This window comes from Saccopteryx bilineata, chromosome 6 (genome assembly GCF_036850765.1).
Source record: "Saccopteryx bilineata isolate mSacBil1 chromosome 6, mSacBil1_pri_phased_curated, whole genome shotgun sequence".
Taxonomy (NCBI): domain Eukaryota; kingdom Metazoa; phylum Chordata; class Mammalia; order Chiroptera; family Emballonuridae; genus Saccopteryx; species Saccopteryx bilineata.
In genome coordinates, this window is record NC_089495.1 from 88,087,960 (window position 1) to 88,232,138 (window position 144,179).

Below are 144,179 nucleotides of genomic sequence, written 5' to 3' on the forward strand. Positions count from 1 at the left end.
AAATACAAAAAAAAAAAAAAAGAAAGAGAAAAGTCCTCAGTTTTATGCCATTTAATATGGTATTAGCTGATGGTTTATTAAAAATGGTCTTTATTATGTTGCAATATTAACCTTCTATACCCATTTAACATCATATTAAAAGGCATAAAACTGAGGACTTTTCCCCTAAAATCAGGAATAAGACTACATAAAAAAACTATGAGAAAGAAAAAACTAATACAGCAAGGTCACAGGATACAAAATATAAAAAAGTCCATTGCCCTTCTATATGCCAACAATGAAACATCAGAAAACCAACTCAAAAAATAATCCCCTTCATGAAGTTCGAAACCCTGGGCTTGCCTGGTCAAGGCACATATGGGACTTGATGCTTCCTGCTCCTTCCCCCCCTTCTCTCTCTCCTCTCTCTCTCTCCACCCCCTTTCTAAAATAAATAAATTAATTAAAAAAAGTTGAAATAAACTTTCCTTTAAAAAAAATGGGAAGAGGACATGGACTGACACTTCTCCCACAAAGAAATACAAATGGCTAATAGATATATAAAAAGGTGCTCATCTTTATTAGCTATTAAAGAAATGCAAATCAAAACTACAATGAGATACCACCTCACATCTGTTAGAGTAGCTATTTCCAACAAGATAGATAATTATAAGTGTTGGAAAGGCTGTAGAGAAAAAGGAACCCTCATTCACTGTTGGTGGGAATGTAATGTAGTACAACCATATGGAAAAAAGTACGGTGTTTCCTCAAAAAATTAAAAATAGAACTACCATATGACCCAGCAATCCCTCTACTGGGTATATACCCCCAAAACTCAAAAACACTGTTATGTAAAGTCACATGCAGCTCATGTTTATTGCAGCATTGTTCACAGTGGCCATGACATGGAAACAATGAAAAAGCCCTTCAATAGATGACTGGATAAAGAAGATGTGATACATATATACTATGGAATACTACTCAGCCATAAGAAATGATGACATAGTATCATTTACAACAGTGGTCCCCAACCTTTTTTGGGCCATGGATCAGTTTAATGTCAGAAAATATTTTCATGGACTGGTCTTTAGTGTGGGACAGATAAATGCATCACTTGACCGAGACAAGCATCAAGAGTGAGTCTTAGACGGATGTAACAGAGGGAATCTGGTCATTTTTTAAAAATAAAACATCATTCAGACTTAAATATAAATAAAATGGAAATAATGTAAGTTATTTATTCTTTCTCTGTGGACTGGTACCAAATGGCCCACGGACCAGTACCAGTCCACAGCCCAGGGGTTGGGGACCACTGATTTACAACAATGTAGATGTACCTTGATAACATTATACTGAGTGAAATAAGTAAATCAGAGAAAACTAAGAACTATATGATTCCATACATAGGTGGGACATAAAAATGAGACTTAGGGACATGGACAAGAGTATGGTGGTTATGGGGGGCAAGGGGTGGGTTCAGGTGGGGGGTGGAGTGAGGCACAAGGAAAACCAGATAGAAGGTGACAGAAGACAATTTGACTTTGGGTGATGGGTATGCTACATAATCACATGTCAAAATAACCTGGAGATGTTATCTCTGAATCTATGTACCCTGACTGATCAATGTCACCCCATTAAAATTAATAATAATAATAATAATAATAATAATAATAAAGGGTATAGAAGAAAAACACCTCAACATAATAAAGACTATATATGACAAACCATCAACTAACATCATCCTAAATGATAAAAAAATGAAAACCTTTCTTCCAAAATTAGGAACAAGATGAGGCTTCCCACTATCTCTATTCCTATGCAACAGAGTGCTGGAAGTTCTGGCTTGAGCAATCAGACAAGAGAAAGAAATAAAAGGCATTCATATTGGGAAAGAAGAAGTAAAGGTTTTACTTCTTGCAGATGACATGATCTTGTAGATAGAAAACCCCAAAGACTCCACAGAAAGACTATTAGGAACAGTAAGCCAATATAGTAAGGTTGCAGAATACAAAATTAATATACACAAATCTATTGCTTTTAAATATGCCAACAATAAAACTTCAGAAAATGGACTAAAAAGTAATCCCTTCTACAATTGCAACAACAAAAATACCTAGGAATAAACATAACAAAGAATGTAAAGAATCTATAGACTGTAAACTACAAAGCATTATCAAAAGAAATTTAAAAAGTTACAATACAATAAAAAAATCTCATGTTCTTGGATAAGAAGAATAAATATAGTTAAAATGGCCATATAACCAAAACAATATACAAATTTATGCAATTCCCATCAAAACTCCAATGTCATTTTTTTTAAAAAATGGAGTAAAAATTCATCAGGTTTGTATGGAACCATAGAAAAAAAACAAAGTAATCCTGATTTTAAAAAAATCAAAGCTGGAGGCCTTACAATACCTGACTTCAAACTATACAACAGAACCATGATAATCAAAACAGCATGGTACTGGCAAAAAAATAGACACACTGACCAAGGAAACAGAACTGAGAGCTCAGAAATAAAACCACATCTTTGGTAAAGGAGCCAAAGACACACAACGCAGTAAAGAAATCCTCTTCAATAAATGGTGCTGGGAAAATTGGGAAGCCACATGCAAAACAATGAAACTTGACTATAGTTTGTCCCCTGGCAAAAAATTTAATTTAAAATGTATCAAAGAGATGACGTCAGAGTAATGGCGGGGTAGGAAGTGATACCAATAAATATCCCCCCAAACTCAACAAGATCATCAACCAGAAACAGAAAAACCTATCCTTGGAGCCTCCAGATGTTTCGCAATACACCCAAAGGTATGATCAAGCAAAAAATTGGCTAAATATATAACCAAACCCCGAAGGAAATAGGGAGTAAGAAATGCTCCTCCTTCCTCACTAACCTAAACAGGGCGGCTTTCACTGGAAACTGAGAATATAGAAACTAAGGCGGGCAAAGGGGGTGAATAGATCCAGGCTGCGGCACAAACAGCTGAACCAGGCTGTGGCACGGAGATCCAAGCCTAGGAAAAACTGTTCCTGTGACAACCCGGGCAATACAGCTAACACTCGCGCCAAACCGAGACAAAGAAAGACAAGCGGGGCAGCCATTTTACCCGATCTCCTGGTTGGCACACGCAGATAGTGGGCGAGAGATTCCTTCCAAATCCCCGGGAGTGTGCACCCGTGTTGTACCACAGAGGGGCAGAGTCAGGGGCCTTTGTGTGGGCCTAAAGCAGAATCTCAGGCCGCCCCAGCGCCTTGAAAAAGCCACACACGGGGACAGAGTGAGAGCCAATTCCAACGCTGGAACTTTTCAGTGAGGGCGGGGGGTTTCACTCAGAGGGCGAGACTTCCAGTCTGACATCCTGGTCTGCGCGCACAGATAGTGAGCGAGAGATTCCTCCGAGTGCCTCGGCAGTGCCTGCCGGTGTTATCCCACAGCGGGGCAGAGTCAGGGGCCTTTGTGTGGGCCTAAAGAGGAATCTCAGGCTGCCCCAGCACCTTGAAAAAGCCGCACACGGGGACGGAGCGAGAGCCAATTCCAACGTTGGAACTTTTCAGTGTGTTTGGGGGGTTTCACTCAGAGGGCGAGACTTCCGGTCTGACATCCTGGTCTGCGTGTGCAGATAGTGAATGAGAGTTTCCTCCAAGCGCCCCGGGAGTGGGTGCCTGCCCATGTTACCGGACAGAGTGGCAAAGCCAGAGGTCTTTGAGTGGGCGGAAGCCCGGCTGATTATGCTAGCAGCTCTGATTGACTGAGCCTTACCCAGAGCCCTGTGATGAGTGGAAATAGAGTGGGGAGTGGCCAGCTCTTTGAGCCTCTTACTATCCAGACAGAGGCAGCAGCAACCCCATAGCTGGATTATCAGGCTACTAATTGAGGAAGGAAAGACTAGGAGAGAGGGTCCAGGAACACAGACTCTCTCACTGTTAGAGCCTATAAATGCTAATGAGCCTCAACTGCCAACATGATTAAAGCACAATACATGACATCGCCATAGAGACTTATCAACTACAAACCTCTACCTGATCGTGCCAAAGGGGTAGAACCCGGGGTACAGAGTCACTGACCAGGAAGAGGGAGAGAAAAGAAAAAGCAAGAAGATAACCTCCCAAAATCAAGAATAATCCGCAGACTTTATAACCTATCCCATTTTATTATATTTGTTCGTTTGTTTCTCTTATCTTCATTCTTGATTTCTTTTTCTTCCCTCCTCCAATTTGGTCGTTTAACTCTCTACCGGTCTTACTCTCTCCTCTCCTTGAACTACACTACCCATAAGTGTTACATCTCCCATTATCTTTTCTTTCCTCTTCCTTTCTCTCTATGAGGGTAGCACTCCAAAACCCTTAACTCTCTCTCTCCTCTTTTTTCTTTTTTCTTCTTTTAGTGGTTCCCTCTTTTTTCTCTCTCTCTCTTTCTTTTCTCCCTCTATATTAGTTTCTTCCTTTCTCCTTTACGTCTCCTCTCATTCAAACCTCAATAACGAACAAATTATCTTATCTGGGACTCAAACTTATGTTTGTGGCATTTTGAAGGATTTTTACTTCACCTTTTTAACTCACTAGCAGTGCTCCCATTCCTGGCTCTCCGTTTTATCAAGCTCTTGCTCCACTAAATAAAATAGTAATTTTTTAATTTGTCCCCCCATTTATCTGTTTTCCTCTTATTCCTCTCATCATAACTCTTAGTCAAACAACACCTAAATGAAAATCATTTTATTCTTGATCCAAATTTTTTCATTATTTGCTTTTTGTGGGTCAATACCACCCCTCTTTTATTTTTATTTTATTTTATTATTTTTTTTGCCCCTTTATTACTTTTCTCCAATTCAGGCCCTCCATTACAGGCATTGTTTCTTCTATTAAATACAATATAATTCACAGTTTACCACAAGATTTTCTCAAAAAGAGGGGAGAGGAGAAGAAAAAAAAAGGGGGGGAATAATTTCCTTTTTTTAATTTTTTAAAAATATTTTATTATTTTATTTTTCTTTATTTCATTATTAATTTAAAAAAAACAACTTTCAATTTTTTATTTTTTTAACTTTTTATTCTTTATTAAATCTCATTAATACTATCAACAAAACCACCCTCAGATGCCATTAAGGAAGAGAAAATCGAACATCATGGATACAAAAGAAAGAGAGGTAACACAGATAGATGAGGAAAAATCTATGGAGAAAAAATTTAATATATTGGAAACCTTGGAGCTAAATGACAGAGAATTCAAGATAGAAATCCTAAAAATACTCAGAGATATACAAGAAAACACAGAAAGGCAATTTAGGGAGCTCAGAAAACAACTCAATGAACACAAAGAATATATGTCCAAGGAAATTGAAACTATAAAAACAAATCAAACAGAGATGAAAAACTCAATTCACGAGCTGAAAAATGAGGTAACAAGCTTAGCTAATAGAACAGGCCAGATAGAAGAGAGGATTAGTGAAATAGAAGACAAGCAACTTGAGGCACAACAGAGAGAGGAAGAAAGAGACTCAAAAATTAAAAAAAAATGAGATAGCCCTACAAGAATTATCTGACTCCATGAGAAAGAATAACATAAGAATAATAGGTACATCAGAGGGAGAAGAGAGAGAAAATGGAATGGAGAACATACTCAAACAAATAATAGATGAGAACTTCCCAAGCCTGTGGAAAGAACTAAAGCCTCAAATTCATTAAGTAAACAGAACTCCGAGTTTTCTTAACCACAACAAACCTACTCCAAGGCACATCATAATGAAATTGGCACAAACCAATGGCAAAGAAAAAACTCTCAAGGCAGCCAGGGAAAAGAAGAATACAACATATAAAGGAAGGCCCATTATATTATCGTCAGATTTCTCAGCAGAAACTCTACAAGCTAGAAGAGAGTGGACCCCAATATTCAAAGTCCTGAAAGAGAGGAACTTCAAGCGATGAATACTATGCCCATCAAAGCTATCCATCAAATATGAAGGAGAAATAATAACATTCACAGACACAGAAAAGATGAGGGAATTTATCATCAGAAAACCCCCACTCCAGGAATTACTAAAGGGGGTTCTCCAATCAGATACAAAGAACAAAAAAAAACAAAGCTACAAGTAAAAGCTCCAAGAAGAACACAATAAAACCAAATTTAAACTGTAACAACAACAAAAAGAAAGGGGGGAGAGGATGGAGATTAACAGTAGCAAAGTACGATGGAGTGCAGAAGTACTCACAAAATAGTGCGCTACAATGAACAGGGTAGGAACACTTTTCATTACTTAAAGGTAACCACCATTGAAAAAACCACCACAGAAGCACATGATTTAAAAAGATAGCAACAGAGGAAAGATGTATGGAATACAACCAAATAAAAACAAAAGATAGAGAAACGAAACAGAAGGATCAAACAAGACACAAAACTAACAGAAAGCAATCTATACAATGGCAATAGGGAACTCACAAGTGTCAATAATTACACGAAATGTAAACGGATTAAACTCACCAATAAAAAGATACAGAGTAGCAGAATGGATTAAAAAAGAAAATCCAACTGTATGCTGCCTACAGGAAACTCATCTAAGTAACAAGGATAAAAATAAATTCAAAATGAAAGGCTGGAAAACAATACTCCAAGCAAATGACATCGAAAAAAAAGCAGGCGTAGCAATACTCATATCTGATAATGCTGACTACAAGACAACAAAAGTACTCAGAGACAAAAATGGCCATTTCATAATGGCTAAGGGGACACTGAATCAAGAAGACATAACAATTCTTAATATATATGCACCAAAACAAGGAGCACCAAAATATATAAGACAGCTACTTATTGACCTTAAAACAAAAACTGACAAAAGTACAGTCATACTTGGAGACCTCAATACACCGCTGACGGCTCTAGATCGGTCATCCAAACAAAGAATCAACAAAGACATAGTGGCCTTATACAAAACACTAGAGCACCTGGATATAATAGACATCTACAGGACATTTCATCCCAAAGTGACTGAGTATACATTTTTCTCCAGTGTACATGGATCATCCACAAGAATTGACCATATGTTGGGCCACAAAAACAACATCAGCAAATTCAGAAAAATCGAAGTTGTACCAAGCATATTTTCTGATCATAAAGCCTAGAAACTAGAATTCAACTGCAAAAAAGAGGAAAAAAATCCCACAAAAATGTGGAAACTAAACAACATACTTTTAAAAATGAATGGGTCAAAGAAGAAATAAGTGCAGAGATCAAAAGATATATACAGACTAATGAAAATGACAATAACGACATATCAGAATCTATGGGATGCAGCAAAAGCAGTGATAAGAGGGAAGTTCATATCACTTCAGGCACATATGAATAAACAAGAGAGAGCCCAAATGAACCACTTAACTGCCCACCTTAAGGAACTAGAAAAAGAAGAACAAAGACAACCCAAAACCAGCCGAAGAAAGGATATAATAAAAATCAGAGCAGAAATAAATGAAATAGAGAACAGTAAAACTATAGAAAAAATTAATAGAACAAGGAGCTGGTTCTTTGAAAAGATCAACAAAATTGACAAACCCTTGGCAAGACTCACCAAGGAAAAAAGAGAAAGAACTCATATAAACAAAATCCAAAATGAAAGAGGAGAAATCACCACGGACACCGGAGATATACAAAGAATTATTGTAGAATACTATGAAAAACTATATGCTACTAAATTCAACAATCTAGAAGAAATGGATAAATTTCTAGAACAATACAACCTTCCTAGACTGAGTCAAGAAGAAGCAGAAAGCCTAAACAGACCTATTAGTAGAGAAGAAATAGAAAAAACCATTAAAAACCTCCCCAAAAATAAAAGTCCAGGCCCAGAAGGCTATACCAGCGAATTTTATCAAACATTCAAAGAAGACTTGGTTCCTATTCTACTCAAAGTCTTCCAAAAAATTGAAGAAGAAGAAGCAGTACTTCCAAACACATTTTATGAGGCCAACATAACCCTCATACCAAAACCAGGCAAGGATGGCACAAAAAAAGAAAACTACAGACCAATATCTCTAATGAATACAGATGCTAAAATACTAAACAAAATACTAGCAAATTGAATACAACAACATATTAAAAAAATAATACATCATGATCAAGTGGGATTCATCCCAGAATCTCAAGGTTGGTTCAACATACGTAAAACGGTTAACGTAATACACCATATCAACAAAACAAAAAACAAAAAGCACATGATTTTATCAATAGACGCAGAAAGGCTTTTGATAAAATACAACACAATTTTATGTTTAAGACTCTCAACAAAATGGGTATAGAAGAAAAATATCTCAACATGATAAAGGTCATATATGATAAACCATCAGCTAACATCATATTAAATGGCACTAAACTGAAGGCTTTCCCCCTTAAATCAGGAACAAGGCTGGGTTGTCCACTCTCTCCATTCTTATTTAATGTGGTACTAGAGGTTCTAGCCAGAGCAATCAGACAAGTCAAAGAAATAAAAAACATCCATATCGGAAAAGAAGAAGTAAAGGTAACACTTTTTGCAGATGATATGATCCTATACATCGAAAACCCCAAAGAATCCACAGAAAGACTACTAGAAACAATAAGCCAATACAATAAGGTTGCAGGATACAAAATTAACATACAGAAGTCAATAGCCTTTCTATATGCCAACAATGAAACAACTGAGAACAACTCAAAAGAATAATCCCCTTCATGATTGCAACAAAAAAAATAAAATACTTAGGAATAAACATAACAAAGAATGTAAAGGACTTATATAATGAAAACTATAAACCATTGTTAAGGGAAATCGAAAAAGATATAGTGAGATGGAAGAATATACCTTGTTCTTGGCTAGGAAGAATAAATATAATCAAGATGGCTATATTACCCAAAGCAATATACAAATTTAATGCAATTCCCATCAAACTTCCAATGTCATTTTTTAAAGAAATAGAGCAAAATATCGTTGATTTATATGGAACTATAAAAAACCCCGAATAGCCAAAGCAATCCTAAAGAAAAAAAATGAAGCTGGGGGCATTACAATACCTGACTTCAAACTCTATTATAGGGCCACGACAATCAAAACAGCATGGTATTGGCAGAAAAATTGACACTCAGACCAATGGAACAGAATAGAAAGTCCAGAAATAAAACCACATATATATAGTCAAATAATTTTTGATAAAGGGGCCAAGAACATACAATGGAGAAAAGAAAGCCTCTTCAACAAATGGTGTTGGGAAAACTGGAAAGCCACATGCAAAAGAATGAAACTGGACTACAGTTTGTCCCCCTGTACTAAAATTAACTCAAAATGGATCAAAGATCTAAACATAAGACTTGAAACAATAAAGTACATAGAAGAAGACATAGGTACTAAACTCATGGACCTTGGTTTTAAAGAGCATTTTATGAATTTGACTCCAATGGCAAGAGAAGTGAAGGCAAAAATTAATGAATGGGACTACATCAGACTAAGAAGTTTTTGCTCAGCAAGAGAAACTGATAACAAAATAAACAGAAAGCCAACTAAATGGGAAATTATATTTTCAAACGACAGCTCAGATAAGGGCCTAATATCTAAAATATACAAAGAACTCATAAAACTCAACAACAAACAAACAAACAATCCAATAAAAAAATGGGAAGAGAACATGAACAGACACTTCTCCCAGGAGGAAGTACAAATGACCAACAGTATATGAAAAGATGCTCATCTTCTTTAGTTATTAGAGAAATGCAAATCAAAACTGCAATGAGATACCACCTCACACCTGTTAGATTAGCTATTATTAACAAGACAGGTAATAGCAAATGTTGGAGAGGCTGTGGAGAAAAAGGAACCCTCATTCACTGTTGGTGGGACTGTAAAGTAGTACAACCATTATGGAGGAAAGTATGGTGGTTCCTCAAAAAACTGAAAATAGAACTACCTTATGACCCAGCAATCCCTCTACTGGGTATATACCCCAAAAACTCAGAAACATTGATACGTAAAGACACATGCAGCCCCATGGTCATTGCAGCATGGTTCACAGTGGCCAGGACATGGAAACAACCAAAAGTCCATCAATAGATGACTGGATAAAAAAGATGTGGCACATATACACTATGGAATACTACTCAGCCATAAGAAATGATGACATCGGATCATTTACAGCAAAATGGTGGGATCTTGATAACATTATATGAAGTGAAATAAGTAAATCAGAAAAAACCAGGAACTGCATTATTCCATACGTAGGTGGGACATAAAAGTGAAACTAAGAGACATTGATAAGAGTGTGGTGGTTACGGGGGGAGGGTGGAAAGGGAGAGGGAAAGGGGGAGGGGGAGGGGCACAAAGAAAACTAGATAGAAGGTGACAGAGGACAATCTGACTTTGGGTGATGGGTATGCAACAAATTGAAAGACAAGATAACCTGGACTTGTTATCTTTGAATATATGTATCCTGATTTACTGATGTCACCCCATTAAAAAAATAAAATTAAAAAAAATATATCAAAAACCTAAATATAAGACCTGAAGCAATAAATTACATAGACTAAAACATAAGTATTAAACTCATAGACCTTGGCCATAAGAACATTTTATGAATTTGACCCCAAAGAAAAGGGAAGTAAAGGCAAAGATAAATAAATAGGACTATATCAAACTAAGTAGCTTCTGCACATCAAAAAAACCCTGACAAAACAGACAGCCAACCAAATGGGATATGATATCTGCAAACAAGAGCTCAGATAAGATTTTATTATCCAAAATATATAAAGAATTCATAAAACTCAATAACAAACAAGCAAACAGTCCAATAAAAAATGGGAAAAAGACATGAACAGACATCTCTTCCAAAAAGAAATAAAAATGGCCAATAGATATATGAGAAGATACTCATCTTCAGTAGCTATTAGAGAAATGAAAATCAAAACTACAATGAGATAACACCTCATACCTGTTAGATTAACTATTATCAATAGGACAGGTAATAAGTGTTGAAGAGGCTGTGGAGAAATAGGAACCCTCATCCACTGTTGGTAGGAATGTAAAGTAGTATAATCACTATGGAAGAAAGTATGGTGTTTCCTCAAAAAATTAAGACATGTAAAGGACACTAATCTTTTATGGATTCTTGCTGTATTTGCCAAGAGTTTGCTTAAAGGCTTTTAATCACTGTAAAAAAAAAATAGACGACTGGATAAAGAAGATGGGGCATATAAACATCATGGTATACTATTCAGCTAGAAGAAATGATGACATCGGATCACTTACAGCAGAATGGTGAAATCTTGATGACATTATGCGGAATGAAATAAGTGAATCAGAAAAAAACAAGAACTGCAGGATTTCATACATTGGTGGGACATAAAAATGAGACTAAGTGACATGGACAGGCGTGGGGTGGTTATGGGGGGGGTGGGGGGAGGAGAGGAGCGAGAGGGGGAGGGGTACAAAGAAAACTGGATAGAGGGAGATGAGGACGATCTCTCTTTGGGTGATGGGTATGCAACAGAACTAAATGACAAGATAACCTGGAAATGTTTTCTTTGAATACATGTACCCTGATTTATTGATGTCACCCCATTAAAATAAAAATTTATTTATAAAAAAAAAGAGAAAAAAAATTAAGAATAGAAGTACCATATGACCCAGCAATTCCTCTACTGGGTATAAACCCCCAAAACTCAAAAAACATTGGTTTATAAAGATACATGGACCCCTATATTCACTGCAGCATTATTCACAGTAGCCAAGACATGGAAACAATCAAAGTGCCTTTCAATAGAAGATTGGATAAAGAAGATGTGGTACATATATACAATGGATTATACTTCAGCCATAAGAAATGATGACATAGTATCATTTATGACAACGTGGATGGACCTTGATACCATTATACTGAGTAAAATAGGTAAATCAGAAAAAGCTGAGAACTGCATGATTCCATACATAAGTGGGACACAAAATTGAGAGTCATGGACATAAACAGGAGCACAGTGGTTACCAGGTAGAGGGGAAAGGGATGAGGGGAAGGGGAAGGGACATAAAGAAGGATAAATATAAGGTGACAGAGGATGATATGACTTTGGGTGGTGGGTATACAACATAACTGACTGTACAAATGATGTGGAGATGTTTGCCCAAAATCTATGTACTTTAATTGACCAATGTCACCCTGTTAAATCTAATCATCTAAATAAAAATAAATTTTAAGTATGCAAATTTTATTTTGTGGTGCAAAACTAATGCTTTGACTGATCTACTAAAAATATTGATGAAGAGGCATTATTCTTACAACTAAATTTTCAATCACTAGATTAATTTTTTTATAATTTTATCTATGTGATCTTGGACAGTAATTTTATCTCTCTGAATCTAAAATCCTGTAAAACAGGATAAAATGGCTATGCTGTTTAATGTATAGGAACTTTATGAGAAGTAAATAGTAAAGTACTTCAAAAAATTTAAAAGCACAGCTATAAGGCATCAGCAATGATGTCACTCTACAAATGACCATAAGCAAGCCAACTTAAGAAAGCATTTTTATCTGCCATATTTTATGTCCACACAACTTTGAGCAAGGCAGGATGTTTTGTTGGTCAAATAAGTTTGTAAATATGATATATATGTTTGCTTGCTTGTGACTTATATTGGGTGTGGGGGACAGGCTACAAGCAGGCCAGGTCGTTGTAGCCTAAGGTTTGGTTTTAGGACTAAGCTTTTCCCCACACCCTCAACTGATTGCATGATCTGGGTGGTGCACTCTCATGAGGAATCCAATTATGCCTCAGAGAAGTGTCTTTGTATTAGAGACTTCCCTATTTTGTATATTGGATTAAAGGTTTGGAATGGACACTATAAAATGGGGGCAGAATGAGAGTTTGGTCTCTTGACTCCTTTGTTGGATGGACTTACAGATCACGGATTTTGGACAATGTGAAATACCCTGATAGGGATAGGGGTGGCTTTGCTGAAAGCACTCCCCTGCCCCGGGAAGCTTTTCCCATAGCTAGAAAGAAGGCCGGGGACATTTTGCGCTTTTGGCTAAGTGCTGAGAGACTGGTGAAATGTACCTTTGTAATTGTTGAAACTGTATGATTTGTGCAGTTGTAACTTGTGTAATGTGCTAATTTCCTTGCACAGGGATGCCGGTGATGTAAATTGTGGGTAGTAAAGTGAGCATAGGGGTGGATTGTTGGGCAGATAAAATGTATTATGCTCACTTTGTTAAAAATGGCGCTGCCCACGGGAGGCCGTTGCCCAGGTGATATTAATGTGTGTCTCTGTGGGCAGGTAGAATCCTTGTAGCCTGGTGCTTGGTTTTGGGATTAAGCTTTTCCCACCCGTTTTGATGTGGGGGGTACAGGCCAAAGTAGCCAATGGGCAGAATTAAGAGCTGTTTGGCTAGTTGCCCATAATGAACCTTCACCTCTGGTGATCTGTACTGACAGTTGGGCTGTCTATCGTGGACTGACCCTTTGGATTGCTACTTGGCACATTAACCAGTGGATGGTAATGCCCCATCCATTATGGGGTCAGGCCATGTGGCAGGACTTATGGGAAATAGGACACCAGAAGCAGGTGACAGTATATCATGTCACAGGGCATGCCCCTCTAGCCCATCCTGGGAATGATGAGGCAGATACGTTGGCAAGGGTGCGATGGTTGGAGACTGCACCTGCAGGTGATGTGGCACAGTGGCTCCACCGGTGCCTGCTCCATGCAGGACAGAAATCTATGTGGGCTACGGTTAAGGCTTGGAACTTGCCTGTGTCCTATGCAGAGATACTTGCAGCCTGTGAGCAATGTGCAGTATGTTCCAAGGACACCCTCGGAGACCACTGGTGTCACCTGGACAGATCCAGAGGGGTCATGTTCCACTGACACGATGGCAGATAGACATCATTGGACCCTTACCAAAGTCAGAAGGGTACCAGTATGCAGTCACTTGTGTAGATACTGCCACCGGGCTGCTTGCTGCTTACCCTGCTCATAACCCTGACCAGAGGGCAGTCATACAGGCTCTGGACAGCCTGAGTGCTGCATACGGGCGACCGCTGGTCCTTGAAAGTGACAAAGGTACCCACTTCACTGGTTCAATGGTGAGGCAATGGGCTCAAAAGCTGGGGGTGGACTGGAATGTTCCCTACCACCCCCAGGCTGCTGGTATCATTGAGCGTTATAATGGACTCTTAAAGCAGAGACTGTGACAGGAGGGGGGCACCAGCTCTCTTACTGGATGGACACACCGCTTATGGACAGTACTTTGGATTTTGAATGAGCGACCTCGACGGGGAAGCCCAGCTCCAGTAGAGGCCCTCCTGCATTGGACAGCTGCCCCTATTCAGTTGCAGATACGCACCAAGGACATTTTACTCAAGCCAGGTTTCGGACAGCAGGGCAATGTGCTCTTACCTGCTCCAACAGCCCTTCTTAAAGGACAACGGCTTCAATGGACTTGGCCCTGGACTGTACAGGCCCCCCATCTGAGATGGACCTCCAGTTAACTCCTTGGGCAACCAGCACCTGGCCACCTAAGGTAGAAGTGTATTATCCCTTGAGTGCTCAAGGGGACAGCATTTTGAAGGGTACCTTTGTAATTTCTTTATGGCCAATAATGAGTTCTCCTATTTTACTACACATAGAACCAGCAGATGCTGGTGTCTTGGCCAATAAGGTTTGGTATGCCCGCTCAGGGCGGCCTCTGGTGACAGCTACAGTGCTGTCTGCAGATAAAACTTTGGCCTGTATTCTGCCAGAGGGAAAAGATTTGCCTCTCTTGGTGCCACTGACAGCTCTCTCATTTTGCCCATAGTTTTTGATCTGTTAATCCTATTGCTGTAGTTGGTATTATTTCTGTTTATGCAATGTATCCTACTCCTTGCACAGTGACCATCATGGAAGATGCCTATGGTTTAGATTGTAAAGCGAGCAAAAGGGGTGGAATGTTGGTCAAATAAGTTTGTAAATATGATATATATGTTTGCTCGCTTGTGACTTATATTGGGTGTGGGGGACAGGCTATAAGCAGGCCAGGTCGTTGTAGCCTAAGGTTTGGTTTTAGGACTAAGCTTTTCCCCACACCCTCGACTGATTGTATGATCTGGGTGGTGCACTCTCATGAGGAATCCAATTATGCCTCAGAGAAGTGTCTTTGTATTAGAGACTTCCCTATTTTGTATATTGGATTAAAGGTTTGGAATCTACACTATAAAATGGGGGCAGAATGAGAGCTTGCTCTCTTGGTTCCTGGGATGATTAGCATGAGAGAGCAGAGGGAGCAGAGCAGAGAGAAGAAAGAGGCCAGGTGGCCAGGAGAAGCAGCCAAGATGGTGAAGTGCTGAGTGAGATGCCAGTTTGTACAGAGTTTGTATCTGGGATAAGGAAGGAGATGGGGAACTGAGGAGAATAAGGCTGGTGAGCTAGAAACCTTTGATTCTAGGACACTCGGATAAGTCAGTGGCTTTGTGAGCACTGAATGTGAGTGGGTTTTGGAGTCCAGTGTATGTTTTCACTTGCCCGCCAGGTACAAGCTAGGATTAAAGACTATGGCCCACCAGTTTGTGGCTCCGTTGTTTCTTTACTGACTGTCCGAATCCAATGCGAACCTGCATGGGCCAGAAGGCTGCTTTGATAGTGGCCGTGGCTTCTGGCTTTACATGTTTCTACTAACAACAATAAATTCTATCACATCTTTATCCCCAAATCTAGTTGCCTAATATATCATAGTATGAATGGCTATTATTACTTTATTTTATTTTTATATTTGTGTTAACAACAGTTGTTTCTCTAGTAAACAAAATTTAAATATAGTTTTTTTGGAGATTCTCAATATGGCAGCAGAGTAGGCGGACACACAGACACCTAGCTCTCACCACCAAACTGAAATACAAATCAATTTAGGAAATCAGCATGAAAAACAAACTCTGGACTACAAGAACAGCTCTCATAAACCAAGGAGCAAAGAAGAAGCCACAACAAACCTGGTCGGGAGCACTTGAATATTCCCTGCTTATAGGAACAGAGGGGGGGTGTGAGGCTGAGAGCCCAGAGGGGATCTCACTCCAGGGAAAAGAGCAGAAAATACTGCTCACAGCCACTTGCCTGGCGACCAGGGAGCTAGGTGTGTTGAAAAGACCAGCTTATCTCCCAAGTGGAAAGGAAAGAGAGGGACAAACTGTGAGGGGCTAAGGAATGCAGGAGACAACCTAAAAAAAGCTGACTCATTAGTGCTGGAGGCGGCCATAGCTGGGGGAGGGACTGATCCTTCCCCACAAAACAGTACTGAATTGCTTCAGGATCAGAGATCTCCAGACATCTCTCCAGCTCCAATCAGTACAAGAAGACACAGCTGAAAACAAGAAGTGGGGATGAGGGGCAGTAACTCAGGTCTCCATGGAGATCTGAGATACACCTCCTCCTACTGAAGCTGAGAAAATACCCTGCCCCCAGAGAGATTGGTTGGTGGAAGAGGCCTTCAGTCTCAGGTTACACCCATGGCATTCCTGGATACAGTTTCAAGGAAGCCCCTGCTGAGATCAGTAAACAAGACTATCACCTGTTAAGAAAATAAACAAATGAAGACTTCAAAGCGGCCCAAATCTGAAAGTGGATTACAAATAATAGCTGATACCAACCCAAGAAGACCTAGAAATAACACAACTGAAAACTGGAGGCAGACAACACCAAGCCTAGGCTCAACCAGCTCTATAAGTAAATATAGTTTTTTTCTCTATAAATAAGTTGTAAACAATTTCTAAATTGGAAAAAATAATGTAAAATAATGCTTTTATTTATTTAATGATGAATTACTCATTTATATATATTTAACACAAATTTGGTTGCCAAATATATATCACATTTCTGTGATTCAAGCTGAATTCAATTAAAGAAGAGACAGATATAACTGCAGTGAAATTTTAACCACACCAAGAGTTATAATCTATTTATCCTGTTAACTTTCTATTTCCCTTCAACCATATCATGTCCTTAGTTCTTTCTGTAAACAGAATAAATTCCTATTTCAGTAAAATACTTTCAACTATTCTGAACCTCTTCCATGTATTATATTTTCTAGGTCAAGTGTCAATACTGAATGTTTCAGGACCAATCTCAGCCCATGTCACTCTTAAAGTTTCACTATTAAACATAGCTGGAGAAAAACACATACAATTATGTTGACTGGTCTCATTTTAAACTCACACCCTCTAAAATTTAGGAGAACATCATGAACTTTATCTGCAGTTTTCAAGTTTTCAAACCTCCCTCCCATTCCCATTCTCAGGTAATAATTTTTTTTTTTTTATTGAGAAAATCAAAACACTCTGAGAACTTCCACATCTTTATCAAAACATCCCCTTCTCTGCCTGCTCTGTCACTGAGTCTTAACTTTCCAGGTATTAGCAAAAGACAACCTATTGTACACAAGAGAGGCCATCTGCTCTTGCTAATTGAAAGACATGGCTCAAGGAATTATTAGCAACTCCTATATCTTTCGTAATGTCATGAAAACTTTGTTATATATCTATTGTATTTTAAAGCTTCTTTTATCTTGTTTCTGTATTTAGCTTCTAAACTATTTCTTTTATTGTTACATAAAAACTTCTAGGAATTGCTTTACTTTGTAGACTCACTCTATTTAAATATTTTCCTTCATCCTCTTTCAAATCCAATCAAATCAAGCTCTCATCTTCATTACTTTGCCAAAAATATTCTTGTCAGGGTCTCTGATGTTCTTCATGTTACCAAATCCAGTAGTCGATTCTCTATCTTCATCTTATTGACTTCTCAGGAATATTTAATCAGTTCCTTTTGCTGCAATTATGCCTTTACCTGGCTTTGTAAACTAATGTTTTCTTTCTTTCCTAATGACCACTTAATCTTTGTAATTTTTGGATTTTTCTTATCTCTCAAATACTCCTTGCCTTAAAATTTTTCTTTGAAAATTTCTTCTATTTCCATGGTTTTAGATGATATTCATACATACATACATACATACACATATATACACATATGTTCTTTTAACAATTTGATATTACCAGCACTAAATTCTGCCTTGATTACACAGATCTTAAGTATAAATTGTTTATTTAATGTTCTTACTTGTTGCCTAATAGACACCTGAAATTTAATATATCTAGATTTCAGCTTCTATTCTCCCTGCCCTGTTAAAGCTGCTCTTGCTCCGATCTTCCCTGTTATTGGCTAGGATAGCCTTCCAGTTGCTTTAAATAAATACCTTACTGAATCCTGGATGTCAACATTTCTCTCACAGCTCACATTCATTCTGCCACCATGTCTTAAAGGCTGTATCTTTAATGCACATTCCCAGTCTGACCACTTTTTACTACCACCACGGCAATCTTTACTCTAGTCATTCTCATTTCTTACCTGAATAATCACAATAACCTCCTAATCTTGTCCAGCTTCTTCTTTTGCCTTTTGCACCTCTAGCTCCCTTAATCTAATAGCCAGAATGCCGCTGACATAAAACAAGTCAGAAAATGCCACTTCTGCATGTTGGTGTCCCTAATGCTTCTCGTATTACTAAAAGTAAAACTAAGACTCCCTTAGCACTTTGTTTTTAATTTTCTTTTCTTTTTTTTAAGATTTTATTTATTCATTATAGAGAGGGAAGAGAGAGAGAGAGAGAGAGAGAGAGAGAGAGAGAAGGGGGGAGGAGCAGGAAGCATCAAGTCCCATATGTGCCTTGACCAGGCAAGCCCAGGGTTTTGAACCGGCAACCTCAGCGTTTCCAGGTTAATGCTTTATCCACTGCGCCACCACAGGTCAGGCTGTTTTTAAGATCAAATTTATAATAAGATCAAATTTTATAATATTTTATCATCTTTAAAATTGGTGTCAATGATATACTTATTACCTAAGGAACTTGTAAAAATTAAATTACAATTTGTTGATTGTAAAGCACAAAATAAGAAATATGATAATATTCAATGATTAAACCATTATTATTATTTTATCTCATATTTTTGGTCTGACTCCCTATTTGGTCTGAGATATAATATATGTCTAAAGAATATTCCAACATTTCAATATGTTCCTTTTTCTTCTATTTTTTTCTGCTTCTCAAAATGTAAAGTTGTATGAATCCAGTTTTTTTTCTTTTTTTATTACATCAGGGCACAGAGCTAACAGCTTATTTTATTATTACATGCAGTTCAAAATATTAATATTTGTTAATGATATATTCTCCCAGCTAATTAATTTATATTTCATTAGTATATGCAATGCTTTAAATTTAAGAAGTACCTGTTTGTAATACATATTAAATAAATTTAAAAGACAAATATTGACAATATGTAGATCTGATGTACATTTTACAATGTACATAGGTTTCTATTTCACTTAGTGAATGTAAACTCAGTTGGAGATGGAATGTACTGGTACTTTTTTTTTTCCTGAATGTGTTAATAAAGCAAAATATGTTACCATTTCATTTGAAGGGTGTATTTCAGGAATGTTTTAAGAAGTTTATTTATGACCTGGCCAAGTAGCTCAGTTGGTTAGAGCATAGTCTAATATGCTAAGGTTGCTGATTTGATTCCAGTAAGGGCACATACAAAAATCAACCAATGGAAAATAAGTGGAACAACAAATCGATGTTTTTCTCTTTCTCTTTCCTGCTTCCTTTCTCTCTAAAATATCAATAAGTAAGATATTTTTTAAAAGTTTATTTATAACCACAGGCACATAATCATTTCTATTTTTCCCTTAAATCACTATCACTGCAGTCAAACACATACTTGAGTTTAAGATTTCAAGTCAGACCAACTTGTTGTGGTCAAGTTCTTACAGGACTCAAGCAATGATGACCATATTCATTACTACTTCTTATGTTTCAAACGGATCAGAATCATGCTTGACAAAGAAGAAGCAAGTTGTTTTACCGTTTTAGTCAATCATGCCATTACTTCATTTGTACATACTGGAATTAGTCAGACTGCAAAATGGAGTGAGGAAGTGAGACAAAAATAATTTGCTAGAGAAAGAAATCAATCTAGAAAAGTAACACATGCTTTATTGAAATGAGGGAGCAATGAACATAATGGAAATTTAAGATAAAAGACAAAAGGTTAAAAATGAAGTAAGATTAACAAAAATCAGGTTAAGGCACATCAGAAAATACAAAGTGCTTAAAAACAATATGAGCAATAATAATAAAAAGGACTGTGCAATGCATGAGAGACAAATATCAAGGTAGGGTCTTGTCCTATGAGAAAACAGTATTACTGATTTTTAATCTCTGTTTATAGAGTGTAAGTAAAAGACTAATGCATATGTGCCAGAGTCAGAATAACTATAAAGGCAAGGCCATCTTTGCAATATTGCTTCTTGGCATGTTAGTGGGCACCTGTTGTTTCCAACTCTAAGATCACGATTTAACTTAACAGATATTTTAATCAAGTCACCCTATGTCTTATTTGTCTCAACAAAATTTAAATGCTATTCATTATGGAGATGGATGTATTTGGTAGCTTTCATACTGTTTTAATACATCAGACTCATGTTGCCATTTCATTTTATCATGTGAGAGGAGATTATTGGTTAAATCATTGTTGTTTATTTATTAATAACTTTTTATTATAGTTATATTTAGCCACTGAATGCCCTGAATGGGTAACTCTGTGGGTTATAGTATTATACTGATACAGTAAGGTTGTGAGTTAGATCCCTGGTCAGGGCATATACAAGAATCACCCAATGAATGCATAAATAAGTAGAGCAAATCAATGTCTGCCTCTCTATCTTTCTCTCTCTCACCCCTCACTCTCCTTTACTTTCTCAAATCCATAAATGGAAGTTTAAAAAATTTTAGTCAGTGAACATATTTACAAAGAAAATTTTAATAGATTTATTTGATTTAGTATTTGAGAGATTTTTTTATTAAAAAGTAGGTAATAATAAGTCATTATAGTAACTTCTATTAACATAATTTAACAATTAAAGAATAAATTGTCAGTACTTTATATATATTTAAGATAATCATATCACAAAGCTAAATTTTCTTGACCTCATTAATTTTCTTTATGTATAGATAATATAATTTCTTGTATAAAATTCAATTTTAGAATTTCTCCAAACACACACACATATACATATAAAAATTGTGTTCATATTGTTATCTTTGATGAGAGTTTCCTCCCTGAGAAAGTTGAAGAAGAGAAAAAGGCTTAAATTTTGAATACAGAAACAGCAACAGAGAAAATTCACTTATCAAATACCCACTATATTATGGAGGGCATATTTCTTGTATATGTACCAGCTAATCAATCTAGCATGACATTTTTATTTATTAAAAGGATGAGTAAAATGAGATATAGGAGTTAGGAGATAGATATAAACTCACAATGACATTAGATTGGTATTTGAACTCAGACTATTATCACTCCCAAACCTGTGCAGTTAATATAAGTTATATGGCTTCTGGGTTACATTCTTGTACCTCTAAAATAGTTTGTATCAAATTATTATTTAATTATATATTCTTTCTGAAAATTGTGCAATCTGTGAAATGTAAGATATTTTACACTCTGAAAATCCACTTGGAAAAAATACATATGTAAAGACAAACATACTGCATTAATAAGTAAATGCTATAATGCTTATCATAGTTCAACAAAAGCATAAGAAGTTTTAGCTATGTAAGTAAGAACAACTTAAAAAGCAGAATATTAAACCAGAATTTAAGTGAACAAATAGCAAATATTTTATTGCATTATTCATAGGAATGAAACCTAAAGAATTTGGTTTTTGTCAATGGAGAGCTTCTGAAATAGAAGGGAGGAAGGAATCTAATATATAAATAAATCACCCTCCCCCCCAAAAAAAAAACTAAGCCAGCTTGCCCAATGTTCTTGATGGTTGGAAGGTAAATTGCGTGTATGTGTGTGTGTGTGTGTGTGTGTGAGAGAGAGAGAGAGAGATAGAGAGAGAGAGAGAGAGAGAGAATTAGTCAAAAGAAAGCCCTAGAATGGTTCATCAACTGGAGTCAACTTTCACTAGACACTGGGTACCATAAAGGAATCTCGATCTCATCTAAGTCCACAGAGCTGCTATCTCACATCTCTGTTAAGGGTACCAAATCGCATTTCCAGACAAGACTTCTCTTTTCTGCTCCAAGCTTCTATTTCCAAATCACTATTAGTGACCGTTATCCTTGTTGACATTTTATTGATATATGTGTTAGATTTGAACTAGAAATTGAAATAAAGCCATTGATTTACGTATTAAAATGACAATGGATTATTTTTCTTTTTCTTTTTTTTTTTAATTTTTTTTATTATTATTCATTTTTAGAGAGGAGAGGGAGAGACAGAGGGAGAGAGAGAGAGGAGAGAGAGAGAGAGAGAAAGGGGGAGGAGCTGGAAGCATCAACTCTCATATGTGCCTTGACCAGGCAAGCCCAGGGTTTCGAACCGGCGACCTCAGCATTTCCAGGTCGACGCTTTATCCACTGCGCCACCACAGGTCAAGGATTATTTTTCTAAGAAAAAAAAAGACACTTTCCCATATCTCTTACTTTAAGAAAATGATAAAAAAAACATATACATAAAATATAGGAAAAAATAATTATCAATCATTGTACTAATAGTTTAGAATATTTAAATTTTCATGTGTACTTAATCTCAGAAATATAATTTTAACTTAGCTTTATTAGGTTAAATAAAATGACCCTATATTCTTCATATTCAAAAGTTGCTATTTTATTCCCTTAAGAATAGAATAATAATTGAGGAAGAAAAAAAGTAATAAGCTAAATAATATCTATCTAGAAGTCACCTAAACATTAATAAATCACACCAGTTTGATAAAGAAAATCCCAGACACAGACATATTTTCCCATCTTCACTGAGTGGGAGCAAAAATAGGACAAGATAAGCCTAATCTCCAGAAACAGGTTTAAAAAGTCAATATTGCAGCTTGATAAATAACAGAATTTTGAAAGGTAATGGAATCTTCTTTTCTTGAGGTCATTAGAAATAAGATTCTCATTTTTGGGGAAGATTCAGTTGCATTTTACACTGAAGAGGAGAAACACTAAGTAAACTCAAGGTGACTTCCAGTTTTATTTGTGTATTCTGAGGAATAATGCATTTATTTTTGAAATAATATTTGGAATGAAAAATATAATGAAATTGGCCCTGGCCGGTTGGCTCAGTGGTAGAGCATCGGCCTGCCATGCAGAAGTCCCAGGTTCGATTCCCGGCCAGGGCACACAGGAGAAGCGCCCATCTGCTTCTCCACTCCTCCCCCTCTCCTTCCTCTCTGTCTCTCTCTTCCCCTACTGCAGCCGAGGCTCCACTGGAGCAAAGATGGCCTGGGTGCTGGGGATGGCTCCTGCCCTCTGCCCCAAGCGCTAGAGTGGCTCTGGTCACAACAGAGCAACGCCCCGGAGGGGCAGAGCATCGCCCCCTAGTGGGCAGAGCGTCGCCCCCTGGTGGGCGTGCCAGGTGGATCCCGGTCGGGCGCATGTGGGAGTCTGTCTGACTATCTCTCCCCAGAAGGCTTCAGAAAAATACAGGAAAAAAAAAAAATATATATATATACATATATATATATATATGGAAATTGCAGAAACTGACCTAGCTGGTAACAGGGAGAAATAGTTCAGTCCATCTTGTGAAGCAGCAGGGGAAAGCAGCTGTTGCTGTTGTATACGTGCATGAGCAAGGAAAATAGTGGCTGGGCCTGATTATCCCCAGCCCCAAATGGGCATGCCACTGCTATGGAGAAATTAGATCTAGTCTTTACATGGTGTGGGAACCAAAGTATTGTAAAGAGCAGCTAGCCAAGCACAGTGACTCAAACTCCATCAGCAAGCATTATACTAGGCATTGTGCTTGGTTTTGTATAGGATCCAGTTAAATGAAACTAGTACCTTACCCCCCAAGACCCCAGCTTCCTTTTAGAAGCACCTCTCACTGTTTTGGTACAACTGTACCTGCAATTTCTTATTCGGATAATCATGGTCAAGAAATAAGGGAAAGTATGGTGAAATAAATATACAGAATAATTCATATTCTTTGTCAGAAAGAAGAATACCTGTGTGGTGCCCTCCTGTGCATAAAGGAGAATAAATTGCTGAATGTTGGAATGCTGTTGAGATTTTAATGAGATTTTGTGTTTGTATGTCCTATATTACAGATGATGTAAAAATTCCTGAAGTAGAGGTAATGCTAACGAGTTTATCACAACACTGCACTATTGCTTTAAGTGTATCCAATACATACATCTTTCCATAATGACTCCTTCGCAATCTCACAAGGGAGAACAGGGTATCATTTGTGACAAACTTCCACTGACAGAACAAATTCTGATGTGAACTTTGCTAATGGGGTTTCATCTTATGATGGATATGAAAGGCGGGAGGTCAGCAACACCATCTTAGTTGAAGGAGAATGTAAGGACACGCTATTTATCCATGTTCAAAATTCATGAATAGAAGACTTTCTGTTTTGATCATGAAAAACTGTCAGCAGCAAATTCGCTGAGGATATTTTCCAGTTTGTTTTTCTCTTTTTCAGGATATTCATTAAACTGACACACACATCATTTTGGTTTGGACATTTGAAAAACATATAATGCCTTTATATCAGAGATTAATGAAGTTTAATTCACTATATTGCTGTTCCGGTGTGTTCAGCCTGAAATATATGCTTCTTTCTTTCCCAGTTTAGACCACAGTCTCACAAGCCAGCACACACTTCATGGCCCACTGTAAGCAGGGACAGAAACAGAGATTCACAGAATTTTAGTATTGTGGCACAGTCAGGACAAGCTGATTGAACTTTGTTTATCTTGGGATTATAGCATATTTGAGTATTACCAAATATTCTATTTGGGAAGGTCAAAAAACCTGAGTAAGAGGCTCTATAATAAGTCAATCTTTATCCTCTAAGAGAGAAACACACACCTTTCAAGAAAAGAAAGAATGGTTAACAAGTATTTAATAAAACATTGTACTTTACCTAGAATACTCTCTAACGCAGCTCCCAAGCACTTATATTTATATAAGGCAAGAACCCTGCAAGAAGAATTTTCAAGTGTACAATGAAACATTGAAAATCACAGATTCTTATTATTTAAGCCAACAATAAAACAGCACTGTAACCACATGGTTGTAACTTTACTGTAGGTCAACTTTACAAAGGCCATTCACAGGCACAAGGGTGTTAGCAGCATCATGAATTTTGGAGTGACCATTGCTGTTAAATTTGTCACTTTTAGTTTGGATTACAATACAAGACATCACTCTCATGAAATGGAGCTGGAAAAGAAGAGACTAGAGTATGCCAACTCATGAAATACCATTTAAATAATCAAAGAACAATTTGGCAGATGTTGAAAGGAGCTCAAGCTTTCACAATGCAGGCAACATCAGAGAAATCCTGTTTGTGTTTATTTATGAATATCTCTGTGGATAAAGATTAATAGTATCTGAGAAACACAGATTACATACAAATAAGGACATAAAAGCCCATATGGTCGTCAATGTAGAACCTGAATTTGGATTTCTTACTCCATTGATGGGAGGCAGAGACAGACTCTCATTTGTGCCCTGATTGGGATCCACCTGGCAAGCCCACTAGGAGGCAATGCTCTGCCTATCTGGGGCTGTTGCTCTGCTGCTCAGCAACCAAGTTTTTTTAGCACTTGAAGGGGAGGCCATGGAGCCATCCTCAGTGCCTGAGGCCAACTCACTTCAATCAAGCTAAAGCAAAGAGGGGAAGAGAGAGAAAGAAGCAAGAGGAGGAGAGGTGGAGAAGCAGATGGGCACTTCTCCTGTGTATCCTGACCAGGGATCAAACCTGGGACATCCACACTGGGCTGACATTCTGCCACTGAGCCAACTGGCCAGGGTCAAGGAGTGTTTTTAATATAAACACATAAGCCCTGGCCGGTTGGCTCAGCGGTAGAGCATCGGCCTAGCGTGCGGAGGACCCGGGTTCGATTCCCAGCCAGGGCACACAGGAGAAGCACCCATTTGCTTCTCCACTCCTCCGCCGCACTTTCCTCTCTGTCTCTCTCTTCCCCTCTCGCAGCCAAGGCTCCATTGGAGCAAAGATGGCCCGGGTGCTGGGGATGGCTCTGTGGCCTCTGCCTCAGGCGCTAGAGTGGCTCTGGTCGCAACATGGCGATGCCCAGGATGGGCAGAGCGTCGCCCCTGGTGGGCGTGCCGGGTGGATCCCGGTCGGGCGCATGCGGGAGTCTGTCTGACTGTCTCTCCCTGTTTCCAGCTTCAGAAAAATGAAAAAAAAATATATAAACACATATATTTAAAGATGCCAGTCAGCCTGTAGGAGACTATGTCAATGTCCTGCCCTTGGCCATTTATTCTACTTCAAGAAACCAGCTTTTGCAGCTATCTCCATATATTCTTTCTACAGTGATAGATGGCTGCTCTGCCACAGGGGCCAAAAGGTAAAATGTGCCTACTCTCCACCACTGTTCTAGCTCCTCCTTTTACTCTCCAATCTCTTTCCTCCTGGTTTACACAAGTGGCTTTAACCTAAATCCCTCAGACTCCTCATTCCTCAAATGTTTCACAATATTTCTCGGAATTGTTTTATGAGGTTAATAAAAAAATTTTTTTGGCTCTCTTCCCATACTAGTTCCAGTTTCTACCTTGTCACCTCCCAATTATGTTTTATGAAACTCCAAACTAAAATATGTGCACGTACATTTTTTGTGACTAACGCAATCAATTACTACTTTGTGATTATTTTCTTAAACTATATTTTCATGAACTAGAATGTAGTACAGGGCTAAAAATAATGCTTCTTGAAGACATAAATGAATTATAATTTAACATAAAATTTGGGGCCCATTTTCTCCAAGAGGACTTGCCAGAATTTTGTCTAAATAAATATCTAGTTGAAGGAAACGGAAGATAATGCAGAGGAAATTTTGGTTGTTTGGTGATGTTTTGTTTGCTCTGTCAGTAAATATGTTTGAAATAATTTTGAAATATTTTTATGTTAATTTTTTTCTATAATACTATGGGGTTGCAAATGTAAGAAGAATATATTGCACATGTTTAATATAAATAAACAGCTTTTATTGAAAGAGAAGATGCACTTCTCATAGTGGTTTCCATCTGTTTACACAGAGTGAGAGAAACAAGCACAGATAAAATGAAATGATGAAGGAGAATTGATGCATAGAATACATGATGATAGACAATTTAAGCTTTTCACATGGGTTCACTAAGCTGTTAACAAAGTAATAAGTAAAATGTCTTAGTTATTTACCAATAAAAAGGGAAACTAGTATAATGAATGACTATAAGTCAAATGATAAATTAAAATATAGATCTTTCATTTCCAAGAATAAGTACAGTATTACTTAAATATCAGCATAACCTAGATTTTTTTACCCTTTGCCTTTTTGAAAATATTTATATGTCTTGAACTACCACCTCAATATGTAATCAGAAATTCAGGTTATAATTTTGAAGTAGAATAAACTGTCCATTTCACAGTGTTCTAATGGTAATAGAGTAAATGTTTTACTTAGAAAATAAATTTAAGAAGTTTCAGATAATATACATCTCTACAAGTTTCAGTGGTCTTAAACATTGCACACATACCATTTGTTTGTTGTGTCTACATGAAATCTATACAATTATACCTCAGATATATTTGACTACCTTGAATCTTTACCCTACAATAGAAATCCAGACTGTCTCCATATAATGGCTATAGTCAGAACTAGTACAATAAAAACTTTGGAATAACTCAAGCAAGACAGACTTCAACTAAAAGTAGAGAGAAAGTGAGAGTATTACTGAAAAAAAGTATGCGTGTGTGTGCATTCTTATTCAAAGCAGCTGTAAATGCTCTCACTTTGCTTTAAACCTCTAAGGAAAATAATCATTTCCTTTTAATGAGTAAGTCAAAGTCAATATTTGCCTTTTTTTTTAACTAAAGTGAAATTATTTAGCATCCTTCCTATTGTTTTAAATCTGTTTTATAATTGCTTCATATTTTAATTAAAAAGGTGCTTGGAGACAAAGAAAGACAGAGAAAAAAGAAAAGCTATGACATGCATATGTGTTTCATTGTGGATATATGAAATAAATAGACTGTAGATAATACTTATGGAGCCTGTATAGCATATTTTGCTGTTAATATTTCTATGTAGGATTGATTATACCTAGAAATTACTCAACATATTTGAAGTTCGGAAAATGTTAAATGTCATTTTAGTAGTTTTTTTGTCTCAATTTTGATACTTAATTCATTATGCCAATTCTTCAGGAATTGAAAGAAACACTAGGATTACAGGTGAAAACAGAAATCAAACACATATTTTCAATATTTTAGTAAGTAATGAAAAAGCACTTCTAATAAGTGAGACCAAAACATCCTGAGAAAGAGGAAGCTTTCTATAGAGATTATAAAAAATATTAAGATTTTTTCAAATAAATCATTTAAATATAAAAATATTCTGTATGTGAAGTACATTTCATATTTATTTTCATATTTATGGTATTTTTATTATATAAAATATAATTGCTTCTCTAGGTAATATTTTAGTGTTTTGGGCAAGTATAATATGATGTTTTACAAACTATTTGTTATCCTATTTATTAAAAAAATATTTATTGATACACTACTATATGTTAGGTATGATGCTAAGCCCTGCATATGAAATAGCAATATTTTTCCAGCTTTATTTAGATATAATTGAGAAGTAGAAATTGTATATACATTAAGATGTACAATTTTATGATTGATAAATGTATATATTAAAATAATTACCACAATCTAGCTATTAGCCACATCCATTACCTCATAGAGTTACCTTTATTTTTTTTTTTAATAGTGACATTTTAAAACAGACAAAATTCTTGCTTTCCTGGAACTTACAGTTTGGATATGAGAATAAGTATTTTCCTAGTCTTTTCTTCTTTAATATTCAGTGACTATATTGAAACCTGTTTGTGTTTTTCCACCTATCTATGGTAATGTTTTACTCACATTTAACTGCTAAAGGAAATGCACATTCTCAGTATTGACACAGACAAGTTATCACTTTAATTAATAATAAGTTCTAAAAAAAGACAACTAGCTAGTCAAGGCAGTTTAAAACACTACTTTATATTAATTGATATGGTAATTAAAGGATAACTGAATTATCAGTTGAATTATTTTAATAAATAATCTTTTTTATTTTTAATTAGTATAAAAAGGTGTTAAACTGCCAGGATTAAATTCTAAGCAAAGATATCACAGATCTGTCTCCTTCATGCTTCTAGTTCATTTTAATTGCACCATTATCCAATTGGAAACATGATATAACTGCAGACCGTGGAAGCTTGGAATGAGATCAGTCCTCAGTAGAACACACATCAAGGCAGTACAGTGGACCTAGTAAGAAACAAGCTCACATAAGAAATTGAGGCCAGCCAGTCTACATACCTTCTAAACTAAAGCATGCAGCCTCTTTGAATTATTAGCAAAGTGGCATAAAATATCACCTAGATTCAAAACAGTGATTCGGAGCAAAACATTTAAACAGTTTTCCACTTTTCACATCTAATTAATTTAGTAAGTTACAGAGTAATTACAAATTTCAAATTTTTTCCTCTGGCTTTCATTGAGAAAAATAAAACAATAACTTTATTTATAAAATGATCTCTGTTAGGTTTCTTCAAAATTATGTTATACCGGAAAAAAAATTTTGACAAAAGAGAAATTGAATATTAACTCTGAATGCTAATTGATCTTCAGTAAATAACAACACCCCTAAAACTCACTATCCTCATCTATGATAATGAAAAAATACCTCATCTCCTTTTTTTTTTAAAGAATTAGAGTCAGGATTTGAAAACTATTATATACAATATGCCATACACAACTGTGGTCCTATAAGGAAACACATACACACAAAGTGAACCTGATAACAAATAAGAATGATAAAAACTTTATTTCTGATTTGTGTACCTATGTACAGCTTCTACTATTCTATCAATTCTATTATCCAGTTTTGGGACTTCAAAAGTAATTAAAATTTATTGTTCTATTCCGGAAATTGGTGTGCTTCTCTGAGAGTGATTATTCAGTTAAGATCTGAGAGCAGAGTGCCAAATAAAAGTGGGGAAATTTATATACTAGGCAGATGTTGAACAATGTTCTGTGGCAGAAAAGAATATGTCAGGGGTAACTAAGTGGGTCATTGTTGGAGCACAGAAACCTAGGGGATACTGGTGAATGATCAAGTGGCAGATGCAGGTAAGTGAGGAATATATCATGAGAGATACTCTAACCTAAGAATAGCAGGTCGTTTCTGAATTGTTTTACTGTAGTTAGAAAATGATCAAACTTGTCATTCAAAATGACTTCTCTGGCTGCAGTATTTTTAGAATGGCTTGAGTAACCTAATATTGATTGATAATGTGGAAAGTATTAGTGATGATATACTCTAGTGGTTGGAGAGACAAGAATCCAGATCGTGACCAAAATCCGAAGTCAAAATGTGCCTCTCAGAATCAGCTGGATTATGCCACAGGATCAAACAATGCCAGAATTTTTGTAGCTTATCACAACAGAGGCTAAATTTCCATTCATGTTACTTATCTATTGCAGGTCAGATGCAGCTGTCCCTTGTCATCTCAACTTTGGGTCCCAGCCTTTATCTGGAACTCTGCTGATAGTCTTGGCAGGTAAAAATTGGCAGAGGTTATGTTGGCTCTTAAAGCTTCTGTTTCAAAGTGACACATGCCATTTTCTCTCATATTTTATTGAGAAGGTCACAAAGTCAACTCTGACATAAACAGAATGGGAAAATATTATCAAGGAGTGGCAGTGCAGGAAAGTGAATTGAAATAGACTAATAGTGATACAGTCTACCACAGAGTAAGACACTTAGGCTTTATCATAGAGCCTATCGGGGGAGAGCAGTCTCAAACAAAAAGGCATTTCAAGTAGTGCATGCGTATAAAGGCATCAGATAATAAGGCATATAAAGAATTCAGTATCTATTACTCAGTAGACCAAAACATAAAGACATACACACACACACACACACACACACACACACATACACACAACTCACAAAAACTAGGGAATATTTCAAAATGAATATGAAGTGATAAAATAGCCCCTAATTTTTGTGAGCAGTGTATATAAATTTCAAGCTGAATCTTATTTATTTAAATAAACTAGTAATGCTGGTAGCTCTGTTTGCAGACTTGGTCTTGCTTGTTCCTACTTCACTGTTTACAGGCAAATTTAATTTAGAATATCCCTGTTTCCTTTCCACCCAACTTAGTGCAGAAGGCTGTTATCTCTTAGCCTGTCACCTTCAAACTCTAGGTGGGCAGTAGCTACTTCAGATTTTAAATGTCTCAGCCTTAAATTAAAAAAAATTTAACTGTATTTTCTTTTCTATTTAAAAATTATTTAATTTGCATATATTTATATCTATGTGAACATATACATTTTCTAGTAAAGAGTCCTTAAAGATAGAACATTTCAAAGGTGGGGGGAGCATTGTTCAAGGTCGTTAAGTACAGAGCTTCATAGTTTGTAAATATGTTTAGATTTTATCCATTATCTATTAATGATATAATCAGTATTCCCCAAATAAATTACCCCCATGACTCAGCAACTAAACAGTTTATCAAATTTTTATTTTAAACACAAGTAAGAAACCACCGTGAATATAATGACTGGGTCTAAAACTCCAGTGAGTAAAATGTATATACACAATGACAACAGTCATTAGCTATTAACTGCAAAGACCTCATAGTAACTATCTAGTCTGGTATAGACTCCAATTCTGTTTTGTCAGAGTTCATTTAATGAGCCATTTATTTTATTTTAAATTCTATTGTATTATTAATGTAAGCAATGAATAAGGTTACAATGAATGAATCCAGACATTATTCATAAGACTTTAAATATAAAAATAATAAGCACTCAAATTATTGAAAAAAGAAAAAAGAATGCATGATGTTCTGGTCATAACAAAAAAAGATGTACTGCGGACGAAAAGGAGGCCATATGTTGAGTCCGAAAAGCTCAGGGGAGGCCCGCATGGTGGCCTTGCAGACTCGGAGACCTAAAGTAACCAATAAGATGGTTCAATAGATGACTGGATAAAGAAGATGTGGCACATATACACTATGGAATACTACTCAGCCATAAGAAATGATGACATCGGAACATTTACAGCAAAATGGTGGGATCTTGATAACATGATACGAAGCGAAATAAGTAAATCAGAAAAAAACAGGAACTGTATTATTCCATACGTAGGTGGGACATAATAGTGAAACTAAGAGACATTGATAAGAGTGTGGTGGTTACGGGGGGGAGGGGGGAATGGGAGAGGGATAGGGGGTGGGAGGGGCACAAAGAAAACAAGATAGAAGGTGACAGAGGACAATCTGACTTTGGGTGGTGGGTATGCAACATAATTGAAAGACAAGATAACCTGGACTTGTTATCTTTGAATATATGTATCCTGATTTATTGATGTCACCCCATTAAAAAAATAAAATTATAAAATAAAAAAAAAATAAAAAAAAAAATAAAAAAAAAAAAAAAAAAGATGGTTCAAAATAAAAACTTTCTAATTAAAAACAGTTCATGGCAGGTAGTCACATCCTAAGGTGGTGGTTTTCCCTAACAAAGGTTAATGTTTACTTTAACTGATTCTCTCTGTTTTGTTTGTGTTTTCGTTGTTGTTTTTCTATCTACAACAACATGCCTAATAACAGACCTTTAAAATGTGAGAGTAACATGTCTTTATATCTTCCCCTTTGATTCTAATGCATAAAATAAGTCGTGAAACTGCCATTTTCTCAAAATTTGAGATTTTGTTTCTTGGCAATTGTCAGTTTGGCTCAAATAAACTCATTAAAATTCTTACAAACTTGAATGTTTCTTACACTGAAATTATCAACCAAGAGTACTGATTTAGTTTACCAAACTGTCAACATTCAATTACAAGCAAATTTTAAAATTCTAAGTTATTTATAGAGTATTCCAACTATGAGGTGATAACAAAGATGGAAGCTATAACACTTCAAATAATTTCAAAATATTTTTAAAATTACAAATTTAAATGTCATTTAGAGTAATTTTTGGCTTGTTTTTTTAATCTGATATAGAAGTGGTTATCAATCTATCATTTATGGAATCTATAATCCATTTAATATCTGTCTTTGTCATTTAAATTGTCAAAAGCAGAGATTAAAGTTTCATAGAGTGCTGAGTGCAAATAAAGCACACATAAAAAAGCTGGGCATGGTCAAGAGCTTGAGATTTGGGTAGACACAGTGACATGGGGCTTGAATTGTGGTTGACTAAAGCAGAGGATAGCAAGAGAAAAAAAAAAGGAAATCGTACTCTGATTTGGGTTCCTGGTGCATCATTATGCACTAAAGAATTTTACTTCTCAGAAAAGGTCTCTTTATTCCCACAGACCCTAAGATATAAAGCCTAACCCCTTTGAATTTCTGGAATGATGGGAATCATCTGTTATTCACAGTGGGCCCCTCTGACCACAGCTGATAGTTCATGCTAATAAAGTAACTCATCATGGCAATAGTTATACTAGTGAGATGACCCAGAATGGGGCTGGCCAAACCAGACACACCAATCTTGTGAGTTGAAAGTTGGTTCTTGAGACCTCTGGGAAGTAGAGGAAAACTAAAGATTGAGTTTAATGACATGGGCAAAGAATCAATCATACTTACTTTATTAAGCTTCAGTAAGAATTCTTGAGTTGAAGGTCCGCTGAGCTTCTTGCATTGACAATACTTCATACTGTAGTAAATTTTAATGGAGACACTTCAAAATGGAGTTGGAACTGCCATCCCAGAGGAACTTCCCTGTATATCTTACTCCTCAAACCTTTGAAATGTTAAAACTGGGTAAACTAACTTTTGGATAGGGCCCAAGGCAACATTTCGTTCCAAACAACTGTTTGCAAAGCTAATAGGAAAGCATACATTATAACTATGGCACTGAAAATAAAATCATTCCTTAGAATTGGCATCAATGTGCTAGTTTCACTGCGTTTATAGAAATTACTTCCTTGGTTTGTTAACATCCATAGGCATTTCTCCCTTCCATTTATATAAATATTCCCCATTCTTTTCTCATCAGTACCCCTTGTCTTCACCTTCTAATTGATCATTATTTGGCTTTCTGCTTGCAACAGTGCTTTCTGAATAGCTGCTCTCTTGAATCTCAAAAAAAAAACTTTTGTTACCTCTCACTTTGGCCTTTTATTTGTGGGTTAACAATACATATTCCCATACATTAGTGGTTGGAAGCATAAAGTATTTCTGAGGCCAAAGGAAGCTGCCAGACTTCACCTTATGGGTCTTTTCCTTTGGTTCTTTTTTTTCCCCCCTATAATAACTGTAATTATTTGGTATACATTGTAGTGTTATCCTGAATGCTGTCAGTCCTTCTAGTGAGTTATGGTACCTTAGAGTAGTCATGACAGACCAGAATTTGTAGCTAACTAGTCTATAATAACAGTAGTTCTAGAGACTTCTAAAATTGCCAGTGGTATCTGAAATCAGAACAGCTTTCAGGATTTTTTCTCTCAAACTACATTTTGGTTAAACCGCTTTGTAATTATCCTCAGTAATCCTGAACAATGGCATTGAAGGACTCAGGACTAAAGCTCAGAGAAATTAGATTCACCGTTACCAAAACTGGGTTTCAAGTAATAAAGATCCAAGGAAGCTTAATTTTCTTGAAACGTAGAAAGTCAGCTTAAAGAATGGTACTGAAAAGTGAGAAAACATGTTTTATCCCTATGCTGTTTTTTACCTAAGACAATGGTGGGAAATTACTATCACAAACAATTTATCAATACTAAATATAAACTAAGTTAGTAGGAATGATAACTAAATAAATGAAGTATATGCATATATTTAAATACATATATTTATATTAACAGTCTCCTATTAATGTATATGCATTTAAGTTTATGAGTATATTTAATTATTTGTATTTTAATACACATTTAAATAAATTAAAATATTAATTTTTATATAATTTAAAGTTAATATATATCTTTTCCAAGTTGGTAATTTATTAAAGAAAATAAAATATAATTATTCTATTTTTAAATATGCATTGTACACACACACACACACACACACACACACTGGTCCTGACTGGTGCTTCAGTGGATAGAGTATCAGCCCATGTATGGATGTTACAGGTTCAATTCCTGGTCAGGGCAAACAGGAGAAGCAACCATCTGCTTCTTTCGCCCTTCTTCTCCCCCTTCTTGCCTTCTTTTCCTCCCATAGCCAGTGGTTTGATTGGTTTGAGTATGGTCCCAGCTACTGAGGAATACCTCAGTTCCTTCAAGTGCATCAGCTTCAGCTGTTAAAAATAGCTTGGTACTTGAGTATTGGCCCCAGATGGAGCTGCCAGGTGGATCCTGGTCAGGTGCATGAGAAAATGTGCCTCACTATCACCCTCACCTAAAAAAAAAAAGAAAAAATACACACATATAGAGACACAGATGACCAATCTTATGCATATTTGTGTGTGTGTGTGTGTGTGTGTGTGGCAGAGACAGAGAGAGTCAGAGAGAGGGACAGACAGGAAGGGAGAGAAATGAGAAATACCAATTCTTTGTTGCGGTTCCTTAGTTGTCCATTGATTGATTTCTCGTATGTGCCTTGACCGGGGGCTACAGCAGACCAAGTGACCCCTTGCTTGAGCCAGCGGCCTTGGGCTTAAACTGGTGAGCCTTATTCAAACCCAATGAGCCCGTGCTCAAGCTGGTGACCTCGGGGTCTCGAACCTGGGTCCTCCACATCCCAGTCTGATGCTCTGTCCACTGAGCCACTGCCTGGTCAGGCCAATCTTATGTAATTTTTATAATATTATATTTTTCTATTTTTCTATGAACTTCTCAATGTAATAAGTGTTTTCTCTATGATCTCCTCAAACCTTCACAAAGGATCACTCCCATTGAGAACTATATATAAATATGAAAGGATAATTTAAAATGATACTTAATATCAAAATCAGGAACATCTAAATCACATTCACAAGAATTGTTCTTTAAATAGGAATATAAACACAAGCTGGCAAAATACAGTGTGTCTGTAAAGTCATGGTGCACTTTTGACCAGTCACAGGAAAGCAACAAAAGATAATAGAAATGTGAAATCTGCACCAAATAAAAGGAAAACTCTCCCAGTTTCATACCTATTCAGTGCAGTTCAATGTGGGCTCACGCACAGATTTTTTAGGGCTCCTTAGGTAGCTATCCCGTATAGCCTCTACAGACTCATCACTGACTGATGGCCTACCAATGAGGTTTCTCCACCAAACTGCCAGTTTCCTTCAACTGCTTATCCCACCGAGTAATGTTATTCCTATGTGGTGGCACTTCGTTATAAATGTGCCGAATGTTGCACTTTGGTCACAGATTCAAATTTAGCGAGCCACAGAACATACTGAACTTTCCTCTGTACCATCCACTTATCGACTGGCATGGCCGTGGGCTGCTCCGCTGTATACATGGTGTTACATCATCATGTGCACATGCACACATGCTGCCGCATCATCCTACAGAAACTGGGATGGTCTTCCTTTTATTTGGTGCAGATTTCACATTTCTATCGTCTTTTGTTGCTTTCCTGTGACTGGTCAAAAGTGCACCATTACTTTACGGACACACTGTACTTTCAAGGAAATTGAAGATCAGTTGGAGAACAAGGTGGTTTCTAAAGTATACTTGGAGCATATTTTCGCAAAGGCAAAATCAAAAGTAGCACTTTTATTAGTATTTCAAATGAAAAAACAATCAAAGTGTATCTTGAGGATGGTCAGAATTGAGCAGCTGACTGTCAAGATATGCTGATTTTACTGAAATCAAGACTTCGCAGTAAAATAACTGATGGCATAAATAAAGACAATAGATTTAACTGAAGGATGCCAACTGTGTGGCAGGTAATGCAGTGCAGGCATGAGTATGTGCAGCCTAATCAGAACAGGCAACTCAGTTCCTGAATGTGAAACAAAAATGGCTATGTTATGGATTCTTAACTCCTAATCTAGAATTCATGTATTCTAAATTTTTATTTGATCAAATGATTTTTAAATAGCTTGGGAATTGCTCAACATTCACATCTATATGAAAAATATGCTAAGTATATAATAAATAAAAATGCACTTGCTAAAAGTAGCGTCATCTGATACTGTTTACATAGTTTACAAAAGATGAGCTGTTTAAACTTTATTTGCATGAGTAATTTATATTCATCTGTTTCAGGTATTTAAACAGTAAAAGAACTAATGAAGCACTGGTGACTGAACACCTATTGCTATGTTCCTTATTATTTTTCTTCTTCAGCCATAATGAGCTGTAATTACAGTTGCTCCTATTCTGTCTAAAACATGCTTTATTATAACAAAGGATAGTGACAAGGAGCTGTATCTCACTTCATGAACACCAAACTTACACAGATATGTAAATGAGAAGCTACAAAGTTACAGAAGAGCCTGGAGATATTAACATCTGTGTGAATGAAGCAGCCATTTCACAATCCAGTGGACCTTAAACACAGCAGACATTGAAATCTGTTCAGTACATGGGGTGGGTTTTTAAATATGCTCAATTATTGCTTGTCTCCCCGCTGCTGCCTGAACATAGCTTCAGTAATATCAGGGAGTCTGCTTTAACATCACAGGCATAGAAAAATTATAGTTACTAACAGACTAAATGATCATTTAAAATCGTGAGTACAAATTTAAATTGCACCATGCTCAAAGCATCTCCTGGGGGTTAAGAGGTTGAAAAGAACTTGCTAAGAAGAAAAGAAATATATTAAAAACTTCTGTCAACTTTGGATCTTATTTGTGTGTGTGTCAGTTTGATAATGGATATTCTATAAATTCAACTTACACATGAATATATCTAAACATAAAATAAAAGCTAGGAAAATCAAGAACATTTCTGAGTGTAAACTATTTAATCACAAGTAGAAAATAAGCACTTTTAAAGATCATGTTTATTTCATTTCAATAGACAATTTAATTTATTTAAAATTTATATAAAATATTGCTTTAGTGTTTAAAAATAAAGAAAATCTTTAGAAAATTAATGCTTTTATATTTATTAACTGGGAAAAGTCACTATATTATAAATATATTGAGGAACCAGGTATATAAATGAGAAAGATCCTACACTTTATTTTCAATTATTAAAGTAATAAAATAAACTATATACACCAAATTACAAAAATTTTTCACATTATATCATGGATTCCAATCTACTATTGATTTGGAAGTAAGCAACTACTAGTTTTTCCAATAGAATTTACAGAATAATATTCTCTACTCTTAAGGTTTTTTTTTTTACCAAACTTGTTTTTGATGCTGAATAGTTGCAGAAATGCCACTGTGCCCATTTAAAATGCTAATTTCATGACTTTATAAATAGTAGTGAATTAGCATTGTTTTCTTTATGCTTATTGCCCTTGCAATTTTAATAGACTATTTTATCTATTAGTCCCATTTTAAAAATCTAGTTGACATATATTTCAAAGTTTATACAAATTATTATGAAAATATCTTATACATGAAGCCAGTGGTTCCCAAAGTTTTTGAAGTCGGGGCACATTTAAAATTCTACAAATAATGGTAGGGCACTATATACAAATTTCTGAGAAATATGTTATAATAATTAAGTCAAATATTAAACCAGAAAAATATAAAGTACAAGTATGCTTTTATGGTAATTAAACAAAATAAATACAACAAAATGAAATTTATTCTGACATTAAAAAACATTTTTATGTTATACTTTTTGAGTTATGCTTTTTAGAATTTGTAAAAAAAGGGGTTAAAAATTTTAAAAACGACAAAAAGTTATTTTTTATATATATATAGATATATTCTTAGTAAGATTTAGTAAATTCAGTGGGTCCCGGTGCATACATGTTAAGTTTTTTCATTCTTGTGTTTATGAGAAACATGAACCTGATGTGTCCTAGTGATTTCTTCAATGTTTGGGCATATATTTGAAAGGCAAACTCTCATTTCCTCGTCAATACACTGAAGAATCCTCTCTTTTTACTCTTAATTGTGTTGAGGGTAAAAAATCCTAATTCACATAAATAGGATGTTGACAATTGTAGTAAAATGGTCAAAGTTTTCTAGATAGTACCACATATTTTTTATAGAAAGCCAAAAGGCTTCAAGAGACAATTCCTTATGTTTAATCATCAGTCCAAAACCCACACCATACATATCATCTTAACTTTACACCAAACACAGGACAGAAGAAACTTGCCTCCAGTCTTTCTGGAGAACATAGGGGGTAGTGTAAACAATCCAGCAGCACAGTTTAACAGCGTTTTGCAACCTAATCAGGCAAGTAAGGTGTGTGTGTGGGGGGTTGGGCAGTCTGTCAGCTTACACCCAGTTTCTCACACCTCTGTCCCCCAAAAATCTAAACTCCAAAAACCCTGTTGGTTTTTTGGTCCCCAACAGGCACATATTTCTCTGGAATACCATACAGTGCACCTGGAAATCTAGGGTGCACCAGTGCATCCTGGCGCACACTTTGAGCACCACTGCATTAAGCTGTAAGAATCCAGGGTAAGTAACAAATAATTTAAGCAGTTACTCAACTACTTAAGCTCCACATTTCTCCAGTAATTGAGATACTCCTTACTACATAAGGGATGATATGTTGTGCATGATATTTTAACTTTTTAAGCTTATTAGAGCATGTGAATGAGTGAGGTTTGAGTGACACACTTTTAGAAGTTAAAACTACTTCAGGATTTTGTTGCTAATTACTTTTATTACTCCCAAAACATTTCTATAATGTTATTTCTTGTCTTTTAACAGATTCATATTTTTATTTCTTTCATATGAAAGCATGTAGATTAGTATGTAAAATAAATTAAGTTAATCAGTAGAGCCAAACTATGAAGAAGTCTGCATTAGTGATTTAGGATTTGAACGATATTATGTTAGTCATAATTTTTGGAGCTTAAACTTCTTTATTTTCCTTAAAATTTAGAAAATTTGTAGTGAAATAATATAACAGATTCTAAAACATATTAAGTCAAATGTAGTCATTTATTTGAACAGTATGGTTTGGTGTTTTTTTGTTGTTGTTGTTGTATTTTTCTGAAGCTGGAAATGGGGAGAGACAGACAGACTCCCGCATGCACCCGACCGGGATCCACCTGGCACGCCCACCAGGGGGCGGTGCTCTGTCCCTCCGGGGTGTCGCTCTGTTGCGACCAGAGCCACTCTAGCGCCTGGGGCAGAGGCCAAGGAGCCATCCCCAGTGCCGGGGCCATCTTTGCTCCAAATATCTTCACTGCAGGAGGGGAAGAGAGAGACAGAGAGGAAGGAGAGGGGGAGGGGTGGAGAAGCAGATGGGTGCTTCTCTTGTGTGCCCTGGCTGGGAATCGAACCTGGGACTTCTGCACGCCAGGTCGACGCTCTACCACTGAGCCAACCGGCCAGGGCCTGAACAGTACGGTTTTGATTGTCAAAGGTGAAGTCTATCAAATCTTTCTAGAAGATGATTTCTCACAAAGAAGATTCGCATTTCGTAGTCATTTTATCTGTTATTGATGCATTCCGTCAAAAGTGTTTGTAATATTAGATTTCTGTTGCAATATACTGTAAAATCTAAGACACTAAATACAGTATAATAAATGACCAAATTATTAGAATGGATTAAGTAAGCAAAAAATAAACTTTTATAACATATGCTTGTATTTCTAATCAAATATTTATTATCTCTTTTTTCTTCTTTATAATACAGCTTTAATCATTCATTCAGGAAAGTCTTTTTATGTATTTCATGTATATTAAATACACTTCTAAGTTTTAGAGATTTATAAAAAATAATTTTGCCTTCATGGAGCTTACTTGTCATAAATAAAGAAGAAAAAATTAAATAAAGAAGCATAAACAATCAATCAAACAAATAATAGGTAATCAGAATAGAGTTCTGAGGCAAGTTCATTTTTAATGAAGGGAACATGGAATACCCTGCTGAAACCATGCCATTGAAGCAAGCATTTGAAGGAATGGTAAGCGGGAGCCATGTGGAAAACTACGAAAATAGTACTAAGTAGACAGAAAAGGAAGTCTCAGAAAAAGAAGTGTGCCTGGTTTGAATCACATGTGGCATTTTAAGTGATTATTCTCTTAATAAATATATGTATTTAATTTCACTATTAATTTCATGATTTGGTATTAATTTCATAAATACCAAAAGAAAAGCAAAAAGAACTAGGAAATATTGAAGTTTAATATAAGAGAGAAAAGTATTGTTTTTCTTTATTTGAGAGAGAGAGAGAGAGAGGCAGGGAGAGAGAAAGAGGAACACTGATCTGTTCTTGTTTGTGTGTGCCTTGACCAAGGAATTGAACTGACAACCTCTGTGCTCCAGAATGATGCACCAACCGACTGAGCTGTCCATCCAGGGCTCAATTTATTTTGATCTATTGTTCTGGAGAGACAGAGAAAGGGAAGGAGATAGAGGATATGTGGAAGGAAAGCATTCCTTTATTTTTTCATGCAGTCATGCATTCATTGGTTGCTTCCCATGTGTCCTGACTGGGGATAGAATTCTCAACTTTGTTGTTTTAGGATAATACTTCTAACTGATTGAGATAACTGGCCAGGGCCTAGATAATTTAATATTGATTTTTTCATAATCATTTTCTGTAAGTCATTGCCAATATATTTAATAAAACATTCTCTGACTGCGTTTCTCACATAGTATAACATCTGTAAAAATAAAATCAAATTAAGATGTAAAGTTTATAGGTATATTAGTAACTAACCATTGATTCTGCATGTGAATTATGTGATGAGGGAAAAAAATGCCAAAAACAATTTGTATATAGCTACTGGTGTGCAAGCATGTGTGATTGTGTATGCATGTGTGATAGGGGACAGAGACAGCCCTGGTGGATTTTTCAGTGTTTGTTGAATTACAAAAGCACAAATATTCACTTAAACAACAATAGCTGCAGAAATTGTAACATTGAATATGAAAGGTTAACATCCATTTTATAAATATTTACATCTTTTTTCTCTTTTAATTTTTTTCCTTTGAGTGGCAGGTTCACAATATTAAAGTTAATCAATTCCTTAGGTAATAGTACAATTTCCTTGTAAATCCATTTGAGGCATAACTTATTTCAATACTGCTTTATTTTTATCTTTGTGTACTACTTCTCATTATTTGCTTCTACACAACCAGCACCCACACTGAAATATTTAAAATGTGCACATAGATCAGTATGTATTCAGTAAACAATAGATGTATACATTTATTGTTTTATAAATTTGCATTATTTTAAAGCTTTTTATGTATTTTTTTTCATTTTCATCAATTAATTTTTAAAGTCATATTCAAGTTGCTGTATGTGAAACAATTTTAATGATTTTTTTTGGTGGGATGGTATTCCACAATTTTCCAACAATACCACATTATAGTCATTGAATGTTACACAGATAGAATCTAGTCTGTCTCTCAATTTCTGCTACTATAACCAGTACAAATATAATCACATCTCTGTACTTGGCCCATGGAGAAAGTTCTCTTGGATATTTTTCTAAAAAAAAAATAGCACATGAATGAACCTATTAATCAACCACTGAACTTATACTTGGCATAATTTTATTTTCGTAATTGGATTTAGTGATACAAAATATAAAACCATTCATAAAAAGTTAAATATAAATATAATTTCTTCTTTTTTGTTATATTATTTCTTTAAACATATTTTCCTTGCTTTTACTACCTACCAATGTCATGTAATGTTTCATTATATCATTTATAATTGTGCATCTTTGTTCTTTCTTTTTCTTTAACAATCTCACTTTTTTATCTTTCATCTAGGAAACTATGTAGCTGCTAAGAAAAATTATATTCTTTGGAGAATTTTTTTTTTTGTAGTTTTTCTTTTGTGTGTGTGTGTGTATTTTTCTGAAGTTGGAAACGAGGAGGCAGACAGACTCCCGCATGCGCCTGACTGGGACCCACCCAGCATGCCCACCAGGGGGCGATGCTCTGCCCATCTGGGGCATTGCTGTATTGCAACCAGGGCCATTCTAGCACCTGATGCAGAGGCCATGGAGCCATCCTCAGAGCTGGGCCAACTTTGCTACAATGGAGCCTTGGCTACAGGAAGGGAAGAGAGAGACAGAGAGGAAGGAGAGGGGGAGGGGTGGAGAAGCAGATGGGCACTTCTCCTGTGTGCTCTGGCTGGGAATCGAACCCGGGACTCCTGCACGCCAGGCTGACACTCTACCACTGAGCCAACCAGCCAGGGCTTATATTTTTTCTGAAGTGAGAAGCGGAGAGGCTGACGAAAAGATTCCTGTACGTGCCCAACTGGGATCCATCTGGCATGTCCACCAGGAGTTGATGCTCTGCCCATCTGTGGCATTGCTCTGTTGCAATCGAAACCATTCTAGTACCTGAGGTGGAAGCCATGAAGCTATCCTCAGTGCCTGGGCCAACTTTTGCTCCAGTGGAGCCTTGGCTGTGGGAGTGGAAGAGAGAGATAAAGAGAAAGCAGAGAGGGAAGGATGGAGAAGCAGATGGGCATTTCTCCTTTGTGCCATGGCTGGGAATCAAACCCAGGACATGAACATGCTGGGCTGACACTCTACTACTGAGTCAACCAGGCAGGGTTGGAGAATTTTTTTGTATGTGATAACATTCTTTCCATTTGAATTTTTTATTTGAAATCTTTTTTTGTTTGTTTTTATATATTTGCAAAACAATTATGTGGGTTATTTGGTCTCATACATATTTTGCAAACTCATTTTATTTGCCCAAGTATAATGAGTATACATTTTACTTTTTCTGTATCTATTTATCTGAGACTATCCATTAGTCCTCAAACAGTATTTTGAAAACTGTGCATTGTTGTTTGATCTTCCATCTTTTTCATTTCCTAAAGCTCAAGTAGAGGGCTCAGCTGGGACAATGAAAGTCATGATTCATAGGATTTGTCTCAGCTGTTTATTTGTGTGTAATTTGATTAAAAGCCCTCTACCGTTCCCAAGCCGGGCTTTACTCCATATCGTCATCTCTAATTTATACAGGAGACATTGGAACTATTTTTCCAATACAAGGTCTGACATGAACCTTTTACTCAAAATGACAGAAATCTCTCTAGGCATTTATTTCTGCAGGTTAACCCATCTCCTTCTTAAATTGTTTTTATTTTTCCTCTTGCCGTGGAAAGAAAGACTTATGAATTTTGGCCACCATATTAATGTATATTTTAGAGAGAGAGAACTGTGTGTTTTAGCAACCCCTACCTTTTCCTTAAAATTTTTCTTTCTTTCTTTATTTTTTTGCCCTTTTACTTATTTCATATATCACATACCAGTAGATCCTAACTCTAATCCTCTTTTCACAGGTTGAATCATCTTTTGTTACCATGAATCATATCATATGCCACAATGGCTTAACCCTCTTCAATGGCTTCTCTTTACTTTTACAATAAAATTTAGATGCCATGATATATTGAATACAAGAGCACGGATTACCTAGCCCCTCATTATATTTAACCTCATTTTTTTTCAGTGTTGATACTGGGTTATGATGCAGAGAATAAAATACCCACAGTGCATATTGGTATAAATGACCAATTTTCAACCTTTTTCATCTTATAGTACAGATAAAATAATTACTAAAATTCTGTGGCACATCAAAAATTGTATTATATTTTTGGTCAGTCTGACAAATAAATGGCATAATTTTAATTCATTTACACCAGACAGCTATTACAGTGTTGGTTGCTGTCATTTCATTTTTATTTGACAATCTAAGGGAAGAGAGGTTAGTGTCCCTAACTAAATAGTCAGGAGTTGGGTGTTTTAAAAATTCTTGAGATACATCAATTGAAAATTGCTAGTATAAATAATCAAGCAAGTAAATTAATGGAAAAGAAAGGAATGTTCTTCCTTATAGCCAAATTCAAGTTAGTAAATGTAAAGAAATGATAAACATAGAAAACCACTATTTGGCAAACAACATGGTAGTCATTACTGAAGGCAAGAATAATTGAGCTCTGGTGGGTTGGCTCAGTGGTAGAGTGTTGGCCCAGCATGTGGAAGTCCCAGGTTTGATTCCTAGCCAGGGCACACAGGAGAAGCACACATCTGCTTCTCCACCCTTTCACCTCTCCTTCCTCTCTGTCTCTTCCCCTGACACAGCCAAAGCTCCATTGGAGCAAAGTTGGCCGGGAGCTGAGTATAGCTCCATGGCTGCCACTTCAGGCGCTAGAATGGCTCTGGCCACTACGGAGCAACACCCCAGATGGGCAGAGCATTGCCCCCTGGTGGTCATGCTGGGTGGATCCTGGTGAGGCGCATGCGGGAGTCTGTCTGACTGCCTCCCCGCTTCTAACTTTGGAAAAATACAAAAAAAAAAAAAATAGAATAATTGAGATGTTATACTGGGTAGGCAAATGTATAATGATAGCCAACATACTATCATAGTCTCAAAATATCTCTCCATAAGGAGTGATTAAAATGAAAAAAATAGAATTTTATAGTGGCAAAATTGTCAACAGCACCTCAATAAAATGCTGTAAGTTAATATTACCAGTGAGAAGACATATCAACATTATATACTTGCTGACATAATACCCCAGGAAGAACAAAGCATCTCTTCTCTTATATTCTTGCTAAAATTACAAAAACTTAATCTAATCTGAGGAAATATCACATAGATTCATATCAACTCTGTGAAAAAGACAGACAAGCAAACTGAAAGACTGTCCCAGATTAAAGGATAATAAAGAGACGTGACAAGTAAGAGCCATTGTGCCATCTTGAGTTAGATTTTAGTCCAAAAAAGAATAATATGGGGCAACATGCAAAATTTAAATAAGATCTGTATATTAATAATCTTCTATCAAGGTTAATTTCCTGATTTGATAAATGGATTATGATTATTTAAAATATAAACATTGGCCCTGGCCAGTTGGCTCAGCGGTAGAGCGTCGGCCTGGCGTGCGGGGGACCCGGGTTCGATTCCCGGCCAGGGCACATAGGAGAAGTGCCCATTTGCTTCTCCACCCCCACCCCCTCCTTCCTCTCTGTCTCTCTCTTCCCCTCCTGCAGCCAAGGCTCCATTGGAGCAAAGATGGCCCGGGCGCTGGGGATGGCTCCTTGGCCTCTGCCCCAGGCGCTAGAGTGGCTCTGGTCGCAGCAGAGCGACGCCCGGAGGGGCAGAGCATCGCCCCCTGGTGGGCAGAGCGTCGCCCCTGGTGGGCGTGCCGGGTGGATCCCGGTCGGGCGCATGCGGGAGTCTGTCTGACTGTCTCTCCCCGTTTCCAGCTTCAGAAAAATACAAAAAAAATAAAAAATAAAAAATAAACATTGGGGAAGGATTCTTGTAATATAATTTTTACAACTTTTGTAAGATAATACTATTTTTCTGTTTTAACTCATCTGGTAACTTTCTACTTCATTCAGAGCAATCCAAAATTCTTAACAGAGTGTACAAGATACTATATAATCGAGACATATCAATTTCTGATCTATCCCTTTGCATACTCACCTCACTGATTTACAATGAAAATAGCCTTTTTGTTTCTCTTCCTAAATTCTTAGTGTGCCTTGCCTAAAGTTCTTTAAATTGACTGTTTCTTTGTCTGGAAGTCATTTCCCCCAGTACACAAGTGGATAAATCTCTCTCTCTCTCTCTTCAAGTTTCTAAATATGAATAACACCTCCAACCACTATCTATTCAACCTAACTTTGTTATGCTTCCTTACACATATCATGATTTAACATTTTTTAACTTTTAGTGTCTTTACTCATGTGTCAAAACAATTAAAAAGATCCAGAATGCAGACTCCACTTTCACTGAATAGAATTGTTGTCTGAAAGAGGGTACCAGCTTCTGGTAGTATTCCCAAACTTCTGTTGTATCTAGGTGGAGCCACATAATTATTTTTAGCAAATTAAGTTTTAGCGTGTTCTGTGTCTCTTCTGAGCTCATAGACATGTTTGTTCTCCCAAGAGGATTTTGCCTACCTTTTACATAATGGAGAGAATTCTGGGGACCAAGAAAAGGGCTGAAACACAATAATGGCAGAATTATTTTTCAAAAACAGCAAAGTGTAAGACCACTTCACCACGAGAATTCTTTGTGGACTATGACATTAGGCTAAAATAAAAGTAGATTATGTTCAGTTGCTAAGAATTCAGAATTTACATCTGTTATTTCTAAAATTACCTTAAATTGTAATGAATAAAAACAAAATGTGTCATTTAAAAAAAATTTACGATGAACAGTATTATTGGCTTAGTTGTTTGCATGGAAGATGAAATGAAACAAATTTTCTGACATAATTAATAATCAAGACTAAACATTTACTAATTTAAACTATAGACTAAACAAAGAAATTGGAAACTAGACAGCTAGTTAAGTCTTTTTTATCTTGCTTTAAAAGAAACCTTTCACTTTTGAGCATTAAAACACTTTCCAGACATTACAACTGCTAGGCTAGAAGTTGACTGGTAATGTTTACTGTACCTCATCAAGGCACATTTTTCTACTTCACCTTCACATGTTGTCAAAGAAGAAAATATTAACTATTCACCTTGACACAGCAGAGCAAGGACTCACAGAGAACTCAGATAAAAGAATTTCTGTCAGAAATAGAAGCCGTACTCAACCTGTAAAGGAGAGCTGCCTTCCTCGCCACGCCATGCAAGTCAGGCTTTGTCATCCCTTTGAAATAATTAAGTGCTGTGTGGTCCCAATTCCTTTCTTTTCTCAAATTTGTTGTTGCTGTTTGTTTTTGTTCTAATTGTGGTTTTACCTTGTCCGAGCTTCACTCCAATATATTTAGAGTTTTGAGGTGGCAGATACTTACTTATTTTAGCTCATAATTTGCTGCCCTGAGAGAAACTACATCCAGAACTTACTGAGACGACTCCTCATGACCTGGGCTTAAACTGGATGCAGTCATTAGAGGTAATTTTGTTGTATTCTCTGAGGAAAGGACAAGATGTTCTGTGTTGGAGGGCAGAAGTGAAAGAGAGATTCGTTTATCATCCTGGTGGACAGTAGCAATGACAGTTAACTGATTTTATGTCTTGATCTCTCTCCACAGCATCTAATTTTACTTGGAATAAGTTGTGGAGTCAAAAGTCACATTTCCCCATGTTGCTGCTCCTTGTGTCCTAGGTGGTACTCTGAACCTTGTCCTTGTCAATGGAATGTGAAAAAGTATGATTTGTTTCCTTCTAGCTGAAGTGGGTAAGAGACTGCTGTTCTCTTTTCCCGTCTGATAGCTGAATATAAAGAAACACACGACTGTCAGAGAGAACATTTTGTTGTTTTTCATTGTTTTATCGCAGCATGTAGAAGTGTTTGTTTCTGAAGGAATAAATGTAATAGTAAATGAAGAAAGAAAGAAACAATGAAAGAACAAAACTAAATATATTTATTTATCAACTTTTTTCTTACATGGAAATATTAAAAATGAGACTAACAACATATCATCTAATATATCAATATATATGATAGTATTATAGGAAGAAAAACTAACCCTCCAATAGATAGATCACATTTCTTAAAATTGAACACATTTAATTATGTGTGTGTAAACTGTTTGTTTTTGCTTTAATTTTCCAATGACAGATAAAAACAAAGAACAAACTGTATTGAGAATCCCCTGTGTCTGTGCAATGTTATTTGAATACAGAGCTTTCTCAAATAAGGCATCACACTCAGGATTTATTTTGTAATGAATTTAGGATAGACTTAGAATTCTTCTTTTAACAAATGTGGAAATACCAGCGCATAGCCTGGTACATAGTAGTTATTTCATAAAATTTACAGAATTTTATTTCCTCTTCTAATGTTAACTTATATGGAAACAGATACTCTAACTTATTTGTATTTTTAACAAAAATACAATTCATGTGTTAATAATATTCTTCCACCAAGTATACATTTTACAACAGACATTGTTCAATGATAGCTTTTACTGAGGAATAACCTTTTATCTTTAAGATTATTAACTAAATGTAGAAATAATTATAATAGCAAAAACTACATGATTAATTCTATACCGAAACACAGAAGTGCAGTAAACATTACTTTTCTCTAAAATTAGAAAGATTTAACTCTTTGAAATAAATTAGAAGTAAAAAGGCATTTTTTAAAATTTCTTAAATCTAAAGTTATTTTAATGTGAGTGGATAAAATACCTAGGTGTTAAGATAGTTTGTATATAGAAATCAATGATTTTTCTACTAAAAAGCATTAATTACAATTATAAAAAATTAGATTATGAAATTTTATAGCAAAGACAATAATTTTGAATCATGAACAGAAATGAAAACAAATTATGCTTTAAAAATTATACATTCCTTAATGTTAATATTGATAACATCAAATTTATTGAGGCATGCATGTCTAGAGAAATAAACACTAAAGCAGGAAGCAGCTAGAAATTATTTATGCATTAAAATCAGTCATAATTGAAACAAAAGCATATATACAGAGAAATAAAATAAGATAAAGTAAAATTTTCTTATTTATAATACTGTAGATTTATTTTGTGATCTCTTTTCATATAATAATTACCTCTTTCCTTAAAATACAAATGTTGAAATAGTTTGTATATGCAAGCATGTGTTCTTGGATAATATTAGCTCTGAATTTATATTCTAGAAAATTTAAATCACCAATGGTGACTGGTTTTTTAGACCCTGTTGTGAAGGTTAATATTATGTAACATAAAGGTCTCTATGAACAAAAAAATAAGTATAGGATATTTTCTAATATTTACCATGACAATGCTTATTTACTAGTATTAATTATTTAGTTGTTTTTAGTAAATATATTATAATATTTTTGCTGTAAAATTATACAAACAAGATTGAAGGAAAGCAAATAACTTTCTTACAGATACATATATTTCCAAATTCATTTCATATTTTGAAGCATGACTACACCAGTTACCTCATTCCTATTATATAATTTTTACCTTACTTTTACACATTATGTCTTGGTTGCACTGTTGTTCTAATTTCCTGTCTACTTTATCATCAGTGACAACAAACAAACCAAGGCTCCATGGAGCCTTTTCTGAATCACCTCATTTATTTTGATCAATTCCTTAGTGTTTTGTTCCAAGGGCATGCTTCCACCTAAATTTCTAAGTCACTGTAAAATGATTTTCAATTTGTTTGAGCACAAACATATTTAATATGTACATCTACATATGTATACATATACATACACACGTTGCATGTAGTCTTTTTTATCTGATCAGATCTGTAGTACACAGATACTTGACTGGCATATAGTAGGAGACAATAAATATATCAGTTGGCATAATTCCTAATTTCTTTTTTTACCCTGGAGTTTAATATCCAGTTCTCTAAATATGCTATTTATCATATTCTAAGATTTTACATTTTTTTCTTATTATTATTCTTTATTCTAGATATTTTTTTATAATTTATTTTATTGTTAAATGCCACAGGAAATAATTTCAGAGATTCACTAGGTAAATATGTAGGTACACTACTGTGTTTATCAATTATAAAAGAGAAAAATCATAACCTTCAGGTAACTTGTTACCTTGGAATTTACTGTTTTATATATATATTTAAATGTTTATTTTGTGCAGACTGAAAGAAATAATACTGGACTAATTTCTTCTAGTTGGTGATAATATGGTGAATATAAAGTAATAATTTTAATCTTTGGATTGGTTTTACAATGGAAGTATGTCCTGTTCATAAAGAGAAAAACTGGTATTCTTCTAAAGAGGTTAAACATTTTAAATTATCATAAAAGAATTTTAGATTAAAAATTATTATAATTGAATACAGTATAAACAAAATGATTTTTTGGAACTGGATAAATATTGATTTACCAAAGAATTACAAAATCCTAAATATGCCCTTTAATCACTCGTCAACTTTTGTGGAACATATCACTTAATCTCTGAGTTTCAAAATCTTCATCAAAATAATGAACATTCTTTTTCCATATATGGTTACTCTACACAGCAATGTATGAAAGAATTTTGACACTGGGAAAATAATATTTTTTTTAATAAATTTTTATTAATGGTAATGGGATGACATTAATAAATCAGGGTACATATATTCAAAGAAAACATCTCTAGGTTATTTTGTCATCAAATTATGTTGCAAACCCCTCGCCCAAAGTCAGATTGTCCTCCGCCACCCTCCATCTAGTTCTCTGTGCCCCTCCCCCTCCCCCTAACTCTCTCCCTCCCTCCCTCCCATGTCCTCCCTTCCCCCCCACCCTTGGTAACCACCACACTCTTGTCCATGTCTCTTAGTCTCATTTTTATGTTCCACCAATGTATGGAATCATGTAGTTCTTGTTTTTTTCTGATTTACTTATTTCACTCCTTATAATGTTATCAAGATCCCACCATTTTGCTGTAAATGATCTGATGTCATCATTTCTTATGGCTGAGTAGTATTCCATAGTGTATATGTGCCACATCTTCTTTATCCAGTCTTCTATTGAAGGGCTTTTTGGTTGTTTCCATGTCTTGGCCACTGTGAACAGTGCTGCAATGAACATGGGGCTACATGTGTCTTCACGTATCAATGTTTCTGAGGTTTTGGGGTATATACCCAGTAGAGGGATTGCTGGGTCATAAGGTAGTTCTATTTTCAGTTTTTTGAGGAACCACCATACTTTCCTCCATAATGGTTGTACTACTTTACAGTCCCACCAACAGTGAATGAGGGTTCCTTTTTCTCCACAGCCTCTCCAACATTTGCTATTACCCGTCTTGTTGATAATAGCTAATCTAACAGGAGTGAGGTGGTATTTCATTGTAGTTTTGATTTGCATTTCTCTAATAACTAATGAAGCTGAGCATCTTTTCATATATCTGTTGGCCATTTGTATCTCTTCCTGGGAGAAGTGTCTGTTCATGTCCTCTTCCCATTTTTTTATTGGATTGCTTGTTTGTTTGTTGTTGAGTTTTATGAGTTCTTTGTAAATTTTGGATATTAGGCCCTTATCTGAGCTGTCGTTTGAAAATATCAGTTCCCATATAGTTGGCTGTCTGTTTATTTTGATATCAGTTTCTCTTGCTGAGCAAAAACTTTTAATTCTGATGTAGTCCCATTCATTTATCTTTGCCTTCACTTCTCTTGCCATTGGAGTCAAGTTCATAAAATGTTCTTTAAAACCCAGGTCCATGATTTTAGTACCTATTTCTTCTTCTATGTACTTTATTGTTTCAGGTCTTATATTTAGGTCTTTGATCCATTTTGAATTAATTTTAGTACACGGGGACAGGCTGTAGTCGAGTTTCATTCTTTTGCATGTGGCTTTCCAGTTTTCCCAACACCATTTGTTGAAGAGGCTTTCTTTTCTCCATTGTGTGTTGTTGGCCCCTTTATTAAAGATTATTTGACCATATATATGTGGTTTTATTTCTGGGCTTTCTATTCTGTTCCATTGGTCTGAGTGTCTATATTTTTGCCAATACCATGCTGTTTTGATTATCGTGGCCCTATAATATAGTTTAAAGTCAGGTATTGTAATGCCCCCAGCTTCATTCTTTTTCCTTAGGATTGTTTTGGCTATTCGGGGTTTTTTATAGTTCCATATAAATCTGATGATTTTTTGTTCCATTTCTTTAAAAAATCTCATAGGGATTTTGATGGGAATTGCATTAAATTTGTATATTGCTTTGGGTAATATGGCCATTTTGATTATATTTATTCTTCCTATCCAAGAACAAGGAATATTTTTCTATCTCATTGTATCTTTTTCGATTTCCCTTAACAATGCTTTGTAATTTTCATTATATAGGTCCTTTACGTTCTTTGTTATGTTTATTCCTAGGTATTTTATTTTTTTTCTTGCAATCGTGAAGGGGATTATTTTTTTGAGTTCATTTTCTAATATTTCATTGTTGGCATATAGAAAGGCTATGGACTTTTGTATGTTAATTTTGTATCCTGCGACCTTACTGTATTGGTTTATTGTTTCTAATAATCTTTTAGTGGAGTCCTTCGGATTTTCGATGTATAGGATCATATCATCAGCAAAAAGTGATAGCTTTACTTCTTCTTTTCCGATATGGATGCCTTTTATTTCTTTGTCTTGTCTGATTGCTCTGGCCAGAACTTCTAGCACCACGTTGAATAAGAGTGGAGAGAGTGGACAACCCTGTCTTGTTCCTGATTTAAGGTAGAAAGTCCTCAGTTTTATGCCGTTTAATAGGATGTTGGCTGATGGTTTATCATATATGGCCTTTATCATGTTGAGATATTTTCCTTCTATACCCATTTTGTTGAGAGTCTTAAACATAAAATTGTGTTGTATTTTATCAAAAGCCTTTTCTGCATCTATTGATAAGATCATGTGGTTTTTGTTCTTTGTTTTGTTGATATGGTGTATTACGTTAACCGTTTTGCGTATGTTGAACCATCCTTGAGATTCTGGGATGAATCCCACTTGATCATGATGTATTATTTTTTTAATATGTTGTTGTATTCGGTTTGCCAGTATTTTGTTTAGTATTTTAGCATCTGTATTCATTAGAGATATTGGTCTGTAGTTTTCTTTCTTTGTGCCATCCTTTCCAGGTTTTGGTATGAGGGTTATGTTGGCCTCATAAAATGTGTTTGGAAGTATTGCTTCTTCTTCAATTTTTTGGAAGACTTTGAGTAGAATAGGAACCAAGTCTTCTTTGAATGTTTGATAGAATTCACTAGTATAACCGTCTGGGCCTGGACTTTTATTTTTGGGGAGATTTTTAATAGTTTTTTCTATTTCCTCCCTGCTGATTGGTCTGTTTAGGCTTTCTGCTTCTTCATGACTCAGTCTAGGAAGGTTGTATTGTTCTAGGAATTTATCCATTTCTTCTAGATTGTTGTATTTGGTGGCATATAATTTTTCATAGTATTCTACAATAATTCTTTGTATATCTATGATGTCTGTGGTGATCTCTCCTCTTTCATTTTGGATTTTATTTATTTGAGTCCTGTGCCTTTTTTCCTTGGTGAGTCTTGCCAAGGGTTTGTCAATTTTGTTGATCTTTTCAAAGAACCAGCTCCTTGTTTTATTGATTTTTTCTATAGTTTTTCTGTTCTCTATTTCATTTCTTTCTGCTCTGATTTTTATTATCTCCTTTCTTCGGCTGGTTTTGGGTTGTCTTTGTTATTCTTTTTCTAGTTCCTTAAGGTGTGAAGTTAAGTGGTTTACTTCGGCTCTCTCTTGTTTGTTCATATAGGCCTGAAGTGATATGAACTTTCCTCTTATTACTGCTTTTGCTGCATCCCAGAGATTCTGATATGTCGTATTTTCATTTTCATTTGTCTGTATATATCTTTTGATTTCTGCGCTTATTTCTTCTTTGACCCATTCATTTTTTAGAAGTATGTTGTTTAGTTTCCACATTTTTGTGGGTTTTTCCCCCTCTTTTTTGCAGTTGAATTCTAGTTTCAAGGCTTTATGATCAGAAAATATGCTTGGTACAATTTCAATTTTTCTAAATTTGCTGATATTGTCTTTGTGGCCCAACATATGGTCAATTCTTGAGAATGTTCCATGTACACTAGAGAAAAATGTATACTCTGTTGCTTTGGGATGAAGTGTCCTGTAGATGTCTATCATATCCAGGTGTTCTAGTATTTCATTTAAGGCCACTATATCTTTATTGATTCTCTGTTTGGATGACCGATCTAGAGCCGTCAGCGGTGTATTGAGGTCTCCAAGTATGATTGTATTTTTGTTAGTTTTTGTTTTAAGGTCAATAAGTAGCTGTCTTATATATTTTGGTGCTCCTTGGTTTGGTGCATATATATTAAGGATTGTTATATCTTCTTGATTCAACTTCCCCTTAATCATTATGAAATGACCATTTTTGTCTCTGAGTACTTTTTCTGTCTTGTAGTCAGCATTATTAGATATGAGAATTGCTACGCCTACTTTTTTTTGGGTGTTGTTTGCTTGGAGTATTGTTTTCCAGCCTTTCACTTTGAATTTGTTTTTATCCTTGTTGCTTAGATGTGTTTCTTGTAGGCAGCATATAGTTGGATTTTCTTTTTTAATCCATTCTGCTACTCTGTGTCTTTTTATTGGTAAGTTTAATCCATTTACATTTAGTGTAATTATTGACACTTGTGGGTTTTCTACTGCCATTTTATAAATTGCTTTCTGTTAGTTTTGTATCTAGTTTGATTCTTCTTTTTTGTTTTTCTATCATTTGTTTTTGTTTGTTTGTGTTCCATACTTCTTTCCTCTGTTGCTACCTTTTTTAAGTCAAGTGTTTTTGTGGTGGTTTTTTTAAGGGTGGTTACCATTAAGTAATGAAAAGGGTACCTACCATATTCATTGTAGTACCCTATCTTATAAGTATTTCTGCACTTCATCATCCTTTGCTACTGTTAATCTCCATCCTCTCCCCCGTTTTTTTCCTTTGTTGTCACAGTTTAAGTTTGGTTTTATTGTGTTCTTGGTGGAGCTGTTACTTGTGGTGTTGTTTTCTTTTGTTCTTTGAATCTGGTTGGAAAACCCCCTTTAGTATTTCCTGGAGTGGGGGCTCTCTGTTGATAAATTCTCTCATCTTTTCTGTATTTGTGAATGTTTTTATATCTCCTTCATACTTGAAGGATAGCTTTGATGGGTATAGTATTCTTGGCTGAAAGTTCCTCTCTTTCAGGGCTTTAAATATTGGGGTCCACTCTCTTCTAGCTTGTAGAGTTTCTGCTGAGAAATCTGATGATAATCTAATAGGCCTTCCTTTATATGTTGTACTCTTCTTTTCCCCGGCTGCCTTGAGAATTTTTTCTTTGTCATTGGTTTGTGTCATCTTTATTATGATGTGCCTTGGAGTGGGTTTGTTGGGGTTAAGAAAACTTGGTGTTCTGTTTGCTTCTTGAATTTGAGGCTTTAGTTCCTTCCACAGGCTTGGGAAGTTCTCGTCTATTATTTGTTTGAGTATATTCTCCATTCCATTTTCTTTCTCTTCTCCCTCTGATATACCTATTATTCTTATGTTATTCTTTCTGATGGAGTCAGACAATTCCTGTAGGGCTTTCTCGTTTTTTATTATTTTTGAGTCTCTTTCTTCTTCTCTCTGTTGTGCCTCAAGTTGTTTGTCTTCTATTTCACTAATCCTATCTTCAATCTGGGCTGTTCTGTTAGCTAAGCTTGTTACCTCGTTTTTCAGCTCGTGAATTGAGTTTTTCATTTCTGTTTGATTTGTTTTTATAGTTTCAATTTCCTTGGTAATATATTCTTTGTGTTCATTGAGTTGTTTTCTGATCTCCCTATATTGCCTTTCTGTGTTTTCTTGTATATCTCTGAGTATTTTTAAGATTTCTATTTTAAATTCTCTGTCATTTAGCTCCAAGGCTTCCAATATGTTCAGTCTTTTCTCCATAGATTTTTCCACATCTATTTGTGTTACCTCTCTTTCTTTTGTATCCATAATATTCGATTTCCTCTTTCTTATCGGCATCTGAGGGTGGTCTTATTGATAGCACTAATTAGAATTAATAAAGAGTAAAAAGTAAAAAAAAAAAAAAAAAAAATGGTAAATCACCCCACAAAAAAAAAAACAGTAATAATTTATTATTTCCCCCTTTTTTTCTCTCTTCTCTTTCCCTCCTCTCCCCTCCTCAGGGAAATATCATGCCTATAATGGAGGGCCTGATTTGGGGTGAAGAGTTCAAGGGGCAAAAAAAAGGGAGTAGGGACCTACTAAATGCAAAAAAAAAAAAAAAAGGAAGAAAATCTTAGACAAGCATAAGATGATTTGCTTGTATGTGATGGTCAACTAAGAGATATAATGAGAGGGATAAGAGGGAACCAGAAAAAAGGACCAAAAAAGAATAATAAAGAAGAAAAAATAAAAATAATAAGTAAAAATCTGTTGTATTAAGTGGAGCGAAGACTAAATACAATGGAGACCTTGGGTTGGGAGGACCCAAAATGCCACAAAAAAAAAATAAAAACAAAAGCAAAAAAGAGAAATAAAGCCAAAAAAAAGCCTTGAGTCCCAAATTAACTAATTTGTTCGTGATTGAGGATTATATGGGAGGAAAGTAAAATGAGAAAAGAAAAAATGAATAGAAAGGAAAAAATAAGAAAAAGAGAAAAACGAAGGAAGAAATAAAATAGGAAGAGAAAAAAACAAAATAAAGCAAGACAAAAAAAAAAAAAAAAAGAGGAGAGAGTGAGAGTTAAGTGTTTTGGAGTATAACCTTAAAGGAGGGTGAGGATGAAGAAGAAAAATAAAATGCAACACTCATGGGTAGTGTAGTTCAAGAAAGGGGAAGCATAAGATGGGCAGAGAATAGCAGGACCGAGGTGGAGGAAATAAAGGCAAAAAGATAGAAGAAACAAACAACAACAACAAAAAATAGTGGATCAAGTTGTAAAGTCTGTGGGTTTTTCTTGATTTTGAGAGGTTAACTTCTTCCTTTTTCTTTTCTCTCCCTCTTCCTGGTCGGTGACTCTGTACCCCAGGCTCTGCCCCTGTGTCACTCTTAGGTAGGGATTTGCAGTTGATGGGATTCTATGGCAATGTCATATAATTGGCTTTAGTCTTGCTGGAAGTAAAGGCTTGTTGGCATTTGCAGGGTCCAGCGATGAGAGAGTTTGCTTTCCTGGATTCTCTCTACTAGTCCCCCCTTTCTGAATTAGCAGCCTGGTGATCCAGCTATAAGGCTGCAACTGCTTCTGCCTGGGGAGTAAGAGGCTCAAAGAGCTGGGAAATCCCCACTCTATCCCCACTCAGTGCAAGGCTTTGGGAAAGGCTCTGACAGTCAGGGCCTCCAGTGTAATCAGGCGGGGGTGGGAGTCAATTGTTGTCAAGGTGACTGTTCAGCGCCTATCATTTAGTTGGACCTCTCAACCCAGGCTTTCCACACTTCTTAGCCTGTTTTTGCAGGGAAGAAGAGGCACTAGTCTCTGCTTACGACTAGTGTAGTATAGACCTTATTATCTGCCAAGTCCTTCTTGTTAGCGTTTATCCCTAAATATGGAGGCTCTATCAATCAGAAGTTGCCCCCGCCCCTTTAGCGAGAGGCACTAAGAAATATCACGCCTCTTGTCTTGGATCGCTGAATTGAGAGAGATCTTATCAATTAGAACCGAGGGTGCGCAGATTTCATGGGTTAAGCTAATTTCAGTGATTGGGTCGCAGCTGTGCTTCCGAAGGTATTTTAGGCTGCCTGCGCGCGCCCCTCCCCCAATGCTTGATTGTTAGCTTGAATGGCTGGGTGAGGTGCCCCGCCCACGGAGAGAATCTCCCAAGCCTCTCCTGCTGGCCCCGCCGCTGGCGGCTGGACCGCACCAGGCGCAGGATAATGGAGCCCCCTGGGTGTGAGCGCCAGCATGGCGCCCTGGGCGCGTGGAATGCCCAAGGCAGGCACGCGAATGGGGCGTTCCGGGCACCGGTGGCCGGCGACCCCCACTCGCAGTGTGCGGGCCGCTGGGAACGTCAGCGGTGCTCAACCGAACCGGGCGCATGCCCGGCGGCTCGTGGTGGCTCACAGCGGCGGCTCGTGGCGGCCGCTCGCGGCGGCTCGCGGTTCCCAAGTATATGGGCTGACTCACCACAGGCGTACTTCCTTGCGGTTTGAAAGAACGTCCCTGTGGTAGATTCCTCCACACCCTCGTCTCTCAGATTCAAGTGATAACAGTCCTTTCGCTATCAGTTTGTGTGGAACTCCGGAATGCTCCGAGGATAAATTTTTCTGTTTCTAGTTGATAAATTTGTTGTGATTTAGGGGAGATCTGTCGGACGCGCTGCTCACGGCGCCATTTCCGTGACGTCACTCCAGGAAAATAATATTAATGTTAGTTTCTTTTCTATAACCTAAGCCCTAAATTTATTTAACAACAAATAAAAGTTGAACTTCTACTTTGTGTTCAGCACTGTGATAGGCTTTGGGGAGACAGATATTAAGAAGACTTTGTCTTCAACTGTAAGAGAAGCACATTGACCTGAGAAAATTTTAATTTCTATCCTTTTTGCTACCCAAGAATAATGGCTAATTGTGATATGTTTGCAGATAACAAACGATGCATATTTAGGTTATAACACTTTATATATTATTTGGAAAATTTCCTTCTCTCGTTATTATAAATGTTCTAAAAGTAGCAAACTACACTTATAAATGTATTCTTGAAAACTTGCACTGGTAGATGCATAAGACCAACATTAAAGAATTGTACATTCTCTATATAAAGGAATAAATAAATAGTTATGTCTTTTGGATTATATAGTTTCCAATGTAATGTTTACTTTATGCAAGTTCTCAAAAATATTGATTTTTATTTCTTGTATTGCTTTTTTTCAATTATAATTCCTCCATTACAGTCTGAAGATATTTAAGCTAAAGTCATTAAAATTCTTCAAACATAAATAACTATTTCTCTTGAAATATAACCTATTTTTTTCTATATCTGCTTCTTAAGAATATCTTATATGCCATCTACTAAATGTTAAGATTGTGTCATTCACTTAATGGCAATTTAAAGAAAGTATTCATTTCTTGTCATGTATATTGCCTTAAAAAGAATGGAAAAATAAATGCAAAAAGATAAACTATGCTGGATGTTATGCATAGTAGAAAGAACAATGAACCCACCAAAGATGTCCATACCTCAGTCCTGTGAAATGGTGAATATATTTGTTACCTTAAATGCAAAAAAGAGTTTGCAGATGGGATAAAGTTTAAGGACTTTGAAGTGAGGAGATATCTTGAATTATCCAAGTGGACTTAAGCTATTCACCAGTAAATCATTAAAAGGGTGATCTTCCCAGCTGTGGTCAGAATGACCTGTGAGGCCCTAGCTGAAAAGCTATACTTTTGTTCTGGGTTATTTGGTGTAGATAAATATAGTTTTGCCTAAATTTGCAATACTTATTTACAGACACTCATTGCAACACAACAAATAAAGGAGTGGTATCCATAGTATTGGGCATTTGAAGGAATTAAAAATTTTTAATTTTGTTTTGCAGAATCTCTAGTATGCCTATCTATTTTTTATGCCTTGAACAAATTAAAAGCAAAACAAAACATAAAACTATCTTCTAAAAAAATTATGCTTAACTTTTTTACTGAAAGAATGCTGAGTGAAAGATAATCAGAAAATGTTAAAGATAAAACCTGAATTGAGCCAGGGACACATAATAAGGAGGTTAAAATCTCTGATCTTTGACATTTTATTAAAGTAGATAAAGGTTTCATCTTTGGTTTGTGAGTTTTTATTTTTTATTATACTAATGTGATAGCTCATCAATTATAAAAAGTACTTCTGGAAATGTCCCTTGGAACTGTGTTAATAATATTAATGATCGTTTTCATAGTAAGATGAGGTACTCTATTTTGAAAAAGGACACATATACATCAAATTAGTTCCTCTTTCTACTCCCCCTCCCTCCCCATGCCACCACCAAAAAGTAAAATCTAGAGTTTAATCAGTGTGATCTTCCAGTGTGAAGAATCAAATGAGAGGACTCAACTGATGTCAGAGGAATGGTGATATGAGAGAGCCCTTTAGTCTTTCCCTTTGAGGTTTCAACAGTTTGAACAGCTATAATCCACAAAGGGCCCCCTGCTCAACACACAAACACACCTGAGAGATTACACACTGAAGCATCAAAAATGGGCAAGTGGGACAAAAAGAGAAAGCAAGAGGGAATAAGTGTTCAGATGAGCCACGGGCACAGCCCTGTAGTTGTGACCTCACAAAGGGGTCAACACAGGGAGGGGAAGAATCCAGATGTGGCTGGTGTCCTCTTCAATCTGGAGGAATAAATAGATCCAGTAGGCATTTCTGCAGGAGTGGGTACTATGAGCCTCAGCTGAACCCAGAGATGAACTGCACAGCACAGCACAGGAGTGCAGCTGGGGTTGCCGAGTGGTCAGCATTCAGACAGAGAAACAAAGTCACAGAACCATGCCGCCCTATAGCCTTGCCCCATTTTGCATTTAGTGCTAGGTTATGGAGAACATTATCTGAAAACCTAAGTATTGGTAATACAAAATTGCTTACCTCCCTAAGCAAAGGGTGCACTTTATGACTGGTGCTAAGGTTGGAGGACAGTGGTGACTACACAGAGGTCAGAGGATGCCATTACCAGGAGGGAAAAACAACAAAGAAGCTTGCTGGTCCCCCAGCTACACCATCCCTGTGCGCTGCAGCTACACTGATGACAGTGTCTGGCTGCAGGTTAGGGGGAAGCACTGGGATTTCACAGAGCTAGGAAAACATGAGATTTAGAGCCACGGGCTGATAAGAAAGCCTCTTCATATTACTCTGCTAGAGAAGGGCCACTCGTACATAGCTGCTTAGACAGAGAAGTAATTCATCAAATACCATGAATAACCAAAGTAGTGAGACAGCTCAGAAAGAAAATTTTTTTAAAAATCTCCAAAACACAAACCTAAAGACATGGAAATATATGATATAAATGACAGAGATGTCAAAACTTCAGTTCTGAAAATACTCAATGAGATGTGAGAAAATACAGGCAGGAAAATTAATGTGTTCAAAAGAGAAATCAGTGAACAGAATGAGTACCAAAGAGATTGAAAACTTCAGAAAAGAACTAAATAGAAGTGATTTTACAAGAAATTAATACAACAAAGAGCTAGTTTTTTGAAAAGATTAATAAAATTGAAATATCCTGAGTAAACTTACTAAGAAAAAAAGAGATAAGATTCATATAAACAAAATTAGAAATGAAAGGAAACATTAGCACTGGCATCACAGATATACAAGGGATCATACTAGAATGCTGTGTAATATTATATGCCACCAAATTCAATAACTTAGAAGAATTGGTAAATACCTAGAAATATATAACCTTCCTAGATTGAATCGTGAAGAACTGGTAAATTGAAATAGACTGATAAATAGTGAGGAAATTAAAATAACCATCAGAAAATCTCCCCCCAAAATAAAAGTCCAGAACCTAATAGTTTTACTAGTGAATTTTACCATTCAAAGAAGATTTTGTATATATACATCTCAAACTCTTCTGAAAAACTAAAAGAAGTGGCAATACTTCCTAATATATTTTATGAGGGCAACACGACATTAATACCAAAAGAAAAGAGAATAACACACACACACACACACACACACACACACACACACACCATTAGAGACCAATATCTCTGATCAATAAAAATGCAAAAATTTTAAACAAAATACTAGCAGATTAAGTATAACAATACATTAAAAAAATAAATCATGATCAAATGGGGTCATTCCAAAAAAAGAATGGTTCAGCCCTGGCCGGTTGGCTCAGTGGTAGAGCGTTGGCCTGGCGTGCAAGGGGTCCCGGGTTTGATTCCTGGCCAGGGCACACAGGAGAAGCACCCATCTGCTTCTCGACCCCTCCCCCTATCCTTCCTCTCTGTCTCTCTCTTCCCCTCCCGCAGCGAGGCTCCATTGGAGCAAGGATGGCCCGGGCGCTGGGGATGGCTCCTTGGCCTCTGCCCCAGGCGCTGGAGTGGCTCTGGTTGCAATGGAGCCACACCCCAGAGGGGCAGAGCATCGCCCCCTGGCAGGCGTGCCGGGTGGATCCTGGTCGGCGCATGCAGGAGTCTGTCTGACTGTCTCTCCCCATTTCCAGCTTCGGAGAGGTACAAAAAAACAAAAACAAAAACAAAAAACAAGAATGGTTCAATATATGCAAATTGATCAATGCAATATACTACATTAACAACAGAAATGATAAAAAAAATTATATGGTCTTATTAATAGATGGATAAAAAGCATTTGATAAAATATAATATCTACTTATGATTATAACATGATATGGGTATTGAAGAAAAGTACCTTCACATAAAAGGGCCATACATGACAAACCGTCAGTCAATATCCCACTCAATGGTGAAAAATGAAAAGTTTTTTCTCTAAAATCAGGAACAAGACAGGATGCTCACCTTTACCACTCTTAGTCAGTATAGTTCTGCAAGTGCTAATCAGAGCAATCAGACAAGAGAACAAAATAAAAGGCATCCATACTGAGAAAAAAGAAGTAAAAGTCAATTATTGCAGATGACGTGATTCTGTTTATAGAAAACCCTAAATACTCCACCAAAAAACTTTAGAAACAATAGTAATACAAAAAGTTTCAGGATGCAAAATCCATATAAAATATCAACTGCTTTCCTATATACTAACAATAAAACTTCATAAATAGGAATAAAAAAAATGATTTTTTCAAACAACAGCTCAGATAAGGGCCTAATATCCAAAATATACAAAGAACTCATAAAACTCAACAACAAACAAACAAACAATCCAATAAAAAAATGGGAAGAGGACATGAACAGACACTTCTCCCAGGAGGAAGTACAAATGGCCAACAGATATATGAAAAGATGCTCATCTTCTTTAGTTATTAGAGAAATGCAAATCAAAACTGCAATGAGATACCACCTCACACCTGTTAGATTAGCTATTATTAACAAGACAGGTAATAGCAAATGTTGGAGAGGCTGTGGAGAAAAGGGAAACCCTCATCCACTGTTGGTGGGAATGTAAAGTAGTACAACCATTATGGAAGAGAATATGGTGGTTCCTCAAAAAACTGAAAATAGAACTACCTTATGACCCAGCAATCCCTCTACTGGGTATATACCCCAAAAACTCAGAAACATTGATACGTAAAGACACATGCAGCCCCATGTTTATTGCAGCATTGTTCACTGTGGCCAGGACATGGAAACAACCAAAAAGCCCGTCAACAGATGACTGGATAAAGAAGATGTGGCACATATACACTATGGAATACTACTCAGCCATAAGAAATGATGACATCGGATCATTTACAGCAAAATGGTGGGATCTTGATAACATTATACGAAGTGAAATAAGTAAATCAGAAAAAACCAGGAACTGCTTTATTCCATACATAGGTGGGACATAAAAGTGAAACTAAGAGACATTGATAAGAGTATGGTGGTTACGGGGGGAGGGGGGAAAGGGAGAGGGAAAGGGGGAGGGGGAGGGGCACAAAGAAAACTAGATAAAAGATGACAGAGGACAATCTGACTTTGGGTGATGGGTATGCAACATAATTGAAAGACAAGATTACCTGGACTTGTTGATCTTTGAATATATGTATCCTGATTTATTGATGTCACTCCATTAAAAAATAAAATTATAAAAAAAAAATCAATGGTTTATTGCAATTGCAACCAAAATAACATATAATACCTAAAAATAGACTTAACCATGTATGTGAAGAACTTCTGTGTTGAAAATTATAAAGCTTTATTAAAAAGGACCAAAAAAGACACAATGAAATAGATATTTCATGTTCATAGATTGAATGAATCAACAGTTAAAATAGTCATGTTACTCTAAGCAATATGCAGATTTAATGCAATCTTCTCCAATCTTAATGTCATTTTTAAATATATAGAAATAGAACAAAAGATGTCATTTTTGTACAGAACCACAAAAAGACCTGAAGAGCCAAAGCAATCTTGAGAAAGAAAAGAAAATACAAAGCCAGAAGTATCACACTATGTGACCTCAAATTTTTCTACAGAGCTACAATAATCGAAACTGCATGGTATTGGCAGAAACAGACACACTGACTAAAGAAACAAAATTGAGAGCACCAAAATAAAACCACATATATTTGGGAAATAATTTTTGACAAAGAACCCAAAACCACACAACGAGGAAGAGAAAGCCTCTTCAATAAATGGTGCTGGGAAAATTGAAAAGTCACATGAAACAGAATGAAACTAGATTGTGTTTTGTCCCCACATACAAAATTAATTCAAAAGGAATCTTATAACTAAATATAAGGTTGTAACAATAAATTCCTTAGAAGAGCACATAGGTGCCAAAATAATAGACCTTGGTTACAGAGAATATTTTATGAATTTGACCCAAAGGCAAGGGAAGTAAAGGCAAAAATAAATGACTGGGACTATATCAAACTAACGTTTTTGCACAGTAAAGCAAACCAACAACAAAATAAAAAGGCAGTCAACCAAATGGAAGATCATATTTGCAAACAGTTCTGACAAAGGGTTAATATCCAAAATATATAAAGAACTCATACAACTCAACATCAATAAACCAATAATACAATTTAAAAAATGGGTAGAGGACCTGAACAGACACCTTTCCCAAGAAGACAAACAGCCAATAAATATATGAAAAGATGTTCAACTTCACTAGCTATTGAGAAAATGCACATCAAAACTACAATCTCATCTATGCAATGGTTCATATAGTTCTTAGTTTTTTTCTAATTTACTTATTTCACTCCGCATAATGTTATCAAGGTCCATCCATGTTATTGTAAATGATCCGATGTCATCATTTCTTATAGCTGAGTAGTATTCCATAGTATATATGTACCAAAGCTTTTTAATCCACTCGTCCTCTGATGGACACTTGGGCTGTTTCCAGATCTTCGCTATGAACCAATGCATAGATGGGACATAAAAATGAGACTTAGAGACATGGACAAGAATGTGATGGTAACAGGGCGTGGGGTGGAGGGGTGGGGAAGGGGCGAGGAAGGAGAGGGAGGGAGTGGGGGAAGGGAGGGGCACAAAGAAAACCAGATACAAGGTGACGGAGGACGATTTGACTTTGAGTGAGGGGTATGCAGCATAATCAAAGGTCAAAATAATCTGGAGATGTTTTCTCGGAACATATGTACCCTGATTTATCAATGTCACTGCATTAAAATTAATAAAAATAAGATTTAAAAAAAAAACTACAATCTCTTCCCTGTTAGAACGTCTATTAGCAACAAGACACGTAATAAGAATTGTTGGAAAGGTTGTGGAGAAAAGGAAATCCTCGTTCACTGCTGGTGGGAATAAAATGGTACAACCACTGTGGAAAACAGTATTGTGGTTTCTCAAAAAATTAAGAATAGCAGTATCATATGTACCAGAAATCTCTCTTCTGAGTATCTATCCCCCCAAAATCTCTTGAAAGTACTTATTCACAAAGATGTATAAACCCCAAGGAAGGGCTTAGGGAAGAAGAAACAATACAAGAGCCCAAGTAGGGCTGCTTTTTCTCTCTTCAAATGTTATAGAAAATTTCCTGACCTGTGGTGGTGCAGTGGATAAAGCGTCAACCTGGAAACGCTGAGGTTGCCGGTTCAAAACCCTGGGCTTGCCTGGTCAAGGCACATATGGGAGTTGATGCTTCCTGCTCCTCCCCCCTTCTCTCTCTCTCTCTCTCTCTCTCTCTCTCCCCTCTCTATAATGAATAAATACACAAAAATCTTTAAAAAAAAAGTTATAGGAAAGAAATGGGTTGGGGGGGGGCTTCTTTGGCTCACTAAGAAGTCAGAGAAAAGGGGGCCTTGGAGACAGGTCCAGAGGGTTCACCCAAGACAAGATTCCATTGCCTACAGCACCCCTGGTTGCAAGTCTCATAGGAACCCTTAAAGTTTAGGAATTACATGCCTATGTTGGGACAGGAGTGGGGGAAGGGGGCCAACAGAGAGAAAGGGGGGAGGGAAAGGCATACTTCTGGAAGGGAGAGGACTAGGCCCTTTGTTTAAAGGCTGGGAGTGTAAGGGTGGCTTTAGGAGAGGAGTGTAATAGAATATTCATATTATGTAGCCCCAGGAAATGGGGTCATTAGTCACTGCATGGGAACCAGCATTGCCCATCAGGGCCTGGAGTTAAAATGTAACTGAGGTCTAGATGTTATTTCTAGGTGGTAATATTCTGCATTTGGCTGTAAATTGCTCAGCCAGTCTGTTCAACTATTTGTCTCAGTTTCCCCATTCTATCTGCAAAAAAAAAAAATTCCCAACATTTATACTCTCCTGCCTCACTGGCAATGAGCAAACAGATTCAGTCTAGGTCACACAGGTGAATCTGTTATGCAGGGTGGGGCAAAAGTAAGTTTACACTGTTTGCACAGGGAAATAAAACAATGATTAATAAATAATCACACAAGGAGTAAACTGTTTCACATACAACTATAAACCTATTTTGCCCCACCTAATATTTCTTCTGTTTTTCCAAATATTGCTCTAAAGTTTCCACTTGCAAGCATTATGTTTGAGGAATAGTTATTCAAGAAGGGGATTGTAGGGCCAGTAGTCACGGCCGTCATGGCCATATACAAGCAGGTTCTCATTGGATTTGGGCAAATGGCAAAGAAACAGTGGAGCCAAAAAATGGTGGGCCATTGCTTTTATTAAAGTCTTGTACCAGCTGACGAGCAAACAGGCAGGGAAAACACTTCCCTTTTCCTTCAGAGCTTCCAAAGCCCTGATACATTCCACAACCAGAAGAATCTTCTCAGGTTTCCTGGAAACAAAGGCCCCATCAATCTTAGCAGAACTTGCAAAGCCCCTCACTTCTGGTTCCCCATCTGCACACCTTCTCCCTTCTCCGCTAAGGTGGCTTCTCCTTCAGAGCTCTGCATTCTCTCCTCTCTCACTCTGCAAACATGGCTTCTTCCTCCCTCTTCTATTTCTCTCTCTTTTCAAAACTTTCTGGTGTGAAAACTTCTCCTCCTGCAAACATTAGCAAAACAATGGCCCTTCCCAAGCAAGAAGGTAATATGCCATTTCACAGACCACATATACCTGGTGCCTCCCAGTCCACAATGCAAACTATAAGGGAGCAAACATAAAAATCATATTTTACAAACTTATTTGACCAACAGGGGTCAAATGTTGCATTTTACTCATATCAATGTCACCTTCTTTAACTTGTAACACATTATCAATTTCTGTTCTTTTGTTAAGCTCAAATTTGTAACCTCAGTGCTAAAATTTTATAGTTCCTTCTGTCTAGTGAATTTCACAGTGTTTTGGTGTGGGCTTTAACAAAATTTATTAATAATTTCTTCTTACCTTCTAAATTCTTCTGGCAGAGATAATCAGCAAATTAACAGAATAACAGAAGTAAACCAAGTGTTTAATACACACATAAGGGAATAAACATAAACATGATAATTCCAAAACCAGTAAGATGAAATTGGGTATATAAGACATTTTTAGACAAAGAAAATGGGGTATTATATTTCAAAAGTGAGAGTAATTGATTTACAGGTATTTGAAGAGGAGGGGAACATATGTGGCAGACAATTCTTGCTGGGCAACTCAGAAACAATAGACACCGTGGGTGTCTAGCTAACAGGCTTGGAGTCTTCCTGCTAGGGTGAAGATTGTTAAGGTCATTAAACCAAGGCTCTTTTCCTAAATCGGGTTTCTCTGTCTGAATATCCTGGGCAAAAAAAAAAGGAGGAGGATCAAATATTTTTTTCTGAGTCCTTTTTTTCTTAATAAAGAGCTTGAAATCAATAACACAAAAAGCAGCTTCAGCATGGCAGAATTTTGTTTTCCTTTCTTAGTCTAATATAACCAGCCTCACACTTCATTTATTTCTAATTTTTATATTATTAATGTCTAAAAATAAATTATAAAAATAAAATCTCAAAATAGATGTCCACAATGAATTTAAAAAATTTTTTGAGAGAAAGGTAGGGAGAGAAACAGGATCATGGAGCTGCTTCTGTATGTGCCCTGCCCAGGGAATCAAAACGGCACCCTCTGTGCTCTGGGGCAATGCTCCAACCAACTGAGCTACTTGGCCAGGGCTTAATTCCTTTTTCATTTTCAGAGAGATAAAGAGAGGGAAGAAGAGAGAGAGGAGGGAGAAGAGAAGCATTTATTTGTTCCACTCAGTTGTGCACCCATTGGCTGCTTCTTGTGTGGGCCCTGACTGGCAATCGAACCCGCCACCTTGTTGTTTTAGGATGACACTGTTAACTGACTGAGCTAACTAGCTAGGGCCTAATAATTGTTAACATTTAATTTTTTATATAATTTACCCCACATATATCAGAAAATAAAGTCATGTACAACTGTATACAAATAGCTGATGATCAGAATCTATAATTGCTAAAACCTTTTAGAAGGAAATTTGCAGTATAAAGAGGGTAGTCAAGTTATGACACATTTCAGTTTCCACAACAGTGATGTATCTTAAAATACACTCTAGCCTAATCACTTACCTCTCCTAACACAGTTGTAAAATCACAGTCTAGAACATAAAAACATAACTGAGCCACAGAAAAAGGAAAAGGATATATACAGTGTGTCCGTAAAGTAATGGTACACTTTTGACCGGTCACAGGAAAGCAACAAAAGATGATAGAAATGTGAAATCTGCACCAAATAAAAGGAAAACTCTACCAGTTTCATACCTATTTATTGCAGTTCGATGTGGACTCACGCACAGATTTTTTAGGGCTCCTTAGGTAGCTATCCTGTATAGTCTCTACAGAATCGTCACTGACTGATGGCCTACCAGAACAGGGTTTCTCCACCAAACTGCTGGTTTCCTTCAACTGCTTTATCCACCGAGTAATGTTATTCCTATGTGGTAGCGCTTTGTTGTAAATGCGCCGATATTCATGTTTCACTTTGGTCACAGATTCAAATTTAGCAAGCCACAGAACACACTGAACTTTCCTCTGTACCATCCACATCTCGACTGGTATGGCCGTGAGCTGCTCCGCTGTATACACGGTATTACGTCATCTGCGCATGCGCACATGCTGCCACACAGTCCTACCGAAACTGGGAGGGTTTTCCTTTTATTTTGTGCAGATTTCACATTTCTATCCTCTCTTGTTGATTTCCTGTGACTGGTCAAATGTGCACCATGCCTTTACGGACACCATGACTGCACCATGACTTTACAGGCACACTGTATATTTTTATCTGTACTGTACACTATACTGTGTATTCTTCCACCATGCACAGCCACACCAGTTCACCCACATAGTCTGTAAGTACGATGCCAATGGCGTAAGCCGAAACACTCATGTCTCAATTTTTTAAAGTTTTTATGGTAGTGAGCTTCATAAACTCAAAACATTGTATGTCGAGACTGTTGTAACCTGATAAATAATTTGTTAAACTACCAAACAGATTTCAATATGAAAACACTTGTTTTCAAAATAGAAAATATATCTAATTCATCCTATTACATTCTTAGTTTTAAAATACAGAATAAAAATAAAATAATAAAATTCATTTACCAAAATTTACTGCAGAGTCCCCTTGACCACATCAGAGTAACCTGTGGATGAACTATCAGGAGTTGTGAACAAAATGGAATTGTTTTATTCTGCCTTATACATTTGCTGAAATTGAAAAGGTAGCAAATTATCCTGAAATACTAATTTGTGATAGAATTGGCATATTTAAAATAGTCCTTAAATAATAGTAGAAAATGAGTATTTCCCAGTAGTAGGGAGCATTTATATTCTGAAAAACAAACTTTATATGTTGACTAATGTTTACCAGGTGTTCTAAACCATTGCCTTTCTTGGAATTTATTCTTCCAGACAGTACTTTCTTTCAGAACTTTGTGTTTAATGTTTTGCCCTTAGTTGACCATCCTGTCAGTCTAACATTCTGATGCTCTCAGATGTGTGATATCTAGTAATGGAACTGGTAATTTGATTGCATGACAATATACTATGTAATGAGAATGTGGTCAACAGTAGAAGATGGAGACAATAAAAAATAGACTAAGATTCAAAGCTTAAACATTCTTCTGGGGAAAAAAACTACCAAACTCTAAAGCAAGTAGACTGAAATGAAATAAACATAAAGAGCTCCATTTCTAAAAGGATAGCCGTTACCTTAAAAAATACATTATCTTCTCAATTTCATTTCATTTTTAGGACAAACTGGGTGGATTTGTAACTCTATAACCTAACTTGTACTGGATAAAGGAGTGATATAAGTTCTAATGACTGATTCATATTCAGCTTGGTTTGATTCAGTTCAATGAATTTTCATTGAGTGCCAAGTGCAAGGCATTAGACTAATCACTTTGGGAAGTAACTTAGTGAAAAACATGTATAATAAAAAATAAGATGTCATTTCCCAGTTTGAGAAGATGTCATACATTTATGTATATGACAATATAGGATACAATATTTGTTGTAAAAGAAACAAAGGGTTTGGAGTAGATAATATTATTCATGGAATGTATACATCAATATAAAGGGAAAACATTCAAATATATATATTTATATATTTGATTGCATGACAATATATATAAATGATATATATATACATATATATATCATTTACCTGTATGAGCACCAAAATGGAATTAGAATATCAACTATGAAGAAATCAAAGTTTTGCTATCCTGAAGTTGCCATTTGGAATTTTGATCTTAAGCTGTTCATTAAGAAACAAATCCTGATCGGGCGGTGGTGCAGTGGCAGGGGTCATCAAACTTTTTATAAAAACCGCCCACTTTTGCAGTGCTGGTCAACCTGGTCCCTACCGCCCACTAGTGGGCCTTCCAGCTTTCAGGGTGGGCCAATTGCAGTGCTGTTTGGTTGTGCGGTAGGGACCAGGTTGAGCAGCACTGCAAAAGTGGGCAGTTTTTATAAAAAAGTTTGACGACCCCTGGCAGAGCGTCAGACTGGGATGCCGAGGACCCAGGTTTGATACCTCCAGGTCGCCAGCTTGAGCGCGGGCTCATCTGGTTTGAGCAAAGCTCACCAGCTTGGACCCAAGGTTGTTGGCTCGAGCAAAGGGTTATTAGGTCTGCTGAAGGCCTGCGGTCAAGGCACATATGAGAAAGCATTCAATGAACAACTAAGGTGTCGCAACGAAAAACTGATGATTGATGCTTCTCGTCTCTCTCCATTCCTGTCTGTCTGTCCCTATCTGTCCCTCTCTCTGACTCTCTCTCTCTGTCCCTGTAAAAAAAGAAAAAGAAAGAAACAAAAGACTCAGAAAGTAACTTTGACTTTCGCTGGTTTTTGTACAAGAGATTTAAATGGAGAAACCTGCTTCAGGAAGGAAACCTTACTTAAGATGTCTCCTTAGCCTAATTTAAATTAAGTATGGTAAATAGAGAAACTCAGGCAAGAGCTTGTTAATTAGATGCAGCTTTTGTTCCAGTGTTACTGAGTTGCTAAAGAATTTTCCTGTAAATAGTTCATTCTTACTTTTGAAATCTAAGACCCATCCCAGCTTTTCTCTTTTGTCTAAATGTCTTGTATACCCAATGTTGCCTTACTTACTTTAGAATTTAAATGCCTATATTAACTCCCCCTTAGCATTTATTAAAAGTTTATGTTTTGCCCTGGCCGGTTGACTCAGCAGTAGAGCGTCAGCCTGGCATGTGGAAGTCTCGGGTTCAATTTCCAATCAGGGCACACAGGAGAAACACCTATCTGCTTCTCCACCCCTCCCCCTCTTCTTCCTCTCTGTCTCTCTCATCCCATCCCACAGCCAAGGCTCCATTGAAGCAAAGTTGGCCTGAGCACTGAGGATGGCTCCATGGATTCCACCTCAAGTGCTAGAATAGCTTTGGCCACAACAGAGCAATGCCAGAGATGGGCAGAGCATTGTTCCCTGGTGGGCATGCCAGGTGGATCCCAGTCAGGCACATGTGAGAGTCTGTCTGACTGCCTCCCAGCTTCTAACTTTTGAAAAATACAAAATAATAATAATAATAATAATAAAATAAAAAAAATATTTTTCTCCTGCTAATCTGTTTCTGTTAATTTGATGATTAGTCCAGCCAGAAGAATTTAGAAGGTTGGAGGAAGAGGAATATAGTTTTAGCCCCCACAACTGCGACATTACCAGAAGAGCTTTTCTAACTGTGACATTACGATAATAGTAAAAATTAAACAAAACACCATTGGAAATGACTTGCTGCACAGTACTAGTTGTGTTGTGCCAGGCTCTGATATTCAAGTTTTTCTATTTTAAGATAGCTACTGTGGTATAGAAAACCATGGTGTTCCCATGGGCACTTCTACAAGTCGTCATGGGAACAATTTGAAGAGGCACTTCTTCCTACCTTACAGGGTAAAAAAAGTTTAAGAATGATAGAGGGAAATTCATGACTTCATCAACATGTAGGGATTATTCAAGAAAAGAACACAAGAAAAAGCATCAGATGGAACTTATTCAAAAACCAAAGACAAGCAAAATAATAATTATTTTTATAAACTACTATACTATACTGGATAGGTTAAAAGAAAAAAAGGATTTATAAGGTTTTGAAAGGAGCATGAATATTTCCACAAGGAGGGAAAATTTTAAATGGTAGAAATTAAATAACATTTTTCTTCTGTAAGAAATATTAGCATTTGCCTAATATTATAATGTAGTTCAAATGATATCAATATACAAAGAAATTTTTAGCAATACTGTGAATAAAATATACTGCATATTTATTGTTACTGAGTTTTGAATAGTGACTGAATATATAGTTTTCTAAACCACTCAGATTAATGCAATGCCATTGTGACCACTAAGAAGTATATCAGTTTATACATAAGGGCTTCTGAATTTCTATGAATCTTGTCTTTCACTATATTTCCAAAATAAGAATTTGAAATTTGAGGGAAATCAATAAAAACATCCCATAGATATTTCTTTTTTTTTAATTATAATTTTATTTTTTTAATGGGGTGACATCAATAAATCAGGTTACATATATTCAAAGATCAACATGACCAGGTTATCTTGTCTTTCAATTATGTTGCATACCCATCACCCAAAGTCAGATTGTCCTCTGTCACCTTCTATCTAGTTTTCTTTGTGCCCCTCCCCCTCCCCCTTTCCTTCTCCCTTTCCACCCTCCCCCCGTAACCACCACACTCTTATCAATGTCTCTTAGTTTCACTTTTATGTCCCACCTACGTATGGAATAATGCAGTTCCTGGTTTTTTCTGATTTACTTATTTCACTCCGTATAATGTTATCAAGATCCCACCATTTTGCTGTAAATGATCCAATGTCATTATTTCTTATGGCTGAGTAGTATTCCATAGTGTATATGTGCCACATCTTCTTTATCCAGTCATCTATTGACAGGCTTTTTGGTTGTTTCCATGTCCTGGCCACTGTGAACCATGCTGCAATGAACATGGGGCTGCATGTGTCTTTACGTATCAATGTTTCTGAGTATTGGGGGTATATACCCAGTAGAGGGATTGCTGGGTCATAAGGTAGTTCTATTTTCAGTTTTTTGAGGAACCACCATACTTTCTTCCATAATGGTTGTACTACTTTACATTCCCACCAACAGTGAATGAGGATTCCTTTTTCTCCACAGCCTCTCCAACATTTGCTATTACCTGTCTTGTTAATAATAGCTAATCTAACAGGTGTGAGGTGGTATCTCATTGCAGTTTTGATTTGCATTTCTCTAATAACTAAAGAAGATGAGCATCTTTTCATATACTGTTGGCCATTTGTACTTCCTCCTGGGAGAAGTGTCTGTTCATGTCCTCTTCCCATTTTTTTATTGGATTGTTTGTTTGTTTGTTGTTGAGTTTTATGAGTTCTTTGTATATATTGGATATTAGGCCCTTATCTGAGCTGTTCTTTGAAAATATCATTTCCCATTTAGTTGGCTTTCTGTCTATTTTGTTATCAGTTTCTCTTGCTGAGCAAAAACTTCTTAGTCTGATGTAGTCCCATTCATTAATTTTTGCCTTCACTTCTCTTGCCATTGGAGTCAAATTCATAAAATGCTCTTTAAAACCCAGGTCCATGAGTTTAGTACCTATGTCTTCTTCTATGTACTTTATTGTTTCAGGTCTTATGTTTAGATCTTTGATCTATTTTGAGTTAATTTTAGTACAGGGGGACAAACTGTAGTCCAATTTCATTCTTTTGCATGTGGCTTTCCAGTTTTCCCAGCACCATTTATTGAAGAGGCTTTCTTTTCTCCATTGTATGTTCTTGGCCCCTTTATCAAAAATTATTTGACTATATATATATATATATATATATATATATATATATATGTGGTTTTATTTCTGGACTTTCTATTCAGTTCCATTGGTCTGAGTGTCTATTTTTCTGCCAATACCATGCTGTTTTGATTGTCGTGGCCCTATAATAGAGTTTGAAGTCAGGTATTGTAATGCCCCCAGCTTCATTCTTTTTCTTTAGGATTGCTTTGGCTATTCAGGGGTTTTTATAGTTCCATATAAATCTGATGATTTTTTGCTCTATTTCTTTAAAAAATGTCATTGGAATTTTGATGGGAATTGCATTAAATTTGTATATTGCTTTGGGTAATATAACCATCTTGATTATATTTATTCTTCCTAACCTAGAACAAGGGATATTCTTCCATCTCATTATATCTTTCTCGATTTCTCTTAAGAATGGTTTATAGTTTTCATTATATAAGTCCTTTACATTCTATGTTATGTTTATTCCTAAGTATTTTATTTTTTTTGTTGCAATTGTGAAGGGGATTATTCTTTTGAGATCGTTCTCAGTTGTTTCATTGTTGGCATATAAAAAGGCTATGGAATTTTGTATGTTAATTTTGTATCCTGCGACCTTACTGTATTGGCTTATTGTTTCTAGTAGTCTTTTTGTGGATTCTTTGGGGTTTTCGATGTACAGGATCATATCATCTGCAAAAAGTGATACCTTTACTTCTTCTTTTCCGATATGGATGCCTTTTATTTCTTTGTCTTGTCTGATTGCTCTGGCTAGAACCTCTAGTACCACATTAAATAAGAGTGGAGAGAGTGGACACCCCTGTCTTGTTCCTGATTTAAGGGGGAAAGCCTTCAGTTTTGTGCCATTTAATATGATGTTAGCTGACGGGTTATCATATATGGCCTTTATCATGTTGAGGTATTTTCCTTCTAAACCCATTTTTTTGAGAGTCTTAAACATAAAATTGTGTTGTATTTTATCGAAAGCCTTTTCTGCGTCTATTGATAAGATCATGTGGTTTTTGTTCTTTGTTTTGTTGATATGGTGTATTACGTTAACTGTTTTATGTATTTTGAACCATCCTTGAGATTCTGGGATGAATCCCACTTGATCATGATGTATGATTTTTTTAATATGTTGTTGTATTCAATTTGCTAGTATTTTGTTTAGTATTTTAGCATCTGTATTCATTAGAGATATTGGTCTGTAGTTTTCTTTTTTTGTGCCATACTTGCCTGGTTTTGGTATGAGGGTTATGTGGCCTCATAAAATGTGTTTGGAAGTATTGCTTCTCCTTAAATTTTTTGGAAGACTTTGAGTAGAATAGGAACCAAGTCTTCTTTTAATGTTTGATAAAATTCGCTGGTATAGCCGTCAGGGCCTGGACTTTTATTTTTGGGGAGGTTTTTAATGGTTTTTTCTACTTCTTTTCTACTAATAGGTCTGTTTAGGCTTTCTGCTTCTTCTTGACTCAGTCTAGGAAGGTTGTATTGTTCTAGGAATTTATCCATTTCTTCTAGATTGTTGAATTTAGTGGCATAAAGTTTTTCATAATATTCTACAATAATTCTTTGTATATCTATGGTGTCCGTGGTGATTTCTCCTCTTTCATTTTGGATTTTGTTTATATGAGTTCTTTCTCTTTTTTCCTTGGTAAGTCTTGCCAAGGTTTTGTCAATTTTGTTGATCTTTTCAAAGAACCAGCTCTTTGTTCTATTAATTTTTTCTATAGTTTTACTGTTCTCTACTTCATTTATTTCTGCTCTGATTTTTATTATATCCTTTCTTCGGCTGGTTTTGGGTTGTCTTTGTTCCTCTTTTTCTAGTTCCTTAAGGTGTGAAGTTAAGTGGTTCACTTGGGCTCTCTCTTGTTTGTTCATATATGCCTGAAGTGATATGAACTTCCCTCTTAGCACTGCTTTTACTGCATCCCATAGATTCTGATATGTCGTATTGTCATTTTCATTAGTCTGTATATATATCTTTTGATCTCTGCACTTATTTCTTCTTTGACCCATTCATTTTTTAAAAGTATGTTGTTTAGTTTCCACATTTTTGTGGGATTTTTTTCCTCTTTTTTGCAGTTAAATTCTAGTTTCTAGGCTTTATGATCAGAAAATATGCTTGGTAAAACTTCGATTTTTCTGAATTTGCTGATGTTGTTTTTGTGGCCTAACATATGGTCAATTCTTGAGAATGATCCATATACACTGAAGAAAAATGTATACTCAGTCACTTTGGAATGAAATGTCCTGTAGATGTCTATTATATCCAGGTGCTCTAGTGTTTTGTATAAGGCCACTATATCTTTGTTGATTCTCTGTTTGGATGACCAATCTAGAGCCGTCAGCGGTGTATTGAGGTCTCCAAGTATGATTGTATTTTTGTTAATTTTTGTTTTAAGGTCAATAAGTAGCTGTCTTATATATTTTGGTGCTCCTTGGTTTGGTGCATATATATTAAGAATTGTTATGTCTTCTTGATTCAGTGTCCCCTTAACCATTATGAAATGGCCATTTTTGTCTCTGAGTACTTTTGTTGTCTTGTAGTCAGCATTATCAGATATGAGTATTGCTACGCCTGCTTTTTTTTTGGATGTTATTTGCTTGGAGTATTGTTTTCCAGACTTTCACTTTGAATTTGTTTTTATCCTTGTTACTTAGATGAGTTTCCTGGAGGCAGCATACAGTGGGATTTTCTTTTTTAATCCATTCTGCTACTCTATATCTTTTTATTGGTGAGTTAATCCGTTTACATTTCGTGTAATTATTGACACTTGTGAGTTCCCTATTGCCATTGTATAGATTTCTTTCTGTTAGTTTTGTGTCTTGTTTGATCCTTCTCTTTCATTTTTCTATCTTTTGTTTTTATTTGGTTGTATTCCATACATCTTTCCTCTTTTGCTATCTTTTTTATCTCATGTTCTTCTGTGGTGGTTTTTTCAATGGTGGTTACCTTTAGGTAATGAAAAAGGTTCCTACCCTGTTCATTGTAGCGCACTATTTTGTGAGTACTTTTGCACTCCATCGTCCTTTGCTACTGTTAATCTCCATCCTCTCCCCCCTTTCTTTTTGTTGTTGTCACAGTTTAAATTTGGTTTTATTGTGTTCTTCTTGGAGCTTTTACTTGTGGCTCTGTTTTTTTTTTTTTTGTTTTTTTGTTCTTTGTATCTGATTGGAGAACCCCCTTTAGTAATTCCTGGAGTGGGGGTTTTCTGATGATAAATTCCCTCATCTTTTCTGTATCTGTGAATGTTTTTATTTCTCCTTCATATTTGAAGGATAGCTTTGATGGGTATAGTATTCGTGGCTGAAAGTTCCTCTCTTTCAGGACTTTAAATATTGGGGACCACTCTCTTTTAACTTGTAGAGTTTCTGCTGAGAAATCTGATGATAATATAATGGGCCTTCCTTTATATGTTGTATTCTTATTTTCCCTGGCTGCCTTGAGAGTTTTTTCTTTGCCATTGGTTTGTGCCAATTTCATTATGATGTGCCTTGGAGTAGTTTTGTTAGGGTTAAGAAAACTCGGAGTTCTGTTTGCTTCATGAATTTGAGGCTTTAGTTCTTTCCACAGGCTTGGGAAATTCTCATCTATTATTTGTTTGAGTATGTTCTCCATTCCATTTTCTCTCTCTTCTCCCTCTGATATACCTATTATTCTTATGTTATTCTTTCTGATGGAGTCAGATAATTTTTGTAGGGCTATCTCATTTTTTTTTTAATTTTTGAGTCTCTTTCTTCCTCTCTCTGTTGTGCCTCATGTTGCTTGTCTTCTATTTCACTAATCCTCTCCTCTATCTGGCCTGTTCTATTAGCCAAGCTTGTTACCTCATTTTTCAGCTCGTGAATTGAGTTTTTCATCTCTGTTTGATTTGTTTTTATAATTTCAATTTCCTTGGACATATATTCTTTGTGTTCATTGAGTTGTTTTCTGAGCTTTCTAAATTGCATTTCTGTGTTTTCTTATATATCTCTGAGTATTTTTAGGATTTCTATCTTGAATTCTCTGTCATTTAGCTTCAAGGTTTCCAATATATTAAATTTTTTCTCCATAGATTTTTCCTCATCTATCTGTGTTACCTCTCTTTCTTTTGTATCCATGATATTCAATTTTCTCTTCCTTAATGGCATCTGAGGGTGGTTTTGTTGATAGTATTAATGAGATTTAATAAAAAATAAAAATTTAAATAAATAAAAATCGATAAAAGTTTTTTTTTAAATTAATAATGAAATAAAGAAAAATAAAATAAAAATTTTAAAAAAGGAAATTATTCCCCTCCTCCTTTTTTCCTCTCCTCTCCTCTCCCCTCTTTCTTGAAAAAATCTTGTGGTGAACTGTGAATTATATTGTATTTATTAGAACAAACAATGCCTGTAATGGAGGGCCTGAATTGGGGAAAAGTAATAAAGGGGCAAGAAAAAAAATAATAAAAAAATAATAAAATAAAAAATAAAAAAGGGGGGTTATGGACCCACAAAAAGCAAATAATGAAAAAATTTGGATCATGAATAAAATGATTTGCATTTAGGTGTTGGTTGACTAAGAGTTATGATGAGAGGAGTAAGAAGGAAACAGGAAAATGGGGGGACAAATTAAAAAATTACTATTGTATTTAGTGGAACAAGAGCTTGATGAAATGGAGAGCCTGGGATGGGAGCACTGCTAGTGAGTTAAAAAGGTGATGTAAAAATCCCCCAAGAATGCCACAAACATAAGTTTGAGTCCCAGATAAAATAATTTGTTTTTTATTGAGGTTTGAATGAGAGGAGACATAGAGGAGAAAAGAAGAAACTAATATAGAGGGAGAAAAGAAAGAGAGAGAGAGAGAAAAAAGAGGGAACCACTAAAAGACGAAAAAAGAAAAAAGAGGAGAGAGAGAGAGAGAGAGAGAGAGTTAGTTAAGGGTTTTGGAGTGCAACCCTCATAGAGAGAAAGGAAGAGGAAAGAAAAGATAATGGGAGATGTAACACTTATGGGTAGTGTAGTTCAAGGAGAGGAGAGAGTAAGACCAGTAGAGAGTTAAACAACCAAATTGGAGGAGGAAAAAAAAGAAAAAAGAAAAAAAAAAATCAAGGATGAAGATAAGAGAAACAAACAAACAAATATAATAAAATGGGATAGGTTATAAAGTCTGCGGATTATTCTGATTTTGGGAGGTTATCTTCCTGCTTTTTTTTTTCTCTCCCTCTTCCTGGTTGGTGACTCTGTACCCCAGGTTCTGCCCCTTTGGCACGAACAGGTAGAGGTTTGCAGTTGATAAGTCTTTATGGCGATGTCATGTATTGTGCTTCTGTCTCGTTGGCAGTCGAAGCTCATTAGCATTTATAGGCTCCGACAGTGAGAGAGTCCGTATTCCTGGATCCTCTCTCCTAGTCTTTCCTTCCTCAATTAGTAGCCTGAGAATCCAGCTAGGGGGTTGTTGCTGCCTCTGCCTGGATAGTAAGAGGCTCAAAGAGCTGGCAACCCCCCACTCTATTCCCACTCAGCACAGGGCTCTGGGTAAGGCTCAGTCAGTCAGAGCCGCTAGCATATTCAGCCAGGGCTTCAGCCTACTCAAAGACCTCTGGCTCTGCCACTCTGTCCGGTAACACAGGTGGGCACCCACTCCCGGGGCGCTTGGAGGAAACTCTTGTTCACTATCTGCGCACGCAGACCAGGATGTTAGACCAGAAGTCTCACCCTCTGAGTGAAACCCCCCGCCCGCACTGAAAAGTTTCAGTGTTGGAATTGGCTCTCACTTTGTCCTGGTGTGTGGCTTTTTCAAGGCGCTGGGGCGACCTGAGACTCCACCGTCGGCCCACACAAAGGCCCCGACTCTGCCCCTCCGTGGGACAACATGGGCTCCCACTCCCGAGGTGCTGGGAGGAGTCTCCTGCCCACTCTCCATGCGCGCAGACCAGGATGTGAGGCCGGAGTCTTGCCCTCTGAGTGAAACCTCTCGCCTGCACTAAAAAGTTCCACTGTTGGAATTAGCGCTCGCTCCCTCCCCGTGTGCGGCTCTCTCAGGGTGCTGGGGCAGCCCGGAGGCTTTCAGCCCACACAAAGGCCTCTGACTCTGCCTCTCTGTGGAGTAACATGGGCGCACCTTCTGGGGGCTTTGGAAGGAATCTCTCGCCCACTATGCGCTGAACAGGGGATCAGGTAAAATGGCTGCCCCGCTTGTCTTTCTTTGTCTGGGTTTGGCGCGAGTGTTAGCTGTATTGCCCGGGTTGTCACAGGAACAGTTTTTCCTTGGCTTGGATCTCCGAGCCACAGCCTGGTTTGGCCGTTTGTGCCGCGGCCTGGATCTATTCACCCCCTTTGCCCGCCTTAGTTTCTATATGCTCAGTTTCCAGTGAAAACTGCCTTGTTTAGGTTAGTGAAGAAGGCGGAGCATTTCTTACTCCCTATTTCCTTCGGGGTTTGGTTATATATTTAGCCAATTTTTCACTCAATCATACCTTTGGGTGTATCGCGAAACATCTGGAGGCTCCAAGGATAGTTTTTTCTGTTTCTGGTTGAAGATCTTGTTGAGGTTTGGGGGAGATTTATCGGTATCGCTTCCTACCCCGCCATTACTCTCGATATTTCGATTTTATAATCTTTCTTCATAGTGAGGACAACAGAGAATTATTTATGCCCCTCTTCAGAGGTCTTCCTAAGATTTCCCCAAAGGAAACAGTGACGTTTCACTTCTCTTTTTCTCCTAGAGAAAAACTGGGTAGACCTATTTTGTGATTTTTTTTCTAATTCCTATCTAGCTATTTTATCCTATGTCAATGTCAATTCTCCTTTCTTATTTTGTGAATTTTTTTTTTCGCATTCTTTTTTTTTTTTTTTTTTTTTTGATGTTTCAAGCAAAGAAATTGTTCTTGGATTTTGAGGCAGGGTAGTGAAAAGTTAGGGCTTTCCTGACAAATGAAATGAGTGAAACTGAGACAAGATAATTAAATAAAGCTAAGCAATGAACAACCTGCTAATGAATCACAAGATCTTATCTTCCCTAACAAAGCACAGCTAGGAGTAGTTGGTTTATACCTCTACTCTACAACTCTAGTCAAGGAAAGAGATAACAGAGACCTAAGTTAGCACTATTAGTGCCGGTCAGACCCCAGAATAGATGAAGTCAGAAGAAAAAATAAAGAAACCCTTGTAGATTACAAGGGTCCAGAGTTCTTTGCAGGGGAGGGGGATGTTAAAGTATGCAGTTAGATATTAACAGAAGAGGAAGGAGAGAAAGAACCAGGTATCTGATTAAGCCTGATTAAAAAAGAAAAAGAGTTTTACAGCCACCCTAGGAAGTAACCAACATCATTCCACCCACAGAGAACATCCCACTAGGCAGGAAGGATTGCTGTTTGGTCACCACAGGGAGTCCACCTGACTAATGGGAGATGTAATAGGGACAAGGGGGAGGGGATTCCTTTTCCTAAGTGTATGCACAGTAGGTGCCAACATGGCAAACATAAAGTGGTCACAAGTACTGTCCTTGAAAATTTTGGAGAAAAGAAAGTGTATGGGAGAGGGCACAAGCCCAAATCCTGGGAAGTACAGAAAGGAAGTTGTATGGGGGAGGGCACAAGCCCAAATCCTGGGAAATACAGAAAGGAAGTGTATGGGGGAGGGCACAAGCCCAATCCTGGGAAATACAGAAAAAAGTTGTATAGGGGAGGGCACAAGCCCAAATCCTGGGAAATACAGAAAGGAAGTTGTATGGGGGAGGGCACAAGCCCAATCCTGGGAGATACAGAAAGGAAGTTGTATGGGGGAGGGCACAAGCCCAAATCCTGGGAAATACAGAAAGGAAGTGTATGGGGGAAAGCACAAGCCCAATCCTGGGAAATACAGAAAGGAAGTGTATGGGGGAGGGCACAAGCCCAATCCTGAGAAATACAGAAAGGAAGTGTATGGGGGAGGGCACAAGCCCAATCCTGGGAAATACAGAAAGGAAGTTGTATGGGGGAGGGCACAAGCCCAAATCCTGGGAAATACAGAAAGGAAGTGTATGGGGGAAGGCACAAGCCCAAATCCTGGGAAATACAGAAAGGAAGTTGTATGGGGGAGGGCACAAACCCAAGCCCGAGAAATTTTTAGGAAAGAGGTTGGATAGTTAGAAAGAAAGCTTGTTCTTTTCCAATCCCCCCAAAATATATGGATTAAGTGAGGACTTCAGGGCAGCTGCTACTGTCTAGCTTGCCCACTCTCTCCTTCTCCAAAAAACAAAAGTGAGCTATTGTTTTTTGCTCTAATAAGTCTTGCCACTATTGCTTAAAACTGCTATGTGAGTATCCCTGAAATTCTTAATCCTGACATCACTAAGGAACTTATTTCTTTGGTAACAATTTCAGTAACGGTTGTAATGTACTGTTCCGCTGGGCTTACTTACAGACACCAAGTCCAAATGAATTTTTAAGGAGTTTTATTAAAAGAAGGAGATTTATTAATATGCTGGCTGCATATGACAAACACAGGGCAAAGCTGACCCAAATCATGCCATCCAGAATATAATCTTGAGGCAGGTTGTATACCTTTGATGTACAGGTTGTGTACCTGTGTGTGCAGTTTGGCGGGAAAAGGAGGAGGAGGAGAAGATGACACAATCATTAACAAGCTTATAGTATTTGTCTATAGAATTTATAAAAAATATTCTTATATATTAAAACTTATAAGGTAATACAATAACAAAAAAAATGTAGTTTTACATATTAAAAGACATTCCCAAATATTTTAGGGTTCATTTGCCATCTCTTTGTTTAGAGGTACATACATTAATTACTCTCCTCCAGGATGGGAGGGGGAGCTTACATGGTGTCAGGGAATAAGTGTTTGTAGATGGCCCATTAAAGAAAGAAAAAGAAAGAAAGAAAGAAAGAAAGAAAGAAAGAAAGAAAGAAAGAAAGAAAGAAAAAAAGAAAGAGGAAGGAAACGGCTCCCTTAATCTCTCTTTTCTTCCCACACCTGGCCTAGTGTTTACCTTGTTCCTTACAGGTGTGGGAGAAGGAAGGAAACTTAAGTTTCCTTTCCACTTCCATTCAAATCCTAGCACAAAATTTTTCTATTTACAACACAATGCTGTCATCCATCCTGAGCTGGTTCAAATCACACAGAAGTATAGAAACTATATTTACAAAATCTCTCTGTATGCTTAGCCCAAATTATAAAAACGCCCTTTAAGCTTCCTATTAAAAGGGGATTTTCTACACTGTATGTTTACAAGACAGGAAACTCCCACATTCCTCTCCCCTCACTCTCTACAGAAAGGAGAAAACAAAAAACCTGACTCTTTCTCCTAAAATATTAGTATTAATTTTTGCAATTTTTTGGTACCCTACCACATAACCATGCTTAATCACTACACGATGTTAGCTATTTTATTATAACAATTATAAGTTAGACTATTTCATGCCTAAATATAGTGATATAAATTCTATTTTAAATAGACTGATATTTTCCTATGTTTTTATCTTATTTTCAGGACATTTATGACAAAATAATAGTGAGATCATCACCATTGCTAAATGCTGTTTTTTTCTAAAGATTGATGTAAAAAGTTTATATAACTTTAAAAGTGAGCATATAGGCTCAAATCCCTGTTTCTCCACTTGGACTTTAAATGATGAAAAAAAATATTGTTTTTTTTAGATATTCCTTAGGTAACTTTGTTCATTCCTCCAAGTGCCAGTTAAGAAATAAGAACATTGCCTTTGACTTTGAGTTTTCTCATTGAGAGATGAGGTTAATATCTCCTCTTCTTGACTCTGGGTGCATTTGTGACTTCTTTAACCATAGAGAACTGTGGAATTGCATCGTGTAACTTCAGAGGCAAAGGTGCTGTCACTTTGTTCACTGAAAATTTGCTGGACTCCTAAGTTTCCTTAGAGCAAGTTTGATGATTGAAAAGCTACCATGCTATAAGGAAGCCCAAGCCACATGTAAGACCTCTTGTAGGCACTCCTAAAATGGGCCCCAGATTATCTGATGGCTGCCAGCCAACACCCACTGCTGTCCATGTGAATGGACATGATGATTTAGCCCAGCTGAGCCTTCAGATAAGTGCAACCTTCAATAAGATTTGATTATAACTTCACAGAAGATCTTAAGCAGGAACTAACAGATGAGCTCTTTCCAAATTCTGATCTGCAACATTATGAAGAAGATAAAATAGTTCTTTTAAGCTGCTAAATTTTAAAATACTTGTCACACAAGACTATACTCTCAAGGATCATTTCTATAGTTTGTGAAAGTATTTGTCACACAGAAGTAGTTCCTGTAATTCCCTGCCATCCTTCATCATGTAGCATCATGGACTTGTTATATACTACTAAAAATTACTTGCATTTAATATAACTCCATCTGTAAGCATAGTTTTTATCCACATATCATTAAATAACTGTCTTCCACTAAAGTGATGATTTGACTTATCCTATTAATAACTTAGTTATAACTTTAATGTTAGAATTAGGCTTTATAAATTGTACACAAGATGTAAATAATGATTTATATCAATAAAAATAGAAGTTTTAATTTTCCATAATAAACAATGATGCATTAGGTGATAGTATTGTGCTATTTTTTTTCAGTTTCAAATTCCTAATAAATACCTAAAATTAAAGTGGCTCAAACAATCTAAGGTAAAGATTACCTTTCCAGTTTTGAAAATTACTGCAGCAGATGCTGAGCATGATTTTTGCCTGATATGTAGAGATCAGTTTTTTATATTTCTAATAAACTATAATCTTTAAAAAAGATTATACCTTTTGATCAAACCCCAGTAGATGCATAAAATAAATGGTTAATTACTTATTCATTTAATTTCAGTACATACAAACAATAGCAGATTGTTGAGTTTCCTGTGATTTTTATTTATTTCTTTTATGAATAGCTACTGATTCTAGTAATTAAACATGAGTGGAAGTGTACTAATCAGACCACTCTTATTGAGATGCACAACTGCTTTATAGATTTTTATCAATCCATTACAAGATGCATGAGAAGAAAGTTTAGATTTAGCCAGTCTCACTACATTGTAGCAATTACAATCAGAAATATTAGATACTATTGCAAAATTATGATTAAGTTTCCATATTACCTTAATTCAGCTTAAAATTTAGTCTATAAAGTTGTATCATTTCACTTCTAAATAATGCAGTATACACAATTAATTAATTATATTTAATATCAAATGTAAACAATGTTAAATTTAGTAAGTTTAATAATCTCTTCCACTGTTTAGTGTACTTGGTCCATTACATTTTAATTCTTACATAGAAATTACTAGTCGTACATACACAAAAATATTAAAATCATTCATAGGCATAACATGTGCTTTCATTTTTGCCTGTTTATTGACCATGATATAATTTATTATTGACATCTATAGTCCAAATTTTTGCACATATCCACAAAACATTAAACAACAACCTTTACAATGGAATCTATAAAATATTATGTCTAAATATTTATGGATTTAATTTAGATGTCAAGTGATATTTGCAAATAATATATTAGAAATTATCTAATTTGCATGTGAAAAAGCCCATTTAAGATCATTTTGTTGTAGTGTTTTTACTATGCAGAAATTTAAAATATATATATGAGTACATTTCTAGCAACCTGTAACTTGATCAAAGTTTACTAATTGAAAGTAGTTACAAAATTTTTGGTTAACTTTTGTTATGCTTTTTATTATTGATATAAAATGTTAAAGAAAGTGTGCATGTATACATACAAACATAAAGTACACTGTTTTTATTCAAAAATTAACTATCACAAAAATTAATAAAAAATATAATCTATTTAGATAATACATTTTAGCTAGAGATTAAAACATTGATATCATGCTTCTAATGTAGAAATATACTATACAAGTCTATCTTTAGTTATTTATTTATATCACCTTTGAACTCTATTTCTTTACTATTTTGGTGATAATTTAAAAATGCATTTGACTTGTATATAATTATGGAATTGAAAAGTAGCTAATCTAAATAAACTTTAACACTCATTAATTAAGGAGAAGTGCCCACAGAACTAAGAAAATGGTCAAGTTTTATTATTTTGCTTTGCTTAGTATTTATATATATATATATCTTGAAATGTTTTTGTTGTTGCTGTTTTTATTAAATGAGAGGCAGAGAAGCAGAGAGAAAAACTCCTGCATACACCCTGTAAAGCCAGTAGCCAGGGCCACCATCATAGCAGCCCGGCCTATGCAGGTTCTCATTGGATTCGGAGAGTCGAAAAAGAAACAACAGAGCCAAAAACTGGTGGGCCATCATCTTTAATCCTAGCTTGCACCCGGCAGGCAAGTAAAAACACACACTGGGCTCCAAAACCCACTCACATTCAGTGCTCACAAAGCTACTGACTTATACGAGTTTCCTAGAATCAAAGGTTTCTAGCTCACCAGACTTATTCTCCTCTGTTCCCCATCTTCTTCCTTCTCCCTGCACAAACTCTGCACAAACTGGCCTCTCACTCAACACTCCGCCATCTTGGCTGCTTCTCCTGGCCTCCTCCACGTGGCCTTTTTCTGCTCTGCTCTCTAATGCTAATTTCAGGAACCCAGAGAGCAAGCTCCTGTTCTGCCTCCATTTTATAGTGTAGAAATCCAAACCTTTAATCCAATATACAAAATAGGGAAGTCTCTAATACAAAGTCACTTATCTGGTGCATGATGGGATTGCACCACCCCACATCAAAAAGGGTGGGAAAGGCTTAGTCCTAAAACCAAGCCCCAGGCTACAAGGATTCTGCCTGCCCACAGCCCACCCCCAACACACATTAATATCACCTGGGTGATGGGCCTCTATGCGGGCAGCACAATCTTTAACAAAGTGAGCATAATATATTTTATCTGCCCAACAATCCACCCCTATGTTTACTTTACTACTCACAATCTACACCGGCATCCCTGTGTAAGAAAATTAGGCACATTACACAAATTACAACAACATGGCAAATCATACAATTTCAACAATTACAAGGTACCTTTCACGAGTCTCTGAGCATTTTGCCAAAAGTGCAAAATGTCCTCGGCCTTCTTTCTAACCATGGGAAGAGCTTCCCGGGGCAGGGGAGTGCTTCCAGCAAAGCCACCCCCCACCCCCATCAGGGTATTTCACATTGTCCAAAATCCATAAGTCCATCCAACAAAGGAGCCAATGCCCACTCCAGTCATAGTCCAGGAAATCAGTCCACGCACATGAGACCTCAGCCACCACCCTCATCCCTGCCGTACTGGCAGGTCTTACACTGTCCCAAAGAGGAGCACATGGCAATGCAGTCAGCATTTCCATCTCTGCTCTGGAGAGCATGATAGCGTCCACCCCAATGTCCCAAAATCGCAGACCTACCAGGGCCATAGTGGGTGCTGCTTCCAGCTGGACTTTCACCTTCTGGAGACTGCGGTTTGCAACTCCAGCCCGATTCTCCTTATCTTCCAAAGAGGAACTAAAAACACCAGCTCCGGCTGCCGGGCTCGAGCCCCGGGCTGCTGCCGCCTTCTGCTCTGCAGACCTTGCAGCTCTGGACCCGGCCTCAGCTTCAGCCTCAGCCTCAGCCTCAGCCTCAGCCCCGGCCTCCTGCCATTGCTGGCTCTCTACAATGTCCAGGGCAATCTGCAACTCATGAACCTGTGATTCCTCCTCCAGCAGCTGCTCCATTTCCAGGTGAATCTCGCAAACCTGGTCAGCCTCCTCCTCCAGCGCTTCCTCCAGCTCCAGGGTTAGCATCTGTTTCTCCGGCATTTGCTCCAGCTCCTTCCACTGCTCAGTTTGCAGGTCCTGGGCAGCCTCTTCCACAGAGCTCTCCGTTTCCTCACACATGGCTGTAAAAGTCAGCCAGCCTATGGTCCCCAAAAGGACAGCCATGGGGAACCATAACAGCAGCCAGTCCTCCACTCCACCACTCAAAGGTGGTGGTGACTCCATACCGATCTGTATCAAATCCTGCCACAAACTACGCCAAATGTAAAGCCAGTGGCCAGGGCCACCATCACAGCCACCTGGCTCATGTAGGTTTGCATTGGATTCGGAGAGTCAGTAAAGAAACAACGGAGCCAAAAACTGGTGGGCCATCATCTTTAATCCTAGCTTGCACCCGGCAGGCAAGTAAAAACACACACTGGGCTCCAAAACCCACTCACATTCAGTGCTCACAAAGCTACTGACTTATCTGAGTTTCCTAGAATCAAAGGTTTCTAGCTCACCAGACTTATTCACCTCTGTTCCCCATCTTCTTCCTTCTCCCTGCACAAATTCTGCACAAACTGGCCTCTCACTCAACACTCCGCCATCTTGGCTGCTTCTCCTGGCCTCCTCCACGTGGCCTTTTTCTGCTCTGCTCTCTAATGCTAATTTCAGGAACCCAGAGAGCAAGCTCCTGTTCTGCCCCCATTTTATAATGTAGAAATCCAAACCTTTAATCCAATATACAAAATAGGGAAGTCTCTAATACAAAGTCACTTATCTGGTGCATGATGGGATTGCACCACCCCACATCAAAAAGGGTGGGAAAGGCTTAGTCCTAAAACCAAGCCCCAGGCTACAAGGATTCTGCCTGCCCACAGCCCACCCCCAACACACATTAATATCACCTGGGTGATGGGCCTCTATGCGGGCAGCGCAATCTTTAAAAAAGTGAGCATAATATATTTTATCTGCCCAACACACCCCAACTGGGATCCACCCGGCAAGAACCTATGGGATGATGCTCTGCCCATCTGGGGCTGTTGCTCCATTTCTCAGCAACTGAGCTATGAGGCGAGGCCATGGTGCCATCCTCAGTGCTCAGGGCCAACTTGATCAAATGAGCCATGGCTGTGAAAAAAGAGAGAGAGAGAGAGAAAGAAGAGGGAGACGTGAAGCAGATGGTCACTTTTTCTGTGTGACCTGACCAGGGATCAAACCTAGGACTTACACATACCCATTTGATGCCCGACTGCTGAGCCAATGGGCCAGGGCTATCTTGAACTTTTATTTTAAGTATGGGAAGTTGTTTCAAATTGCTAACTGAGCATCAAATGCACAAAAATATACTAGTTAAAAAGATCTGTCTATACGTATAGAAAATTATAATAAATGCTTTGAGAAAGACTTTATGTAATAGACTATGATATTTCTAAACACAAAAGGTTGGTAATCACACAATAATTAACTTCAAAATACAAGAGGGCAATTGGGGGAACATTAGTTAGACTACTAAAATGTTCTCTTTCTTGTCGTGTATAAAATATTTTACTTGTTAATTATCATCTTTTCAGAGTGTAATTATATAATAAAAATTTTAGATCATAATTTATTTATTTATTTGTTTATTTATTTATCTTCTTTTTCAAGTGAGAGGAGGAGAGATAGAGAGACAGGCTCTGGCATGTACCCCAACCGGGATCCACTCTGCAACCCCCATTTGCAGCTGATGCTTTTCCCATCTTGGGCCATGTTTGCAAACAAGCTATTTTTAGTACCTGTAGCAGAGGCTCTCAGAGCCATCCTCAGCGCCCAGGGTGATGTGCTTGGACCAATCAAGTCATGGCTGTGGGCAGGGAAGAGAGAGTGGGAGGAAGGGGAGGGGAAGGGGTAGAGAAGCAGATGGTTACTTCTCCTCTCTGTCTTGGTCAGGAATTGAACTTGGGACATCCTCACAACAGGCTAAGCCAACAAACCAGGGCCATTTTTTTTTATTTTTGATTGAGTTTATTGACATGACAATGATTAATAAAATTGTATAAGTTTCAGGTGTACAATTTTATAATACATCATCTTTATATTGTATTATGTGTTCACCACCTCGTCAAGTCTCCTTCCATCAGCATTTATCCTTTTATCCTTTCATCTACCTTTTATCCTTTCTACCTTCCCTACCCCACTTTCCTCTTGTAATCACCATACTGTTGTCTGTGTCTAAGAGATTTTTCTTTGCTTAATCCCTTCACCTTTTCTGCACAGCCCCCAAACACCTTCCCCTTTGACAGCTGTCAGTCTGTTCTCTGTATCAATGAGTCTGTTTCTATTTTGTTAGTTTTTTTTGTTCATTAGAGGCCACGTATAAGTGAATTGTATGATATTTTCTTGTCTGACTGACTGATTTCATTTAGCATAATAATCTTGAAATCCATCCATGTTGTTACAAAAAGCAAAATTTACTTTTTTATGGCTGTGTACTATTCCATTGTGTAAACGTGCCACAGCCTTTTTATATACTCATCTACTGATGAGCACTTGGGTTGCTTCCAAATCTTGTCTTTTATAAATAACACTGCAATGACATAGTGGTGCATATATTCATTTCATATACTCTTTCTAATTAATGTTTTGGGATATGTTTTAGAAATATCCCAGAAGTTGAATTTCTGAGTCATAAGGCAGTTCCAATATGGTAATAACAGACACATAGATCAGTGGAACAGAAAAGAAAGCCCAGAAATAAGCCCATGTCTTTATAGTCAATTATTTAAGAAAAGAAGTTAAGAACACACAGTGAAGTAAAAATAGTTTATTCAATAAATTATTTTGGAAAAATTGGTCAGATATCATGCAAAAGAATGAAACTAGACTACTTTCTTATACCATACAAAATAATGAGCTCAAAAGAGATTAAAGACTTAAATGTTAGACTCAAAACCATAAAATAATTTTAGAAGGAAACAAAGGCCATAAAATATTGGGCATTTGGCTTAGCAATATTTTTTTGATGTATCACCTCAGGCAAGAGAAACAAAAGAAAAAAATAAACAAGTGGGATTACATCTAACTTAAAAGTTTTGCACAACAAAGGAAATCATCAACAAAATGAAAATGAAACTGGAAACATGACCTTGAGGTCCAGCTGCCTATTGCCATAAAAACTAATTACATGACACAGGTGCTGATGAGAAGAAAAGAGCTTTATTTAAGGGCCAGCAACCAGAGAAGATGGGGGACTCCCGTCCTCAAAAACCAATCTTTCTCGAGGGACGTCAGAGAAATGGCACCATGAGGTGTGCTCTCTATATCTCCCCCTGAAATTTCAACAAATTCAACAACTAAAGACAGAAAAAAAATATAGGAGCATCTAAAATATACACACATCAGACAAAGGTACGATTGGGCAAAAAGGTAGCTGAATATATAATCCACTCTGAAAGAAATAAGACAGAGAACAGAGTATACTGCTTTCCTCACTGATCTGAAGAAGGGCTGCTTTCATTTGGAATCAAGAGAAACAGAGGATCTGGGGCAGAGGGAAGAAGCTAGGCTAGGGTGGATGATCAAGCAGAAGAGAGAGCATGCCGACTGGGCCTGAGTAGATCACGGACATGGGCAGCAGACTCCAACAGAGGTTCCGGTGTGGGTTGCCTGCAAAGGCTGGCACCCACCAAGAGCGGCTTTGTGTCCTCCTAGGTCCACAATCATGAGTGGTGTGCAAGTGGCTCCACTTGGCATCTCTGGCGTGGGCACATGTGCTCATGAGCAGAAGGGCTAGGCTCTAGATTGTCAGCAGTGGACTTCTGCATGGGCTGTAGCCAATGTTTCTGTGTAGTCACAGCTCCCAACCAGCAGCACGGGAAGTGCACAAGGGCCAAGATCCCTAGGCCTGGACCTGTCGGGGCAGGGCACCTTTACGAGCTGATACAGGTCTCAAAGCATTTTCCTCCATTTCCAGCACTGACTGAGATCACAGGAGCTGTGCACCTAAGTGGACGGGAGCAGACCTCTGTGTGCACTGTGAAAACTGTGGAGGCTGGGCAAGCAGGTAGCTTGCTATGGGTTACCAAACAGGGCACAAGGGAGAATTAGACCAACAGAGTGCTGAGGTGTACTAGACATGCCCAGGTGCCCTTAGAAAGGTGCCAGATCTGCAATCGGGTCCCAGCCCTGCTTGCTTTTACTGGTAGCTCTGGTTGCCACAGCCTTACCGAGAACTTGGCTTTGAGCAGTGCTGGAGGAAAGACCTGACTGCTCTTAGAACCTCTTGCTCTGCAAGTAGAGGCTGAGGCAATGTCACAGCTAAGTCCTCAGGCTGCTAGCTCAGGAGGGAGAGATGTGGAGAGAGGCACCTGGAAAACTAACTGAGTCTCCCATTGTCGGAGACTGCAAACCCTAACAAGTCTCACTTACCAATGGGATTGAGGCCCATCCTACCTCATTGCCGTAGCAACACAACAGCAAGTCTCTGACCTAGAGCCCCCCAGGGGCAAAACCAGTAGTAAAGAGCCACCTGCCAAAAACAAAAAACAAGAAGCTACCCTTTAAAACCAAGAAAAAAATTACATTTTCTATAACTTTTTTTTTTTACACTTTGGTCATTTTATCTTCTTTCCATTTTAGTCTTTCCTTTTTCTATTGAACATCATTATCCATAGTTGATACATTTTTCATTCTTGTTTTTTTTTATGGGAGTTATATTTCAAAAACCTTAACTATTTTTTTCTTTTCTCTTCTTTTTTTCACTCATTCAATCATCATTTATCAACAAATTATTTTATTTTGGATTCATATTTTTCTTTGTGGCAATTTGTATGTTTTTTAACTTCATTTTTTATCTCTTTGTCATTTTCACTCAGTTCTGGCTCCCCATTCTCTGTAGTTTTTTTTCCACTTATTATAATAGAATTTTCATTTTTTTATTGTATCATTTCAATTTTTATTTTATTTTTAAAATTATCTTTTATTAGTGTTATTAAGAATACCACTCTCAAATGCTATTAATAAAAATGAAATCAAATATCATGGATACAAAAGACAGATATGTAGCTCAGATAGAGGATAAAAAATCTCTAGAAAAAAAATTCCATTATTTTGGAAACCTTGGAGTTAAATTACAGAGAATTAAAAATTGAAGTCCTAAAAATACTGAGGGAAATACAAGAAACCACGAAAAGGTGATTTATAGAGCTCAAAAAACAATTCAACGAACAAAAAGAATACATCACCAAAAAAATTAAAACTATAAAAAAGAATCAGAGATGAAAAACTCAATAAATGAACTGAAAAATGAGGTAACAAGTTTAGCTAATAGAATAGGCCAGATAGAGAAAATAATTAGTGACATAGAAGACAGGAAACTAGAGACACTACAGAGAGAAGAGGAGAAAGACTCACAAATTTAAAAAAAATGAGAAAGTCCTACAGGAATTGTCTGACTCCATCAAAAAAGTGACATAAGAATACTGGGTATATCAGAAGAAAATGAGAGAGAAAATAAATGTAGAACATATTCAAACAGATAATAGATGACTACTTCCCAAGCGAGTGAAAAGAATTAGCACCTTGAATCCAAGAAGAAAACAGAATACCAAGTTACCTTAATCCAAACAGACCTACTCCACACACATCATAATAAAATTATCAAAAACCAATGACAAAGAAAAAACCCTCAAGGCAGCCAGGGAAAAGGAGAATACAACATGTAAAGGAAGCCCATTAGGCTATCATCAGATTTCTCAGCAGAAAGTTTACAAACCAGAAGAAAGTGGACCCCAATATTTAAAGTACTGAAAGAGAGGAACTTCTAGCCAAAAATAATATATCCTTCAAAGCTATCCTTCAAATACAAAGGGGAAATAAAAACATTTGCAGATATAGAAAAGGTGAGGAATTGATCACCAGAAAACACTCACTTCAGGAAATACTAAAGGGGGTTATCCATCCAGATAAAAACAAAAAAAAACAAAAAATTACAAGTAAAAGCTCCAACAAGATCACAATAAAAACAACATTAATCTGTGACAACAAAAACAAAAAAGGGAGAGGACAAAGATTAACAGTAGCAAAGGAGAACAAAGTGCAGAAGCACTTATGACAAAGTATACTGAATATGATATATACAGTATCCTTTTTATTACTTAATGGTAACCACCCTGAAAAAACCACTACAGAAACATACCTTAAAAAAAGAAGAGCCTGACCAGGCAGGGGCACAGTGGATAGAGCGTCGGACTGGGATGCCGAGGATCCAGATTCGAGACCCCAAGGTTGCCAGTTTGAGCGAGAGCTCATCTGGTTTGAGCAAAGCTCACCAGCTTGGACCCAAGGTTGCTGGCTTGAGCAAGGGGTTACTCGGTCTGCCAAAGGCCCAGAGTCAAGACACATATGAGAAAGCAATCAATGAACAACTAAGGTGTCACAACAAAAAACTGATAAATGATGTTTCTCATCTCTCTCCATTCTTGTCTGTCTGTCCTTATTTATCCCTTTCTCTGACTCTCTCTGTCTTTGTTAAAAAAAAAAAGAATCAGAAAAAAAAGAAATACAGCCAAACAAAAACAACAGAAAGACAAAAGAAAAGATCCAAACAAAATACAGAGCTATCAGAAATTAATATATAAAATGGCAATAGGAAATTCTCAAGTGTCAATAATTACATTAAATGTAAATGGATTGAACTCACCAATAAAAAGACATAGAATAGCAGAGTGAATTAAAAAAGAAAATTCAACTGAATGCTGCCTTCATGAAACACATCTAAGCTACAAGGTTAAAAACAAGTTCAAAATAAAAGGTTTGAAAATGATTCTCCAAGCAAATAACATTCAAAGAAAAGCAGGTATAACCATACTCATATCTAATGCTGACTACAAGACAGTAAATGTAATCAGAGACAAAGATGCTCATTTCATAATGATAAAGGGGACATTGTATCAAGAACACATAACATTTCTTAATATACATGATATATACACCAAACCAAGGAGCACCAAAGTATAAAAGATACCTACTAACTGATCTAAAAATAAAAGTCGACAAAAATACAATCATAACTGGAAACCTTAATACACCGCTGACGGCTCTAGATAGTTCAACCAAACAGAAAATCAATAAAGAAATATTGTCCTTAAACAAAACACTAGAACAATTGGTTACGATAGACATCTACAGGACATTTCATCCCAAAATGCCAGAGTATAGATTTTTCTCCAGTGTAAATGAAACGTTCTCAAGAATTAACCATATGTTGGGCCACAAAACTAACATCAACAAATTCAGAAAGATTAAAATTATACCAAGCATATTCTCTGACCATAAAGCTTTGAAACTAGAATTCAACTGCAAAAAAGAAATAAACAAATCCATAAAAAATGTGGAAATTAAACAACATACTTCTAAAAAAGAGGGATCAAAGAAGAAATAAAAGCAGAGATCAAAAGATATATATAGACAAACAAAAATTACAATACGACATATCAGAATCTCTGGGATACAGAAAAAGCAGTAATAAGAGGGAAGTTGATATCACTACAGGCTTATATGAACAAATAAGAGACAGCCCAAGTAGCAACTTAACATCACATCTTACGGAACTAGAAAAAGAGGAACAAAGGCAACCCAAAACCAGCAGAAAAAAGAAAATAAAAATTAGAGCAGAAATAAATGAAATAGCGAACAGATAAAATATAGAAAAAATCAATAAAACAAAAAGCTGGTTCTTTGAAAAGATCAACAAAATTGACAAACCCTTGGCAAGACTCACTGAGGAAGATAGAGAAAGGACTCATATAAACAAAATCCAAAATGAAAGAGGAGAAATCACCACAGATATCATAAATATACAAAGAATTATCATAAAATATTATAAAAAACTATATGCCACCAAATTTAACAATCTAGAGGAAATGGATAAATTCCTAGAACAATACAATCTTCCTAGATTGAATCATAAAGAAGTAGATAGCCTGAACAGACCCACAAGCAGGGAGGAAGTAGAAACAACTATCAAGAACATCCTAAAAAATATAAGTTCAGGGCCAGACAGCGATATTAGTGAATTCTATCAAACATTCAAAGAAGACTTGGTTCCTATTCTACTCAAAGTTTTCCAAAAAAGTGAAGAAGAAACAGTACTTCCAAACACATTTTATGAGGCCAACATAACCCTAATTCTAAAACCTGACAAGGACAACACAAAGAAAGAAAACTACAGACCAATATCTCTAATGAATACCATTGCTAAAATCCTAAAAAAAAAAAATACTAGCAAATCAAATACAACAACACATTAAAAAAATAATACATCATGATCAAGTGGGATTCATCCCAGAATCACAAGGATGGTTCAACATACATAAAACAGGTAACATAATACACCATATTAACAAAACAAAGAACAAAAAACATATGACTTTATCAATAGATGTAGAAATGGCATTTAATAAAATACAACATCATTTTATTGTTTAAAACACTCAACAAAATGGGTATAGAAGAAAAATATCTTAACATACTAAAGGCCATTTATAATAAACCATCAGCTAACATCATATTAAGTGGCAAAAAACTGAAAAATTTTCCTGTAAAATCAGGAACAAGACAAAGCTGTCCACTCTCTCCACTCCTATTCAATGTAGTGCTGGAAGTTCTAGCCAAAGCAATCAGACAAGAGAAATAAATAAAAGGCATTCATATTGAGAAAGAAGAAGTAAAGGGTTCACTTTTTGCAGATAATATGATCATGTACATTGAAAAACCCAAAGACTCCACAAAAGGACTATTAGAAGCAATAAGCCAGTACAGTAAGGTTGCAGAACACAAAATTAATATACAGAAGTCTATTGTCTTCCTATATGCCAACAATGAAACATCAAAAAACAAACTCAAAAAAATAATCCCTTTACGGTTTCAACAACAACAAAAAATACCTAGGAAAAAACGTAACAAAGAATGTAAGGGACCTAAATAATGAAAACTACAAAGCATTGCTATTGGAAATCAAAAAAGATACAACAAAATGGAAAATTTTTTCTTATTCTTGGATAGAAAGAATAAATATAGTCAAAATGACCATATTACCCAAAGCAATATACAAATTTAATTCAATTCCCGTCAAAATTCCAATGTCATTTTTTAAAAGAAATGATGATTTAAACAGAAAATCATCAGGTTTATATGTAACTATAAAAAACCCGTAATAGCCAAAGTAATCCTAAGAAAAAAATAACAAAGCTGGGGGCATTACAATACCAGACTTCAAATTATATTACACAGCCATGATAATCAAAAAAACATTGTATTGGCAGAAAAATAGACACTCAGACCAATGAGACAGAACAGAGAGCCCAGAAATAAAACCACATATATATGGACAAATTATCTTTGATAAAGTAGCCAAAAACACAGAATGGAGAAATAAAAGCCTCTTCAATAAATGGTGCTGCGAAAACTGGAAGGCCACATGCAAAAGAATGAAACTCAACTACAGTTTGTCCCCTTGTACCAAAATTAATTCAAAATGGATCGAAGAGTTAAAAATAAGACCTGAATCAATAAATTACATAGAAGAAAACATAAGTACTAAACTCATGGACCTTGGCCATAATGAGCATTTTATGAATTTGATTCCAAAGGCAAGGGAAGTGAAGGCAAAGATAAATGAATGGAACTACTTCAGAATAGGAAGCTTTTGCATAGCAGAAGAAATTGACAACAAAACAGACATCCAGCTAAATGGGAGATGATATTTTCAAACAACAGCTCAGATAAGGGCCTAATATCCAACATGTACAAAGAACTCATAAAACTCAATAAAAAACAAACAATCCAATAAAAAATGGGAAGAAGACATGAACAGACACTTTTCCCAGGAAGAAATAGAAATGGCCAACAGATAAATGAAAAGATGCTCATCTTCATTAGTTATTAGAAAAATGCAAATCAAAACTACAATGAGATACCACCTCACATCTGTTAGATTAGCTATTATCAACAAAGCAGGTAATAACAAGTGTTGGAGAGGCTGTGAAGAAAAAGGAATCCTCATTCAATGTTGGTGATAATGTAAAGTAGTACAACCATTATGGAAGAAAGTATGGTGATTCCTCAAAAAATTAAGAATAGAACTACCATATGACACAACAATCTCTCTACTGGGTATATACCCCCAAAACTCAGAAATATTGACACGTAAAGACACATGCAGCCCCATGTTCATTGCAGCATTGTTCACAGTGGCCAAGACATGGAAAAACCCAAAAAAACCTTCAATAGATGACTGGATAAAGAAAATGTGGTACATATATACTATGGAATACTACTCAGCCATAAGAAATGATGACATAGGATCGTTTACGACAACATGGATGGACCTTGATAACATTATATGAGTGAGAGAAGTAAATCAGAAAAAAACTAAGATCTGTATGATTCCATACATATACATAAGTGGGACACAAAACTGAGACTCATGGACATGGACAAAGGTGCAGTTTTTATCAGGGGGAGGGGAAGGGAGGAGGGGGAGGTGTTTGGGGGAGGTGAGGGGCAGGCATAAAGAAAAACAAATACAAGGTGACGGAGGACAAAAAAACCCCACAAAAACATTAAAAAAACAATCTTTCTCTTTTAATGCAGTAAAGGATTTTTATGAAGAGGGAGAAGAAAGAGGGAATAAACAAAAATAGAACAAAGGAACAAAAAAGAGGGGCTTGAAAGGTCTGCTGAGGGTTGGGGGACAGCAAGTGCAAGTTTGTCCAATGTGTCATTGAAGATCAGCAACTCTCTGGGCACTGGGCATATCTGAAGGTCGGAGCCTGTTCCTTTGGTTGTTAAAGGAACTGAAGCTGGCAAATTACTGATACACTTGGGTTTTTATTCCACATAACGGGTTTCCACATATTCCCACAGTTAGGTTCTACTCTTGACCTTGAGTAAGGATCAGAACTGTAATCTTTAGCATGGTCGGAGTGTGGTGAGGGTGTTGGCCCGAGTTGTAGCTTCTACTCATGTTTATTCATTCTTAGATGTTCACCCTTTATGTGTGTCAGCTGAAGGGGATCAGCTTTTAACTATAATAAGAGCTTGGCCAGAGGTGGAAACATAGGATTGATTATATATTTTTGACTTGTTACACAACACATAATTGTAATTTCTGAACTGGTGATACTGAATCGTGATTATAAGAGCAACAAACTGGATTTAATATTTTATAGGAATTATTTTATTTGCTTACTTTTTTACTACATTCCTATTAAGCTCTATTTTATGGCTAGTCAGACTAATATCAGTAAATCAATAACATAACATATTTATTCCCAGCTACAGAAAGTCACCTCACTGAATGAGAGAATATATTTGCTGATACATTTCAAAAGAGATTGATATCCAAAATTTATACAGAATTTAAAAAACTCAACACACAAAAAACCCCCAAACAATCCAATTAAGAAATGTGCAAACAACCTGAATAGATATTTCTCCAAAAAGAACATACAGATGGTCAATAGATATATAAAAAGATGTTCAACATCACTAATCATTAGAGAGATGCAAATTAAAACCTCAACAAAATATCACTTCACACCTGTCAGAACGGTTATCATCAATAAATCTACAAAGAACAAGTGTCGGCAAGGATGAGAAGAGAAAGGAACTCTCATACACTGTTGCTAGGGATACAGATTGGTGAAGCCACTGTGGGAAGCAGTATGGGGTTAGCTCAAATTTTTTTTAAGGAAGGATTTTTAGGTTATATTTTAATGAAAGATCACTGACAATTTAAATTGCTTGATTGAATGTGCTCTCTGTGCATGAGCAAACCTGACCTAGGACTCCTGAGAAACCTTCAGACTGTTGATACATCTACAGGCTCTGAGCAAGTGCTAAAATAGAATTCACCCCAAACTGTGTGCTGTTTTTCATAGTTTTAGAAAGCTAAAGATAAAAAATGCAGACTCTATCTTCCAAATATGTAACCTTACAAAAATGAAAATAAAGAATGATGAACTTTAAACTTATTTTCTGTGCTGTTTTAGTACTTCAACTATACACTTCTGTTTAGATCTATTTTAAGAATTATTAACTGAGCAACAGAATAAAGGCTCAGATTGTAGCAATATATTCTTATGTATCCCACTTAAAAGAGTGACTGAGATAATGCCTAAAAAAAAAAAAAAAAAACCTATTTCTTCTGAGACTAAAACACTAGTTTAATTTTTTTTTTTTTTTTTTTTTTTGAGAAACAATCTTGGGCAAGACCTGTGCCACTCACTGCTGGGGCTAAGGGATTTATGTAAGACTCTGTTCTCTGCTCTTCTTTACATCAAAAGCTTATGCAAATTTTAGATTTGGGGATACAGGACAGTCAGCCTCAGGTTTTAATTGAGTGAGTGAAAAGTTATTAGGCAGGGTAATTTTCCAGGGATCTTTACAAAACCAAAGAGATTAGAAAAATAATATCACAAATTGATGGATCATTTGTGTAGAGAGAAGATTAATTAGCTCTATGAAGATGAAGAAGATAGTATCCAAGGGTTGCAGAATGGATAAATGTATGTTAGCAATAAGCAGGAGTTACTCTAATCAAGACTGTGAAACACAGATGGCTGTAGAATCACTTCTTAAAGTTGTTTAGAAAATTCGGCATTCTTTTTAATGATCTAAAGAACTGCTCACAGAAAAGTCCTGAGAAAGGAAACAATGACATACAAACATTCATTCTGCTTTCATTTAACCTTGAATGCTAAGATGCCTCTTGCTGTTCTGACATAAGAGAGTATTTGTTGTTACTGACATATCAAGTCACTTGACATAGCATCAGAAAAAATGGTTGCAAAGACCCTCGGCTAAGAAACTAAACAAAAACCAAGAGTTTTTAAAAAAAAAAAACTCATTTAAAAAAACAAGAGTTTAAATTATTTAAAAATATCCAAAACACTGAAAAATAAACAGCTTTCAATACAGTTATCTATCATTTTCATGAGTAAATATCCAAGTTGTTTTTTTTTTTTACTTATTTTGTGGAAAATTCCTTTTCTTCCTATTATTGTCCCTAGTCAGCCAGTTGCCATCAACATAAGCAAATACTTGTGCATCTCCTTTCTTCTTTATCCTCTCAAAGATATTCTCTGCATAAGCATGCATATGCTACAAAAATAGTAATAATAAACAAATTAAAACATGTTAGTCAAAGCTATCAAGAATAACCAAAGCAAGCCCTTACTGGTTTTGAAAGCAGAAAGCTCTTGTTGATTCTGCCCCTCAAGATTCACATTGAAGAACCACTTCTTCAAAACCAGTATCTTTTTACCTGCAATCCTCACTATAAAGTGATTACATTTAAGACTTAAACAGTATCTGAAATAATTACTAATGCTAGTTCATTAAATCAGTTCATCTTCACAATTTTAACTCCACATTATCTTCCTACCTTTGTCTGTTCCCTTTTTTTTTGGTTTTTCTCTCAAATACATTTGACCTATTATTTCCACACTTTATTTTATCCCTCAAATCTAATTTTTATTTCTTTTTCTCCCTTTCTTCTTTCCCTCCCCCTTCCTTCCTTCCCTCCCCCTTCCTTCCTTCCTTCCTTCCTTCCTTCTTCCCTCCCTCCCTCCCTCCCTCCTCCCTCCCTCCCTTCCTCCTTCCTTCCTTCTTTCTTTCCATCCTTGCCTTGTTTTTTCTGATGTCACGAAGTTGTTCACATCTTTCTGAATATTCTCACAGAACTTTCATTGTATTCTATGATAATTACTCTTTGATATTGTGTGTATCAGTTTATGTTACCCATCCTTCATATTATTATTTCCCTGATTAAAAATTCTATATTTGTCTTATTGTATAATTTTAGAATTATTTATTTGTCAAATAGAATGTTCTCCATATTTATTAGTTGAAATGCTGTATAATAAATATAATAAAGTGAGAGTTAAAAATATCTCTATAAAAATAGAAATATTAGAAATATACTACATGCCTATACATAAGAAAGTAGAATTAGTTGATGGAATCAAAAGAAAGACTTCAGTTAATATATTAATGATGAAATCAAAAGTGTTGTGCAAGAAAAATAATTTGTTTATTGTGAATGTTGAGACATTCTCCAGATACTCACAAAGAGTATGATAAAGATTAGATATGATCAATCAAGATAGTTGAAACAGTTTTCTAGAAGATAGGCTGATTCCATTCTATTTTCCTTGAAAAAAGTCTTGGAAAAAAGGCTCATGCCTGAATAATTTAGTTGAGATTGTGATCCCAGGATGTTTAACTATAGTTCAGGTATAATATAGAATTAATCATCTGTTTTGGGTTATTGTTTTCTCAATCCTTCAAACTTTCTAAGAATTAATATAAAATGTGTGCCTGGCTGAAGAATTTATCTAGCAGTCCCAATCTACCCTGATCAAATGTAGCACTTATGGGCATGGATTCCTGGGCAATTCTATATTATGTTTCTGTCTAGGATTCTCATAAGTTTCAGGTCTTTTCTACCTGAAGTTCTGAATCTTAGAAAAGATTCCAAGGTCTCATATTATGCCTGTATTAGAATGGCAAACGTCTTCCTGAATTCCTCTCTGCTTCAGTTGTTCAGATAAGAAGAGATGTGACTGAAAGAAGGTGAGATGGAGGCGAAGAGGAAAAAAAATTGCCCCAAATATTGAGATTCTATGTCTGCTTTAAGTGACTTCCACATCCCAAGTAAAAAATAATAACAATCAATCTAATAGTATTGTTATGAATATGCAATGTGATCGGAGATCGATTGTCTGGCACATAATTAGTGGACAATAAAAGTTCAGATTATGTTTCTTTTCTCATTCTTAAGTCTGTTTTCAATTCCCAGCTCCTCCAATAAGTTCTTCCAGCTTCTTGCCTTGAGAATTAATATTTCTCACCATCCCTTATAATATAAAATTTATCACAGAATGTCACTTTTTTGTGACAGTGACAGAGAGAGAGACAGAGAGAGGGGCAGATAGGGACAGACAGAAAGGAAGAGTGATGAGAAGCATCAATTCTTTGTTGTGGGACCTTAGTTGTATATTGATTGCTTTCTCATATGTGCCTTGGCTGGGCGACTACAGCAAACTGAGTGACCCCTTCTTCAAGCCAGTGACCTCGGGATTTCAAACCTGGGTCCTCTGCATTCCAGTCTGATGCTCTATGCACTGCACCACCACCTGGTCAGGCCAGACTGCTCCATTTTTACTTAATATTATCAGTATTTTTCCCTAAATGATTAAAAAAACCCTCCACTTTTCTGGTGATTCAGTTATACACAATTCATGTAGACTAGAAACCATAGTTTTAACCTTTAAAGCAGTAGACAGTAACATAAACTCTATTGATGTGCAATAAAATTTTCTAAAGATATTCCTATTTTGAAGGTGGGCATATATTCATATATATAGCAAAATAAAAATATGACCTAAAAATAAATTTTGTATAGTAAATGTGAGCAACAGAATTCATAATGGATACTAATTAGTACAGTATTTATTTTAACTAGAATACATTGCTCTATAAAATTCCCTTGATTAGTGTAGTTAACATAAAATATTTTAATAAAATAAATCCTTTCAAAATAAGGTTGACGCATTCAACACTATATGAAAAAAAGAACTATATATCTGTAGAATCATCTTACATTCTGAATAAAAAAGTAAGTCATATTCTTATTCTCCACTAATTTGTTGCAAATGTTTTCTCTTGCAATTGGTAACACTCTTTTTATTATTTATTCCAAATTCTTAAAAATATTGATACAAATTTTTCTTGATCATTAACATTTTAAAATTTTAATGTGACTTTTCACTGAAAAAAATCCCTGCTTCTGATTTCTTTTTTATTCCATATACAATCCAAAAAGGGAATTCAATTTAATAATACAAACAACAACAAAACAACAATAGCAGCAACAAAATAACAAGAAAGTCTCCTATTTGCCCTTGGCCAGTTGACTCAGTTGTGAGCATGGATCTGGCATGTGGATGTCACTGGTTCAATTCCTGGTTAGTGCACACAGAAAAAGCAACCATCTACTTCTCCACACCTTCTGCTCCCTATTCTCGGTCTCTCTCTCTCTCTCCCCTTCTTGCAGCCATGGCTCAATTGATTAGAGCACATTGGCCAGGCACTGAAGATGCTGTGTGGAGCCACCACTTCAGGCACTAAAAATAGCTTGGTTGAGAGTATGGTCCTAGATAGACAGAACATTGGACCCAGAGGGGGTGGCCTGGTGGGTCCCAGTCAGTGTGCATGCGGTAGTCTGTTTCTATCTCCCCTCCTCTCACTTAAAGAAAGGAAAGAGAGAGAGAGAGAGAGAAAGAGAGAGAGAGAGAGAGAGAGAGAGAGAAAGTCTCCAATTCTTTTCCTCAAAGTAAATAAGAATGCTTTTTTTTTAATTAAAAGAACTTATATTTTCCAGTACGATTAGGTTCACAGCAAAATTGAGCAGAATGTACAGAGATTTCCCACACCAGCCCACACATGCCTAACCTCTCCCATTCAAGTTGCCCCATCAGAGTGGAACATTTGTTACAATTAATGAACCTACCTTGCTATACCAAATTCACCCAGATTTCATAGTTTACATTAGGGTTCACTCTTGCTGGAGTAAATGCTATGAGTTAGCAATAATGACATACATTTATCATTACTGTAATATATGGAGTATTTTTGTTGCTAGAGAAAATAAGTCCTTGTGGAGTCACAAGAAAACAATTTCAGGGACACACACATATGGGGGAAATTTAAGCTTAGTGGCAATATTTATTGGAGTGAAAAGAAATAATATACCTTCAAGGATGTAAAGGGCAGACAGGCTCTAGAGCAACTGCCCCAAGGTCCTTGCTAATCCTCCATATATTGCCTTGATTTCAGGAATAAAGGGCTCTCCTTCAACTGTTGGACCTGTTTCCAGGGTTTTCCCAAGTCTATGCTGGGCCTTCCATTACCTAATCCCTTTTCTTGATCATCTGGGTTTTCGTGCCCTTATCCTATCTGATCCTTTCCCCAGGATAGACTCCTGCTCTTTATAATCAGCATTTTTGCTCCTACTGTGCATATTTCAAAGTTCTGCTGCATCATCTGGCCTCTACTGTGCATGTGTTAGTAGAAGAACCTCCACCTATGCCATCTTGGCTTGTACTGCACATGTGCCTAGCAAAGAAATTTCCTCCTCACTTGTTCTTCTGCCCTCAGTCATCCAGACTAATAGCTGGTTGTTTCTCAAGGAGACTGAAAAATTCTTTTCTCCCTGCTTGGGAATTAAATCCTTTTGGGAAAGGATGTATCTGTCCCCTGGGGAGTCTGTAAAGCCACAACTTCTTAATTAGTCAGGTTTAATATCGGTTTCCCTCCTTTGTTAATAACTAACTAACTACCGCAACATTTTCACTGCCTAAAAAGTCCTTTGAGGTCTACTTATCTGTTTCCCTTAACTTCTGGCAACCACTGAAAGCATCTTTTCACAGATTCCATTCTTTTGTCTTTTCCCAAAAGTATAGCTGAAATTATATGGTATGTAGTCTTTTGAGATTTGTTTCTTTCATATAGTAATATACATTTAAGTATCCTTTATATCTTATATCTTTTCATTATTTGATGACTCATGCCTTTTTAACATTGAATATTATTCCCTTGTCTAATGTACCACAGTTTATTTACCCATTCACCTCAGGATGAATCTTTTTTTTTTCCTAGTTTTAACAATTATGGCTAAAGTTACTATTAACAACCACGTGAAGGATTGTGTGTATAATAGAAATACCAATGAGCATAATTACTGGATCTTGTGGTAAGAGTGTGTTTAGTTGTTTATTGTTATTGTTTTTGTTTGTTTGTTTATTTGTTTGGTTTTTTTTTGCTTTTTTTTGCTTTTTTTATTACAGGCACAGAGAGAGAGTCAGAAAGAAGGATAGATAGGGACAGACTGGAGCGGAGAGAGATGAGAAGCATCAATCATCAGTTCTTTGTTGCGACATCTTAGTTGTTCATTGGTTGCTTTCTCATATGTGCCTTGACCACAGGCCTTCAGCAGACCAAGTAACCCGTTGTTGGAGCCAGCGACCTTGGGTCCAAGCTGGTGAGCTTTTTGCTCAAACCAGATGAGCCCACGCTCAAGCTGGCGACCTCGGGGTCTCAAACCTGGGTAATCCGTATTCCAGTTCGACACTCTATCCACTGAGCAACCGCCTGGTCAGGCAAGAGTGTGTTTAGTTTTAAATGAACTGCCGATCTGTCTTTCAAAGTGACTGAACTTTTTTGCATTTCCATCAACAATGAAAACTTTTTATTGCTAGACATTCTTTTCAGCGTCAGGTGATGCCAGTAGATTTGGGCCATTCTAATGACTTTGTTGAGGTATTTTGTTGTTTTCATTTTCACTTTGCTGGTGACAAATAATGTAGAATATATTTTTTTATATGCAGATATGTCATTTTTTTTGAAGAAGTGTCTGTTAAAGACTTTAAACTCAGTCATTTGTTTTATTTTTGCTGAATTTTAAGGGCTTTAAAACCATTTTGTATAAGTCATTCATCATATTATTTTTTGTCAATATTTTCTCCCAGTCTGTGACTTGTATAACTTTTATTTAATTTTCTTGTCTTTTTAGGATATTGTCTGATGTTGAAAAGCAGTGGTGAGAAGGGGTATCCTTACCTTATTCTTGATATTACCTTGAAAGCTTCCCACTATTATGATGCTACCTGTCAATATTTTATAGATTTCCATTAACAAGTTGAGGAATTTCCCCTTAATTTCTGGCTTACTAAAAATTTTTATCACAAATGGATGTTGGGTTTTGTCAAATTCTTTGTATGCAACTATTGATAGGACCATTGTGATTTGGATTGCTTCATTTTTAAGATTTGTCATGTTTAGAAATAATGTATGTCTCAGAGATAACAATACTATCTCAGAGCAACATGAAATAAAAGTTTTGAATGTACACTTTAAATCAGAATGTTTGGATTCAAATCCTTGTATTTGTACTCACTATCTGCACAGGAAATGGCAAGTTACTTGATCTCTCTAATCTGCAGTTTTCTGTCTACAAAATGGGGACATAGAACTCTAGTCTCAGAAGATTACAGCATGATTAAATTATTTAAGATACATGAAGTACTTCAAAAACTGTTTGGCATTGATGCACACTATAGAAATGTGTTTTTTTCCCCTCCAAATAACAATATAAACATCAAAGAGCTGGATTGTTTAGTTATTCATTCATTACTGTATGTACTGTGCCTAGAACAATGTCTGGTTCCTAGTTGGATTTGAGCATCAGAGGTAAAAATAACTACTAAGTTATGAAGATATACAAAGACTATAAAACAGAGCTCTAAACTCATAATGATAATTTTATTTCATAAATAATATCAATTTTATACAATTGTACATATGGGCACTTTGTGCAAATTATATGAAAGAGATCCCATTTCTTAGGACAGCGATTTTCACTAGTGTATCCTGATAATATTTTTAATTTTTTTATTTATTGATTGATTTTTTTTGCTGCAAGAATTTTTAAAACCTGCAATACCTGACCATTTAGTCAGGAGCACTTTTTCCCCTTAGATTGTCAATTAAAAATGACAACAGCCAACACAACAATAGCTATCTAGTGTGAATGAATCAAATTTTACATTTTTTTTTGTCAGATTGGCAAAAAATATATTAACGAGCTGCAGGATTTTAGTAATTAGTTTCTGTGTGCTATGAAATAAAAAGGATTAAAAATACCAGGGAAGATAACTTGGTGAGAAAATTATCTCTATTGGGTAACAACCATCTCCATGCTAAAGCAGACTCTTCTTAATAGATAAATATCACGGAATATTGAAAGATATTGCTAAATCAAAAAGAGATAGAGAAAAGATGGTTAACCCTTAATATAATTAGTGTCTAAATTAATATTAATAACTTTTTTTAAAAATAAATTTTTATTAATGGTAATGGGATGACATTAATAAATCAGGGTACATATATTCAAAGAAAACATGTCTAGGTTATTTTGTCATTAAATTATGTTGCATACCCCTCACCCAAAGTCAGATTGTCCTCCGCCACCCTCTATCTAGTTCTCTGTGCCCCTCCCCCTCCCCCTAACTCTCTCCCTCCCTCTCTCCCATGTCGTCCCTCCCCCCACCCCTGGTAACCACCACACTTGTCCATGTCTCTTAGTCTCGTTTTTATGTTCCACCAATGTATGGAATCATGTAGTTCTTGTTTTTTTTCTGATTTACTTATTTCACTCCGTATAATGTTATCAAGTTCCCAACATTTTGCTGTAAATGATCTGATGTCATCATTTCTTATGGCTGAGTAGTATTCCATAGTGTATATGTGCCACATCTTCTTTATCCAGTCTTCTATTGAAGGGCTTTTTGGTTGTTTCCATGTCTTGGCCACTGCGAACAGTGCTGCAATGAACATGGGGCTGCATGTGTCTTTACGTATCAATGTTTCTGAGGTTTTGGGGTGTATACCCAGTAGAGGGATTGCTGGGTCATAAGGTAGTTCTATTTGCAGTTTTTTGAGGAACCACCATACTTTCCTCCATAATGGTTGTACTACTTTACAGTCCCACCAACAGTGAATGAGGGTTCCTTTTTCTCCACAGCCTCTCCAACATTTGCTATTACCCGTCTTGTTGATAATAGCTAATCTAACAGGGGTGAGGTGGTATCTCATTGTAGTTTTGATTTGCATTTCTCTAATAACTAATGAAGCTGAGCATCTTTTCATATATCTGTTGGCCATTTGTATCTCTTCCTGGGAGAAGTGTCTGTTCATGTCCTCTTCCCATTTTTTTATTGGATTGTTTGTTTGTTGTTGAGTTTTATGAGTTCTTTGTAAATTTTGGATATTAGGCCCTTATCTGAGCTGTTGTTTGAAAATATCATTTCCCATTTAGTTGGCTGTCTGTTTATTTTTATATCAGTTTCTCTTGCTGAGCAAAAACTTTTTATTCTGATGTAGTCCCATTCATTTATCTTTGCCTTCACTTCTCTTGCCATTGGAGTCAAGTTCATAAAATGTTCTTTAAACTCCAGGTCCATGATTTTAGTACCTATGTCTTCTTCTATGTACTTTATTGTTTCAGGTCTTATATTTAGGTCTTTGATCCATTTTGAATTAATTTTAGTACACGGGGACAGGCTGTAGTCGAGTTTCATTCTTTTGCATGTGGCTTTCCAGTTTTCCCAACACCATTTGTTGAAGAGGCTTTCTTTTCTCCATTGTGTGTTGTTGGCCCCTTTATCAAAGATTATTTGACCATATATATGTGGTTTTATTTATGGGCTTTCTATTCTGTTCCATTGGTCTGAGTGTCTATTTTTCTGCCAATACCATGCTGTTTTGATTATCGTGGCCCTATAATATAGTTTAAAGTCAGGTATTGTAATGCCCCCAGCTTCATTCCTTTTCCTTAGGATTGTTTTGGCTATTCGGGGTTTTTTATAGTTTCATATAAATCTGATGATTTTTTTGTTCCATTTCTTTAAAAAATCTCATAGGAATTTTGATGGGAATTGCATTAAATTTGTATATTGCTTTGGGTAATAGGGCTATTTTGATTATATTTATTCTTCCTATCCAAGAACAAGGAATATTTTTCCATCTCATTGTATCTTTTTTTGATTTCCCTTAACAATGCTTTGTAATTTTCATTATAAAGGTCCTTTACATTCTTTGTTATGTTTATTCCTAGGTATTTTATTTTTTTTGTTGCAATCGTGAAGGGGATTATTTTTTTGAGTTCGTTTTCTAATATTTCATTGTTGGCATATAGAAAGGCTATGGACTTTTGTATGTTAATTTTGTATCCTGCGACCTTACTGTATTGGTTTATTGTTTCTAATAATCTTTTTGTGGAGTCCTTCGGGTTTTCGATGTATAGGATCATATCATCAGCAAAAAGTGATACCTTTACTTCTTCTTTTCCGATATGGATGCCTTTTATTTCTTTGTCTTGTCTGATTGCTCTGGCCAGAACTTCTAGCACCACGTTAAATAAGAGTGGAGAGAGTGGACAACCCTGTCTTGTTCCTGATTTAAGGTAGAAAGTCCACAGTTTTATGCCGTTTAATATGATGTTGGCTGATGGTTTATCATATATGGCCTTTATCATGTTGAGATATTTTCCTTCTATACCCATTTTGTTGAGAGTCTTAAACATAAAATTGTGTTGTATTTTATCGAAAACCTTTTCTGCATCTATTGATAAGATCATGTGGTTTTTGTTCTTTGTTTTGTTGATATGGTGTATTACGTTAACCGTTTTACGTATGTTGAACCATCCTTGAGATTCTGGGATGAATCCCACTTGATCATGATGTATTATTTTTTTTAATATGTAGTTGTATTCGGTTTGCCAGTATTTTGTTTAGTATTTTAGCATCTGTATTCATTAGAGATATTGGTCTGTAGTTTTCTTTCTTTGTGCCATCCTTGCCAGGTTTTGGTATGAGGGTTATGTTGGCCTCATAAAATGTGTTTGGAAGTATTGCTTCTTCTTCAATTTTTTGGAAGACTTTGAGTAGAATAGGAACCAAGTCTTCTTTGAATGTTTGATAGAATTCACTGGTATAACAATCTGGCCTGGACTTTTATTTTTGGGGAGGTTTTTAATAGTTTTTTCTATTTCCTCCCTGCTGATTGGTCTGTTTAGGCTTTCTGCTTCTTCATGACTCAGTCTAGGAAGGTTGTATTGTTCTAGGAATTTATCCATGTCTTCTAGATTGTTGTATTTGGTGGCATATAATTTTTCATAGTATTCTACAATAATTCTTTGTATATCTATGATGTCTGTGGTGATCTCTCCTCTTTCATTTTGGATTTTATTTATTTGAGTCCTGTGCCTTTTTTCCTTGGTGAGTCTTGCCAATGGTTTGTCAATTTTGTTGATCTTTTCAAAGAACCAGCTCCCTGTTTTATTGATTTTTTCTATAGTTTTTCTGTTCTCTATTTCATTAATTTCTGCTCTGATTTTTATTATCTCCTTTCTTCGGCTGGTTTTGGGTTGTCTTTGTTCTTCTTTTTCTAGTTCCTTAAGGTGTGAAGTTAAGTGGTTTACTTCAGCTCTCTCTTGTTTGTTCATATAGGCCTGAAGTGATATGAACTTTCCTCTTATTACTGCTTTTGCTGCATCCCAGAGATTCTGATATGTCGTATTTTCATTTTCATTTGTCTGTATATATCTTTTGATCTCTGCGCTTATTTCTTCTTTGACTCATTCATTTTTTAGAAGTATGTTGCTTAGTTTCCACATTTTTGTGGGTTTTTCCCCCTCTTTTTTGCAGTTGAATTCTAGTTTCAAGGCTTTATGATCAGAAAATATGCTTGGTACAATTTCAATTTTTCTAAATTTGCTGATATTGTCTTTGTGGCCCAATATATGGTCAATTCTTGAGAATGTTCCATGTACACTAGAGAAAAATGTATACTCTGTTGCTTTGGGATGAAGTGTCCTGTAGATGTCTATCATATCCAGGTGTTCTAGTATTTCGTTTAAGGCCACTATATCTTTATTGATTCTCTGTTTGGATGTCCGATCTAGAGCCGTCAGCGGTGTATTGAGGTCTCCAAGTATGATTGTATTTTTGTTAGTTTTTGTTTTAAGGTCAATAAGTAGCTGTCTTATATATTTTGGTGCTCCTTGGTTTGGTGCATATATATTAAGGATTGTTATGTCTTCTTGATTCAACTTCCCCTTAATCATTATGAAATGATCATTTTTGTCTCTGAGTACTTTTTCTGTCTTGTAGTCAGCATTATTAGATATGAGTATTGCTACACCTGCTTTTTTTGGGGTGTTGTTTGCTTGGAGTATTGTTTTCCAGCCTTTCACTTTGAATTTGTTTTTATCCTTGTTGCTTAGATGAGTTTCTTGTAGGCAGCATATAATTGGATTTTCTTTTTTAATCCATTCTGCTACTCTGTGTCTTTTTATTGGTAAATTTAATCCATTTACATTTAGTGTAGTTATTGACACTTATGGGTTTCCTACTGCCATTTTATAAATTGCTTTCTGTTAGTTTTGTATCTTGTTTGATTCTTCTCTTTTGTTTTTCTATCATTTGTTTTTGTTTGTTTGTGTTCCATACTTCTTTCCTCTGTTGCTACCTATTTTAAGTCAAGTGTTTTTGTGGTGGTTTTTTCAAGGGTGGTTACCATTAAGTAATGAAAAGGGTACCTACCATATTCATTGTAGTACCCTATCTTATGAGTATTTCTGCACTTCATCATCCTTTGCTACTGTTAATCTCCATCCTCTCCCCCTTTTTTTCCTTTGTTGTCACAGTTTAAGTTTGGTTTTATTGTGTTCTTGGTGGAGCTGTTACTTGTGGTGTTGTTTTCTTTTGTTCTTTGAATCTGGTTGGAAAACCCCCTTTAGTATTTCCTGCAGTGGGGGCTTTCTGCTGATAAATTATCTCATCTTTTCTGTATTTGTGAATGTTTTTATATCTCCTTCGTACTTGAAGGATAGCTTTGATGGGTATAGTATTCTTGGCTGAAAGTTCCTCTCTTTCAGGGCTTTAAATATTGTGGTCCACTGTCTTCTAGCTTGTAGAGTTTCTGCTGAGAAATCTGATGATAATCTAATAGGCCTTCCTTTATATGTTGTACTCTTCTTTTCCCTGGCTGCCTTGAGAATTTTTTCTTTGTCATTGGTTTGTGTCATCTTTATTATGATGTGCCTTGGAGTGGGTTTGTTGGGGTTAAGAAAACTCGGTGTTCTGTTTGCTTCTTGAATTTGAGGCTTTAGTTCTTTCCACAGGCTTGGGAAGTTCTCGTCTATTATTTGTTTGAGTATATTCTCCATTCCATTTTCTTTCTCTTCTCCCTCTGATATACCTATTATTCTTATGTTATTCTTTCTGATGGAGTCAGACAATTCCTGTAGGGCTTTCTCGTTTTTTATTATTTTTGAGTCTCTTTCTTCTTCTCTCTGTTGTGCCTCAAGTTGTTTGTCTTCTATTTCACTAATCCTGTCTTCAATCTGGGCTGTTCTGTTAGCTGAGCTTGTTACCTCGTTTTTCAGCTCGTGAATTGAGTTTTTCATTTCTGTTTGATTTGTTTTTATAGTTTCAATTTCCTTGGTAATATATTCTTTGTGTTCATTGAGTTGTTTTCTGATCTCCCTATATTGCCTTTCTGTGTTTTCTTGTATATCTCTGAGTATTTTTAAGATTTCTATTTTAAATTCTCTGTCATTTAGCTCCAAGGCTTCCAATATGTTCAGTCTTTTCTCCATAGATTTTTCCACATCTATTTGTATTACCTCTCTTTCTTTTGTATCCATAATATTCTATTTCCTCTTTCTTATTGGCATCTGAGGGTGGTCTTTTTGATAGCACTAATTAGAATTAATAAAGAGTAAAAAGTAAAAAAAAAAAAAAAGGTAAAACACCCCACAAAAAAAAAAAAAAAAGTAATATTTTATTATTTCCCCCTTTTTTCTTTCTTCTCTTTCCCTCCTCTCCCCTCCTCAGGGAAATATCGTGATGACCTGTGAATTATATTATGCTAAATGGAACAAAAACTGCTTATAACGGAGGGCCTGATTTGGGGTGAAGAGTTCAAGCGGCAAAAAAAAGGGAGTAGGGACCTACTAAATGCCAAAAAAAAAAAAAAAAGGAAGAAAATCTTAGACAAGCATAAGATGATTTGCTTGTAAGTGATGGTTGACTAAGAGATATAATGAGAGGAATAAGAGGGAACCAGAAAAAAGGAGGAAAAAAAAAGAATAATAAAGAAGAAAAAAATAAAAATAGTAAGTAAAAATCTGTTGTATTAAGTGGAGCGAAGACTAAACACAATGGAGACCTTGGTTGGGAGGAATGCTAGTGAGTTAAAAAGCAACGTAAAAAGTACCCAAAATGCCACAAAAATAAACAAACAAGAAAAAAACAAAAACAAAAGCGAAAAAGAAAAATAAAGCCAAAAAAAAAACCTTGAGTCCCAAATTAACTAATTTGTTTGTGATTGAGGATTAAATGGGAGGAAAGTAAAACGAGAAAAGAAAAAACGAATAGAAATGAAAAAATAAGAAAAAGAGAAAAACGAAGGAAGAAAAAAAAAGGAAGAGAAAAAAACAAAATAAAGCAAAACAAAAAAAAAAACAAAAGAGGAGAGAGTGAGAGTTAAGTGTTTTGGAGTATAACCTTAAAGGAGGGTGAGGATGAAGAAGAGAAATAAAATGTAACACTCATGGGTAGTGTAGTTCAAGAAAAGGAAAGCATAAGATGGGCAGAGAATAGAAGGACCGAAGTGGAGGAAATAGAAATAATAATAATAAAGGCAATAAGATAGAAGAAACAAACAACAACAACAAAAAAATTAGTGGAACAAGTTGTAAAGTCTGTGGATTTTTCTTGGTTTTGAGAGGTTAACTTCTTCCTTTTTCTTTTTTCTCCCTCTTCTTGGTTGGTGACTCTGTACCCCAGGCTCTGCCCCTGTGTCACACTTAGGTAGGGATTTGCAGTTGATGGGATTCTATGGCAATGTCATATAATTGGCTTTAGTCTTGCTGGTAGTCAAGGCTTGTTGACGTTTGCAGGGTTCAACGATGACAGAGTTTGCTTTCCTGGAGTCTCTCTCCTTGTCCCCCCTTCCTGAATTAGCAGCCTGGTGATCCAGCTATAAGGTTGCAACTGCTTCTGCCTGGGGAGTAAGAGGCTCAAAAAGCTGGGAAATCCCCACTCTATCCCCACTCAGCGCAAGGCTTTGGGAAAGGCTCTGGCAGTCAGAGCCTCCAGTGTAATCAGGCAGGGGTGGGAGTCAATTGTTGTCAAGGTGACTGTTTAGTGCCTAGCATTCAGTTGGACCACTCAACCCAGGCTTTCCACACTTTGTAGCCTGTTTTGGCTGGGAAGAAGAGGCACTAGTCTCTGCTTGCGACTAGTGTAGTATAGATCTTATTATCTGCCAAGTCCCTCTTGTTAGCGTTTATCCCTGAATATGGAGGCTCTATCAATCAGAAGTTGCCCCCGCCCCTTTAGCGAGAGGCACTAAAAAATATCACGCCTCTTGTCTTGGATCGCTTAACTGTGAGAGATCTTATCAATTAGAACCCGTGGGTGCGCAGATTTCATGGGTTAAGCTAATTTCAGTGATTGGGTCCTTAGCTGTGTTCCCGAAGGTATTTCAGGCTGCCTGAGCGCCCCTCCCCCAACGCTTGATTGTTAGCTTGAATGGCTGGGTGAGGTGCCCCGCCCACGGAGAGAATCTCCCAAGTAGGGAAGACCGCCTTGGCACCTCTCCCGCTTGCCCTGCTGCTGATGGCTGAGGCGCACCGGGCGCAGGATAATGGGGCACCCTGGGTGTGCAGGCCAGTAGGGAGCTCTGGGCACGTGGATTGCCCAGGGCATGCGCGCGAATGGGATGTTCCAGGCACCGGTGGCTGGGGTCTCTCACTCGCAGTGCGCGGGCCGCTGGGAACGTTAGCGGTGCTTGCTCTGCAACCGGACCGGGCACGCACCGGCGGCTGCTCACAGCTCCCGAGTGTGGGTGGTACTCGCTCTGCAACCGGACTGGGCACGTGCCTGCGGCTGCTCGCCTCTCCCGAGTGTGGGCCGACTCACCGCAGGTGCACTCCCTCCGCGGCTCCCGAGTGTGGGTGGTACTCGCTCTGCAACTGGACCGGGCGCGCGCCAGCAGCTGCTCGCCGCTCCCGAGTGTGGGCTGACTCACCTCAGGCGCACTCCCTCCCCTCGGCTTGAATGAACGTCCCTGCGGTAGCTTCCTCTACACCCTCGTTTCTCAGATTCAAGTGATAACAGTCCTTTCGCTTTCAGTTTGTGTGGAACTCCGGAATACTCCGAGGATAAATTTTTCTGTTTCTAGTTGATAAATTTGTTGTGATTTTGGGGAGATCTGTCGGACGCGCTCTTCACGGCGCCATTTCCGTGACGTCACTAATATTAATAACTTTAAATTGGTATTTTATACTGCTATTCTTGATTTCCTTCTTTTAATAGACAGATCAATTCAGGATAGAAACAGACAAGAGAAAAATATGAATCTGTGAAAGTGTGCGTGTTTGTGTGTGTGTAGGTAGGTAGGTAGTTTGGCTAGTATGGAAGAGTCATTTGGCCCACTCCTTTTGCATATATATTATTGCTTAAAACAATAGCTTTTATGTATTTTCTGCATTTTCTTTCATGGAACAAATGTAGCTTTCATTTTAATACAAGTTCTGAAAAAATTCAGATTATTAGTAAATTTATAAAAATTTTAAAAATTTTACTATTTTCTTCTTGATTTAATTATGTATCTTTTCTTTTTTTTTTTTCTCTTCTTTAAAATTTTTCTGAAGTTGGAAATGGGGAGGCAGTCTGACAGACTCCCACATGTGCCCGACCGGGATCCACCTGGCCTACCCACCAGGGGGCAATGCTCTGCCCATCTGGGGTGTCGCTCTGCCACAATCAGAGCCATTCTAGTGCCTGAGACAGAGGCCACGAAGCCATCCTCAGCACCCGGGCAAACTTTGCTTTAATGGAGCCTTGGCTGTGGGAGTGGAAGAGAGAGACAGAGAGGAAGGAGAGGGGGAGGGGTGGAGAAGCAGATGGGCGCTTCTCCTGTGTGCCCTGGCTGGGAATCGAACCCAGGACTCCCGCATGCCAGGCCAACGCTCTACCACTGAGCCAACCGGCCAGGGCCTAGTTATGTATCTTTTCTAACTTCAATTTGATCTTATTTTTTTCTAATTCTGTTTCCATCAACTCTAAACTTAAGTGGGGCCCTGGCCAGCTGACTTAGTGGTAGAGCATTGGCTTCGGTGTGGAAGTCCTGGGTTCAATTCCTGTTCAGAATACACAGACAAGAGTTTATCTGCTTCTATACCTCTGCCCCTCCCCTTTCTCTCTTTCTCTTTTCCCCTCTTGCAGCCAAGGCTTGTTTGGAGCAAGTTGGTCCCAGGCACTAAAGATGGCTCCATGGTCTTGCTTAAGGCACTAAAATGGTTCAGGTGCTGAGCAATGAAACAATGGTCCCAATTGGGTAGAGCATTGCCAGGTAGAGGGCTTTCAAGGTGGATCCTGGTTGGGGCACATGTGGGAGTCTGTCTCTCTGCTTCCTCTCCTCTTACGTAATTAAAAAAAATAAAAATATAAATAAAAATCAATGAGTATTCTTTAACCTGACCCATTTTATTCTAATCTATATGCTTTTAAATGTCTGACTCATATTCTTTGACTTTTAGGATCTACTTACTTTTTAAGTCCAGATATAGTACAATTATTGGCTTATTATTATAATTTAGAAACATTTCTCTTTCCCACACAAATATTTTCTAATAATAAGTATTTTATTGTGTCTATTATAATGGTTTACAGTGAAAAAATGTTGAAAAGTATAAAAAAATATTTAGATAATACATTTGTTTGTAATGTGAAAATAAATAATTATGTTGTCCCATCACCAATTCTAATGTCTGCTTAGACAGAGTGACTGAATTAAAAAAAAAAACCTGTAAATACAGATTAAATATTTTTTAGAAGCAATTTCATTAAAGTTAAGAGAAAAATGCATTTAAAAAGCGGTTGTGAGAAATTTGACAAGATCACATGTGACAAATGAGGAAAGAAAAGATATTTACTTATGAAGCTTTACATTGGCTAAAATAGTTCTGACTATAACACCTTTTTGGGATAAAGTTCTAGATCATTAAAAATTTAGCTGGCACATCTCTGTTTAATGCTGTGAAACATTATGCTTATAAATATTATATATTTGTATGCTTAAAAAATCATTCCAGGTCAAGTCTATTTATGTTCTAATGTAGTATAAATGAGAAAGAATTAAAACAACCAAATCATAATTATATTATCTGCCACATGTTATAGAAATTTTTATGAATTATTTATTGTAACTAGAAGCATGTGTCAGTTGCTGGGCTATAGAGATAGACAAAAAGCTTATTCACCTAAGGAATTCATAGTTTTGAGAGAAGATTAGTAGTAAAATACATATGTACTTATTTACTTAACAGATTAGTGTATGGGTTTAGAACTAAAATAGAGAATTATAACAGCATGCATGTGGGTGGTGAGTGTCAGAGATAATAAATTCTAATGTTCTTTTGGTATTCAGAAATAAGTTAAAGATACTAATCAACATTTTATAAAAGTAAATATGACTATTAGCATTTCTATAAAACACAGTAAAGAAAAATTTAAAAACAGTATTAAATCAATAATAAAATATAAAACTTCCAATATGTGAGAAAGAGAAAAAAAAATTAAGAGAGCAACAAATGACTAAAGAAAATAAAATAGCCTTATCATTTGTTTTTAAAATACAAGTGAAAGCCTGACCAGGTAGTGGCACAGTGGATAGAGTGTTGAACAGGGACTTGGATGACCCAGGGTTGAAACCCCAAGGTCACCAGCTTGAGCATGGGCTCATCTGGTTTGAGCAAGATTCACCAGCTTGAGCCCAAGGTCGCTGGTTTGAGCAAGGGGTCACTTGGTCTGCTATAGACCCCTGGTCAAGGCATATAGGAGAAATCAATCAATTAACAACTAAGGTGCCACAACAAAGAATTGATCCTTCTCATCTCTCACCCTTCCTGTCTGTCTGTCCCTATCCATCTGTTTCTCTATTTCTCTCTGTCACAAAAAAATACAAAAGAAAATAAAAGAAATGCACTCACACACAAATACACAAAAGTAAAGTTAAAATATAATACAAATTAATATGATAAAAGTAATAAATCATTAAAATTGTTAGTAACAACATTATAACAAGACAAATTTATAAAATACAGCTCAAAAAGAATGAGAGCAAATTTTTTTTTTTAATAATTTTATTTTTTTAATGGGGTGACATCAATAAATCAGGATACATATATTCAAAGATAACAAGTCCAGGTTATCTTGTCGTTCAATTATGTTGCATACCCACCACCCAAAGTCAGATAGTCCTCTGTCACCTTCTATCTTGTTTTCTTTGTGCCCCTCCCCACCCCCTATCCCTCTCCCATTCCCCCCTCCCCCCCGTAACCACCACACTCTTGTCAATGTCTCTTAGTTTCAGTATTATGTCCCACCTACGTATTGAATAATACAGTTCCTGTTTTTTTCTGATTTACTTATTTCGCTTCGTATCATGTTATCAAGATCCCACCATTTTGCTGTAAAAGTTCCGATGTCATCATTTCTTATGGCTGAGTAGTATTCCATAGTGTATATGTGCCACATCTTCTTTATCCAGTCATCTATTGATGGGCTTTTTGGTTGTTTCCATGTCCTGGCCACTGTGAACAATGCTGCAATAAACATGGGGCTGCATGTGTCTTTACGTATCAATGTTTGTGAGTTTTGGGGATATATACCCAGTAGAGGGATTGCTGGGTCATAAGGTAGTTCTATTTTCAGTTTTTTGAGGAACCACCATACTTTCTTCCATAATGGTTGTACTACTTTACATTCCCACCAACAGTGTATGAGGGTTCCTTTTTCTCCACAGCCTCTCCAACATTTGCTATTACCTGACTTGCTAATAACAGCTAATCGAACAGGTGTGAGGTAGTATCTCATTGCCGTTTTGATTTGCATTTCTCTAATAGCTAAAGAAGATGAGCATCTTTTCATATATCTGTTGGCCATTTGTATTTCTTCCTGGGAGAAGTGTCTATTCATATCCTCTTCCCATTTTTTTATTGGATTGTTTGTTTGTTTGTTGTTGAGTTTTATGAGTTCTTTGTATATTTTGGATATTAGGCCCTTATCTGAGCTGTTGTTTGAAAATATCATTTCCCATTTAGTTGGCTGTCTGTTTATTTTGTTATCAGTATCTCTTGCTGAGCAAAAACTTCTTAGTCTGATGTAGTCCCATTCATTAATTTTTGCCTTCACTTCTCTTGCCATTGGAGTCAAATTCATAAAATGCTCTTTAAAACCCAGGTCCATGAGTTGAGTACCTATGTCTTCTTCTATGTACTTAATTGTTTCAGGTCTTATGTTTACATCTTTGATCCATTTTGAGTTAATTTTTGTACAGGGAGAGAGACTGTAGTCCAGTTTCATTCTTTTGCATGTGGCTTTCCAGTTTTCCCAGCACCATTTATTGAAGAGGCTTTCTTTTCTCCATTGTGTGTTGTTGGCCCCTTTATCAAAAATTATTTGACTATATATATGTGGTTTTATTTCTGGACTTTCTATTCTGTTCCATTGGTCTGAGTGTCTATTTTTCTGCCAATACCATGCTGTTTTGATTGTCGTGGCCCTATAATAGAGTTTGAAGTCAGGTATTGTTATGCCCCCAGCTTCATTCTTTTTCTTTAGGATTGCTTTGGCTATTCGGGTTTTTTATAGTTCCATATAAATCTGATGATTTTTTGCTCTATTTCTTTAAAAAAATGTCATTGGAATTTTGATGGGAATTGCATTAAATTTGTATATGCTTTGGGTAATATAGCCATCTTGATTATATTTATTCTTCCTAGCCAAGAACAAGGTATATTCTTCCATCTCATTATATCTTTTTCGATTTCCCTTAACAATGGTTTATAGTTTTCATTATATAAGTCCTTTACATTCTTTGTTATGTTTATTCCTAAGTATTTTATTTTTTTTGTTGCAATCGTGAAGGGGATTATTCTTTTGAGTTCCTTCTCAGTTGTTTCATTGTTGGCATATAGAAAGGCTATTGACTTCTGTATGTTAATTTGTATCCTGCGACCTTACTGTATTGGCTTATTGTTTCTAGTAGTCTTTTTGTGGATTCTTTGGGGTTTTCGATGTATAGGATCATATCATCTGCAAAAAGTGATACCTTTACTTCTTCTTTTCCCGATATGGATGCCTTTTATTTCTTTGTCTTGTCTGATTGCTCTGGCTAGAACCTCTAGTACCACATTAAATAAGAGTGGAGAGAGTGGACAACCCTGTCTTGTTCCTGATTTAAGGGGGAAAGCCTTCAGTTTAGTGCCATTTAATATGATGTTAGCTGATGGTTTATCATATATGGCCTTTATCATGTTGAGATATTTTCCTTCTATACCCATTTTGTTGAGAGTCTTAAACATAAAATTGTGTTGTATTTTATCGAAAGCCTTTTCTGCGTCTATTGATAAGATCATGTGGTTTTTGTTCTTTGTTTTGTTGATATGGTGTATTACATTAACCGTTTTACGTATGTTGAACCATCCTTGAGATTCTGGGATGAATCCCACTTGATCATGATGTATTATTTTTTTAATATGTTGTTGTATTCGATTTGCTAGTATTTTGTTTAGTATTTTAGCATCTGTATTCATTAGAGATATTGGTCTGTAGTTTTCTTTTTTTGTGCCATCCTTGCCTGGTTTTGGTATGAGGGTTATGTTGGCCTCATAAAATGTGTTTGGAAGTATTGCTTCTTCTTCAATTTTTTGGAAGACTTTGAGTAGAATAGGAACCAATCTTCTTTGAATGTTTGATAAAATTCGCTGGTATAGCCGTCAGGGCCTGGACTTTTATTTTTGGGGAGGTTTTTAATGGTTTTTTCTATTTCTTCTCTACTGATAGGTCTGTTTAGGCTTTCTGCTTCTTCTTGACTCAGTCTAGGAAGGTTGTATTGTTCTAGGAATTTATCCATTTCTTCTAGGTTGTTGAATTTAGTGGCATAAAGTTTTTCATAGTATTCTACAATAATTCTTTGTATATCTACGGTGTCCGTGGTGATTTCTCCTCTTTTCATTTTGGATTTTGTTTATATGAGTTCTTTCTCTTTTTTCCTTGGTAAGTCTTGCCAAGGGTTTGTCAATTTTATTGATCTTTTCAAAGAACCAGCTCCTTGTTCTATTAATTTTTTCTATAGTTTTTCTGTTCTCTAATTCATTTATTTCTACTCTGATTTTTATTATCTCCTTTCTTCGGCTGGTTTTGGGTTGTCTTTGTTCTTCTTTTTCTAGTTCCTTAAGGTGGGAAGTTAAGTGGTTCACTTGGGCTCTCTCTTGTTTGTTCATATATGCCTGAAGTGATATGAACTTCCCTTTTATCACTGCTTTTGCTGCATCCCATAGATTCTGATATGTCGTATTGTCATTTTCATTAGTCTGTATAAATCTTTTGATCTCTGCACTTATTTCTTCTTTGACCCATTCATTTTTTAAAAGTATGTTGTTTAGTTTCCACATTTTTGGGGGATTTTTTTCCTCTTTTTTGCAGTTGAATTCTAGTTTCAAGGCTTTATGATCAGAAAATATGCTTGGTACAACTTCAATTTTTCTGAATTTGCTGATGTTGTTTTTGTGGCCCAACATATGGTCAATTCATGAGAATGATCCATGTACACTGGAGAAAAATGTATACTCAGTCACTTTGTGATGAAATGTCCTGTAGATGTCTATCATATCCAGGTGCTCTAGTGTTTTGTTTAAGGCCACTATGTCTTTGTTGATTCTCTGTTTGGATGACCGATCTAGAGCCGTCAGCGGTGTATTGAGGTCTCCAAGTATGATTGTATTTTTGTCAGTTTTTTGTTTTAAGGTCAATAAGTAGCTGTCTTATATATTTTGGTGCTCCTTGATTTGGTGCGAATATATTAAGAATTGTTGTGTCTTCTTGATTCAGTGTCCCCTTAGCCATTATGAAATGGCCATTTTTATCTCTGAGTACTTTTCCTGTCTTGTAGTCAGCATTATCCGATATGAGTATTGCTACACCTGCTTTTTTTTGGATGTTATTTGCTTGGAGTATTGTTTTCCAGCCTTTCACTTTGAATTTGTTTTTATCCTTGTTACTTAGATGAGTTTCCTGTAGGCAGCATATAGTTGGATTTTCTTTTTTAATCCATTCTGCTACTCTGTGCCTTTTTATTGGTGAGTTTAATCCGTTTACATTTAGTGTAATTATTGATACTTGTGAGTTCCCTATTGCCATTTTATATCTTGCTTTCTGTTAGTTTTGTGTCTTGTTTGATCCTTCTCTTTCGTTTTTCTATCTTTTGTTTTTATTTGGTTGTATTCCATACATCTTTCCTCTGTTGCTATCTTTTTTATCTCATGTGCTTCTGTGGTGGTTTTTTCAATGGTGGTTATCTTTGAGTAATGAAAAGGGTCCCTACCCTGTTCATTGTAGCAAACTATTTTGTGAGTACTTTTGCACTCCATCGTCCTTTGCTACTGTTAATCTCCGTCTTCTCCCCCTCTTTCTTTTTGTTGTTGTCACAGTTTAAATTTGGTTTTATTGTGTTCTTCTTGGAGCTTTTACTTGTGGCTCTGTTTTTTTTTGTTCTTTGTATCTGATTGGAGAACCCCCTTTAGTAATTCCTGGAGTGGGGGTTTTCTGATGATAAATTTCCTCATCTTTTTTGTATCTGTGATTGTTTTTATTTCTCCTTCATATTTGAAGGATAGCTTTGATGGGTATAGTATTCGTGGCTGAAAGTTTCTCTCTTTCAGGACTTTAAATATTGGGGTCCACTCTCTTCTAGCTTGTAGAGTTTCTGCTGAGAAATCTGATGATAATCTAATGGGCCTTCCTTTATATGTTGTATTCTTCTTTTCCCTGGCTGCCTTGAGAATTTTTTCTTTGCTGTTGGTTTGTGTCAATTTCATTATGATATGCCTTGGAGTCGGTTTGTTGGGGTTAAGAAAACTCGGTGTTCTGTTTGCTTCTTGAATTTGAGGCTTTAGTTCTTTCCACAGGTTTGGGAAGTTCTCATCTATTATTTGTTTAAGTATGTTCTCCATTCCATTTTCGCCTTCTTCTCCCTCTGATATACCTATTATTCTTGTGTTATTCTTTTTGATGGAGTCAGATAATTCTTGTAGGGCTATCTCATTTTTTTTAATTTTTGAGTCTCTTTCTTCTTCTCTCTGTTGTGCCTCAAGTTGCTTGTCTTCTATTTCACTAATCCTCTCTTCTATCTGACCTGTTCTATTAGCTAAGCTTGTTACTTCGTTTTCAGCTCGTGAATTGAGTTTTTCATCTCTGTTTGATTTGTTTTTATAGTTTCAATTTCTTTGGACATATATTCTTTGTGTTCATTGAGTTGTTTTCTGATCTCCCTAAATTGCCTTTCTGTGTTTTCTTGTATATCTCGGAGGATTTTTAGGATTTCTATCTTGAATTCTCTGTCATTTAGCTCCAAGGTTTCCAATATATTAAATTTTTTCTCCATAGATTTTTCCTCATCTAGCTGTGTTACCTCTCTTTCTTTTGTATTCATGATATTCGATTTTCTCTTCCTTAATGGCATCTGAGGGTGGTTTTGTTGATAGTATTAATGAGATTTAATAAAGAATAAAAAGTTAAAAAAAATAAAAAATCAAAGAGTTGTTTTTTTAAAAAAAAATTAATAATGAAATAAAGAAAAATAAAATAATAATTTTTAAAAAAAGGAAATTATTCCCCCCCTCCTTTTTTCCTCTCCTCTCCCCTTTTTCTTGAGAAAATCTTGTGGTGAACTGTGAATTATAACAAACAATGCCTGTGATGGAGGTCCTGAATTGGGGAAAATTAATAAAGGGGCAAAAAAAAAAAAAGAAAAAAAAAGGAAAAAAAAAAAAAAAACGGGGGCGGTATGGACCCACAAAAAGCAAATAAGGAAAAAATTTGGGTCAAGAATAAAATGATTTGCTTTTAGGTGTTGGTGTTGTCTAAGAGTTATGATGAGAGGAATAAGAGAACAGAAAAATGGGGGGACAAATTAAAAAAATACTATTGTATTTAGTGGAACAAGAACTAGATAAAATGGAGAGCCAGGCATGGGAGCACTGCTAGTGAGTTAAAAAGGTGAAGTAAAAAACCCCCAAAATGCCACAAACATAAGTTTGAGTCCCAGATAAGATAATTTGTTTGTTATTGAGGTTTGAATGAGAGGAGATGTAAAGGAGAAAGGAAGAAACTAATATAGAGGGAGAAAAGAAAGAGAGAGAGAGAAAAAAAGAGGGAACCACTAAAAGAAGAAAAAAGAAAGGAGAGAGAGTTAAGGGTTTTGGAGTGCAACCCTCATAGAGAGAAAGGAATAGGAGAAAAAAGATAATGGGAGATGTAACACTTATGGGTAGTGTAGTTCAAGGAGAGGAGAGAGTAAGACCGGCAGAGAGTTAATCGGCCAAATTGGAGGAGGAAAAAAAGTATCAAGCATGAAGATAAGAGAAACAAAGGAACAAATATAATAAAATGGGATAGGTTATAAAGTCTGCAGATTATTCTTGATTTTGAGAGGTTATCTTCTTGTTTTTTCTTTTCTCTCCCTCTTCCTGGTCGGTGACTCTGTACCCCAGGTTCTGCCCCTTTGGCACGCTCAGGTAGAGGTTTGCAGTTGATAAGTCTCTATGGCAATGTCATGTATTGTGCTTTAGTCTCGTTGGGAGTCAAGGCTCATTAGCTTTCATAGGCTCCGACAGTGAGAGAGTCCGTGTTCCTGGAGCCTTTCTCCTAGTCTTTCCTTCCTCAATTAGTAGCCTGATAATCCAGCTATGGGGTTGTTGCTGCCTCTGCCAGGATAGTAAGAGGTTCAAAGAGCTGGCAACTCCGCACTGTATTTCCACTCAGCACAGGGCTCTGGGTAAGGCTCAGTCAGTCAGAGCTGCTAGCATAATCAGGCGGGCTTTCTGCCCACTCAAACACCTCTGGCTCTGCCACTCTGTCCGGTAACACAGGCGGGCACCCACTTCCGGTGTGCTTGGAGGAAACTGTCATTCACTATCTGCGCGCGCAGACCAGGATATCCGACCAGTAGTCTCACGCTCTGAGTGAAACCCCCAACCGCATGGAAATTTGCAGCGCTGGAATTCGCTCTTGCTCCGTCCCCGTGCGCGGCTTTTGCAAGGCGCTGGGGCGGCCCGAGATTCCGCTTTTGCCCACACAAAGGCCCCTGACTCTGCCCCTCTGTGCGATAACACGGGCACGCCCTGCCGAGGCACTCGGAGGAATCGCTCACTACCTATCTGCGCGCGCACACCAGGATATGAGGCCGGCCGCGTTTCCCTGAGTGAAACCCTCACCAGCACGGAAAATTTCCACCACTGGAATTAGTTCTCGCTCTTTCCCGTGCACGGCTTTCCCAGGGCGCTGGGGCTGCCCAGAGATTCTGCTTTCGGCCCACAGAAAGGCCTCTGACCCTGCCTCTCTGTGGGGCCACACGGACACCCACTTCTGGGGCTTAGGAAGAGATCTCTCGCCCACTAACTGCGCACCAACCAGGAGAACGGGTAAAATGGCTGCCCCGCTTGTCTTTCTTTGTTTGGGTTTGGCGCAAGTGTTAGCTTGTATTGCCCGGCTTGCCACAGGAACAGTTTTTCCTCCGCTAGGATCTTCGTGCCACAGCCTGGTTCGGCCTTTTGTGCGCGGCCTGGATGTATTCACCCCCTTTGCCTGCCTCAGTTTCTATATTCACAGTTACCAGAGAAAGCCGCCCTGTTTAGGTTAGTGAGGAAGGCGGAGCATTTCTTACTTCCTATTTCCTTCAGGATTTGGTTATATATTTAGCCAATTTTTCACTCGACCATACCTTCGGGTGTATTGTGAAGCATCTGGAGGCTCCAAGTATAGGTTTTTCTGTTTCTGGTTGAAGATCTTGTTGAGTTTTGGGGGAGATTTATCGGTATCGCTTACTACTCTGCCATTACTCTGACGTCATCTCGATAGAAAGTATTTTAACTCTAATTTCCTCTTCCCCAAAACAGCATTCAGAATAAAGAACAAATTAGTAGAAAACATACAATACAATAAAAATTTTTGGAAGACTATGCAAGAAGAGTTCATGTGATATAAATCATGAAAGTTTAATAAACATATGAATGTACTTTAAAATTCATTAATTTCTATTAGAAAGTTTATTTTTTTTAGATATAAGTGCAATTGTGAAATATTTTTGCATAACACTGATTTCAACAATACATGTTAATAATACTTTGTACTTGTTCCTTAGCATTTTCTCCAGGATTTCATCAAAGTATTTGTCATAATAATTATCATTATTTAGTTGCCTCTCATTTTATATATGAACATTATAAAGGCAATGTGCATATTTTTAACTTAAATATCTGCCTATAATAACTTGTGAAATTATTTTTGCAAATAAATGTTTGCTAAATAAAAAATAAATATTATATATATTTATACATATTATATATCTTCCAATCCTTTCAATGAACATTCATGTTTGTAGTGCTGTCAGCACAGTGGGCACTAATCATAAATTATTTTATTGTAATACAATTTTCTACTTTGTTTTTCTATTATCATTCTGACATTCATTAGCTAATTTCTTCGTTTTACCAAAACTTATATGATATCAATAGTGTATCTATTTTAAATTGGTTTAAAATGTACTTGGGAAGAACTGAGATGCAGATGATCCACCTGCCTGTTGCCTAAAAAACTAATATGTGACAGGGGCGCTGATGAGAAGGAAAAAAGTTTATTCAAGTGCCAGACACCTGAGAAGATGGAGATTCCTGTCCTCAAAAGCACATCTTCTTCCTTTAGTGCAGGCAGGGGTTCTTATAAGGAAGGAGAAAGAAGGAGCCAGGATAAATAAAAAATGAGCAAAGGAATAAAAAGGAGGGTGTTGAGAGTTTTTTGCTGGGGAAAGGAGTGTCTAGGGAGGCCAGCCAAGTATGATTGAAGATTGCAATCTCCTGGAGCTGGTGCATCTGGAGGTCGGAGTTTGCTGCTTTGGTTGTTTCAGGAACCGAGGTTGGCAAGTAACTTGTAACCTAGGGTTTCTCTTCTATGTAACAGGTTTCCACACATTCCCACAGGCAAGTTGTCCTCTTGTCCTTTAGTGAGAATCTGAACTGCAAGCCTCATCATGGGGGAGTGAGGAGAAGTGAGCGAGGCCAAAGTGCATGTAGCTTTCACTTATGCTGATTCTTCCTGCTCAGATGTTAACCCTTGATGTGTCTCAGCCAGACAGAATCAAGCTTTTATTTTATTTTATTTTATTTTTTGACAGAGACAGAGAAAGAATCAGACAGAGGCACAGACAGAGAGGAAGGGAGAGAAATGAGAAGCATCAATTCTTTGTTGTGGCACTTTAGTTGTTCACTGATTGTTTTCTTATATGTGCCTTGACTGGGGGACTACTGCAGAGGGAGTGACTCCTTGCTCAAACCAGCGACCTAGGGCTCAAGCTGGTGACCATGGAGTCATCCCACACTAAAGTCAGCGACCCCTCACTCAAGCTGGTGAGCCCAAGTCAGTTGAGCCCGCTCTCAAGGGTGATCTCGGGGGTTTCAAACTTGGGTTCTCCACATCCCAGTCAGACATTCCATCCACTGTGCCACCACCTGGTCAGGCAAAAAAAAAAACATTTTTTTTTTAATTTTTTTTTAAATTCATTTTAGAGAGGAGAGGGAGAGACAGAGAGGAGAGACAGAGAGAGAGAAGGGGGGAGGAGCTGGAAGCATCAACTCCCATATGTGCCTTGACCAGGCAAGCCCAGGGTTTCAAACCGGCAACCTCAGCATTTCCAGGTCGACGCTTTATCCACTGCGCCACCACAGGTAAAAAAAAACAAAAACATTTTAACTGGAATGAGAGCTTGGCCAGAAGTTAAAGCATAGATTTGACTACTAGATAATATTGATTTGTTACAGAAACATAATTGTGATCACTAAACTGGTGATATTAAATTATGGTTATAAGAGCAACAAATGGGATGTAACATTTTACAGAAATTCTTTTATAAGCTTACTTTGTTAGTGCATTCTTACTTTGTTCTATTTTATGACTAGTCAGACTAAGATTCGTAAATCAGTAATATAGCTTATTTATTCCAAGTTACCAAACATTTAAAGTGCTTTAATGGAAGTTATATCATTTAATTTACTACATAAAAAAGCAATATAATTATTATTGCAGTTTAATGAAAGGAACAGATAAAATGACACTAACAGACTAAATGGGTAGCCAAGTTTATATAGACTGTAAATGACAAAGCTAGAATCTTAATCTAAAACTTCAAATCCATTGCTCTTCCAATTACAAATAGCTGCCTATTATGTTGTATTCTCTAATTCTGAAGTTGTAGGATGTGGAGTAATTGAAGGTTTTTCAGTAAATAATGTGATAGAAATATTACCTATTATAATTGTAGTTTCACTTACTTACAAATGAGTAAAGTGGAAACATAATTGAGAACTTTTTTTTTTTTTTTATATTTTTACCGTTATTTTTTTTTTTAATAAATTTTTATTAATGGTAATGGGATGACATTAATAAATCAGGGTACATATATTCAAAGAAAACATGTCTAGGTTATTTTGTCATCAAATTATGTTGCAAACCCCTCGCCCAAAGTCAGATTGTCCTCCGTCACCCTCTATCTAGTTCTCTGTGCCCCTCCCCCTCCCCCTAACTCTCTCCCTCCCTCCCTCCCATGTCCTCCCCCCCCACCCTTGGTAACCACCACACTCTTGTCCATGTCTCTTAGTCTCATTTTTATGTTCCACCAATGTATGGAATCATGTAGTTCTTGTTTTTTTCTGATTTACTTATTTCACTCCTTATAATGTTATCAAGATCCCACCATTTTGCTGTAAATGATCTGATGTCATCATTTCTTATGGCTGAGTAGGATTCCATAGTGTATATGTGCCACATCTTCTTTATCCAGTCTTCTATTGAAGGGCTTTTTGGTTGTTTCCATGTCTTGGCCACTATGAACAGTGCTGCAATGAACATGGGGCTACATGTGTCTTCACGTATCAATGTTTCTGAGGTTTTGGGGTATATACCCAGTAGAGGGATTGCTGGGTCATAAGGTAGTTCCATTTGCAGTTTTTTGAGGAACCACCATACTTTCCTCCATAATGGTTGTACTACTTTACAGTCCCACCAACAGTGAATGAGGGTTCCTTTTTCTCCACAGCCTCTCCAACATTTGCTATTACCCGTCTTGTTGATAATAGCTAATCTAACAGGAGTGAGGTGGTATCTCATTGTAGTTTTGATTTGCATTTCTCTAATAACTTATATCAACTTAATGGCTTAATGGGGGAAAAGGTGCTTAAAAACATTTCTGTTATAAAATTAAGAGGATATGACCTTACTTTAAAAGTATTAGTTAGGTCCATTGAGTACCTGAGGAAATTTTATATACCTACAATATTTGATATGAGACACTGTAGAAGATGTAAAGAAAAATCAGTTTTTCAAATGCAAAAGAAACCAGGCACACAGAAGGTCACACAAAAAAATCTTAAAACAGCTACTAGTTGGAAAGAGGTTCCATCTGATCAGATTAGCAGTGCTCCAAGTAACTGCTCTCCAAAAAACCATTCTATACTTTAGAATTTATATACGTAAGTGTATAAAAGTATAAATATTAAAATTAGTATTTTAAGTAAATAATATTTCAATGTGCATTGTTTTTACACAAATATTGATTAAAATATTGAATTATATTACATGAATTGGACTCATTCCAAGCCTTTGCACATAGCAGAGGAGGAAAATTATACCTCATTGCTATGACTGCATTATTTCCTTTAATATTATCTTTTTATAAATATGTAAAAAAACTGTCCAGTAGTGTTCACTGATTGAACCTAAATGCAGCCACCTAAGTAAATATGTAGTTACTTACACAAAAGCAAAAAACCTAAAAAAATGCATAAAAATTAAGATAATGTTCCCTGAACTAATGAAATTTGGAATCTCTTTACTTTCTGCAATTTAAGAATCATTTTGGCTCCAAGAAATAAAATTTAGATTGAATTTGGCAAAGTCTTTAAGAAATTAAAAGAGACATTCTCTTTTCTCTATAAATAGCAAGAAAAAAGGCCTTCTTGTGATAAGATGATTTGAGACTTCAGGATTTTTAGGTCCTTATCATCTCCTGCTTCACAGTGAAATTTTCTCCAAGTACTCAAAGTGGAGGTTTAATATAAAAAATGATTTAATTTTTATGTATTCTTTAGTGTAGAACCTAGATAAGAAAATAAATCTTTTAGTAATAACTTTTATTCAATTAGCCCATGCAGAAAAAGTCAAATTATTCTTTTTTGGTATTATCATATTTTTTCTTAGCTTGTTTACACAGAAAGCTTAAATTTATATAATACTATGGTGGAAGTTTTGCTTGCTTATTACTATTTTTGATTTTACATTATTTTTTATCAATGTGTGTGATTTTTTAGAATGAGTGAAGAGGAATAATCTTAAAACATATTAGCACTCTGATCTCTAGAAACATACATACATTTCCCATTAATTTTGCGTTTATATTTGGGTATTTGATGTGATATTATTGAACAGTTAAAGAGGAAGAGTAACACTAAATTCTGATGGAAGAACAGATTGGAAATGCAAAGACTGAGGGTGTGGGTCAGGTTTGTGTCTGTTGTTATGTGTCTTTTTTATACTACTAAAATTTACATCAAAGATAAATAAAATCCTTGTTTGCATATCTGAATTACAGAATGACTTGGATGACAGCGTTAGCTTTAGACTATGGGTCTTTGTAGTGATCCTTTTGTATTTATTAATGTTATTAATATGTATTTCAAACTTGAGTTTCAACAGTCAGATGAAAAATAATTATGGTAAGTAATTCTATAATCTTTTGTTTATGTGGTAAGAGCTTATTACCATTAAAAATAGGAGATAAATTTGAGATTAAGATATTTGAGATTATTTTGGTAGTTTACTAAAATTTTAAGAATCTGAGATTAAAGTTAACATTATCAAGGTCTTTGAAGACAACTGTATCAAAATTTTATGAAACTAATCATAACAGAAACTTTAGATTTCTTGCAAATATTAATGATGATCTAACATTTATTTTTAAACCACATATATATGCATAAACATTTATGTGTGTGTGTTTAAAAAGTTATTTCAATAGAGATTTTTATTTTCTTTGTTAGCAAAGAAATCTCACATTTCTTTTCTGAGAACCATATAATTAATCCACTATGTCAACAGCATACTTGTCTAATCATTCTTTATAGTGGTAGGCTGTACCACATCTAAGCATGATGTTGAAATCAGAACTGCCTCTACAGAGCATATGCCTGTCAAAAATGAATATCTGAAATGAGCTGAATAAAAGTACTACCAAAGAAATATTGCACAGGAAGTTAATAGGCAAGCAAGTTAAATAGGCAAGGAAGATTTATTCAAGACTACTAACACTATTGCAATAGAGGAAAAAAACAGTTCAACTCTGCTAAAATCAAAGCTGGGAGGATTTGTTTTAGCTTCACTGAGGTATGTGTAACAAATAAAAATTGTATATAGTTATTTTATATATTTATTTATTATATAGTGAAATGATTACTTCAATAAAGCTAATTAACATATCCATCTCTCCTCATAGTTACTTAATTTTTTTTTTGATGAGGAGAATATGTACTCTCTTAGCAGACTTCAAGAGTGCAATACAGTTTCATTAACTACCATGCTGTATATAAGAGCTCCAAAACTTATTCATCTTATAACTGCAAATGTGTGCCCTTTGGCAAGGAAGTTCTTATTTCCCCAAACTCTCAGCACTTGACAACCACTAGTCTATTCTCTGCTTCTATGAGTTTGACTTTTGAGATATCATATGAAAATGGGATCATGCAATACCATGTTTCCCCCCAAATAAGAGTATCTTATATTAATTTTTGCTCCTAAAGATGTGCTAAGCCTTATTTTCAGGAGATGTCTTATTTTTTCATGAACAAGAATTCACATTTATTGTTGAAAAAAAAGTAAACATTTATTAATATACTGTAGTATGTCATCACAAACATCAGCATAACCGGCCAAACTCTGAATTCCATCAAGAGTTTCTTGTGACCCTATTTCCATGTACAACAATCTACCCTGTTTCCCCAAAAATATGACAGTGTCTTATATTAATTTTTGCTCCTAAAGATCCACTAGGTCTTATTTTCAGGGGAGGCCTTGTATTTCTAAGCTTGAAAAAATTGCACGAGGTTTTATTTTCGAGGGCTGTCTTATTTTGGGGGAAACAGGGTACTAGTCTTTCTGTGTTTGGCTTACTTCATTTATCATGTTTTTCAGGTTTCTCTAAGTTGTCACAAATAAAAGAATTTCCTTCTCTTATGGCTGAATTATATTCCACTTTATAGGAGGGGTTTTCAAACCTCTTTATAGGAGATGAGTTAATGGAAAGTATTATAATAGGTTAGGCCATCTGTGTTTATTGTCGCTTACTAAATTCAGGCTTCTATTCCTCCAGAGGGCTTGGGAGACAGTGGTTTTATTGGTTTTATCCATGTCAATGATACTATTTCACAAGAGTATCTCCCAAGACCTAGGAAAGATATCTCTAAGTAATAAAACTGGCAAGAGACTGGGAAAGGATATCCAATTCAAAGGGACAAAAAATGTGCACTACAAGTTTTCAAAAGTAGATAGTCCTATAGAAAAAGATATCAGGGCCTAGAGCCAGGGGAAACCGTGCATAAAGTTGTCAAACTGAGAAAATATTAAGGTCATCTGAATCAGCATTAAGAGTTAAGAAGAAAAGTATGACAAAGTTATTCCTTAACAAAGTGTACTAAGTTACCAATCAAGAATTAAGTGACAATTTCCAAATATATGAGAGTAGAATAAGAATAGACAAAAAGAACAGTAAATGAAAGACTGTTAGAATAAATTTCAAAAATCACAATTTCTAATGTATGTTTGTACAATCTTAAATAGCAAACAGATTTTGATGGGACAACCTAACTAGAAGCTCTAATATAACAGACAAATTATTCATAAAAATAAAGTCTTAAAAGTAAGCTCTATTAACATGCAAGCCTTACAAATGGGAAATTAATTAATAACAGACATATTTTAGTGATACCATTTCCAGAATTTTGATTTCATATCCAATATTTTAATTGTTAATTCCTTACTGAGATAAGATATCAGAGGAAAAATTATTACTCTAGCATCAAATAATGATATAAATATATATATTCTAATTTAGAAATTGTGAGTTACTTACATACACTTAAATATACAATTATCAAACCTCAAAGTATGTATTACATTGAATTTAAACTGGGGATATCTGGGCACAAAATCTATTATCCAGTTAATTGGGCAATGAATCCACAGGGTTATCAAATTATATTAGGCAATTTGACAGTACTAAAAGGGCAATTTAAAATTTCACTGTTTCAACTGAATTATAAATTATAACTAAAAAGTGATAACCTATGCCTCATAAGATTTCTGTATTATTATGTCATTGACTTTCATAAATCAAATAAGACAATTTTAAATAAAGTTGATTTAAGCTGATGAGATTATAATTTTTAAAAGTTTATATCTATAATATTATACTTCTGTACACATATATCTATAAATTGATTCATAAGGTACAGTTACATATATCATTTAAGAAACAAATAATTTTTAACAAGTTTAGTGGAATGACAGAATGACATTTTTAAGTATTCAAAACAAAAATTGAGTTTTTATTTATTTATTTATTTATTCATTTATTCATTTATTCATTTATTTATTTTAGGTGAGAAAAGAGGAGGGGAGACAGAGGCAGGAATCCACATGCACCCAGCAAACCCATCTAGTGTCGATGCTCGAGTACAGAGCTATTTTAACTGTCTGAGGCTTACGTGCTCAGACCAAATATTTGATATTAAATCTTATGTTCTCCAGGTTTATGTTAGCCCACTTTTGTTACAAAAGACTGACTGAGAAAATACTTGCTAATAGTGTGTATATATGTTTGACAAGGCATTGGGGAGGTATCTCAGGAAAACAGAAATTAGAGTAAAAGTGAAGACAGACAGCAAAAATAAGCACATGTCCAGCATCACAACACAGATATTACTTAGTCATGTAAAATGTCACTAAGAAAAACTTTTGAAATTAATTCATTTCAAGCAGTCCATTGTAGAAGAAAGAAAAGACCAATTTGTCTGTTGGCTTCTTTCTGCTTATCACTGTGGCAATGAGAAAAGTTCATTGAAAAACTCAGATTTTGCTTTTTTGAATTGGGGAGCTACCTACTTTGCCTATTGTTCTCTTGTCTGTGATCTTTTTTATCCTTAGTGTTGCTCAAAAATATATTTCAGTGAAGGAAAAAATATAAGGGTCCTGATGAGCACTAGGAATCTTTATCACCATCTTTCTTATTCCATTTTTGCTTCCCTCAAGTTTCTTTCCTTACAGGATCTACAGTAATCTGTTTAATATATATTATATGTTGTCATTCATCTAAATAAATCGAGGTCTTTCAATGGTTTCCCACTTCCCATTGAATAAAATTAATCTCTCTTTCTCTGTCTATGTCTCTGTCTCTGTCTCTCTCTCTCATGTAAATAGAGAAAATGAGCAATGTTTAATAGATTAGCTGTGGTGTGATAGTGAAAAACAGTAGGAAAAAAAATCATACTGAAGATATTCAAAATGAAATTATTGGGTACAGTGAACACACCAAACAAGGCACAGCTTTCTTTAGATTTTGACTTTCGGGATGCCTTTCTATATTGTTCTCATGCTTTTCTGTATTAGGTATCACCCTAATAAAGAAAAGCTCACCTTTCTTTAATAAAATTCACCCTAGTGGCTATTTATGTGGGGGGAGCAGGGACTCACTGCTCTGTTCTTTTTGTCTGAACTCTACCCGCTGTTCCTGCATGCCTGATTGTTTCTCACCTTTCAGGGCTCAGCTGGAATTTTATTCCCACAATGACATCTCCCCTAAGTATCTTAGTTAATAAGAAGTTCTGTCATAATTGTACATCACTGAATTGTTACTTTTTTCTAGAGCACTTATTATGATTATTAAAAATTTTTTAAATCTTTCCCAATCTCCTGTTTAGAACTTTTACTTTCAGAATATTCCATTTGGAACACATATGCATTATATATATGTATATACACATACATATACATGAAATGCTAATAAAATATTAAAGAATAAATTTTATACTTTTTATGAAATTTGATTCATGGCATTTATAACTAGACCTATATCCAGCATAAATTCTATCAATGTTAGGAACAACAGAAAAAAATTTTAAACACAAATCAATTGGAGACAAAAGATTTTGATTTTTTGTTTACTTTGTCTTGTTTTCCTCCTTCTTAACCAAGAGACCATTGATTATTGAAGTTTTCAATGAAAAGAAATAATATATTGCATAGATAGCATTTATAACCTAAATTTTAATCTAAATGTCACAGCATTTATAGTCAAAATATTTAAGATTTTCTTGGACATCTAATTAAAGTATGAAACTAAAACAAAACACTTGAAAAATTTATTAAGAGAGTATAATGTGGGTTTTTTTGTTATAAATCTGCTCTTGAAGAATACAACTAAAGTCAATGTTTTTAAAAGCCAAGGTCATTTTAATTGGTCATTTGTTCATTTAAATATCAATATAAATTTATAGTTGTGAATTATTATTCCAAGAATATTTATAGCAAATTTTAAATTACTTTGTTTAATCTCAAAACATTTTCATAAACTTTCCCTTTTCTCCTTGAGTTTCTGGACAATAGACTCTCTGGGTTTCTCTTCCACTGTTTGTGTTTGGACTTATTTTGATACAACCCTAGTGAAGTTAGTCTGTCATTTGTGTATGAAGTTCAAAATCATTCTTTTTTCTTAATGAGTATTTTACAGTGTAAATCCTTGTGCTCTCACCTGTTTTTTCTGTTTTATAAAACAAAGCTTTGAACATACATACTAATTGTATGAACTAGTAGGAACATTCATACTATTATGATTTACCATTGATAACTCCTATTTTCCTCGAATGTATGTTGAGGATTCTTTCTGACAATTTGTTAAGGGTTGAGTGTGACTTTGAATTAAATTCACTGCTCATTTTTACATCATGGTGGTGTTTACATCATGGACACTAACATTTAAGTATAAATTGTATTCCACACACAGATTTAGGCTCATTATTATCCACATCTGTGTCAATGTATTTCTATGCATACAGAAGTCAGTAAGTGCTATCTAATCTGTCTTTTTGGTATTAACTATGTAAAAAACATTTTGAAAACTTCGATTCCTGAGATCCTTTTATGGCTCAAGATAGGTTTTTGAGGATTTCTATAATTTTAGGTTGCCCTACACAATTAGGAACCTTGCAAATGATTTACATCTGTGAAAGTTTTAAAATTGATCTAATATTTCCAAACTAGTATATATTGACAATTTTTTAATGTGACTTTATTTTGGCTATAAATACATCTTATATATTTTTATTTTTGGAAAAACTGTGCCAGTTAGGCAATTTGTAAATGAACAGATAATAAGCAAAGACAACTTACAGGGTATCTACAGTCAGTACAATAATCATTTTGCCTTGTAATATTTATTTTATTTGGTCATTTAGTTTAAGAATTAAGATTTCAATGTGTCCAAAGTTTATAGAACTTGTAATTTTAAATATGAAGATTATTTTATCATTAATGAAAAATATTAATTTGGCCATACATAAAAGAGTTATTCTTTCATATTTACCTACACTTTTTTTTTGCATTATAGATTACTTTTCCAAGAATGTTTACCTAGGAATTTTTAAATTTGTTATCCAAAATCAGTATCCAAACCCAAGTAGAAAAGATAATCTGTGTAATCCTCCCTAAACTTTCAGACTCCTCTGTGATATACTATAATAAAACTCTTAAATGATTATATTCTTAATTTATTTGGTATTGTGGTATTTATATTATTATTATTAAGTGAGAGGTGGGGAATCAGAGAGATAAACTTCCACATGTGCCCAGACCAGGATCCACCCACCAAGCCCACTAATGGGCGATGCTTTGCCCATCTGAAGTTGTTGTTCTGTTGTTGAGTAACCAAGCTATTTTAGCACCTGAGGTGAGACCACAGTGCCATCATCAGTGTCCAGGGACAACTTGCTCAAATGAGCCATGGCTTCAGAAGGGGGAGAGAGAAAGAGAAGGGGAAGCAGAAGGGTGGAGAAGCAGATGGTCACTTCTCCTGTGTGTCCTGACCGAGAATTGAATCACGCCATGCTGATGCTCTACCACTAAGCAACCGAGCAGGGCCTGTGGTAATTTTTTTATTACTGTAAGTTTTTTTGTGTGTGTTAGAACATTTATTTGTAAATATATTAATACCATTGAGTACTTAAGGCACATGCCAGCCAATATGTGATACACTATACTTTCTGTAATACATATTTTATCTCTTAAAATGAATAAACAAGCAATAATTTCTTCTGTATCATATCTATTTCTATAAATGTTTATATTGATAGAATTCAATTTCAAAATATTTAAAGTATGTAAGATATATAGTAGAAATCACCACTTGTTATTTCATTATAGTTATAATTGTTATTATTATTATTGTATTTCTAGCCCTTCAACTACTTTCCTTGAATAATAATGAAAGATAAACTAATTTCTCCTAAGAAATTTTATCTGAACCAAAGGATTGGATTTCCTTTTGGAATATGATTAAGATATTTCCCAAGATCTCTTGGGAATAAAATTATTAATATCACCATTAAGACATTAAAGCAATTTTTTCTCACCACAATTTTTTTAAACTGTATATATATCACTTGGAAATAAATTCAGAGTGGACACTTATTTTTCTTCAAGACTGTAAAGATATTAAATTCTTGTATCCTGCATATATTAGAGATAATGACTGAAATTGCCTTAGCCTTTTTATTTTAGTTTTCTAGGTTGTAAATTGAATCTAGTCTGGGCTCTCAATTACTTTCATCTACACCTTTTTTTTAAAGATATATATTGCAGCTTCAGAATCTATCCTACATGTCTCATATTAAATTTCTGTATTTCATATAAATTCTTTTTCTCTTTGTCTTATGAACTCTGTGAATACCTTGAGTATCATCTTCCAAAAATCTCATTTCAATTGTAGGTAGAGAAGAGTTTATTTCATCATGGAATTTTAATTTCCAGGGCTCTATTTTTCATATTAAGCTTGCTATTTTTTTTTGTGTGTGTGTGTGTGTGTGTAAAATCTACCTCTGTTTTTTAATGTCTATTTACCTTTGTTTTATTTATTTATTTTTTTATTTTAATTTCTTGTGTTTACATAGATTCTAGTTTCCCCCGAATGCATTCCTCCCTCCCCCATGTATTTAACTTTGTTTTATAGTATCTTGCAAATTGTGAAAGAAGACATTATTTTATCAACCACTGACATGTGTTTAATTATCAAACCACATGAGCAAGATTAGAGAAATCTTAAATATTATCCAATTTTATTAATGATGAAAGATACAGGCGATTATGGGACAACTCCCCAGGTCCTTCTTATTACATTAAAATTTATCTAGTCAAGATACATGATGCATGTGGTACAACTTTATACAAAGGGTGATATTTCAACTATAGATATCTCTAATTTATAATCTGATAATTACTTTAGTGATACTAATATATATATTTTTTAATTTTCCCCATTAATTTAAGAGAGAGAGAGAGTGAAGCATCAAACTGTTTCATTTAGTTGTGTACTCATTTACTCCTTTCCTGTGTGTCCTAACCAGGGCTTGAGCCACAACTTCTGGCATGCGGGTCAATGCTTTATCCACTAAGCCACTTAGGGCCTCATATTGGTATTTTAAGCTGCTTCATCAATTTTGCCATGAATTATAAATTTGTAGACTATAAATAACCTAGAGGGAAGTATATCCTGCTAAAGATTTTAATAAAATCTTACTCTTTATTAATGAGATTTGATCAGATCATTTTTTGTTTGTTTGTTTGTTTTCCTTTCCTTGGAGAAAAAAGAGGAGGAAGGGAGAAAGCAGATTAACCTTTCATTTCTAATTACATGCAAATTTTTAAGCATATTGTTATAAGGTTTTATTAAACTTTTTGATAAAATTAGTTTCACTAGGTATCTCATTATTGTTCACTTTGATAAAGGACATTTTTAGGTGCCTTTACCCAGGTAAAAAAACAAAATCTCTATTTGTATTCCTAGATCATCCACATTCACTGTATTATTAATTAGCTTGATTTTGAATGTGTCAACTATTCTGGAAGGAAATTATGTATTTAACATTTGTTTCTATTTGTAAATATTATCTATAACAAGTATATATTTTCAGTAAAGAGATACATCAACACAAAATATACATGGGCCCAACAATGTATTGTTTGTTTTTATTTTAACTTGCATAATTAAGCAAAATAACTCGGAATTTAGTTAGATCTGATTTTTCATGGTGGAAATTGCTGATAATACTAACCCTTGAAAAATATGACTGAGTTACTTACCCAATGATATAACTAACTTTAAATATCTCTATTTACATGAAATAAGACAGGAAAATAATTCCAGAAATTTGAAAAATGTTATACTTTGATTTTCCAATATATATTTTGATTTTAGTATTTAGCATTTAGTATTATATTTTTATTGATTCCTAGATCAGAAAAAAAAACCCAATTCATTTCATCATTAGTGAAATGAAGGTATCTTAAATTTATCATGTATATTTATTCATTCAGAGAAAATAATATATCTGGTAACGTGACGTGTTATAGGTGATAGCAAGAATATACAAATTAGTGCTCTTAGATAATGAAATCTGTTTTTCAAAAGAGCAACTTTTTTTTTTTTTTTTACAGAGAGAGAGAGTCAGAGTGAGAGAATAGACAGGGACAGACAGACAGGAACGGAGAGATGAGAAGCATCAATCATTAGTTTTTTGTTGCGCATTACGACACCTTAGTTGTTCATTATTGCTTTCTCTTATGTGCCTTGACCATGGGCCTTCAGCAGACTGAGTAACTCCTTGCTTGAGCCAGAGACCTTGGGTCCAAGCTGGTGATTTTTTGCTCAAACCAGATGAGCCCGCGCTCAAGCTGGCGACCTCGGGGTCTCGAACCTGGGTCCTCCGCATCCCAGTCCGACACTCTATCCACTGTGCCACCGCCTAGTCAGGCAAAAAGACCAACTTTTGTTCAACTTTATTCAACTTAATTTTAATTATTTTGAACAGGCATTCTTATGAACACATAATGATTATCTTTTTAAAATTTTTGTTTGCTATTAATTCTTATTTACTGAATGTTACTATGCAGATGCTAACTTAATAGTTTTTAATAGCTAATTTACTACATTGCCTACATTTATTTTTACAACATTCAAGCAAGTTAAGTTTATTTGTGACCCATTTTTCCAAATTAAAAAATTGAAGATCCAAGTTACTTGCATAAGTCATAAAGTGACAAGAGAATTCAAAACTAAACCCTTAGCCACTGGTTATACTATTTTTTAATCACATTTAATTATTTTATTCTATGTCTTTTGAAACATTTAAACAAGTAATAATGGTTTAAAAGCCTAGAAAATGTTTAAAACAACATTAGTTAGCATGCTTACCTGGCACATGAAAGACAAAGGTGTTCCTTATTTGTCTACACCTTATTTTTCTCTTTGCAGCCTTAGTGAAGTGATGAAAAGTAAATAATTAAATTGAGTTGTCTTTAACTTTTTTTGTATTACCTAAATTGTTACATAATTAGTATTGCAAACTACTCAAATAGTGAATAGTAAAGTATTTTTCATATGTAACTTCTGGCTTATAATGCACTATTTCACATTTAGAAGTTTAACTGAATATGTACAATATTATTGTCAAAGCATATACTTCAACTGCCTTGTTTTCATTATATGCACAGTCTATTAAGAAAACCATTATATAAAATGTTTATAAGTATACATTATATTAATAAAATTTGCATTCAGAAACAATTTTTAAACAACATCTTATATCAAATTTTACCACCTTTAAAGATAAAGATAAGGAAAAAGAAAGAAAAAAAGAAATTTTATGGAAATAGAATCATAAGTCAGAAAAGAAATGTTTATAATAGTTGGATAATGACTAGTGAAATAAAAGTAAAACATAACTATTCTTTAATTAAATTTTCTACATTAACTCAGGTACTTTCTGGTAATTGTGTTGGGTGGATGATTCCTAATAAAGCTAAGTGTATTTATGTGTATTACATGCTGTTGATTCAGCTCCGACTCCCGGTGATTCTATGAATGAGATGTGTCTTGTCCTTCACAGCTCTGCTCAGCCCCTGTAGACACATGTCTACGGTTGTTTTTTTTTATGGAGTCAATCCATCTCCTTTTTTTTCTCTTCTCCTGTTGCCTTCTATTTTCCCCAGGATTATTGTCTTTTCCAAAATACTCTACCTTCTCATGATGTGTTTGAATTAGGACAGCTTAAGTTTTGTCATTTTTGCTCCCAGTGATGATTCATTCTTAATTTGCTCTCATACCTACTTATTAATTTTTGAAAGTTCAGGATCTCTTCAGAGTTCTTCCCCAACACTAAATTGAAATGGAGCAATATTTTTCTACCAGCCTTCTTCACTGTTCTTTTGCATCTGTACATAGTAATTGGGAATACAGTGTTGAGGATACTTAGCTTTGGTCTCTAATAATACAGTCTTACTCTTGGTGATTTTTCCTAAATTTTCCATTGCTTTCCTTCTGAATATCAGTCTTTTCTTCATTGCTTGGCTGCTGTCTTCATTGAATTGATGACCGGTCCAAGCCTGCTTGGCACTTTCTTCTTTCACTTTCATCAGAGTATGTTTCAAATCATCACGACTTTCTACCATAAGGTGTGGTATCATCTTTGTATCTTAAGTTATTAATATTTCTTCTACCAATTTTTATTCTCCTTTTTCTGAGTCTTGCCCAGTTTTTCTGTGTAATGTGCTATGTATACAGATTAAACTAATAGGGAGATAAAATGCACTTGATCTCATACCTCTTCTTATAAGAAATTACTGTCTTTCTGTATTTGTCTTTTTTTTTTTTTTTTGTATTTTTCTGAAGCTGGAAACGGGGAGAGACAGTCAGACAGACTCCCGCATGCGCCCGACCGGGATCCACCCGGCACCCCCATCAGGGGGGGGCGCTCTGCCCACCAGGGGGCGATGCTCTGCCCCTCCGGGGCGTCGCTCTGCCGAGACCAGAGCCACTCTAGCGCCTGGGGCAGAGGCCAAGGAGCCATCCCCAGCGCCCGGGCCATCTTTGCTCCAATGGAGCCTTGGCTGCGGGAGGGGAAGAGGAAGGAGAGGAAGGAGGGGGGGGTGGTGGAGAAGCAAATGGGCGCCTCTCCCATGTGCCCTGGCCGGGAATCGAACCTGGGTCCCCCTCACGCCAGGCCGACGCTCTACCGCCGAGCCAACTGGCCAGGGCCCAGACTAACTTTTTTTCTGAAGTGCTTTAGAACTCTCCAGTACCCAAAGAATGTTTGCTATTAGGTCTTGAGTGCCTCTTCCTTTTCTCAGTCCAGCTTGAACACTTGACATTTCTTGTTCCATAAAAAGCAGAAACTATTATTGCATCACCTTAAACAGTATTTATATGGGAACTTAAAAAAATGTTCTTATAGTTACTGCACACCCTGGTATCTTCTTTCTCAAGTTTGGGAAGTATATTGAATGTTCTCAAGCTGTAGACCATCATCTTGTTTTCCATATTTTTGACATATTTTTGCTAGGATATTGATAGATTCAATCTTTGTGGTTTGAAATAATTCTTTTAGTGCTCATCTTCCCTTGGACATTTATTTCTTCCTAATACTTTCATGACAGCTTTCACTTCAGTTTCTAGAATTACAGGTTCTTCTTCATAGGATTCTTTTTTCTGCGGTATCTGCCATTCTGTGTATTGTGTATAGATTTTCAGTATACTAATTCCTCCTTCCCTTCATTTCTTACTTTTCAGATAATGAGCTTCCCTGCTGATCATTTGATATTTCTAGTATAGATGTGAATTCTCCTTCTACTTTTTGAATCTTCTGATAGAGAG

At 36.1% G+C, this 144,179-nt stretch overlaps 1 non-coding gene across 1 annotated transcript; it reads left to right on the forward strand.

Annotated features, from left to right (window-relative positions):
• Nucleotides 1-23,122: 23,122 nt before the first annotated feature.
• Nucleotides 23,123-23,198, forward strand: TRNAG-GCC (transfer RNA glycine (anticodon GCC)). The gene has a single exon. It is a non-coding gene; the product is annotated as a tRNA-Gly (tRNA).
• The last annotated feature ends 120,981 nt before the right edge of the window (nucleotides 23,199-144,179 follow it).